A 136,873-nucleotide genomic window follows, 5' to 3' on the forward strand; every position below is an offset into this window, starting at 1 on the left:
GTAATCTTCCGTCACATTCTTACGGCGCAATGATACAACTATCTGAACTCCCCGGAATGCGTGAGGTATAACGCCGCATTTGAAGGCGTTTTCAAAACAGCCAAGTTCCGATACCCGGATTATCGTTTTGCATAGTTCATATTATTTTGTCATATTCCGTACCACTAGTTTATTTTTAATCCTGGTATAAAAACCCCCCATTTGCTAAATACAATTATTGCAACTTTGGAAACTTCAGCGATACCTTTGAAGTGTTTTTAGAACCTTATTTATGGACAAAAAATTTAATTCTGAACAATCTATTGATTCAAGAAGTTAATTTTATTACCTTCAGGACGTTTTTTATTTAAAATATTCATCTTTTTTTCAAAAATATATTGTTTTGTCTCAGAAATCATTTTATTCATGTCATATTTTCCAATTTACTTTCTTTTTTACAGTTCTAATGTAACCATGGATAAACCTTCATCTCCTGTGTCCCCTGACTCTTTTATCAACTCCACATATCAAGAGATCAAGAGATAAATTTGGTGATAGCGCATTTGCACTAAGCGATAGGATGATGAAGCCGTTCCGGCACGTAGGCGGGTTGCCAAGAGAAAAGAAAATTTTTAACTACAGGCTCCGTCGGGCAAGACATGTCGTGGAAGCAGCCTTCGGCATCCTCTCGAGCCGATTTCGCATTTAACGAAACCCCATACCCCTAAATGTGGATAAAGTGCAAAAAATTGCACACGCTTATATTGTACCTCACAACTTCCTAATGCAGTACCAGCCTGTGGCGGCCACTGAGGAAATTATAGAACCATGGGTAACAGAGAAGATAGAAGGGAGTGAGACTGGAAGGCGGTCCATTAAAGTCTTTCACCGCATCCGAGGAGAATTTATTGACTATTTTAACGCAAATGGAGCTGTGAAATGGCAAAATAGGATGATCGAAAGATTCAGGTTTTAAGGTAAGAAGGACAACCCATTTAAACGATGTCATATTTCAACATTTTTTGATGCTTGTATCTCAAGACAGGTTAGGGTTGGACACCTGAAATTGGGTGCGCTGTTAAAGTACACCCTGTTGCACAACGGTAGCAGAATTTTCAAATTAAGTCAAGAGGATAATTTTAGTTTCCAATTTTATGAGAAAGCCCAAAGATAATAATTTTTTGAGCCTCAAGCATTGGAATGAAAACTTGTTCGCGGAACGAGTTCCTCGATCTAGTTTCTCGAACCGCGCTCGTGTGGACAAGGCCTAATGTAACCATGGATAAACCTTCATCTCCTGTGTCCCCTGACTCTTTTATCAACTCCAAATATCAAGAAGTGCAGTCTGTTTTAATTATTAAGAAAAAACAGTCAAAACAACGAAAAGAAGGTGTTCTAGAATAGATGATCATAATGTTAAGGTAGAAATATTCCTAAGAGTTACCTACATGTTTTTTGCATTAGTAATTAAGAGTTCAAATTATTAGCCAGTATTGTAAAGATCATTAAGTTTTGATAATTACTTTCATTTCCATTGTTTTTTTGTTATTCAGATAAAAGTTAATGATTATGTAACTAAAATATTACATAGAATAAGAAAAGTATAAGACTGATACAGAATGATAGTCGAAAAAACTTAGGTTTTCGTTTTTAAAGACAGAGTGAAAACAAAAAAGGAAAGAATTAAAAGTAATTCAACAGGGCTTCACATTTAAAAAAATTAGCAACTAAAAAGATTAGTATTTAAAATTTTTCAGCACAAAATTTACCATAATAATTTAAAGACATGAAGTTTTTATTAAGATTTTCTATTACAGTATTTAATAGTGGAAAGATGGCACAAGCAAGGTTTTAGAGCTGGCAGGTCTACGATAGATCACCTCTTTGTTATTGTTCAGGTCATTGAGAAGAAAATGGCCGTAGCTCAGGAACTGCATTTAATTTTTGTGGATCTCCAGAAGGCGTATGACAGCGTGCCGTTGGTGAAACTTTGGGAGGCCTTGGAAAAATCGAATTTTAACGGGGGGTTGATTGGCGCTGTTAAGCGATTTTATAAAGGGAGTTTTATCAAAATTAAGTGCCATGGGGGGAGTAGAATCAAATAAGTTTTGCTCTTGGAGCCATCGTTTTGTAAAAAAGTGACTTTAGTTATTTCAAGACTTCAGGATGTTTTCTGAAGTCCTCATACTCTTGGAAAGTCGATTTTAATAGTGGTCAATCTTCTTTTTCAACAGAAAAAATTTTTTGGCCTCTTTTATCGCTGGAAGTTAAGTTTTTTTGTCCGTACCGTAGACCAATTAAACAGGCTTGTTTTTCTATCAATACGTGCGATAATAATACCGTTTTAAGTTTTTTTGCACTCAATGAGATATATTCTTGTAGAAGAATAAAAAAAAATTTCCTTCAAAGTTTTTACTTCCAAAATTTAGCACCCAAATTGCTCTAAAGTCCGATTTATAGAATTTTGCGCCATCATTTTTCTCCCATAAAAACCGGGAAATGTAATTACCTATACGATTAATTTTAATTAATTTCTTTAGAACTAACTTAGAAGATGTGGTAGACAACTTTTTTAAAGAATTTCTACAGGTTTGCTCTTTTTAAAGCTACAAATTGTACAATTTTTTACTGGTCTACGGTACAGGACAATAACGTTACGGTGTGGACAAACGGGCTGCGGTAAGGACGAAGAGGCATTCGTAAATATTACTGTATGCAAGGGCCGAATTATAAAGAACTGAAATTCATTGGGGAATAAACTGCTAAGTTATAGCATAGATTATAAGTGCCACTTTTATAAATAATTACAGGCAATAAAGGTAAAAAGAGTAAGTAAATCAGTTTTTCAAAAATAATGAACTGCTTTTATTTTAAAGTAAACGCATTAACTAATTAGGGACAAATCTTAGAAGCTGAGTTCTTAAAACAAGCTTGACAACGTTAGAACGTTTCAGGTGCACTTTTACAAAATAAGAAAGAAAACAAAAAGGTAAATTTATCGAAAATGTGGTCACAAATCACCTTAAATAAATATTTAAAGGACAATAAGAAAAAAATAAGTTAGATATTAACGAATAAATATTAAACGAATAAATTGCTATGAACTTCAGACGAAAAAGAGGACTCAAAGTTCTAAAAGAAAAAATGAAAAAAATAAAAAGATGGCGATCCTTATGCAATCATCGAAAAAAAGCCTCCTTCTTCTAAGTCGCGTCGTACTAAAAAAAAATACGTCTCTCTTTTTTTTTTAAATTCCAAATTTTGGTGATAGATAAAATAAAGTAAAGTGGGATGATCTATCAAACAGTGCACCGATTTTTGGATGACTTTCGCATTTTGTCCGTACTTACCGTAGACCCGGCCGCATCGCGCGTCAGCTACGGGCTACGGTACCGGACGGCTACGGGCTACGGTACGGACGGCTACGGTGCAGACAAATCGTGTGATTATTGGCAACGGTGCTCGGGCATATTCACGCATGTGGTTGAAATTCTGGATTTGAGGTTAAGATATCAGAGCGTATCAAAATATACCAAAATTCGAGAGTTTGAAGTGATTTATGCACTAAAAAGGTAGGTATACGGTAAGGACATCCTAGATGGTCGTTAAACCTAGAAACTCATAAAAAACGGTCAAAATTTACTGTTTCATTGCGGTTTTTTTTCCTCTGCTCGACATCAGCGTGTGATAGTCACGATAACACAAAAAAAGTAAACAAAGTTCATAAGTGCTGCACTGTAACGGACGAAATGATGCTGAAAAAAGGGGGCTACGGTACAGGACGCGAATTCCGCAGACAAGGCTGCATGACGCAAAGACTGTCAATATTTTCACTTATTTGGATGAATATAACTGAAAATAATAAGTTAGGTACAAATTGAGTGTGAATTTACAGCAGAAGTGGAAGTATTTAGATGCAAGATGATGGTTATGAAGCGTTAAAGTTGCGCACTTGAGTCGCAGACAGGCTACGGTACAGGACATATCAGCTGTTTAGGGCCAAAATTCTGATATTAAATGGCAAAAACTGTCTAAAGCGATGTTGGGACCTGATTAAGCGTAAAATTTTGAACAAATTTAAAAAAAAAAAGTCAGATTTTTCCATTTTGAAGGGCTAAAAAGTTGGCAGACATGGTAGAGCAAAACTTATTTGATTCTACTCGGGGGTTGTCAGCGGGATTTTATGTGACTAAGGGTTTAAAACAGGGATGTTGTTTGTCGCCAACATTATTTAAAATTTATCTCGAGTGCGTGCTAAAAGAATGGAAAAAAAGAAATGCTCTGGTATGGGTGTCCCCTTGGGTGATCTCGAAACTCTGTTTACTCTGTGCTTTGCTGATGACCAGGTGGTGGTTGCTCAAGATCAAGATGACGCGGAATACATGATGCGCAAGTTAGTAGAAGAGTATCGGAAGTGGGGTCTGGAAGTCAGCATATACAAATCTGAGAAGATGACTTTTGGCGGTGATCAGCAAAGCATTGAGTTGGAGGATGGGCAGTAGATCAAAGGCTGCGAGCACTTTAAGTACTTGGGAGTGCGGTTGACCCAGGATGGAAGGACGGATCAAGCTATCAGGGAAAGGAACACCTTAGCAAGGAAGGCTATAGCGATGTTAAATGGAATCCTCTGGGATCAGCGGATTTCCAAAGATAAGAAGAGGAGGATATACAACGCTGTAGTCAAAAGTATATTAACATACGGATGTGAAGTTTGGCAGCTGAAGAAACGGACACAGGATATGCTAAGAGCAACGGAGATGGATTTCTGGAGAAGGTCAGCAGGAATTTCTAGGAGAGATCGGGTCCGTAATGATAGAGTGCGTCAGATAATGGAAGTCGAAAATGACATCGTGTTCGACGTCATGACCAGACAGCTTGTCTGGTATGGTCATGTCAATAGGATGACGGAAGAGAGGCTGCCAAAAAAGATGCTTGATTGGGTTCCTCCTGGGAGGAGACGTAGGGGACGCCCAGTGAGAGGTTGGCGACAGGGGGTGTTAAAAGAGATAAGAGATTGTCAACTCCCTGATGACCTGTGGGAAGACCGAGCTTTGTGGCGATTAGGCGTCGCACAGCGCCAAAGAGCGCTATAAAAGCGACTCATATATATATAAGATGGCACAAGACTGCAAAAATGCATTAAAAAACTAATCTGATAAAGAATTAATGTTACAAAAATATGATTCAACGCTTAGTATTGATTTGTGATAAAACTGTGATTCATTCTTTATATAAAAAATGTAAAAAAATCGAGAGTATTTTGATTTCTTCCAAATTACCCTAAACTTTCTATCCTCGAAATTAGGAAAAGTTGAAAGGTGGAAAGGGGGAACAAATTAAAAAGAAATGGAAAATGGGGACATTTAAGTTAAACGTTAAACACAAACGTTAATAGTGGAAAAAAATAATTTCAAAGACTTTTACTTAAGAATAATCCAGCTTAGAAAATTATTTTTTTCCATATGAGCTCAATCATGAATGAAGTTCGAATGCAGAGATTGTGAAACGGGGTACACATCGGGCAGACGAAACAAACTTTGAAAATAAGATTATCCGCACATCGATATAATAAAGCGGAGAAAACGGCCTTACACCACCACCAGGACTCTAAAAATCGTCGGTTTAACTTCGATGAGGCTGAAGTTTTAGCCTCTGAAAAGCATTATTTTCCGAGGGTCCTACTTGAGATGGTTCACATCCTCAAGAATAGAAATAGAGTTGGTAATTACCGCGCTGATGTGGATGGACTCATTGTCAGTAGCGTTCATCGCCAGTTCTTCCTTTCGGGCCTAGATGGAGCTGGAACACCTGCGTAATCTCTCCTTCGATGTGCTCTGTTTTCAAGTTGCACTTGTTCGTTTATTTTGGTTGCACTATCAGTCTCACAATAACAACGGTGAGGCTCATAGTGTCCTTTCTTTTAATTTTTCTTGTTTTGCCGGTTGAAAATGCGGGTGTGATCCCTGCGAAACGTGCCGGGTTTTTAGCGGCTCTGGTGCTTGCACTAGAGCTGCTATTCCGGACGGTCCCAGCTGGGGAGTATCAATGCAGCATGTTACATTGTAGAGACCGCGCGTTGGTTGATGGGAATCGGCGCCATTTTCGGCTATGTTCCTTGTCATGACTTTATTTTATTGCATACTGTTTTATTGTTAGTCAATGCTATGTTGTGTATTGTATTTTTGGAATCATGGTGATACAGTCAATAATTCAAAACTTGTTTGTGCTTTTATCTCGTGATGGAAAAAATGTACTTTACGTTCAAAATTTGAAAATTTGAATTTTAAAGTTTTCGCGGTTAAGGAAGCTTTAACCACTGGGTTGGAGCTTCCTAGTTAATTACTCGATATCAGCTGATAGCAAACAAAGGTTACCAGGGAAACCGTAAACGTCTAACAACTATCGTGGCCATTGGGGCGATTATTGAAATGATATCGACTGTATGTCGCCGCTTACGACAGGACATAGCCCTATCTTAACTGTGTAATATATCGCAATTCGATATTGTTTTGATTTTTAAAAGGAGCAATTCATTCATACAGTTCCGATTAGTTTTGGCGAACGGGCCCTTAACCTACGGCACTCGGCTCATGGGAATTTTTTAACTTGTCCTGGACGGACTCGTCTGTAGCGCCTCGTTCTTCGTTGTGTGTGTGATTTCGTGAAGAAGTTTCTATGGCAATTTGCTTTTATTTGTGAGCTGTTTTTTCCATTCCGGGAACATATTTATTGAAAACGGCGACTTTTTCAACAGTCCTATTTTTATCTACAACATCTAAGTGGCCCTTCATAATCATTTAATTTTGGCCCCTGGCCAGAAAAAGGTTCGGAAATTGCAGTGATTTTGCCGAAAATGCTGAAGTAAGTAAATTTGGGCATTTTTTTTCCTTCTTCAAACTCTGTGGAGAAGCACTTCTCCTCCAGTACATCTATTTTTTTACTTATCTCTCGCAAGGTACATTTACAGAAGGTGTGTTCCAGTATTAACAGTTCAGATTCGTGGTTTTTTTATTATAACGCTTATTTCGGAAAGCAATTATTACATTGTTCAATTCTACTGACTTTCAACACTCGATTATACTCCCGGCAAATTCTGCAGCAGCGTTTCAAATGTTGACTCTAATGCTTCCAACAGCCATCCGATGTCTAAGGGTTTATCCCTAGATTTAGGGATTTTCCGGAATTTCCAGGGATTTAGGGATTTTTCAGGAAATCTAGGGATTTTTTTTTGATGAGGTAAAGTTACCAAAAATCAACTTTTTAACCTCAATTCTAGCTTCGACAATCGAAAACATTTTTTCATCTATATTTTGTAGGCCTTTTTGGCAACACTATTTTCCCCGCAAATAAGCCGGAAATTAAAACGATTGCGTCCTTCGATGTACTTGACATTCAACTGCATTCAACCTGTTAATAATAAGAAATCAACTAATATTCTTTCATTTTATTGGTCTGGATTAGCACTGCTTTCAGAGAGCGCCAAAATTCAAACGAGCCAATCAGATTTAAATATTGCAAATCGCTACATCGAATGACATCATGATTCTTCATAAAAAAATGGCGCTTTTTGCAAAATCTAGGGATTTTTTAAGTATATTTGAGCAAATCTGGGGATTTAGGGATTTTTAGCGAAATCTAGGCATTTTTTTTCTTCCCCGCTAGGGATTTAATATCGGAAGACTGGCTTCCAGTATCGTAGCGTTGATCGTCGCTGATGTCGAAATGGAACCTAATGCCGGACTTACTGTAACACCTCCATTCCTCAATTCCGGTGAGGAATACGTCTCTACCCTTAACTCAATATAAATATACAAATTGATAAGTGAGTGCTTTAGTCTCCTGAAAACAGAATTGCGAAACTTAAAATTGGAGAAAAATGATGAGTAAATGAAAAAATGGAACCAATTGATGGGATATGTCGCATGCCATTCTGACACAAAATATGGCGTCTATCGAATCACCTTAACTAAATAAAATAACCAAATTTTCAACCCTCAAACTATCAACTATCAACTATCAAAATTCAAACTATCAAAATTTCCAACAATGACAAAAATGATTGTAATATACCTATAATGTAATGAAATATACACGCTCTAATCATTTAATTTGTATTACCTTTATGTTATGTACCTACATGTTATACTATTTTTCTAATAAATTTTGCCAACATGCTTTTCAATTCAGTCTACAACATTTCATTCCGACGTGGCAATAATGATTTATAATGCCCCTAATCCATTAAAATGAATTACACTAGTAATGCCGCATTATAATGTCGTATTATACATCGCAACGATTCATGTCCTACTGATTATTGATTATTGTAAGATGAATTCTGTTTTCTCTGATTGTATGTTTCATACGTGCGAAGCAAGTACGGGTCACTAGAAACGTGGTTCGTACGGGTGGCTGATGAAATTGATCTTCGAATACCTTTTGATGAGCTAGGGAAATGGAACCATCTGCATCTCATGGACAATAAATAGTTGCCGTAATTAAGGTCATCCCGTGATTAAGGTGCCGTGATTTAAGTCATAAATTCTTCATCTAATTCTTGATTCATCTCCAAAATGTCTGCTAAAGCTTTCATGCGCTTCTCCTTGTATGCATGAATGAGCAAATTGGGTATCGAACAAGCGGACACTTTTTGAAAATTTAGATGATTCTGGACAATATCGTACAGAAGTCCACGAGCTGCAGATAGAACCATTACCTCTAGCTCATCAAAAGTTATTCGAAGATCATTCAACAACCTCTTTGACAAGTTGCAAAAACTTTTCGTTAACAATAGTGTCACACGGTACTAGGAATATTTACTATTTAACGAACCTTATATTTCCCTGACTCAGTCCTAAATTATAGAAGTATGCGTTACTTTTCCAGCAATCCAAAAAAACAATTATACAAAAAACCAATACCTACACTTTCAGATATAAAAATGCAAATTTTTTGCAGCCTCGCTAAACGACTTATCAACCAGAGATTTTTTAGGAAGCGGACCTCCAAAGAGCTTTCAAAATTAAAAGTATACAACAAGTGATAATGCCATGTATTCGCCATATCAAAGCCCAATACACATTTATACACCGGCTACGTAAATCTGCTAAGTTACAAAACATGAATCGACAGTTGTCGGATTGTACATCAATGACAAAATGTGTCTAGGCCCTCATTCTTGACTACAACTACTGCCCCCAGAGCCGCTCTCCGACGCCAATGCGTTGGAGCTTCCTGCTTGTTTATTTTATTTCATAGGTTTCTTTTTAAAAATGATTTAGAGTGTAACTATTCCATGTGGTCCTTGCAGGAGTTTGGGGGGAAGTTTTCGGGAATTTCGTGTATAAGGAGGACAACTGAACAAAGCCTCTCAGAGTAAGACCAGAAAACGCCTTCAAATGACTCTGCAGCAACTACACACACGCGGGACGATAAGCCGACCTCCATCGGCAGACGGTATAATATACAGAAAATATCAGGAATTGCCGATTTTCGCTACTTTTTAACTTTTGCCCCCCTGTAGCAAAAAAAAAAACTCAAATGATCATGCTGAAAGGCGTGATGATTCTACAAGATTCAAAGGTCATACCTTTTGGTGTCTGATGTTTCAAAACTTGTTATTAACGGAGATATGACGTTTTAAAGATTATAAAACGCTACCGGACCTCCTTCATTTTCCAGACACTTATCGAGTTTCCCTTATCTGAAGAAAAATAAACAAAACGACGGATGCACTCAAAATTTCACATGAGGAATGTAGATGAGTTGAAAAGTGAATATTTTGGCCTCTGCCATTGCTAAATTCAGTGAAAGTTCATTCTTTAAAGTTCTAAGGTACGGGATTTGTTTAACAACTGGCATCACTGGTCAGCTGTTTTATATTATTGTTGGCGCGCTTTTTATGTCAAACCAAAATAAAAACACGTAACCTTGCAAATTCTTCCATACCGTTTGTTCAGTGTTATGTTTTTTTCATGTATCAAGTTCTTCTGATTTTTCGGATTGTGGCAATGAAAGGTATCATTATTTGCTGGTTTCTGAAGGTCAAGACATGCCATTGCAGTAAGTATGATTGATTCCCAATTAGGGGCAAGGTCCCAAATAATAGAGGGGGTGAGAGTTAGCGGATTCCTAAACATCTTAAAAAGTCACTCAGACTTGCTCGCAGAGGTGTTCATCGGAATAGACGAACCTTTAACGGCTAATCTTTTTCAAAGTTTTGTCAAAGTTCATCATACCGCTATTCAACCAAGTGCAAGATTCCAGATGGAGAAAGAAGTAATTACCAATTGGAATTGGTTCCTCGATGAATCAGAAGGTTTGAAATTGTTTAAATTTGAATTCAGCATTTTATTTTGTTTCTAAATAAAATATTTCCTTGCAATTGTATAATACACAAAACGATGCAGTATGGCACTTCAATGATGTACATACAAGTGGTGACAGAAGTACCAGGCTCTATCAACATGATACCCTCTCAGTTCGTCATCGTTTTTCACAAGCCGAAGTGTGTGTTAGCAGTTTTTTGGTAAAAGAACACACCCTTGTCACCTGGCCAAAGTGGTTTCGATTTCTCTTCCCTCCCGTAAACTTGACCCTCATGAGAAAGGGTTCCTTGATTTACATCCCAATTAATACTTTTCCAAATTGTTTTCTTCTCTTTTATACTCTTGTGTCATTCCAACTAAATATTAGTTGCAAATTTCTGAGCCATCCTTTTTTCATTTTTGGCATCCCTACTGCCTATATATCAGTTTTAAAAGAATTATTTTGTTATGTTATACATTCGATCAACATTATCCAAGAACAAAAGTTCGAAAGTGAGTTTTACAATTATTGCCTCTCTGTCTCGAGCTTTGTTATTCATTTTGTAAACTAACCAGTTTCAGACTGATGTTCCTTGTATCATGCTATTCATTGAAATTTTTATTGGTTCTGGTAAATGTAATAGAGCAAAAAAATGTCAATTATCTCGGAAATGAAGTCTTCGATTAAATCCTCAGAATAATCTGAATAAGTATTAAGTTCTGGAAAAAACCTCATTATCTCTATTTGAACTACTTGAAAAAGTGAAGTGGAAGTAAATTAATTTTCTGAACTGTTTCTTGGTAGAGTGGGGCCAGTTAACCTAAGACCCCTCCCTCATGGTACCGCACTTTTGAGTTGCCTTCTCAAACACATTTAACGATGTTCATTTTGGCTTCGTATCTACTATTCAGTCGTTCCCTTTGCAATACAATACGAAAGCCTTGTCCACACGAGCGCGGTTCGCGGAAACTTATTCCTCGAACTGCTCAGTTCCCGGAACTTATTCCTTGAAACGAGGCATGCTGTCCACTCGAGTTGGTCCGAACTGGAACCGGAAGTTGGTGTATATGATGGCGGGAATTTTGAAGGTTATGACAGAGTACGTTCCGTTTCCGATCCGAGGCAATTGTTTCAAGGGAAAGTTTATGTATTAAGAGTTTGTGTAATAATATGAGTGACGCGCAAGTTTCTGCGGCATTTGTCAATACCATAACAGCGGCGGCGGCGGCCTTCCTCTTATTCGAAGAGGAGGAAGAGCCAAAACCAAAACGGTGGCGCAAAAGACCGTGTGGGCTGACCGAAGGAGGGGACCATCGCCATGGCCCATGACGAAATGCGTGGGGTGGATAATGCCTCGTTTAATAATTTCTTCCGAATGACACCCGAGCGACGTTTGACGTCCTTCTATCAAAAATAGACGGAAAAATAAGAAAAGAGGACACTAACATGCGAGAGGCGATAATTCCTCGAGATAGGTATGCTTTCATCATACATTTTGCGTCGACAAAAGTTCGTCCTAGCCAACCGGTAGCATTTTATTTATTTATCTATTTATCCATCCATCCATTTACTTACTTTCTCATTTATTTATGAAAAACAGTACAAAGCCTTGTACGACAAGCATAGTGCACGTCTTGGTGAACCAATACTTAAAACGTTTTATTGTCTCCATGGGACGTTTCATTAGGATTTGTCCCAATAAGTTCAAATCACAAAAATGAAACTTCTGGACTTCTTCCCTGTTAAACAAAGCAACGAAATATCTTCTCCTTCTCTCTGAATCGCTCTTACGACCCCACAAGGCGTTGGTAGAAAAGACTTGAACCAAGATGAATAATTTAAAATAGGATAGAGAATTTGGCAATTTTTCCAAATTTGATTAATTTTTTTGAAGGTGCTGAAAGGGCAATTGAGATGTTGACTGCTGACCATTTTTATCTCAACTTCACTCTTTATAAGTACCTTTTATTCAAGCCTATATACTTAATTTTGGGGGCGGTGATTTTTCCAAAAAAAGTTGACACAAGGTGCGAAAATGTTGTGATAGCATTGCAACCTCCGATCAAAAAACAACAAAACACGAAAAACGCGTGTCGAAGTATTCTTTTCCTGGAGGTGAAAATTCACGAAAGCTTTCAAGAAATGCTATTGAGTATTTTTCCATCTAAGAGTACATTATGACAGCAAGTCTACAATGCTGCAAACGTAGATACCCTTTTTTGCCATGTGACCGTCAATAAGGTACTCCGTTCCTCCTACATTTCGGTTTTCTCCAGGCAAGGCTCATAGCAAAAAGAAACTTTGAAAAAACAGGTCAATGTTGCATTAACGAACTACGACTTGCTCAGTTGCATTCACTGGCGTAATTTTGTTCAGCTGAGCTTAGAGGAAGGAATGTTCTTTGCATAAAAATGTGTTTTTTCAATCATTTACCCGAGTGTCAGAGCCTCATGTTAGAAATTGATTCAAATTATTCTGCGCGCAATGCACAGTAGGCATTGAAATTTTTACACGAAACTCAATGAAAATTACCTGTTTTAATCAGTAACGGAAGTTAGATGATGCTGGCAGCTCAATAAATTGTTCATATGTTTAAAAAAAAAGGGGGGGGGAGAAATATGAATCTTTGATAAACTAGAATTAATTATGAATGTTTTCACTTTCTAGATTGACTGTGACCTTAAGATACCTGGCAGCAGGAGAATATATGTCAATAGTTTGCAGTATAGCACAAGGATTCCGAAGCAAACGATATCAAAGTTTATTCCAGAGGTTCTGGATGCTATAATACAAACCCTCGAACCAGAGTTTCTGAAGGAGAACAACTGAGCAAAGCCTCCCAGAGTCAGACCAGAAAACGCCTTCAAACGACTCTGCAGCAACTACACACACGCGGGGCGATAAGCCGATCTCCGTCGGCAGACGGTATAATATACAGAAAATATCAGGAATTGCCGATTTTCGCTACTTTTTAACTTTTGTCCCCCTGTAGCAAAAAAAAAACTCAAAGGATCATGCTGAAAGGCGTGATGACTCTACAAGATTCAAAGGTCATACCTTTTGGTGTCTGATGTTTCAAAACTTGTTATTAACGGAGATATGACGTTTTAAAGATTATAAAACGCTACCGGACCTCCTTCATTTTCCAGACACTTATCGAGTTTCCCTTATCTGAGGAAAAAAAAACCAAAACGACGGATGCACTCAAAATTTGACATGAGGAAAGTAGATGAGTTGAAAAGTGAATATTTTGGCCTCTGCCATTGCTAAATTCAGTGAAAGTTCATTCTTTAAAGTTCTAAGGTACGGGATTTGTTAAACAACTGGCATCACTGGTCAGCTGTTTTATATTATTGTTCGCGCGCTGTTTTTATGTCAAACCGAAATAAAAACACGTAACCTTGCAAATGCTTCCATACCGTTTGTTCAGTGTTATGTTTTTTTATGTATCAAGTTCCTTTGATTTTTCGGATTGTGGTAATGAAAGGTATGTTATCATTATTTGCTAGTTTCTGAAGTTCAAGACATGCCATCGCAGTGAGTATGATTGATTCCCAATTAGGAGCAAGGTCCCAAATAATAGAGGGGGTGAGAGTTGGCGGATTCCTCAACATCTTAAAAAGTCACTCAGACTTGCTCGTAGAGGTGTTCATCGGAATAGACGAACCTTTAACGGCAAATCTTTTTCAAAGTTTTGTCAAAGTTCATCATACCGCTATTCAACCAAGGGCAAGATTCCAGATGGAGAAAGAAGTAATTACCAATTTGAATTGGTTGCTCGATAAATTAGAAGGTTTGGAATTATTTCAATTTGAATTCAGCATTTTATTTTTTTTTCTAAATAAAATATTTTCTTGCAATATCATGCATATAATACACCAAACAATGCAGTATATGGCACTTCAATGATGTACACGAGGTGACAGAAGAACCAGGCTCTATCATCATTATGCCTTCTCAGTTCGTCATCGTTTGTCACAAGCCGAAGTGTGTGTTAGCAGTTTTTTGGTAAAAGACCACACCCTTGTCACGTGCTACCGGAGTCGAACGAAGATGATGAATTTCAATAGTCTTGTGATCAATGATATGTGTAACTTAAAACCGATTATATTTTCTTTTCATTGTTTTTTTATGCTGAAGTTACGTGTTTATCATATTAAAACTGCCATTTTCTATGAATGCATTGTTCCATGATTTCTCAGTAACATGTGTTAATGCTTAATTTATCCTACTTAATAAGTTTGGGAATATCATACGGACAGGTTCAATCAGAATCAGCCAAACTGCATTTGACATTGCCTAACTGTTTCCATGATTAATTTCTTATTAAATCTCTCCTACATCATGAAGCATGTATTCCCACACAGTTCCAAGTGTTAGTATTGCTTAGCGTTCAGTTTAAGTATTAATACATCAGTGGAAATTACGAAACAAAGAGCCTCGCCAAGTTTTGCCCCTTGTTTTGTATACCCGAGTTGGTCAACGGGACTGAGGGCATTATTTTAGATCCACATTTAATGACTGGTGTTGCTTTTGATAATTTTGACCGTTTCGTTGATACAGCCTCCGGTAAGGATACGCTTCACCATACGGTCGGTATCGCTTATCAAAAGATCAGTGAAGATAATTCAACGCCATCGGTAGAAACGTCAACTTATTCTGAGCAAGAGCCCCCTGCTCGAAAAAGAAGGGCATTTGAGGCAGTCCTCCCAGATATAGCCCCGTATCCTAAAAAATCTAATATGCTTGAAGTGTTGCTACCTATAAATGACAAATTTAGAATGATTTCTAATGAAAGTTTTAAAAAAGCCCAAAAACTCGATCTCCTCTGGCTACTCTCACATTTTTTCCAAGTTCCAAAAACGCCGATGTGGGTGGGCTTCAATAGTAGAGTGACCGTCGACCTCCAACCTCGGCAGAAAGTTTGCTACTTGACGCCCATTAATTCATCGCCCACCGATAAGTCTGTGGTTGCCGAAACTCTCCGACAAAGTTTGAAAATTGCTGAGGAGCTCAGACAGGGGTACATCCAAGTTACCTATGATTTGGATATCGCCAAAGTTGCTCTTGAAATACAATCGACTGAAAAACCACTTTTGACCGAGTCTTCATTCATTTGGGCTCTTTTCATATTATGATGGCTTATTTTAAAGCAGTCGGAAAATTTATAAAAGACAGTGGGTTCACCAACGTGTTGGTTGAAAGCCAATTAATGGCAAATGGCTCTGTTAAAGGCTTAATTGCAGGGAAGAGTTTTAGCCGCTGTAAGCGAATTTATCCCTATAGGTGTATGTGGGACTAGAGATGTTGTATTTTGATGTGTTCTTAAAGGAGAAAGAATTGCAAATCCCGAAAAATTTGTTACACCAGTTAGAATTTCAGCTCACTCCAGGTCTAGAGATTAACGATGCTTTTTTGAAGAAACTCGCAGAAGATTACGATCACTTTAAAATTGAGACATCGGCAGGGAAACACGGTAAAACTGCCCTATTACACTTTTCTAATATTGCTGCAAAATTAATTAATGTTGAGAAGAAGCATTAGAACAGGGGATTTCCAATTATTTAAATTTATACTGCCAAAATTAACCGGTCTATTTTTTACTTTTAATCAGCCAAACTACGCTCGCTGGTTAGTGAAATATCACGACAACCTCTCGCAAGTTAGTCAAACGCACCCAGGTTTGGAAGAAATTTTTAAACAAGGCTATTTAGGGGTGAAAAGAACCAACAAATCATTTTCAAAGCAACCGATTGACCTTACCTTGGAGCAAACAGTAAATGCTGACGCCAGTAAAATACTTTCCTGCGTAGCACATTTCACCAATTCCATTTCTGTTCGTCAACGATGAGCGAAAAGCCATGATATAAGAGCAACAATATTGGCTCATGTCCTGGAAAAAACTGGACTTCGAGCATATCAAGATATTACTCATGACCTTCAACAAAATGAAATTACCAAGAGCTCCCTACGCTTACATCAATTTATGTCAATCTTAAGGAAGTATATGAACCCTTTCTACACCAGCTTGGATCATGATTTTCTTTTCAACGTGTACTCAGGAAAAGCAGCCACGAGCAAAGTTGAAGATTTTTTACCAAACGCCATTACAACGGGCAAAAAACAACGCGAACAGTTTATTGATGAATGTGCAACAGATGATACGCGAATTGAGCAACCACCCTTATAGAAATTTTCCTTGCTTTTTTCCAAGGAAATCACCTGACTTCCTTGGATTTTGCAAGGAAATCACTCGACTTCCATGCTCGCCACCAAGGAAATCACTTGACTTCCTTGCTTGCCACCAAGGAACTCACCAGACTTCCTTGCTCGCCATCAAGGAAACCACCAGACTTCCTTGCTTGCCACCAAGGAAACAGCCAGACTTCTTTGCTGGCCAAGGAAACCACAAGATTTCCTTGCTTAGCAACCAGGGGAACCGTTATGTCTCCCAGTTGCGTATAGTTGATGGAAATGAAATTAAGAATTTTCCTACTCAGAATTTTCGTAAATACTATATCTCTGAGAATCATTTAATGGTTTACAAAGTGCACACGTTAAGTCCCTATTGGAGAAGTCGCCAGTATTTTTTTTCCAAAAAAGTGTTTTTTCTGATTTTCTTGAATCAATTAATTTTTACGCATCCTTAGCTGTATTTTAAGACCAAAATTGGTAAATTCTGATCATTATTGGATAAGTTAGGCAACGTCTCGTAACAAACTGGGTGATGCAACCCTTATGTGCTTTTAAAATTTTAAACATAGGTATTTCTCAAATCTAAATGGATGAATCCCCCCTAGAGAGGGGCAATTCATGCTCACCTTGTATTCCTCATCTTTCGGAGAATGAAACAGAAGGTACTGAATTTATCTTAATCTTTACATATTTGTGAATGGGTTGTCGGTTGGTGCATTTGTATTGCTATTGTGATTCAGCTGTGCTTCTTGCATTTATTGCGACAGATTTAAATGAGAGTTGATTACCATGAGAGGCAGTAGTCACTCATGGACAAAGTCTTTCAACGAGGAAGATGAACGCTGTCTGTAAAAGAAGGAGGCAATAATCACTCTGCGACATTTTAAATAGAAATATTATTGGAAGGATCGAGATTTTTTTAGTATTAGCAAGGACTGATCACTTTTTGTAAATGTAAAGGGGGGGGGGGGGATTCAAGGTAGTGACCACTTGAAATTGCTGCTCTGATAAATCAAAATTTTTTCTTCAATGAAATACCAGTAAAAACTCAAACGATTCCCTTGTGCGTTTTTTTTTCTTTTTCTTCAAAGTAATCTCTGAAATTTCCGGAACAAATTGGTAGTTTTCTCAACATATTTCCTTCCTGTTTGTTTAATATTTGTTCTTGTTGTGCTGAAAAACGTGCAATAAGAAAGGCCAACTGTTGGAAACAAGTAAAGAAACTCTGAAACTAAGGTTTAAGCAGTACTGCAATCATCCAATGCCTAGTAATCAGCTGAATTTAATTTGTCGGTTTGGTCAGCCTGATGCAGCAAAGTTTTGATAATGTCATGTTAGCTTCAAGGGCGTTTTAAAATTTCGGCCCAGCTCATCTTTTTACTGCTGAAGGTATTTTACAGCTATTGATTCATGATACCAGCCAGTACATTGTATATCTGTGCCTTCCAGTAAGTGCAATGATATGAAGTTTATTGGTGGAATTGAATGCACTTACAAACGACATAACCTGTGAAATCATTAATGTTTCAGAATCAGCTTTGGCAAATTTAATATCAACCGGTGGAGAAGGAACTTCAAGTGGACGGCTGGCATCATTCAGTCCACAGGAGCCCTCAACAAGGAGGCGTAGGATAGACCTAAATTCAGACTCTGAGCCTGAAGGTAAGAATATGGTTTTTCTTTTCATACTCGATTTTACTCCTAGGAATGCCTGTGGTTTCTCAAACTAAACTGCAGGTTCTCCTCAGAAAAACAAGTATTTGTTAGCAGTCTCTTGATAGGAAAGAAAAAAAATACTTTTAAGTGGACTCCAAAAAAAAAAAAAAAACCTTCACTGTGAAAAAATTATTGTCCACCTCTACATTGTACGTCGCCTACAGTATCTTTCAGTCGTTGGTTTAGTCATATTCTTGATTACTGTTGTGAAATGTTCTTGGTACAACAGTGGTAGATTGTTAATTTTTTCCTACCTTTTTTTCTTGACACATCTATTCTCTTTGATGCAAAAACAACACTGCTGAGACCGAGAACAATGTGGAATTATCTTGGTCCAACAGTGATTGTTTATTTTTTCCTACATTTTTTCTTGACAAATTTATTTTCTCTGATGCAGAAACAACCTTGCTGAGAACAAGGACAAGGATAATACGAAGACCGAATAGAGGGGTTTCCACTGCTAGTTCCCGGACTACGCAGATGGTCACGGCTGCAGTTGAAAGCAACGAAAATGCATCTCGCAGAGGGCGTCAAGCCAGAGGTCGGAGGGCACGAACTCCTAGCTTCGACTTAGTAAACAACATTAATGAGTACGATTTGGAAGAAGACAGTTCTCGTATCGGTAAGTATTGTTTTTAATTTTGGAGTGTGATGAAGAATTTTAATAAGTGATTACATTCATGGCTTGCATAGCAGTGATAATGAAAACAGGGCTGTTTGTTTCTCAATAGAATCCTCCAAGTTCTGATTTATTAAAAATCAATTTTTTTTCTCAACTGAATTTTCATAATCCACCAGAATAATTTCTGTTCATTGTGACCTCCATGAAGAATTCGCCTTTGTGTAACCCTTCATCGTTGAAATTAGGCTTTTAGTCTTAGGTTTTTTTATAAAATTAAAAATACTTAGTTTTAATGTTTCATTGGTTTCTCAAAACATCTTTGCTTTTATTCTTCATCTCTTGAGGTTTCTATGAGCCATGAAGATAATTAGATTACCAGGGACAAGCAAAAACAATTGATCACATCACATCATTTGTTTTATTGGACTTTCAAACACATGTTTCATGGCTTGTAATAAGTTTTGTTGTGATCAGTAACCAAGCATCCAAAATCATTGCTGTCAATTAAACATGAGGAAATAATTGACAGAAAACGAGATCAAAGGAAAATTAAACAAGCAGGAAGCTCCAACGCATTGGCGTCGGAGAGCGGCTCTGGGGGCAGTAGTTGTAGTCAAGAATGAGGGCCTAGACACATTTATACACCGGCAATACATTGAGGCTAATACATTGAGGCTTTAAAAATAAAAAAGAAGAGCAAGACACTAGTGAGGAACTCTTGAACTATAGGTTAATGAGCTATAGATTGTGCATAGAAATTGCCAGTCTAAAGTTTCAAGAATGAGAAAATAATCAGCCCATGAGTGGGTCCAGAATGAGGGAGAAGGAAAAGTTGAAATAATTTTACTGGAAGGAGGGATAAATGAGGTACTCACCGAATTTATTCGTACAGAACATTCAAAAATCCCGTGAAAAAACAGCTCACAAATAAAAGCAAATTGCCATAGAAACTTCTTCACGAAATCACACACACAACGAAGAACGAGGCGCTACAGACGAGTCCGTCCAGGACAAGTTAAAAAATTCCCATGAGCCGAGTGCCGTAGGTTAAGGGCCCGTTCGCCAAAACTAATCGGAACTGTATGAATGAATTGCTCCTTTTAAAAATCAAAACAATATCGAATTGCGATATATTACACAGTTAAGATAGGGCTATGTCCTGTCGTAAGCGGCGACATACAGTCGATATCATTTCAATAATCGCCCCAATGGCCACGATAGTTGTTAGACGTTTACGGTTTCCCTGGTAACCTTTGTTTGCTATCAGCTGATATCAAGTAATATGACTAGGAAGCTCCAACCCAGTGGTTAAAGCTTCCTTAACCGCGAAAACTTTAAAATTCAAATTTTCAAATTTTGAACGTAAAGTACATTTTTTCCATCACGAGATAAAAGCACAAACAAGTTTTGAATTGTTGACTGTATCACCATGATTCCAAAAATACAATACACAACATAGCATTGACTAACAATAAAACAGTATGCAATAAAATAAAGTCATGACAAGGAACATAGCCGAAAATGGCGCCGATTCCCATCAACCAACGCGCGGTCTCTACAATGTAACATGCTGCATTGATACTCCCCAGCTGGGACCGTCCGGAATAGCAGCTCTAGTGCAAGCACCAGAGCCGCTAAAATGAAAAATATGGCATTGAGCACCCATTTTTAGAACATAAAATGAAATAGATGCAATAACTCACTGTATTTTTTTTTTTTTTTTTTTTTTTTTTTTTTCCGCTTGTCTTTGAATTGTGTGATTCTAAGTTTTCTATTAATACTTTTCAATAGATGGATATGGTGAGGATACTACATTCCACACATTATTTGAGAGAATTGGCAATTTCAAAGGAGGAAAAGCGACCATGTTTATTGATTTTTTATTAATCCTTTGGTCATTAAATGCTGCCAATAACTCCCTAGACTGCCATTTCAAGTAAATAATGTAATTTTTCAAGTAGTTAGCTGACGGAGGTGCTATGGAAGCCCCTGGATCATATTAACAACTTACATACCAATGAGACTCAGATTTTACTGTAATTCATGAAACATGTGTAATTTACATATTTCAGTCCCTCTGATAAGTCAGTTTACTATTTTAGTTAGCTCCTTCTCAAGTCGGTCTGCTTGAGGATTTTCAATTAATTAATAATGTTGCATCTTTGTTACAGGTGCTGTTCATAATCAAATGACCGAGTGGATGAACAGAGGGCGATACAATCTGAATGACCCAACTGACAGCTCAAGCGAGTCAGATGAGGAAGAAGGTATTAGTAGTTCATGTTTATGTTTACATAAAATATGTAATGTTTCAGTTCCAAATATGCACATTTCAATGGATGTCAAAAAAAAATTAGTATCACTGCTGGAAGGAAAAGTATAGACAACATTCTCTCACTAGTGTCTCGGGAATGTTAAAACCAGGTTGCATTGAGAAGTTGTAACTTTGAAAGTAAGGAAGATGGAATAGATTCATTAATTTGTGGCTCATTCGAAGACATGATGAGGAGGAAGGGAAGTCGGTTCTCTCCTTCTAGTTTAGTTTGTATGCAATATATTCATCTGAATGACCACTGTTGTAATATGGATGTCTTTAAGCTGTTGCAAATCATCTTTCATGTTTTATTTTTCATCGGAAAAAAAAAACTTAAACAGCAATTAATTTAAATTTTTCTCACTCATTTCAAAAAATTCAAATGCTTTCAAGGAGATATTTTGGTGATTTTACCTTTCTGCACAAATAAGGAAATCTGAGATGAGAATGTACCTATCGTTGGACTTATGTATATTTTTATTATTTCATTTCTCTCCAATCTCTTATTGCTACTTTGCAAAAGAACCTGATGATGTGTTTATTATGCAGCAAGGGAACAATATGATGTAAAATCTGTTTACAAGCAGTAACACATGTCCAGATTTGAGAGTTGTTTTTGTCCGATTTTAATCAATTTTTTCCTTCAAATACATTTTAGATCAATTTTTTCGTTGTATCAAGCTTTACATTTTTATTGTTCGAAAGTAATGAAGATTTCTTCTTCTTTTCCAGCATGGCAGAGAATGGTAGTCGTGGCCGATGAAAAAATGCACTTCACCAAGCGGCAGTCGAAGAAGCAACACAGTCTTCTAAAAATGGCAGTGTCCGTAGGGAATTAAACCAAAGTCTACCAGAACAGAAAAGAAATCTGTGTATCCTGCCAGCAAGAAGAATTTGTATATTCCGCTGACCCCTGCGGGCACGCCATTTTTTGTTCAAATTGTATACTGGCTGGTATAAAACCATCAAAGTACACTTATACCGTTGCAGATGGCACAATCGCCACCCATCATTCCTACTTTGTGCCCGTCAAGTGTCCTCTTTGCAGGGCCATTATTGGCTCACTATACAAAGAGGCCAACTGAGCTGCAATTTTCACTCTCATTAATTTCACTCTCATTAATTTTCACTCTCATTTACACTCTCATTAATATCCTTACAGACTATTAAATCTTGATGGAAGTTCAAAGGTCCTTGGTGTATGTTGTCCATATGTGTACTTTGATGGTTTTATACTGTCCAGTATTCAAAAAACCCCAAGTACATAGAAATCCCGATTTGTAAATCCTGCTTAAATTACGGTCACACGAAAAGATACTGTAAGATAGGCATAACTTGTATAATTTGTAATGAATCTCATCATAGCTCTGTATGCCCTTTATCTTTGAAAGCTAATATAGAAAACTCAAAAGTTACACCTAGTTGCCTTCACTGCAAAGAACCCCATTTTACAACATGGAAGGGTTGTAAAGTCTATAAAAAATTAAGAAAAGCCAAATTAGAGAACTATCAAAAACAAAACTTAGCTAAGAAAAATGAACATCCCACTGACAAAATTGAAAATCCTGAAAATCTTAAAAAGAGCAATGATGAGAATAAAGAACTAAAAAATCAATTAAAAGAGCTGGAACTAAAATTCGATAAAGAAATTTCTTTATTAAATTCGATCATCATGTCATTAAAAAATGAGATCTCTAGTCCCAACAGTAAATTCGCTAATGCTGGTAATATTCTCCCACAGTAATCTCATAATTTGATAATAAAGAATTTCACCGTAGATAAGAACTTGTTTACACGAGGTGTCTTTAATCACCTCAATTTGTTACCCTGTGACTCACTAATTAGTCGGCCACGCTCAAAACGCTGTTTAAATATCAGATAATAAAAAAAATACTTGATTCTTGTGTATATATCAATAAATAAGAATCTGTAGAATCTTATTCTATAATCAATTTTGAAAGCAGTGCCTTATCCATTGTAGTACTATTTAAATCTCTCTATGAATTTCAACTCAACTCAAATTCTTCATATGGGTTGAATTTCATTTCGAGCTATCCAATCCTTAATCAGTAGTTATATTTCATGTATTATTACTTACCAGTTGTTCTAGTCAGGCGAAATTTTTTTCCCAATACGCTTGTATTGGTTTTTGTAACCTGCTCCATACATTCAGTAGTTTTACCTATCCCGATGATATGCCAACCTGGTGTTGCCGGGAACTTTATTAGATAGACTTAGTTAATAATAAGACCTTTCTAAATTTGTGAACATTGTTTATTTTGATTAATTGTAACATGTATCACTTTCTCTAATAAAGTAATTCAAAAAAAAAAAAAAAAAAAAAAAAAAAAAAAAAAAAAGTATTCAAAAAAACTATGTTTTCTTTAAAACTAAGTCTCGAGTCTAAATTCACTCCTAACTATCTAGCGCTTGTCAATGTCGTCACATAGCTCTCTAATTGAGTGTTATGGAGCTCTTTATTTTTATACCGGTCTGTTTCTAATTGTTCAAGTACGTTTCATTTTTTGCCTTTATCACACTCTGTAATTAGGTTTACTTTGCATTTATCTGGTTTGCAATTAGAGTCCCTCAAATGGTCTGTTATTCAGGAATGATTTTTTGTATTATTTTTTGCATTATTTTTGTGTTCTTGAAATCTTTTTTGTACATCTTTTTATCTGGTTCGCAATTAGAGTCCCTCAAATGGTCTGTTATTGAGGAATGATTTTTTGTATTATTTTTTACATTATTTTTGTGTTCTTGAAATCTTTTTTGTACATCTTTTTATCTGGTTTGCAATTAGAGTCCCTCAAATGGTCTGATATTGAGGAATGATTTTTTGTAATATTTTTTGCATTATTTTTATGTTCTTGAAATCTTTTTTGTACATTTTTTCTGTTTTTTGCATTGTGCCTTATGTTACAACCTAGAAATAAAAGTGTCTTTGCTTCTTTCTGCTAAGGCAGTATCATCTGCAAAAGTGCTGATAAAGCCCCTGTTTGGTTTTGGGCCGTCGCTAGTTAGATGATGAGTGTCACCTACCTCAATCACAAATGTTGTTATAATGACTTTCTTGTAATGAATGAAAGACTTTTTTGTGAGCTTTTATTAAAAATATTTTGTTATTTTATTAATAGTGTCTTCCTTACTATAATCGCCAAATTTAATTTTCCTGAATGCGTCAACAAAAGTTACTGTTTCATGACAGTATTCGTACATTTCATAAGTAATTAAATTATGATAATGATTTCTTTCTGTAAAGAAACAAGTCCCCAAGATTAGAAACATGGAAACGAAGAGGGAGAAAAATGGAAAACAAGGCTAAAAATAGGTATATTATTTAAAAATTATTTAAAATATTATTAAATATATAGTTCTTTACAGCCTTTATCCTGCCTTTTCTATCTTGTTAGTTTTCATGTCACCATTGTTTAGGCTGCTTCATAAAAATTTGTATCCAAGAATAGAAATAAATTTTCTTTGAGAGGAAGAAGTTTGTGAAATTGTGCAAACGTCAAATGAGGCAGTCATTCTGAGGACAAATTATGGGTCAAAAATTCGGGTATGCCACTTTCAGGAGCATTAGGCTCTCATTTTAAAAAAGAAGTAAAAATCGATTCCAGCATCGTTTTAAGACTGCATGTTCGATTTAGGTATACCTCCCCCCCACCTTGACCCTCCTCAAACCTGACGTTTACCCTCTTATAAGGGCCCTCTTTAGTCTCAAGTTGCTATAAGTTTGGTATAAGAGAGCTATCAGAGCTCCTGGGATCCATTCCTGGCCCGCGCCTTCAATTGCACGTTATGTAATATTTCATGAAACGGGACTTGAACATGATGAGGGCTTTTTTGAATTATGGCGCTGGCGCCCATTTGAAAGAGGACACTTTAGGCGGCCCAATCAAAATCAGTCCTTGGTGGTCGGCCTGTTAGAGGTCTGTGTGCACTACTGCAAGTAGTCTTTATAATCTACTGCAAGTAGTTTTTTATAATCTTTGTCGGTGAAAATTGTGACACCGTGGAGGCTCAAAGTTCGAGAGCCAATCAGAAATGGATTCACATTGTCTTGACTCTCAGTATAAAGGGACTCTGTGCACCGCGCCGAAAACATAAACAAACATAACCTCATCATCCAATTGTGATAACATCTGCATTTGCCTCATTAGTAATTGCATAAATGCATAATAATGCCTCGGGTTAATAAATCATGTTTTTGTTTTCTTGGCTGGATACTATCTGCCCTTTTGAATATGCACCTGCGTTTCACGTGGATCGTTTCTCATTGAACAATTCGTAAGTTCTGAAATTCGTCTGAACATAAAGACTATATTATCAAGGGTATCTACTTACCTACTTCTTACGTTCTTACTTTCTCATGCGCATGTGTAATTTACTCTGCGAATCATATTTTTCATCTAGTTTGAATTTGGATTGAGGGGAGACGGAAATTCTTCCTGGTTCTCCCACCCCCTGTTAATCATCCCCTTGATATTGTTCACATTCTTTTTTGAGTTCTACTCTACAATAGGGTGAGCACTCTCATTAGTACATTATGATGTTGACTGCAACTAGAACTTAATTTTTATCATCTTACATCATTGCCTGTGAGATGAATACACTAGTAATCATCTCAGTCTACAAATCAATGTCTGCTTTGTGCCAAAAATTAGAAAATCGGTAGGGAAGTCAATACTTTCTACCGGACAAGTGCACCTAATGGTCTCAAGGCAAACAATAAATGAATGAACTCAATCTGAATTGATGCATCAAAATTGGTAAACATCCTCTTATTTCACATCAGTAGCTAGAGATGATTTAATGTTGAAGTATGGTAGGAAGGATTGCATGATAGTAATGGTGTTCGGACTTGATGATCTCGGATGTTATGCTCAGCACTTTTAAGGGAAGGTGATCATAACATCCGAGGCTAAGAATCCAGCCTAATGTTTACTTGGAAAGCTTTCCAGCAAAGTACACGTGTAATTATAAGTTTATGTCACCAGTTTAACCACATTTGGTTCCTCTGAAAAAGCTTTGAAAGTTTAAAAAGTCAAAAGTACATCAGGCATCACCTAGAGGAACTGAGTCATGACATAATTACATGGTGAGAATCATGTCCGAGGTATCGGACTCCATGCTCACCCAATTCATTTTTATAATTGGTAGTTTTTAATTTGAGCATGGAGTCCGAGAGCATGGATTGCTATTTCATTGTACTTTGAGCATGATAACTGATGTTTCGGATGCTGTGATCCTTCTAATTAACTAAATATTTTGAACCGAGCATGGAGTCCGATACCTCGGATGCTATGCTCAAACAAAATACTGAAACAAAATGCGTCATTTAAAACTGAGCATGGAGTCCGATACCTCGGACCAGATGAGCAGAAAATTATGAAGTAAGTGAGCATGGAGTCCAATCTCTCGGAGGTGATGCTACAGTACCAAAAATCTTACTGCTGCCCATAAAAGCTGTATGAACCTTAAAGGGTGGTAATGAGAGGAATAAATTACGGTGAAGTTAAATTGGAAAGAGCCTGCATCTCTTAATTGCCTGAGGTCAACTCAAACGGCCGAAATTAGCATTATAAAAGAAAATTTTCTGAGTTCCATAAACAATGTAGATTTCATGCTTTGCAATTGCAAGTTCAATCATTGCACCCATGCTTAGCTTAATAATTCTTCCAGGAAAGTATGTATCAGTGCATGTGTTATTCTGTTTCTCAATTTTCCAAGTTTGACTTAGTTAAATCCACCTCTCAGCTTTTCTGTTTTCCTTTCAGATTCTAAAGAGAAACTCGATTTATTGGTGGATAGCAGTAATAAACGTGTTGCTGTCCCTACAGCAAAAGGAAAATAGTTTAAAATGCAAACTGCTCAAAAAGGGAATAAAAAGCGCAAAGCCTGTTCAGAATCTCAGAAGAAGAAACCCGCCATTTCGAAGGTAAATTGTGTTTAAATTCTGAACTTCTCATGTAATCATGATGCATTATCAGCAATATTATTTTTGTCATGGATGATACATATGAGCTGTCTCATATTGAATTTAATTAGATGCCTAACTAATATTCCTAGAAGAAAATAAAATCAGGAAATTGAAGCTTGGCAGAGGAACTTGAAATCTGAAAAGTTTTATGAAAATTACTTCATTTGTCCTGCCTCAAAACAGATACTGATGATTTTATGCAGGGGACCCTGAAAAACTCTGAGCTTCCTTGACATCAATATAACTTAAAGAGGTTTCAAACTCAATTTTAGCTGTGATTTCAAGTTTCATCCCATCTGGCCGCTGTCAAGGGATGTTACGGATGCCAAGAGTAAAGGATTGTATATTGGATGAAATCTTCTTAAAACCTTGCATAACTTTAACTGCACTCACCCTTGGTGTCAGGCTCATGGCAAAAATTTCGTGAAAAATTTTTTTTCAGGTGACTTTCTATGTTGTAACTTATGCTTGCTGTCTATTAAATATATGAAGAACAGCTGGTTCAAAACAGAAAGCTCTGTTTTATGCAGAGCCATAAAATTACCATGGCTCTTATCATATGCATTAACTTGTCTGTTTCATAGTTGTCATGCCCGATGTGAACAGTGACTAATCAGCTTAATTTTTATGTCAAAATGCACATAGTCCCGTTTGGCAGAAATGCGTCCAAATGAACTGCAGGGAGTTGAGTTTTTTATACGCCACAAGTTACGCATCAATACTCTTATTCCTAAATGTCAATTGGTAGTTTTCTCATAGGTCTTCATGTGCACTTAAGTACTTACCTTATAAACCACATTTTAGGTTTACTTATTGCCTGATCTCAATATTTTGATGCTATTTTTCCTAAGTCTGATTAAGTATTACTGCTCATTCTCTCAAAGACTTATCGGTGCCTAATTTATTTACATATCTAATGCAATGTTCTGCGACGTACTGAAAGCTTATGGAACATACTCGTTCAACCAAACTTTTTGGTTTCCCTGGTTTTTCTTTACGTCTTTGACTGAAACACGAACAGATGCAAGGTAAAGTGTTACCGAAGTATTAAGTAAATGTAACCAACAATCATTGTTACCTAGTTTATTATATATATTATTGATAAACCCGTGAGTTGATTGACAAACCCGTGTATCCATCAACAATAGCCATGAGTTTATAGAGAAACCCGTGAATCGATCGTCAAAATCTTTGAGTCGATCGATAAACGCGTGAATCGATAGACGGACCCGTAAATCGATCGACAATGTAAATATTTACAAGGAAGAATGAATAAGACACACAGGAAGATGAGATCAGTCTTTACACGAATTTATTTTTGATTCCAAATTTGATTTTGACTTACAGTAGGTCTATACTTACAATGTGTAAAAGTACTTAAGACTTAAATCAAAAACTAGAGAGCAAAATACAGTTATATTTTTCGTAATCGTAAAAGTATTTTAACATCACGTAGGTGTTTCTCTATTAGGTGTATATATAGGTATGGTACAAACTTAAAATGGCTTTTGGAGATATTTTACAAATGGAAATATGTACATTTATACAGACGAAAATCTCCTTTCAATGAATGTTATACATTAAAAATAATATAGGCAACTAAATTTTGAACAACGAAGACTTTCACTTTATTCTAGAAAGGTCATCTGCTATTAAAATCTACCACCTTCATTCCTCTGAAATTTGGCAAGGTATTCAGAAACAAACGAAGAAAAAATGCATTGTGATTCCTGCGAAAAATCAAAAAGGATATCTCTGCAGGTGCATGCACCATATGCGAATGCAAGGAATGTAGGTTCTTAATCAAACTAGAAAGCTCATTTCCTTTGAAATATCCCTGCGGCAATAGTTCTTGAGACCGAGATATTGGAGACTCGTGCCTCGATGAAGGAAGAGGTGTGTAGGATTTTACAGGATTAATCTTAGCTTCGATTTGATACTAACATCATAAGGTAGGAAAACCCAAAGATCAAAGCGTGCTAAATAAAGCAAATACATTGCACCTCCACGTTACAAGGTAGGTTTAATAATGGGCTCCTAGTGTTGGGAAAAGAGGATTGTAAAATATATTAAGAGTCATCATGAGGGTAGACTTACGGGTCGATCTTCGGAAAGTTTCCTCATTTGGAGTGCACTAAATCATTACCAATGTTCTTTAAGTGCTCAAGTACGAAAACAATTTCTAGTTACATTAAGCTTGATACGATTACAGCCACAAATTAAAACGAGCAAGAAAACCACAAAGAATCCAGTATGGTTGAAGGGAAACATGCTTCCCGCGATACAGTAAGGGTTAATGACTGTCAACATGTAGGTAGACGAGAATGGAAGACCCTTTAAAAGAATGTTAAGGTTCTTCTCCTTTAAAATCAATCAAAATTCTATAAATCGTATAACAGCGAACAATAGAATTCCTTGATAAGTATTTCTAGGGGAAATCGAACCAGTTATAAGGGATCTACAGGCATTTTCCTCTCACTTTTTCGACTACATACTTACGTACTACTTTACTTGGTCCTTGCTTATGCAATGACATAAACTTTAAGTTCATTTCATGGTAACTATAAGGTAACTTAACGGTAGAGGCTCTAATCAAACAAAGTATATACTTTGATACTCAATTTTTTTTTTGTTATTTTCAAAAGAAAAGAAAAGGAGAAAACGTTTCCATTTATTGAGAGACTTAAAAAAATTTGAGTTAAAATATCAGTTTAGGTCTGAAACGCGCTAATTACATCCAGAGGAAATTATTCAAATTCGACAGAAAAACAAGGAACTTCGCTTTCAGCTAATCGAAAAAATTGTGTAAAATTTTGAATGTAAAAATTTACAGAAATCCCTGTGCATAAGTACCTTACTGTGAAAAGAGGTATCAATTTATAGGAGACTCAACTAATCCAGTAATATAAAACGCAGAGAGGTTATCGATACAGACTTAATTATAGCTCATGCAAGACGTGCTAGAATCAAGTTTTTAGTCTCGCCTCCGACCTCTTTCAGACGTATGAACGAGAAAAGGTAGCACTTTGCATTGGGAAAAAAGTAAAGGAAAAACTTTCATTTGATTGATGAATTCTTGGGTCTTAAAAACGCCCTGCATTAGTATTCGTTTCGTGGCCCCAAGAGTGGTTACTGGTGCGCGAGTAAAATGATCACAATTGGACTATTTCTGCCCAACGGAGCTATGTACATTATGGCGTGAGCCCTGTTATGCATATATTCTTGTGCGTCGCAGGGCTCATGTCTTAATGCATACATATAGTTATCAAGCGTTGTCAAATTATTTGGTTTGAACTTCCGTTACATACGATAATAATTACAGACTCATTTTCATCCAAAATGAGCTTATCGATGCTCCATCGATACGCAGCAGAAAACTCTGAGGCCATCAAGGCGTCCAGCTCTACATCAGAGAGCAAGGAGCTTGATTTCCGAGTGCGACCCGCTCTCATTGCAAAACTTCAGGAACTTGAACTCGACATCACTCAGGAGAACATTGCGTTAAAATATGTTGTGTATTCATTATTGTGTGTCGAAAAATCTGACGAAGGAAAGAAAACGACACAAAATTTTCTTTGAAAACAGTTCCTTACGTTTCATTTTAACCCCAGGAACAGGTCGTTTTTCTCTTCATTTACGACTGCCGGTAAATTTTACCGAGAGTTCGAAGTCTGCCGAATTTAAGTGGTTAGAAACTACAATAGCTTAGAGCTTAAGTGAATGGCAGTCGAGGAAATGACTTTTTTTCGATTGTACGCATCGAGAAACACTAATGAGCTTCATTTTGGCGAAAGTTCGGTCTAAATTGGACGTATTTCTGCCAAACGGAACTATGTGCATTATGACGTGAGCCCTGTTAAGCATATATTCGTATGGCTCTCAGGGCTCATGTCTTAAAGCACATAGTTCCGTTCGACAGAAATACGTCCAATTTAAATTCTATTATTCAATAAGAGCCTGAAGTCGGGAATAGCCCAATACTGCCTTCCTAAGCAAAAACGCCGTATGAGCTTTCATGCGTTGCCACTTTTCTGTTGGATAATCACTAATTTTTAGGGAAATTTGTGAATATTTTTCTTCTTTCTTAGATAATTTTGATTGTAATTTGATCTTAAAAGTCTGAAAATCGAAAGGAAAATATTCAAAACATTCCTAAGAAATAAACACTTCACTATCGGGGAAAATTAGGCAACTCTCGAATGTTCTTATGGCGTTCTTCCTTAGCCCGCAGAATTACACCTCGCAACGTGCGTGGGGGGGGGGGGGGGGGCTGGATGAATACATTTTTAAGTGACAAGGGTTTCGTTATCCAGCAGTCGGATTTTGAGACAAGAATGCGAACACATAATCACGCTTGCCCAAGTCTCCGCTGGCCGCGTACAAAATCATCCTAAAAATAGGTGCGGTCCGCTGGCGGAGACACGCAACGGGAGTCGATAAATTAACCTGGAAAGTAACTGGCTCGCGGACTTCTGCAGGCGAGCATGACCTTTCGACGAGGATCCACAATCGGGCCTAATTGATAAATGAGAGATGTTATAAAAGTGAATGTAACGCGAGGCGTTCGCGCGATGATCCAAAGACGGACGACCCGACGACGTGGATCAACGCGGGAACAAGCATCGCGGCCGAGTTACTGAATCTTTTTGAAGACCCGATAAAGATCAAGACTCCTTGCGAAACCGGGAGATGTAGGTGAATCGGCAAGGCTAATGGACTAATTTAGCGACCGTCTCACAAGACTGAAATTTTCTGGACTCAGCTCCTTCTTTTAAAGACGGTCGCATGCATTTTCGATGGTTTCTTGGGCCCGTTTCCCATTGCAATAAGTTGCAATTGCATGGTAAAAATATTGAAATTCCACTGAGTGTTGTGTATGTTGCCGAGCTCCTATCTGAAGGGGCGCCGTTTATTGAAACTTATTGCAGTAAAATTGAAATAAGTTGCAGTTTTTCATTGCATTGCATATTGCCTATCTTTCTGACACATAAAGCTCATTTTGTCGATAGTTCAAAATCGGCATATATCGACTAAACGATGTGAAAATATTGCAATTTCATGGTAAGAAAAGTACAAATATATTGAAATCAAATTGCACTTTAATTTCAATATTTTCGTTGCACTACGCCACTTGGGAGTTTTCACTAAAAATGCATGCGGTCGTCCTTTGAAAAAGCATTGTCAACTCAAAACTCAACAACGATTCATGGTAGAAGAGCACAGACAAATGCACCAGGAAAAGATAAGGGCCAAAAATGTTAAACCTCAGTCATGACAGGTTGAGGCTTGAGGTTCACAGTTTAAAAAACGTATCTAGGGGAAAAAGTCATCAAAGTTTACAATTTGCCACGTTAAAGCTACGAAATTGTTGGATTAAATACAGAACGATCCAAAAGTCTCGTACCGCCTTAATCACCCCCGTTCTTGCCTCTGTTCGAGGTAGGCTCTGTTAAAATATTGAGGGGAGGGGGGGGGGGTCAAAGAGTCGTTTCTTTTGACCCAGTAGCTCCCACTAAATTACAAGCCAATTTGTTCAAAAGTCACATAGGTGATGCCTATTACTGACGGTGCGAGAATTTTGGATCGCCCTGTATACTACAACTTCAAGCCCCTTACTGGCATGAGCAAAATCTGAGCCACCCACAACTGATTTTTTAGGACCCTGTGGGGAGTTTTACAGTGTAATTTAAAACTCAGATTCCGCAATCCCATTTGACAAAAATCGCTCTACACTATAAATTGTGCCTCCATAGACGTCACTCATTATTTTTCTATTCGCTAGAGAAACAGATAAATGAATATACAAATAAGAGACAAATAAAATTTGTGAGTACAGAGGAAGAAGTTAATCACAAACAACAATATTTTTTTACAATTTTTTAAAACAATAAACAACTTTTTTTTCATTCATTTATTCTCTCTATTAACTCGTTCTTTCGGTATGTTTTCTTTAACCTTGTAAAAAGGACATGACTCAAGCGATATAGTGGCGCTCAGGCAAAATTCTGAAGGATCAAACCAGCCTTTAAATCGAATATATCGTTTTACGGTTCATCTACTCTGAATAGGCAGTGAGCAGGTGTAAGCGTGCAAGCACTAGCAGTGTGCAGTCTGCGCAGACAAGTCATCGTATGAAAGAAAACAAGAAAAATTACTTAAGAATTACCGAACTATTTCAAAAGGAGGCCAAATAGTGTGGACGCATTCTTTGCCGTTGCGCTGACCCCTATTGGTCTCACAACCGATGTCGCATCAAAAGCTCCTTTCGAAATCCCCCCCCCCCCCGCATTTTGCTGCCAAGCTGGTCAATCTATGCGGGCCGTTCTTCTTTTTCCCATAGACTGATCTCCGTGGAACACTTCGGCATTTAAGATAATGCCTCAGCAAGAATTAAGAAAATGAGACGGCCAATCAGTCAATCAATGGGTAATTGAACGAACCAACCAGCTAGTCATCTCAAAATAGGAATAACTCAGAAATAATTACTGCGGTTTCAAAGCTTATATCTTTCTTTGGATTGTTATGGTTCTTCAATTTTCAGATCATTATGTCTATGGTATTGGTTTTGGTATTTTTCCTTTGGATTTACATTGCATTGATTTTCAGAAAAAGACATTAATTAAGGATAACAGTCATTTTTTGTTTTCTGGGAATGAGGGAATTTACATCACAATTGACTCATTATGTAGCTATTCATTCGCAAAAAATACACACCTCTTCCGGATAGTCTAAGGTCAAGTTATGCTTGTATTTTTGTTAGAGAAGGTCAAAGCATTTTCAAAGAAATTAAAGGAACCGGTTCGGAACTATCCAAAGAAAAGAAAAAGAGAATGTTTGGTACTAATTGTAAGTACGGTTCTGGGGGTTCAGACTGAGAGAAAAGTAATAAACATCACCTCATTGAACTTTTTACAAAGCTACATGCTTAGAGAAACGATTCATAGGTTGAGGTACACACGTGTAAAAAACATAAATAAATAAATAACTAATGTTAAGGTTTCAAAATAGAAAATTTCAACACAGAATAAGAATCTATCTATGATTTCACTTAAAAAGCAATTATGATATGGCAAAACTTTGACGATAAAAAAGGGAACCTCCATTCTTACAATATAATTTAACAATTAAATAGGGCTACTTGGTCGTTTATCTTCCTAAATTTCTCTTTTTAAAATGCCGGAAGTGCCAGGCATAGATGCTGAATGAAAGGTTTCCTTGACTTTGGCGATTAAGTAAAGCAACCCGGTAGTCGTATAATAGTTAATGTAAGCATTTTTCAGTAAATTAACAAAGAAAATTCTCAGTGTAATGAATCGTGCACATACTCGGTGGCATGGTGGTGACTTACGTCCCACGGACGTCTCAAGGGTAAACGACCAAACTTTATAGCGTGTCTCGATAGTCAAAATAAGACTTTTTTTTTTTTTTTCATGAAGTTTCAGTTTAGAAGGTCCCCTAGGCGAGGCTACTGCCCGAATTTTAAGGGAAATAATAGTTTCCTTCTCACTTCGAAGGGAGTTTTAGGTCAAAACTGATATCGAAATCAGCGGAATTAGATGAGAAACAAAGCTGAAACGCGAGAGACAACGTTCGGAAAGGGTAAAACAGAGACCCGAAACTTTCTGGCTGATTACTCAGATATTTTCAATTGAAAATAAAACAAATTAGAAAATATATAAATGAACCAGAACTTAGTATTACCCGAGAAAAGAATTACGAATAACAAAAGCTTATCAAAGTTGGGTAGTGACCGGGACTCCGTGCAAGATGCCACTATCATCAGAGTATTTCACTTATTTTGACCCAGAGAACACACTCCCACAGCCTCAGGGATTAGCCGTAAGAAACCCTTTGTATCGGTCGGTGGTTTTCCGAGATTAAGATAATCGAGACGATTTTGAAATTTTTTGTGGCCGCGAAGACACTCAATTTTCAATGATCTGGTGAGAACTTATCAGATCATGATCCATCTTGCGCCGTTTCGAAGCGAACAGTCCTAAATGGGTAATAACAACGGGAACAAGCACTCCATAGAAAAGGTAATTTGAAAAAATGAAGATTTTACACCTTGCCCTTTTCTGACTTTCTTTGAAATAACGATCGCGCTTACTTTGTTTGATTTGTTTACGTTATCAAATTAAGGAAATTAAACTTCGCAAGAGTTGATGATTCTTCATACTTTTCCACGCGAGAAAAAAGTGAAAAAATGATCAGGAGAGGTGTAAATTCCTATTTATGTTAAATTACCTTGTTAACAACATGGATCTTCCCGCAAAAACGAGTTCCCCTACTACCAGGGTGCTTTCAAATTTCTCAATATGAGAAATTCCTGTCATGGCGCATTCCACTGGTAAAAAAAAACCTCTCGGACCAATGCCGCAATGCCGCATTGCATTGACTCAAGGGTGCAGTTTCTTGTCGCCGGATTTAAGAGTCTTGAACTCTTGTTTCAAGCGGATTTTGCATTGAAACAAGAGTCCAGACTCTTAAATCCGGCGACAAGAAACTGCACTCTTGAACCAAGAGGTTTTTTTTACCAGGTCAGAATGGAAGTTAAAATCGATCAGAGCTCGATCAGTACAGCGTGTCGGAGGTGCCTCGACCCGAGCCAATATCACTGGCGGTTTTTTTTGTGCTGTCGGAGGAGCCCCCGGACCAAGAAAACGACGGCGGTCGTAGAGGTCTGACGTCATTCTTCTTGGAGACAAGAGCTCTGATGACTTTATTCGTACACGTGAAAGCGAGGAAGATGAAGAGGCCTTGTAAGGTGTTGAGCGCGATGAAGGCGTACCAAAGACCCTCGTTGTCCAGGTAACCGGCGACGAGTCCCACCGTCCAGGTGAGTCCCATGACGAGGGCCAGCCGGGCGTAGAGCCGGAAGTCCCTCTGGGTCCCCGCGCTGGCCGTGAATCTCGTCATCGACGTGGCCGAGTAGATCATGTGCGCCGCGCTGCAGAAGAACAAGAAGTTGAGCACCATCACGACCGCCACCGGCAGGGCGAAGAAGAGGAGGAGGGCCTTCCTCTGGCCGAACCAGCAGGAGTTGACGCCGAACTCGGGCCTCAAGCTGCGAGCCACCGTCCCTCGGGGTGCCTGCTCGACGAACAGCGACGCGAGGACGATAAAAGCGGGGACCAACCAGCTCCACACGGAGTACACGATGAACTTCCGCCACTGCTTGCCGGCCGTTACGCGGAGCTCAGCCGTGGCCAACCTCAGCGTCCGCCAGACGTCGAACGACATCGTCAGCATCCACGAGAACGAGACAAGAAACTGTAGTAGGTCAGGATGGCGATGATGAAACATGCCTTCCCGTCGGTGATTTGCCCCAGCATGAAGAAGCAATAGGCCATGAGGAGCGCGAAACAGAATGACGCTAGGTTCTTGCCCGAGAGGTTCCTCAGCTCGGCGACGAGGACGAACGCCACGAGGTGGAGGATGAGGAAGATGATGGAGACGCCCAGTCCGGTGAACGTGACATACCCCATGTAGACTCCGAATTTGTCCACTAACCTCTTCGTGAGGGTGTTCGCGCAGACGTCGACGGTTCCATCGGGCCGGAGCGTGAACTCGTTCTTGTAGAATGTCCTCTTGTACTTGGGCACGAAAATGGTTCCATTCCTCACGACGAAATCCTCAGCGTTGAGGGTGAACTTGGGGCAAGAGGAGATATCCGCCGCGTTCCTGGCGAGCAGAGGGCTGTCCGGGAAGATCACCTGGTCGTTGTTGATGATCTCGTAGACCCCGCCATCGTCGATGACGGCCTCGACGCTTATCTCGTTGAAGATGTCGCGGCACGTGTTGAAGAACGGATCGTAGAGCTGTTTGTTCTTGCACTGCTCCTTCTTGCCGACCGAGTCTCCACCCGAGACGTCGAAGAGGATGGAGAAAGCCGTGGGGTTGAAGTCCTCCCATGGGAAGCTCCTCGTGGCAGTTGCTTTCCTGCACCATACCTCTTGGACGGGGACGTTGTTGCACATGGCACAATGAGGGTTTCTGAAGGAGGTCTGCGCGTTGTAAACGACAGTCGTGTACGCCTCACACCTCTCACGCACCTCAGCGTTGGTCCAGTTGACGGCGCAACTTTTGACTAAATCCGGGACGCATTTCCTTACGATATGTGATGAGGACTCGGGCTTATACGGATAGATCTTACAAGTGTGGAAGTGGTTCTTGATCATGATGCCCCACGCCTGCTTCGTCGTGTTGAACTTGACGTGCTTGATGTACTCGGAGGTGAGGTTCTGCTGGTTCTTGATGGTCGGGCACTCCATCCAGGCTTTCCAGAAGTCCACCTGCTTCTCGCCGTGGCAGATGGCGCAGTAGGGGTTGCGGTAGGTGATCTGCGAGACGTGGCTGGTGACGGGCAGCCCCGAGAGCGGGTCCTGGTTCCCCTCGTCCTCCCGCTCGCACATGGCGCGGACTTTCTGGTTCCGCCACTTGTGCGGGCATGACGTCATCATGTATATCCCGCCGAACTGCCGCAGCTCCATGCATTTGAAGTTGTTGACGGCCCCGCGCTGCTCCACGATGTTGAAGAAGGGCGAGTCCAGGCAGCAGTCGCCGTAGCGCGCACAGAGGGGATCGCAGAAGCAGTTCCTGTACTCCCAGTCTAGGTCGAAATCAACTTTTGTCCCGCTGCTAACGTCACAACTCTCGTTCCCATTGCACGTCCTGGAACAAATAAAATAAATGTCAACGTCTTGTATACATGAAGAAAAAAAAAAACACTGAGAAGTGGCCCGAAACCTGTATGTAACAAGGTGGGAGGAATATGGTGCTGGGGTCTCACACCATTTCGTGGGGGGAAATCAAAAGCCAAGAAGTTCCAAAAATTAAAATTAGAGTCAAAAATAATTTTTTGAAACTCTAATGCGCACCAGTACGAACCAGTAGGAAACCATCTCGTATACTCTAGTATAGGACAACGGTTTTGATAGTTAACGATGCAGTTAGGAAATGAAAAGGTTTCGTATTCATTTACACGCACAAAATTTCTCTTTTGATTGTATTTGTGGCGGCTCCTCCGCCACTAGCGGTTACCTGCCAACGCGGGAAATCCATGGTTCAAACCCAAAGCAGCAACCTGTCACGGTGGAACGTAAATTCCTGCAGCTCGTTTCCACCGGAGATGATTTTAGCGCACGCACCTCCAATCATCCGCTACGAAGCCGACAGATCTTTCCACCCACAAATCTGCGCTTCTTGCGGACGCTGTCGAAACCTCTGCCACTGCGACAGTCCGCCGGCAAGGTGCACGCACAAATTTTGCTTCTGCCGATCACCAATGATGAAGCCACCCGAGGTGATACTGTTTCAGTCTTCTACAACCCCCGCTACAGACTCCGTCTGGAACCGAGGGGAATCCTGTGGCGGCTCCTCCGCCACTAGCAGTTACCTGTCAGCGCGCTGATTGGGCGGCGACCCACCTGCCGCCGGCTATATAATCAGCCGGCGCGCACGATCGAAATCAATCATCGCCTGACCGTCCACCAGGTCACATCCATCAGCCCTCGTCACCTGGCCGTCTACCTGTCATTGCCGCTCTGACCGTACATCCTGCCTAGCCGAAGACGTCCCGAACCGGCTGCCCGCAGAGAAGACGACTCGCCAACAGTCGTCGCCGCACCATTTGAAAACGGCCCTTTTTAGGGCCACCAATCACTCGAGCACCTGGCCATCAAAGCCTATTTATTTGTTTCCGGACCTAAACTTCGAAATTCAAAAGGTATATCTAGGTTTGCCCAGGCAGATCATATGGTTTACGGCAGACCAAACCTCGATCCTTTTTTAAACCACACAGAATTGCTGTACCTTGAACTATTTCCACTTCAACTACAACTGTAGCGCTTTACTTTTTTTTATTACCGGTACAAGTGACCTTCGTGCGGTTAGTTTTAGAAAACGTTTGTTTTTACCGCAAATAAGACTTTGGGGGGCAAATTTTTATCGAGTTAAAGTAGGTTCTTCTTTGGGGGGGGGGGGGGGGGGGGGGGGGGGGGGGAGCAAGAGACGGTATCACACAGTGACGATTATAGTAATGGAAATGAAAAAAAATGCCGTGAAAGTTTTAGTAATCTACGTTCTGTCTAAAATTTTACATTCAATTTTATTAAGTGTATATTCGGACACTCTTTGAGGAAAGCAGTCGCGCACATCGTCAATAATCGGTCGGGCAGTACACCGTCTCCACCGTAATACGCATCTTTCGTTCCCTTTTAATGAACGTAGCATGTGCATATCTTGGTCCACATTGGGCACCTATGCCTGTTTTATAAGCATGCTTTGACGCTTATTCCACGTCGGTGTATGGGGATGGATGGTTAACCGCTTTGATTCTGACCTCCGCAGGTGATTGAATCTTGTCTTTTTTGCGTTCCGGACTAAAAAAAAAATTGAAAGACTCTCCTGCACCCCTCAATATCCTACCCAATTTTTTTTCGTCAATATGGAATGAGATCGAGGATCTAGTATGGATCCATGTGGAATCACCAGTCACCCCCCAAAAAGAACAAACGCAGAGACCCAGTTATCAGAAGATCTTATCATTCAATCAATCCCTCATATTTTCATGCAAAAATGTCATTCATTCGCCACGGGTTTGGGGTATCCATCGATGCCCTTTGATCTGTTTTACGATCCAGCCCCAGCAGCAAAAAATTGCCTTTCATCACTGTTTAATTGCTGGTCGCTGGGGGATTGCATTTATTTTTTCCTCGGCTTATTTCGCTAGAAGTTTAAATGAAGTTAGTCCCTCTTTTGACCAATAATCATAGGGATTTACTTCCCTAGGAATTACAGGCCTACTAAGATTGCGATAAGAGCTATATTTTTTAAAATCTATCTTCGACTGATAATACCAAAAGCAGCACTCGCGGCAGATGTAGCTGCACATGCCCTCCCACATACTTTATTTTTTTGTTATAGAGATAGGCCTAATTGTTCTAGTTACCCTCGTTCCGATTCTCCATGTTGTGCCTTAATATTTTGTTTCGTTTATGAGGGGATTTATAGTATTGTTTCCTTCGATTGGGTCATTACTAATTACAGACATATATCTTCCTAAAAAGCTATTCTATTTCAATCAGATGTGCAATTTTTTCCTTGATACTTTTCCTTACAAATTTTGCTTGTCCCCATTTTCTAAGTTTAAAATGATGATGGACCGGTCCATTATTTATTGATCTCGTTTTCTTAATGCTCATATTTTTCTCTCTTTTTTTCGCCAACGAGTTTAATATAAAATGTTTCTTTTGGGTAATTTTTGTGATTAAAAATTGAGATGTTTCTTTGGGTAAATTTTGTTGATTAAAATTGAGATGTTTCGGTTGGTAGTTTTGTTATTAAAGAGTTTAGATTTTTTCTTTTGGTAATTTTGAATTTTCTTTTCTCTCCCTCATGTTCTTTCCACAGCAAATCAAAATGTATGTACAACTTGAAAAATTAAACTGAATTAGTTAATTTACTTCCTTGATCCTTTTAGCTAAACATTTGAATGTTAGAGAGAAAAAAAATATTTATTTATTCAATTTTTACGTCGACTAATACACAGAGGTTGGTTTTGATCAAAAATAGGCAAAAAACTAAATATATTCGATTCGAATTCGAAACTTTTTCAAAATATTCAATTTGATTCGATTCAACATCATAAAAACCACATTTGCACAGCCCTGATAAATACACTGCCCTCAAAATTCACTACTTTCATTCTTCGTGACATAAGAATATTTTGGCAACTTGCAAAATCTTAAAAAAATACTCTTATGCATAAAAAAGTTGATTGCGAGTCATAAAATACGGAATCGTCTAAATCGATCGTGATCAGAAGAAGCCTGCAGACTTGATTGACTGATCGAAAGTGGTTTTATGCTCAGAAGGCCCTGAAAAGTCGTGATTCAATTTCAGACGCATTCCAACCTCTTTTTTTTCTTAGCGCTCGTAAAATATTTGATTAGGAGCTAAATGATAATAAAATCAGCCTACCGGTACATCCGAAGGTTTTTGGCTCTAGACATATCCCTCCCAGAGTTCATTGCGTTAAAACGAAAAGATTGTTATCAGCCCATAATGAATCAAAACTGAGGATTGACATCAAAATATTAGTTACGCGCTGAATATAATTTTTTTTAGAGTTATTCGATGATTAATTTAAATTCTATTCTAAAACCGTTCCGAAGTTGTATTATTGAATCAAAGGACTGAATAAATTGACGCTCGGCCAATGTGCTCTATGTATACACGTAAAGGGTAACAAAACGACGATTACGAAGTCATTAACGTGGTACAGTTTGTCTGATGTTTAAACAATTTTCACAATAAATTGCATAGTATTCTGAATGCATATTTTCTCAGCTATACATGTGGCGGAGAAAAGGAATATTTTTTTCTTAATCAGCACTTGAAACCTTCCGTAGATTTTCAGGTAGTTGATTCTTGTTCGTTTGTTTGTTTGTTGTTTTTTTTTTCACTTTTTTCTTTCATTGCATAACTAAAAACAACACGAGAAAATTTCCAGATTACACTGGAATCATTGCCATTGATCGATGGATTATTAACTTGAGTGATATTGATACACTGTCCAACAAGCAGCACAGAAATATTCCAGACAGGAGCTCCGACACCGGGTTCTGTTTTTGCCTAGCCACAGAACCGAAGGAGTTTTGTGAGCGCAAGCGCAATGTAATCCAGTGTCCAAGTCGAACAGTCGTTCTCTCTGGGCAAGTTTGCTACAAATCGGGAATGAAATGCAGCTTGCTTTTTCATTATTCTCATATATTTCCTTTGTAGATGGTCGAGTATCCTTCGAGAATTGGTGTGAATTTTACTCATCCTTCATTTCTGGAGACTCCCCAGTCTCTTATCTACCCTAATTCGGGATGTCCCAAAAGCCGGGGTGGAATCGGAGGTCATAAATGCCGTTTGGGCAACTAGGATTAAGGCATGGATCACACTTAACAGAAAAGAATTAACTCCATCACAGTGTTGTAAAATTCGTACATCTTCATCTATATCTGAAAAAATGCGTTGAATAGCACATAATTTTAGTTTTTCTACGACAATATTGTGAATAAAAAATAAATAAAAATAAAAAAAAAAAAAATACCGCGTGCATTTGATTAACGTGCATATATTCAATATTTTTAAAGCAAGTTGCAAGATTTTGGAAAAATTGTAATCGAGCATGTTACCTTCTGTTGAATGTGATCCAAATAAATAGACGCATTTTTTTTTCTTTTTTTTTTCTTGGTTCGATTTAAGTTCATGGTTTTTGCTACCTGAATCTAACAGAAATCTTTTTTAGTTACAGTAATGCCTAAGGAAAAAACAAATCACGGTGACAAAATCAGGCCGCTTACTCGGCTCGAACAGCCTAGATGGAATGAGACCCGTTTTGGCATCACCAATTTGGAGCCCTACAAGTTTTCTCGCTCTCAAGGCCTTGCGAAAGGAGTGCGAATGGAAGTACACTGTACAGGCGCCGTATAGTTGCCAGGGAGTGCGTGTGAGAAACAAGTGAATGAAAGACAGTCTCCATGTTGCCAGCCTGAACTTAGTGACGAAAATAGCACTCAATAGATGAAGTTTACCTTTATGTAGATCAAGTTCAGAACGGCTGAGAGCGGATCTGGTGATCAATTTTCAATATGGTTTAATGTCAGTTAGTAGGCAATAATGAGTAGATTCGCCTGAATGCCTAATTTTTACGTTCGCCTGAAGAAGATAGCTCAGTTTGAAGAACATGTCATTTGACCCGTTAATTCTCAGCATATACCCCTTGTGCTCATGATATATCGATTATTGAAATATGCTCTAGTTTCTTTAACTACTTCTATCAGTAGATCAAAATGGAAGAGAGTATAGTATGCAAAAGCGGTGGCTAGATAACGTTCTTTTCACTTTCCGGAAAGAATGATGATCCTGTCTGGAATCCTAGACTTAAAAGGTCGATAATTAAGCTGATTCAATTTTGATCAGCTTATCGTTAACGTTAATCAATCAAATCCCTTTAACCCTTCTGTCAAGACGGAGGAAGGGAGTAATTATTCACAGCGCCACCACCACCCGGCTCTTTATTTATCACTGCAAATAACGGAACGAAACTGATTTATGTTATAGAAAACCGATGTGTGTGATTTCGTTACATCGAAACCAGATCAGTGAACGTATTCGATCGGGTGTACATACAATCGGTTTCGTTCAGATACTAGACTTAAAGTATGAAATACACGTCTTTGTTTTAAGAAAAAAAAATGACAAACTTTGATTCCCAGCTCCTAAACACATACAGATTTTGATCGGTCTAATTTAGAGGCCATGACAAATCAGTTCACGCATCCTAAGAGTGCTACAGATGATCAGATATCTTGATTCTTTCGTTTACTTGGAATGCTAAGCTAAGGACAGTTGATCCTCTACAACACTCTGAAGGTTCGTAAACTTATTTGGCGTGGACTTTAAATCCGTACTACCACGTGTAAAAAAGTTCACGTACGGCATTTACACTTAATATAAAATAAGAGGCACAGACAAACCCAAAGATCATGTTTCTTTCGGCAAAACAGACGATGGAAAAACAGGTTACTCAAAATTGGAGAAGACGTGCTAGGCACATTATTTAAAAAGGCGTTTGCTGCACATAAAATAACTTAAGCAAATTAATTCGTAGATAAAAAATCAGTTTTGAAATGTAATAAAAATTTCAGGGATGGCGGCAGGGGACAGGGCGTTGACGGAGAGATGTTGCGTTGTCAGTTGCCCGATAACCTTCGGGAAGAAGGGCACATACGGCGTTTGGGTGTCGCAGAGCGCCGCGAGAGTGTGTGCATGTTGTAGGAGCGACTTTTATGTATGTATATAAAATTGTTAGAATTGCTCCCGATCTTGTGTGGCAGGTGGATATAGCGTAATTATCAGTGAAAATCATGCGCAACACAACAAAGCCCTACAAATTGGCTGCGTTTGAATACGGCCTTAACTCCACCCAAGCGCGAATTATCTTCTCATCGAATACACACAAATTGAAAAGGAGGCGCTTCTAAATAATCTGATACAAATCCCCAAATAGGGATGCATCAATGATCAATAATTAAGTAACTCTCTATGACATGAATTAATTTCGAATCTCAGAGTCCAGAGGACTGTAATCTATTTTGTAGCTTGCATACAAAAAATAGAGTACCAAATTTGTTTTCAGAATTTTAAATTTAAGAGAATCAGTTTTTCAAAAAAAGAAAAAAAACTAACGAAATTTTACAAAATCATGCAAGAGAGGCAATATTCTATTTTTAAAACCCCCAATAATACGTCGTTACGGATTCGTAACGAACGTTATGCCGTAGCGGGTCTAGTAGGTTTAAAATAATGCTGTCATAGCGAAGAGAGCAGTGCACTGGAAAAAAAACACATTGGATCTATTTATAAAGTCCAGACTCTTGAAAACATTGACAAGAAAAAGGACTCTTGATTCAAGCAGATTTTTGCTTAAATCAAGAACCAAGCCTCTTAATTTGAGCGGATTTCCTTTTGATTTAAGCTTGATTCTGATTGAATCAAGAGTATTTTTTTTGTCAATGTTTTCAAGAGTCTGGACTCTAGATCCAATGTGTTTTTTTTCCCAAGTGGATGTTGGGATGAACCTCGAGACACATAAAAACATGTGCTAACCATGGCTCGTACAGAAATGCACTTACTGCTCTCTTCGTTATCACGGCAGAATAGTTGGAAGGTAGGAAGGAACGGCAACGACGGGCGCTAGCCGCCACCAATAGATCAAGATAGGAGTTTGACGTGTGCCACTTTTACCCTAATAAGAGAACTCGCTCACCGCCCAGGCTTCTGCGCGAAGCTCAGCCAACATCCCTCCTCCTGTGTTGCCAAAATTATCAACGTACATACATGAGTCGCGTTTATAGCGCTCTCTGGCGCTTTGCGACGCCTAATCGCCACAAAACTCGGTCTTCCCACAATCCATCAGGGAGTTGACACTCCCTAATCTCATTTAACACCCCCTGTCACCACCCCCTCACTGGCGTCCTCTTCATCTCCTCCCAAGACGTTCCCACTTGAAAGCCGCGAAAAAGCTCGGTCGCGATACCGCAACGACACTTGAAGGATCAATCTACCTACTTGAGTAGCAGTGTTCGAAAATCTCAGGCGCCAAATGCGCCTAAAAAATCGGCCATGGCGCCTAAAAAATGATGGCTCTGCGCCAAGTGGCCCCTGAAAATTGCCCCCCCCCCCCCTCCCGTAAAAAAAAATGGATTTTCATAGGAAGTCGCATAAAGAAAGAAAAACAAATCTATTTGAATTAAAAAAAAAACTCAGAATTTTCAGCACTACAAGTGTAAGCTTTTTCTATTCTTCACGATTTCATTCTTAGTGCTTTTGTCTTCCCCAAGTTACGGCTACTTTCAAGTTCTGTTGTCACGAAAGCATCTTGCGTCTAACTTTTCACTAATTGCGGCCGTAGAATGGGGGCAAAAAGTCAATTTGGCTCCTAAAAAATCTTCAATGGCGCCTAAAAATTGGGCTTGATGCGCCACATGGCTCCTAAAACTCAAAGGTGAGTTTCGAGCACTGTTGAGTAGGAATTCCAGTGGGAATCATCGGAATTTTCAAATTTTCCCTCGTATATTGCAGTTTACCGAAGAAAGCTTGGGAATTTCACCACATCGAATAGAAATTCCAATGGAAATCATCGAAATTGTTGATATCAGGCATCATTCCTGCCGGGATAGTCAGGTCGTCGTTTCCCTCGCGAAAGAACGTAAATACTTTCCAGTGTTGCCAAATTTCCCCACGTATGTTGCATTTTCACGAAGGTAATCATGGGAATTTCTCACTGAGTATTTTCATTGATTCTTCCTCTGATCGTATGCGGAAAAATTAAAATTGGACGAAGATTGCCCAGGTACATTCTGTAAAAAGCCGAATTGTTTGAGTCAATGCTGCAACATTGAAATGGAGTTTTGTTCCTCCGTGCCCTACAATTTGGCAACACCGGATTCTCTCAATTTAAACCTATGTTAAGTAATCGATTCTTGTCAGAGCACCTGGTCCCTCCAAGAAGCGATACATTCCAATGGTTTAAATAATGGAGAAAAACAATATTGCCAATTTGCTGAATCCGCCAATGCATATGGATAAACTGGAGGCATAACATCTTATGAGTAAAAATTGGTATGAAATAGCAGGGTCGTTCACTGGAAAAAAAACACATTGGATCTAGAGTCCAGACTCTTGAAAACATTGAGAAGAATAAATACTCGATTCAATCAGATTTTGGCTTAAATCAAAAGGAAATCTGCTCAAATTAAGAGGCTTGGTTCTTGATTTAAGCTTACATCTGATCGAATCAAGAGTATTTTTTCTTGTCGATGTTTTTAAGAGTCTGGACTCTAGATCCAGTGTGGTTTTTTTTTCCAGTGTTGCAAAAGTGCAAATTCTTAGGTTCACTTTATCATTAGGTAGGTTCCGAAATTAATCACCATTCACAACAGTGACTCAGTGCGTGACACCATATTGTAAATACGCTGTTAAAAGCAGTGTAATGCGGGAAGTGCAACACGTGGACGTGGAGCGTTGGTGGGTGAGGGGGGGGGGGGTCGGAGAGGTGGATAATCCGGTGACGTGGCATCATGGCGCCGCGACGCCAGACGCCGGCGGATCACCTTTCTGAGTTTCCCAGCAACGAGAGACGACCTGCGTGTCTTCATCTGGAGATGCAGCAGTATTTGGGCAGCCATTCATAAGCCAGCTCATCGGAGTCAAAGCCGAGTGTCCGGCGCTCGCTGACCACTTTCACACATGTCCCGTACAACACCCGCTCGGGCCTGACACGACGCAGCGACCATCAATCGCGTGTTATTTATCTTTCGGCTCCGGGCGTCCGTTCCTCGCGCGCCTTGCGAAATTGCCCGCCAAGACACCGCCGCACGGTGGACCGAGTCAATAGGAGACGTCGGACACAATTTGGAAACTTTAAACGCTTATAACTCCGTTTATACAAAATTGTGAGGTTCTAAAAGTAGTTCCGTTGGTTTCTTCATTAAGTTGCCTTCTTAAAGCACCCCTTATATTTTCAAATTTAACGAAATAAAAATAAAAATTTGCAGTTTTGGTCAACAATTTCATGTCCAACCTCTTCTAGTAACTCGTTCCACCGTGCGCCGCCGTGCCGCGCCGCTTCGTCGTACCCATAAGTTTGCTTCGTCGATGGGACGACGTGCGTGCCAACTTGAAATAATATTGGTTTTTGCTCAAGCCAAAGTTCAGACTGGAAAGGTAAAAAGAGTAAGTCATGGATCATGCCGTTTCAGAAATGATAGGAGCTCCATCAAGGTCTGGCAGGTCGCAGTGGTCTCTTGCGAATATCTGCCTCATCGAATCGAGGAGAGGATTTTTTTAAATTTTTTGGCAGTGGCTCAGAAATCACGATGGACGCATCGGTAAGGTCAAAAACTCACTCTCGGCCTTGGCTCCACGATCGGGCTAAAAACTCAGCGTATTTTTGAGCTTTTCGCCTCTATAAGTATACAACAGAAAGAATAAAATTTCATATAGATATGTTGTGTTGTTACACAACGGATTCACATTCACTTCAGTGGCGTGGCGTGCTTTGCGATATATCGATTGATACGCCACTCAAACCTACGAAAAAAGATCGATTATAAGGGTGTTCGCTACGAACACCTTAGTAATCGATTCTTTACCATAGCTTCAAATGGCGAGATATCGATAATCGATCATTCACGACACGCCACTGATTCACTTTGATTGAATGTTTTGTCGGCTACTCGATTTATTGATGATTTTAAAAGTTGCCGATGAAGAAATCCCAGAATTTAAAAATTTACGCCCTAAGTCCAGGAGTAACTTCGAAACATCCTCCAGGTGACGTGTGAAAGTCAAAAAGTATTATTATGAATCGTGCTATCTAATCAATTTCAAAAACTCAAAATAAGTGTTTTTTAAACCTGTTGAATCTTAAGGTGCAAAATATACCAGCCGTTACCAGCAGTTATACAGCTTGGTATGAAATGTTTAGCTGATTTATTGATCCTATTCTGCTAGCGCAAATCCTGCTCTTTTACTTGCGACGAATATTACGTTACTAATTTGTTGTGTACTGCAACGGTGTGGATTCTTCGTTACAGTGCAAATATATTCAATATTCAGGTGGAGCAAGGTCATTCATTTCAATAAAAGTAGATAGCCGAGTTGTATTCTGCCAGCTATCCAAAGCCGCGCATTCTAGGATTTACATTCTCCAGTGAGTTGTCCGCCGGACTGGATAAGAAAGTAATTCCATGAAAAAGCGCGTTTTATGCTTATTTGCATGCCCAGTAGATACGGATGGTTGATAGATGTGGTTATTGGACGCAATTTAGCTTTCATTTGTACAGCATAAGCCCAGTTAATCAGATATTATAATCTGCCTACCCGCAAAAGCAGCTCCGAATATGAAGATTCTAGGTTTCAACCAGGTATACGTAACGGTTAATCACATCGCACGGTGCTTGTAAGTATATCTTAATTTTAGGAACATTTCTTTACCTTTTCTTTTGAAACCATTCATTCAAATCTATCACTTATCACACCCCAACTCCTCTTCCTCTTCCTTCTCCTACCCCTGCTTTCCTCCTCCTTAAGGACATCGAAAGTATAATACTTAGGTTTTCCCACCTTACACATATTAACAGGGTGTCAACTAAAACAGGCTGGTCAAAAATAAGTACTTTTACAGTACTTTTTCAGTATACTGTCAAGAAATTCAGTACCTCTTCTGACAGACAAATTCTGTACTTTTTCAGTATTTCCATTTGACGAAATTCGAAAAATTTGAAATTACGCCAAAAATTACAAAAAAATTAAAAAATTCCGGATCTTTTTGCGGAATTTTTGCACTGTTTTAGTACTTCTGGACCGTCCTTCAAAAATCAGTACTATTTCCGGATTTTCCGGAATTCCGGACAAGTATAGACACCCTGTATTAATCTTGTTTTTTTGAGGAGCCACCGCAGAATTTTCTTCCCTCTCTTCACAAATGTATTCTGCGCTTAGAAATGTTCAATGCTCACCTTGTAATCAAGAAAAAACATATCAGAGGTAACGCAATGTTTAAAACAGAAATAAAATGCTTTGATAATACGATGTGGTGCATTGCACCATATCTCCGTTGATTCATCTCATTCGATCTCCTCATCGCGAGCAATCTTAGCTCGCTAGGTAATTATTCATCTCTAAAAACACAATCGCTTCCAAATCCAGGCGTCCTATCATCAAAGCGAACTCCAGAAAAGTCACGGAATAAAAGATGCACCTCCTCCCAATTCGAAACAAATTAATTATTGGCTCGCGCAGTAAATCGGGATCGCGGGAGTAATTAACGACACCCGATAGCTCTGGGAACCGGCGGTCATAAATTAACGGTAGATCATGCAAGAATTTATTTGAGGCGCCGTCTCTGAAATTACTGCTTGCCAAGTGAATTTCGGTGAGGCAACGGCTTTTTCACACGGCTCGAACACAACATATCGTCGTTGCGAAAGTTTACACATGGTCGCAGTGGCCGAATGCCTCGGGAATACGAGATTCCAGATAAACGAGGGGGAGGAGAGTGGATCTTCTCAAATTCTCTTACACCGCTCTTACACCTGCTCGGAATTCGACTATGAAACGCATCCTCCACGCCTCTTTTCATTCACCGAGTCTTGAATCCCGTGCATAGGCCTGCATCCGTACTGCCGTACAAAGGTAAAACATCGTATGAGTATTCGAGAGCTGCCACATTTCCTCCGATGAAATGTTTATTAACAAGGAAATACACATATTTTCTCTCAAAATTTTTAGATGATCTAGATCTGACTAAGGAAAAAATTCGCGGAGAAATTGAACGGAAAATGTTCACCGGTTTTCCTGAAAATTCGTATTTGATGAAAGGAAATTTGGCAACTTCTGAAGGCTCATACGGCGTTTTTCCTCAGCACGGCAGCATAGCGGAGAGGGAAGGAGGGAGATTGCAGGATACAAGTATTAAAGTTGATGAGCGAGCCCCATGTCGAGATGAGTGAGTGCAACCGTCAAGCATGGTTAAAGAGCTCTTTAAGTTGGAATTTAAACATTTTGACTAACTTTTTCCCATTTAAGGTTGTCTCCAATCCACTGTACGAACGGTGACAATAAATAGGTGAGCGGAGTCTCGAAGGAGACTTAAACGCAATTTTAGGAAAGAGCACCTTTCTGTGAGTCTTGAATGCCGTGCATGGGCCTGTACCTGCAGCGGAGAGGGAAGGAGGGAGATTGCAGGATACAAGTATGAGCGAGCCCAATGTCAAGATGAGTGAGTGCAAGCATGGTTAATGAGCTCTTTAAGTTGGGAGATAAACATTTTTACTCACTTATTCCCATTTTAAGTTAATCTGTCGTTTAAGTTGTCTCCAAACAATTGTACAAACGGTGAAAATAAATAGGTGAGCGGAGTCTCTAAGGAGACTTAAACGCAATATTAGGAAAGTGCATCTTTCTCTGAGTCTTGAATGCCGTGCATGGGCCTGCATCCGTAGCGGAGAGGGAAAGAGGGAGATCGCAGGATACAAGTATTAAAGTTGATGAGCGAGCCCAATGTCAAGATGAGCGAGTGCAATCGTCAAGCTTCGTTAATGAGCTTTTTAAGTTCGAATTTAAACATTTTTACCCACTGTTCCCATTTTAAGTTAATCCATCGTTTATGTCGTCTTTGATAAATTGTATACGGAAGGTGACAATAAATAGGTGAACGGAGACTCCAAGGAGACTTAAGCGCAATGTTAGCTTTTTAAGTTTAAATTTAAACATTTTCACCCACTGTTCCCATTTCAACTTAATCCATCGGTTATGTTGTCTCCGACCAATTGTACGGACGGTGACAATAAGTGGGTAAGCGGAGTCTCTAAGGAGACTTAAACGCAATGTTAGGAAAGTGCATCTTTCTCTGAGTCTTGAATGCCGTGCATGCATGGGCCTGCACCCGTAGCGGAGAGGGAAAGAGGGAGATCGCAGGATATATATATATATGAGTCGCTTTTATAGCGCTCTTTGGCGCTGTGCGACGCCTAATCGCCACAAAGCTCGGTCTTCCCACAGGTCATCAGGGAGTTGACAATCTCTTATCTCATTTAACACCCCCTGTCGCCAACCTCTCACTGGGCGTCCCCTACGTCTCCTCCCAGGAGGAACCCAATCAAGCATCTTTTTCAGATCGCAGGATACAAATATTAAAGTTGATGAGCGAGTACAATCGTCAAGCTTCGTTAATGAGCTTTTAAAGGTCGAATTTAAACATTTTTACCCTTTCTTCCCATTTTAAGTTAATCCATCGTTTATATTGTCTCTGATCAATCGTATACGGAAAGTGACAATAAGTAGGTGAGTGGAGTCTCTAAGGAGACTTAAACTCAAGGTTAGGAAAGTGCACCTTACTCTTAACCATCTGCACAAAATATATCCTCTAGTATTTTTGAACTCTGAGCTTTTTATATTATTCTCCATGCTTTAACTTATGTCATCAAAATGAGCCAAACAAATTGAATGACCTCTGGCACATGGTATATTAGGGACAATAAAACAGTACTCACTGGTTGGATGCCTCCAGATCATAATGACTGATCGCAAGCGGATTCCCAACGGCGAATAGATTGAAGACAGCTATTATCCAAATCCTCATTATGACTGAAACAGAAAATTATAGAGAACTTAATTGTTTAAAATGTTGTCATAAGCCGTTATAGGAAGGATTACGAAGTTTATGCACTTGTAATACGGAGTAGATCACTTAGGAATTATGGATTTTCTAATTTCTTAATTTTCAAAGCCATATCTGTATTCGCCTTTAAAATGCATGAATATGTCAATACGAAAGACAAACTGTCTTCTGATTCAAAAAATAGGCCAAAAACGTTTAAAATAAAAGTCTGTGTTATTAACCGATGGATGGTTTTAACATCTCGGCGGGAGGAACATGAATGCCGGTGTGTACAAAGTAAGCCAGAACTGTATGGATTAATGCTTTCAGAACAAAGTGTGGTTTCTTGCCACGCTCGGTTTCCATTGATTTTTTTGGACCTCAGAGGTCGTTTAGAATGTTCCTCTCTTTTTCAAATTATTTCAGATTGAAAGTCGCATATATTCCTCATTATAGTCAGGCTATAATCCTAATTTTGTAGAATTTCAGGCGTGAGAATAATTTACATCTGCGTCTCTCATGCAAAGACCCATGTCTCTTGTCTCCTGCATGAAGATGTCAATTCTAACTCAATATTATACCTTATACCTCAGCTACAATGATTTTCTCAGGAGAATGAATCGAAAATCTAAAAATAACTCTTTCAAAATCAAGGGAAAATTGCAAAAAATACACTCATTCATGCAGAAACAATTTTCTCGGAAAGTTTCGCCCACGTAATGAAGCGATGATGCAGTGACGATTCTTGAAACTTGGCAACACTGTTTTTCGTCAATTTAAATGTATGTAAAACAATCGATTCTCGACGCGGCAGCTAGCCTCACCTAAATCGATATTTTTAATGGATTAGAATGAAGGAAAAGCAGTGCTGCTAAGTTGTAAAATCGCCACTGCGATGACGGCCGATAAACAGAAATGTGTGTTGACGCACTGAGGGGTGATGGACATGAAACATAGAATGCTGTGTTGAACATTCTGCACGCCCAAAATTCTCCCACTCTTGGGTCAGAAATCGTCCCATCCAATTGTACAATAGTTATGGGCTACCTCCTACCGTAGGGAAATAAATATAACGTCACCGGAGTTCAAAATTAATTACGATGGAATCCATCACGAACCTTACGAAATGAACGAAATGGAGACATTCTTTTTTTGCAATTTCACCAGGTTTTTGTGTTCAACTTTCGTTTCTACAAAGGGTATGATCTAAAAGTGACTAATGGTGCGTGTCGGTATAATTGTTCCCATCTTACCGAAGAGATTTGCCCTCGTTTTGTTATCTCGCATTCCGATTTTTGGACCTCAAAAAAAGTGTCATAAAAAACAATAATAACCTCTCGACAAAAACGAAAGAAGGAGACACGGTTGCCGCATCGCCTCAATTCCAAAACTTTACGAATATGCAATATTTTGTGCAAGGAGCCGCCTGGCAACACTGCGGAGCGTAGTTGCGAGCCCGTGCGGACACGGCGCACGACAGCTGATTAAGTTGATTTGACTCCTGTCATAAAGGTATAATCCTCGGAACGCACTTATATAATCGGCGGCTTGCCATCAGGAAGAAAAATGATGCAAAAAATGCCAAGCTGGAATTAAAAAAACATCTAAAGCTCATGAATATGATTCACGAATCAGATGGAGCAGTTTTTTGCCGTTCGCAAAATCCGGCTCCGTTGCGTGGTTGCCTGGACAGCATCCGATTAAAAGAGACTAACAATGTATCTTAATTCAAGCAACGGCCTCGCCTACTGCGTCCGCTGATAAGATCTCCAAGTACGTTACACATATAAGCGCAGAGACTTCTTTAATCCTAAAATTATAATTGAAAATTTTGAAGTGATCTAAAATGAGAACAAGCGGGAAAGTTCTAATACGTTCGTATTAGAAAAGCTTTCAGCTAACAGTCGCTGTAATTAAAGTGAAAAATAAATTTTTATACCATTTTTATATAAATAAATTATAGAAAAAAGACAATCGTACTCCTTGGTTCGTGATAAGAAGCATTAAATACAGGTATCACACATTAATCTATTCTGAATAGGTGAAGGAATTCTGAATAGCTCGAAGGATCGAATTCCTTACTCCAGATTAACTCCTAACCGTGGTAATAACGTTTTTGTGAATAAATTCAACCTTTCCGCTCATGAAAGAAATAACAATTTACTTCAGTTAAATTGCACGCCAAACGTCACTATGACAAACTGAGTAATATGAAAATAGGGCAACCTCAATCTTGACGCTCAGCTCAAGCTGTACACACTTAGAACAACACGGTGTGGGAAAAAGCAATGCTCGATTAAGTGGTCTGCTAAATCCGTCGTAGTGCGCATTTTCCCTCACCTAGGGTTTTGTTTTTCTGGTGACCGGACGATTTAAAGTTACCGTAACCAATGGACAATAAGAACGTTAATATCAAAGCTAGAAGTTGATTTCAATATTTTCCGCTGCGCGAATCGTGTTCTGCGTGAAATTGTGGTGAAGAATCATATATCAGAGTGCTTAAAATCGTACCTTCTATAATGACCCATTCAATATAAAAATAGCGAACATAGAGAACTTTTCCAACTTTTTCAGGGAAAATATTTTATTGGGAGAAACAAGGCAACGTTAGAATCACTGTTCAATGCCGCGATTATCCTAACGCGAGTTCGAATAATCGCGCCCACCGAACACGCTGTGGTCGGAGTCAAACTCATATCAGCGCCTGCTAGACTGTAGGAATACTTCACGCATTGCGCCAAACAGTGCGGTCGGTTTCGAGCGTATACTAGCGCCTACAAGATTGCGGGAATACTTCTCGCATTCCACCAAGCGCAATGCGCTCCGCTCCCTTCTTTGGGTTGCGCGACGCTCAAATCGACGCCAAACTGGGACCACGCATCATTTTCTTTTGACGGTATCTGCCCGGTTTTTACCCCAACTAAAGGGTAAATATGCATCCTCATTGTAGTGATTCAGAAACTCGGATACTTAATTTGTCTTGTTGCCTCGCAGGAAACAGAATCCATGAAAATATCGCGTCGAAATTTTCGATACTTACATTTGAGATCATTTCGGAAAATTCGTGGGAACTCTTCAGAAAAACTGTGTGTAGCTTTTTAAAAACGGTTTTCAAAAATGAGACATAAAAATTTGTGCATAACGTTGCAATCAGAGATAAATACGCCTCTTTTCGCGTGCACCCGTCGGCTTTTGAATCCATTCATCTCTTAAATACCCTGAGCGTGGTTGTTCTACTATGTTTACGTGTAGTTTTTCTCAGTGGTTGGCGGCCGCGTAGCGGTCACAGGACCTTAGTATACTAGAATTGCTGGAAAAACGCATCTCGCGTGCTATTATGATAAAGATGAAAAAGTATACCGAAACACGCATATTGTTCACTAAGTTATTGGCTTGGATGCATTTCGAGCTTAGCCCATCTTCAGCAAGCAGTTAAAACAAAACACCGAAACAAGTTAATTACAGTAATAAATTGTCACAATGCATGATGGAGAGGAATAGCGAGAGGCAACTTGAGAGCTTTTTTGAACTTGAGAGTTGATTTCAGAGAAAACCAGTGGCACCATTGTGTTTCTCGCCAACTTTTGCATAAGAATCAACAGTCAAATCGCAAATTCCTCGCACATGCAACATCTCCATTTTCCATTCGTCTCTGATTTTCACAATGATATTTTTCCGTCGTAACGTCAATGCGGTCAGCTTGGGCGTGAATGAACGATTATCGACATTTCCCCATTTGAAACTACGGTACAGAATCGATTGATAAGGTGTTCGTTGCGAACACCCTGTTATCGATCATTTTCCCCAGGTTTAAGTGTCAGATCAATCGATATACCGCAAAGCACGCCACGCCACTGATCTCGGCTGGACGGAAGCGGAGGAAATCCGTTTAGCCGCTTTTTCCGGGAGAAGGAGGAAAATAGCCAAGCCTCATGCAAGTCTTATGTTGTGTCGTCGCTCTGTGCGGAAGTAGATCGGCCTCTCCGATACGCTGTCCGCACTATCCTCACTCGTTCCTCCGTCTTGCGGACTAATAAAAAATCACTCAACTGAGTTAAATCTAATGTATCACAGCGAGCCCGGTGCTTTCCATGATATTTGCTCGGCTGGCTTTCACCTCAATTAAATTACGTCGGAACAGATGGAATCGTGCGTTATACAAGCGCCCGATCCCTCTCCCGGGGAAGTCGAATTGGGATAAACGGGAATTCGCGGAACATTCTTTTATCACCACTTAATCGCTACGCCGCACACGGAGAAAAAAACTTCGTGCATGGGACCCGAAGTTGAGGTCATATGGATTTCTGAAGTTTTCTGATCACGCATCCGAAAACTTGAGGTCGAGCTGCCGAAGTTCGGGTCAGACATCGAGGCACTTCGGTATGTACCGGAGTACTTCAGATGTGTGACCTGAACCCTTCTGTATACATCGAGGTACTTCAGATGTCTGACCCGAACTTCGGCAGCTGGACCTCAAGTTTTTAGATACGTGATCCGAAAACTTCAGAGATCAATATGACCTCAACTTCGGGTCGAACGCACGAAGTTTTTTTTTCTCCGTGCACGGTAGATCCAGTCAATCATAGAGATCGGATATGGAATTTTTGACCAAAACTGCAAATTTTAATGTTGATTTCGTCACATTTTCAATTTCAAGAGGTGTTTATAATAGAAAATTTTATGAAGATACCAATTGAGTCACTCATAGAACTTCAAAAATGTGTAAAAACGGAGTTGTAAGCGTTTTTTACAAGCAAATTTTGTCCAACTTCTCCTATTGACTCGACCCACTGTGCGCAGGGTACGAATCAACTCCAACCGAAAATTTGGATCAATTCTCGAGTGAAGGTGAAGTGATTCGTTCCACGGCTAGCTGCTAGTGCCAGACTCTACACAACTCGAAATTCCCCTCACGATCGAACGTAACTGCATTTCAATGTTGAGAAGATTTCCCTCGAAAATTGCACTTTGAACAGGGAAATCTTGGGAATCTCTAACTCAAACTTCCATTTGAAAAAGTTTTCCACCAAAGACCTCCTCAATGGCACGGTTTAGCCTTGTCTTAGAGGAAGTCTATGGCAATATTTATATTTCGAGCAATGAGGTAGACCGTGCAAGAAGTGACTTTGACAGAATATGTTAGGAGTCCCAAGTATCCTTAAAAGCATACAGCAAAAAAGATGAAGACTTGGATTCTTTTTGGTTTAAGCTACCTACATTTGCGAAAATATTGGATTTGAAATTGAGTAAATGTGCCCAAGTATGTAATGCGAGTAAAATTTACGGTAAGATTTCAAATAAAAACTCGTTTCCTGTCATTTTTCATGATCTACATTGAACCTCCGGCGTTCACTTATGACTTCATGACAGCCGCATGAAGCCTAACAGAAATGGGTCCCTTGAGTCAATACACTCTCTATAATGGTGCTGTATACATAAATGATTTATGAAGCCTTAAACTGATGACGCCGAGCCAATAGCTCAGTTTTCAAGGTCAATTGCACAACGCGTATAATTCTGTATCACTTTTACCTTAAAAATTCCAAAAAATTACATTTAACTCCTTCTTTCAGCAGTGACTTCAATTATGTACTAGTGTAAAAAAACGCGCTGTAGAAACTAAGGTTATGAGAATTTACAAAAATTGAAAATTTAATCAATGGGAAATGACTTTCATTAAATTTTGTCAACATCCAGGAAACGGTGAAAAAAGTTCCCCTCAAGAATCGTGCTTGCATGTTAAAATTTTAAAACGTTTAACTATCTTCATTTCAGTTGTATTGATTTACTTTTTTACGTACACTCATTAAAAAAGCTTTTTACGTGACAAGTTACGTCGCAAAGGCATGCATAAATACTGACATTCAGTCATCAGAGAAGATATTTAGAAGTAAGAATTGTGGAGACTGAGAGAAAGCAAGAGTCGGATAGGAAAACGTTGCCTCCGCAGATCTCGGCGATCGGTAACGTAAGTTTCTTCTCATTCTTTCCATGTGGTCGTTCAGCTAATTCTTCAAATTCAACTCATTTTTTTCGCACTATATAACATCCTATTCGTGTCGCTTTTGCATCTACTTCTTCAGGTATGAAAGAGGCACTTCGATCTCGGTCCATTGACTTTTTAAGCCGCTCTCATAACAAGATAATCGCCATAATAACACACCGCACAGTGGATCGAGTCGATTATAGAGGTCGGTCATTAAATTTTTTACAAGAACTGCGAATTTTGATGTTTATTTCGTCACATTTCAAAGTTCAAGGGGTGCTACTAGAATAAAATTTCACGAAAAAACCAATGGAACCACTCTTAGAACCTCAAAATCCTCTCGGTTCTAATAAAATCATTTTCAAGACGCTCGATGGACGGGTAGGTAGGGGAGTATGACGCTCGATGGGCAGGAGTGAGGAAGGGGTTTTCAAAGGTCAGAGTTTTATTATAGTTATGGCTTTTACTTCCAGAGGCCTTTGGTTAGTCATTGACAGCTATATTTGGCCCCATCAAGGTCGACTTCCAAAAAAGGAATCAAAATTCACGTAAGGAGAAAGTCATTAAGAATATTGATTGGCGGGAAATTTTTCCTTGAAACGAACATCGTTTCATTATTCAACTAACACTGGTAAAAAAAAAACCTCCTGGTTCAAGAGTGCAGTTTCTTGTCGCCGGATTTAAGAGTCTTGAACTCTTGTTTCAAGCGGATTTTGAATTGAATCAATGCAAAATCCGCTTGAAACAAGAGTTCAAGACTCTAAAATCCGGCGACAAGAAACTGCACTCTTAAGTCAATGCACCGCGGCATTGGTCCAAGAGGTTTTTTTTACCAGTGAAAGTTATTTGCTTATTGATCGCCAAGGGGCGATTTCGACGATTTCATTGGCCACAAAGCGCCCCTGGAGTTGGGCCACGTAGCGGTCAGGGGGCATAGCCCCCTAGTTTTGTATAAACGGAGTTATAAGCGTTTAAAATTTCCAAATCTTGTCCGACCTTTCCTATCGACTCGATCCACTGAGCGCCGGGGGCTCAAGACGAGGATCATGCATACCGAAACTTCGTCGCTTTTAAAAGCTACCGTTTTGCGCAAGCGTGAAGTGATTCGTCGACGGGAGTGTCGTACAAGCTTCACGATTTCATCTCCGATGTGTGCCGAAGCCCGCTGGAGGGCCGTCTTTTCATCCGGGGACCGAGATTATTAATTCATCGGCGGGAGTCGAGTCGCGATGAGAAAATCGAATCGTTCATAACAGAGTAAATACAAGGCAGGAGGGCAATGAGACCCGGTCGCCGGGATTCCATCATCGGCGCGTCCCCACAGATATAGGTAACTGTCTCTCGTACACTTTCGCGCATCCTTCCAGATTCCGCGTCGATGGTGAAGTAATCTCGCATGACATAATTGCACGCACTCGTCGTCGTCGGCAGCGTCCTCTTGTGCCTCTTCCAATACCAACGTTGCCGGATTTACGGACGAATTATCTGCAGAGTTAAGTCCCTGTCCATGCGGAGTTGCACCTAGAGTACACTGGAAAAAAAAACACATTGGATCTAGAGTCCAGACTCTTGAAAACATTGACAAGAAAAAAGACTCTTGATTCAATCAGATTTTTGCTTAGATCAAAAGGAAATCCGCTCTAATTAGGAGGCTTGGTCCTTGATTTAAGCAAAAATCCGATTGCATCAAGAGTATTTTTCTTGTCGATGGTTTTAAGAGTCTGAACTCTAGATCCAATGTGTTTTTTTTTCCAGTGTACCTGTATACTGCCGTGCTAAGGAGAAACGCCGTATGGACATTCGAAAGTTGCCAAATTTCCCTTGATAAAACATGTATTTTTGACAGAACTAAAGTATATTCTTCCTTAAAAATTTCAGATATTTTGGATTAAGTTGTGTACTAAACTGTCTGAAATTTGTGGAAAGAAATGTTCACAATTATCTCGGTAAATTCGGTTCTCATTGAAGGAAATTTGGAAACGTCTGAAGGCTCATACGGCGCTTTTCCTGAGCATGGCAGTATACAGGAGAGTATTGCCATCTCTGTGTTGCTCTCTGATTGGTTCATCAGTTTTAGGCTATCATGGAGCTCCAAAGTTGGCCCAATATAAACAAGCCCGACCTATGACTTTGAAGAATGGTTCTGGCGAAAGAATTGCCTCAGCAAAAATAAAAAATACAGACGTAAAAATTACATGATTTCGACAAACTTTCAGTAAGGAACGAAACTACTGCGTATGGATCGCTACGGATTCATCGAATTTGTTCGGCCCTTCTAGGGAATTTTTTTGAGCTGAGTAACTTCCAAAATTAATCATACTTCGGCTTATGTTTACCTCCTGCCAATCCAATTTTTTATACAATAACCCGAATTAAACTTTTTTGTTCATAGTCGTAGATCGGAGTGATGTCGATACACGGAACTTTCTACACTGGATTCACCTTGTTTTCATCCAGTTCGTACCTGGCTCGTTGGCATCTGGTCAGTTGGACGTATTTCTACCAAACGGAACTATGTGCATTAGGCCATGAACCCTGAGACCCATAAGCATATGTGCATAACAGAGCTCACGTCATAATGCACATAGTTCTGTTTGATAGAAATACGTCCAGTTAAGTAGCATTCTGCATGAAATTACTACCGAGGTAGGATGTCGTAGGAAGTGAGTCGGGAGATAGCAGCGTCAGGCTGTCGTTAATGATAATGACCGTTAGGTAAATAGGCATTACGATACTGTTGACTGGAAATGCTAGGAACTAATCATTGTAGGGCAGTTGCAGCACTGGAAAAAAGAGACTTTAAAAGGGGCGGGCCTTTTTCGTAGAATCACTTCGGACCGATGTTTGCCTAACTCAACCTGCTTATTCAAACCAATAACAGGTATAAGTCTAGAACGTAAATTACCGTCCCGTATAACCAGTATGTATTTTCTTCTCAGTGGACGACTGATTGTGAGAGAGTGAGCAGATGGCTTTCACAGATTTTAAGCTGCGACTGAAGTTGCTGTTCTTTGGCGTGTCTTACTTTCTCCAACTGTGACAAAAGTCTAACGTATGCATACCGACCGTCTCAGAAACATTACAACATAACTTCAGTACACGTGCTTAACATGGGTAAACCTCGTGCATAAAACTTTAAATAAATCAATCACAAAGTTTTACCGGAACACCTAAGGGCGGGTGAAAGAAAATTATTTCTCATTTTAAAATTTCCAAGATTTCCAGATGTTATTAAATTTTTCTGAACTTTCTTCCTTAAAAGAGAACATTTTTCTTTAAAAGAGACGAAAATACCCGTAAAAACTTCTAATTTCAAATCCATGCACTCAGAGTAACAGGTGGTCAAAATGGCAACTGAGTAAGCGTGAATTTCGCGCCGGGATTTTTAACAGTGGAGTTCAGTCCTCATTATACAGGTTTAGGGTTCCAACTTATTATCAGCTTTGAATCTTCTTGCTAGGAATAAAAAAAAAAACACATGGACCCCTCTCTCAAACTATTCTTCAAACGGAACGGGGAGATGAGATATGGCCCCTATAATATGTTAATTTCAGTTCAACTTAGTTTGCAGCTCACACGAAAAAGCCGCGCAAGCAAAGTCACGCAGTAGTCCTCAGGAGTGAACATCTAGGAAAGCCAAGTGAAAGGCAAGTCGATATTGGTCCAGCATCAACTCTATGGACACCGAAAGCTCCGTCTAGCGGTATTATTAGCGGTTTGCAATTTTCGATAACTTTCCACCTTCACAACAGGAGAAAGCTCGCCGAAGAATCCATACGGCGGCAATAATGAACTCAGAATCTTAAATCATTACGAAAACAAGCATCGGTCGATCGATCAATGAGAATGCGCTAAAGTTCGCGTCGGCCGCGCTACGCAAGTTCAGGTTGAGGTGGTAGCCGCGATCACTCACAAGACAAAAGAGGATGAGGGGGGGGGGGAGATGCGGCATCATTAAAAGAAAACGAAAGTACCCGTGGAAATGAGAGACGCGTCGTGGCGCCTGCGTCGCGCTCCAGAGAGCGGACAGTGAAGCTCGAGCATAAACCGATGGAAGGGTGTTTTCAATGCTGCCACATTGATTTTCTCAAGGTGAACAGACTTTAAACTCCCTAAAATGGGTCTATTGCAAAGTTTGGCTAGGGCAAAGTCAATAATTTTTCCTTGCGAGAAATGGCTAAAAATTTCACCCCTAACTTTGAAATTTGCACGTCTTTGATTTTCCCCCTTCAGTAAGTATTTAACGGCTTAACGGAATAAAATGCCATGGAAGAGCAAAAAGTGCATTCGCCTCTTGGCACTAAAATATCGACAACTTTGTAGAAATTACTAAAATTAGCTGAGCCCTTAGTAAAGAGCCCTCATCACTAAAAAGTAGAGACAAAACACCTAAAGAGTGAAATTGTGAGCGATAGCCCTACCGAAGTCAAGGGTGGGAGTGTGTGCGAATTCTTTACAGATAGCTTCGAGACGATTCATGAGGTGGATATATTTTTCCATCGGTGTCTGATTTTTTTTTAGGTCTTTTGTCTTGATTTTCTTTTACGGTCTACTAAAATGCACCGAAAAGTCCTGCGCCGAAAACTGCCCGTGCTGAATCACCCGCGTCGAAAAGTCCCGTGCCGAAGCGATCGCGCCGAAAAATACGGGATAACCGCCTCGATACAAAAGTACAGCAAATTTTTGATACATACACAATTGTTCCCACACAGCAATTTCTGAGTGATACCACTATGGCCACGTGGGAGCGCATGTTGCCTGCACTCAAACTGAAGGCAAACCGATAGTGAGGAATGGTAGCATAAAATTGCACGCAATCCGGGCCGTTTTCACCAGTCCAGCCCTACATTTTGATCAGCATTTACTAGGAACCGTGGGGCGATTCTTGGATCCTTATCGAATAATCCTGATCGGTAAATCTCAATCTGAGCAAAGCTTTTTATTGATCAAGGTGACCCTGCACAGATTTTGCAATCGAACCGCAGTGTTCAACTTCATCGAACATCATGCACGGGATGCGCGTAAAAATCCTAAGCACCTAAAATCAAAGGGCGTTGCCGAACGCAATTATTTAAAAATTGATGCAGCATTGATTCCCATTCCGACCTTGCCACTTGCAAAATTTCCTGTTCCGTTCATGAGCTCCAAACATTGCACAAGGCGCCTATACGAATTTGACTTTTACTCTAAATTTCGGCTGTCTAATTCGTAAAAAAGATGCTCTCGGAACTTTACTGTCCATTGGTCTGCCTCTGCCGTGTTGCCGAGGGGAGCAGTAACCCCAGAATTGGAATTGACAAAGGAAATTGACCTTAATGCACCTGAGTGAGGTATTTTACTAAACGAGAGATTCGTTCATCGCAAAAACTGCAAAGTTTAGGTTTAAGTGGGAAAATATTACAGGAGAAATTAAGATGTCAAATTAAATATCATAGAAATTCAGCGATGAAATCCTTTTAGAACACTGGCAGCACCTCAGAAGTAAAATCCAAGCTCACAGACGTGAATCCCACTACATCATCAACAAGCGCCTCATAAATGTAAATTTCCCTGGAATAGACTGATTTAGTGACTACATAATTTGATATAATATCAAACTTACCAATTTAAACCAAAATAAATGACATTTGACACAATGTACACATTCTGGGTGAGTAAATTGTGATTATTTATGAAACTTTAACCATTGACAGGTCCTAAATGCGAATTACGGTATCATCAAACACGAGGAATTTCGATTGCGAGAAACTTCGACGCATTTTACCACCATGGCGCGAACTAGAGACAAGGTATAAGGTGTACGTCTACAATCTAACCATGGCGTAGCCACTAAATCAGCCTATTAGAAGGATAAGTCAGTCAGTGAAAGATCTCACTGACCTCAGGAACAAAGAGAAAAGTGTCAGTACGGCAACATGATGAAACGAGAAGCTGGGTCATTGCCTTTCGAAGAAAGTATTAAGGTTACTACGGCAGGTCGGTGGCTTGAGACTAGAGACGGGGGGCGGGGGAGGGGGACAGGGGTGAGGCCACGAGTGTCAGGATGGCATTAACCGAGTAAACATTGAGTAACTTTAAGGGGCTTCTCTCTGTTTAATTCCCTATACAAGGAGGGGCTGCATAGCATGTGTAAGCCAGGATTCTGCTCGAAACTCGGTCAGAGTGCTCTTCGCCTAGTTCTTTGGCATCAGTGGCGAGGCGTGAATGATCGATTTTCGATATTTCCCCACTTGAAGCTATGGTAAAGAATCGATTATTAAGGTGTTCGTTGCGAACACCCTGTTTATCGATCCTTTTCCATAGGCTTAAATGGCATGACAATCGATACATCGCAAAGCACGCCACGCCACTGTTTGGCATCGTTTTGTCTCTCCCTCTCATTTGCAGTCGGCACCCTTTCACCGTATCATGTCTCGTCGTATTAGGGTCATTTTAATTTAATGCCCCTGCAGAAATGCTTTCGTGCAATTTTTCTCGGGGCCCTGGCAACTCAATCGATTTTTTTCTCTCACCTTGTGGTGTGATTATCAGTTCTAGCGGCTTATGCATATCCTTTTTGGAAAGGCACGTGACACGCATTCTGCTTTCGTTTCCGACGGCAAGGTCATACGTCGGTCCAGCAGGTCTACGTGTTTTTGGCTCTTGATCGAATGCTAACTGAGTTTAGTTCAGATGCACATTGGTGAATCGAGCAAATTGGTAACATTGTCCTCTCTCTATTTAAACCAATGGCAATGTATCGATTCTTGGAGGGACCGGGTGCTCCGACAAGAATCGATTATTTAGCCTGTTCATTTTCAGAGAGGTCCCCCCCCCCCAATCCATTAAAAAAAACGTCAATTTGTCATCGATTACAGAATTGCATTTCTTTTGGTTACTAAATATAAGTAAAAATAGTTCTTTAAAAATTATCTACCTTTAGCTTTAAAAGTTTTCTTCCTATCAAAATTGATTTTGACTATGAAAAAAAGACTCCGCATTGGTTATCCTGACAATATAAATTGGTAGAAAATTTTCTTTTTGAGCTTCCTCACTTTCATGGGAAGTAATATATACATATATCCTGACGAATGAAATTACTTGGATTTAATAGATGATTTCAAGAACCAGAGTTTTGCAAATTTCATTGACGACAACTCGATAAATTTCAATTTTTTTTTTCCTCCATAAAATTCTACCTTAACATAACATGCTCATCTACCGGAATTTTAATTACGAAACCGTATTTCCAAGGTTTGCGAACGGAAACACTAGAATCACATCATTTTTTGCTATTTGCGAATACCATGCCGATATATAAACTCGTGATGGTTTTAAAGAAAGGTAGAAGAACTGAGCCAAAAGTTAAACAAGAGTTAAGACAACATGCACCTAGCCTATAATTTTTGAAAGTAGAATCGCTTCAAACAATATTTTTGAAGTGGCATTGAGCGGGGAACTACTACCTTCATCTTACTCGCGCCTCGATGATGGCGCATCGGAGTGACTTACAACTTTACGACTCAAGGCTCACAATCAGTCTGATGTTTGGATAGCCCTCTTTCGCACGATGCTGTCCATTTTTGGTTCGGCTCATTTTAGAGATAATATCATTTTTGGGAGAGACGATTACTGGGACATTAAAACAATTGAGACGGAGTCTTGTACCGTCTAGAACTATGATGCGAGGTTTATGAGGAATTCATCCGAGTTTATGGTGTTACTCGAGGACTAGACACCATTCCAACGTAACATAAAAGTTGCCATGCTTGAAAGTGTATCGTCTTGACAGAGAACCTTCTGAAGAGACGATGAAGGTTTATCACCCAGATTTGACAACTCGAGGGAGGATATCGCATGGTCAGAATGGTCACGATTGTTGACTGGAAATCATTTCTGCGTGATTTGGCTCGGTGAGGATCAGTTGAACGAACTGAATCTTGCTGCTGCGCAAGTGCCATTAAAATACCGCTCACCGGTTTGATCCAACGTAATTGAAGAGAGGATTGACAAGGTATTCGCGCGTTTAACCGGTCAACACTTAAGCGCTCACCGTGTTCGATGATTCTCTGAGATATTTTTTAAACGCCTTCTCTTGTATTATTATCTTCTTTCTCGCTCGTCCGCAGTCACCTCAAAAACCTTCACTTCTAACACGTCCCCGTCGTAGGTCTGTATCAAACACAAATGAATTGACGGTCATCGAAGGAAAAAAAAGTTAGAGGTAACTGTGAAAATAGAAGGGGATCATGAGACACAACTCTCCGTAAGAATAACTGTTGAAGAAAATGTGCATTTTACTCTCACATTCTGGACTTTCTTTTGTGATTTGAAAAAACCGAAAGGCCATTTTACATTTAGATATATTGACAGTTTGTTTTCAGAGAAGGCTGCTCGATGCAGTCTACTTCTCTACATTCAGAGGCGGATCCAGAAATATGGCAACACCGGATTTCCTTCATTTAAACCTATGCTGAATAATCGATTCTTGTCGGAGCACCTGGACCCTCCAAGAATCGATATATTATTCCCATAGGTTTAAATGGAGAAAAACAATGTTGCCAATTCGCAAATGCCAATCATGGAACTCAGTTCTCCTTAATCTTGTCTTAACCCGTCGACAAACGCGAAATTTCGACGATCAGGCTACTCAGAGCGAGCATTATACTTCCTCGACGAAGTTCATTGAATCACAGAGATGATTGAGCTGTCTTCCTTTCTAATAAGTTGATGTCTATAAGGCCTTCTGCCTCGGAAATCATCCATAATCCTCGTCTTGCTGTCGCGTAATTTCGAAGCTTTAAATATGCGAGGCGCAAAATTCTCTGAATTAAATGAATTCAAGCAGTCGCGGTAAACCGTTCTCAGATATAACTTCTGTCGTCTAATGGTAGTTAATCACGTCTTGATTTGTTGTCTGATTTGCTCGGAGAGAAAAAAAAAACCCAGATCACACGACTAATTTCGAGGAAACAAGGACCAATTGATCACAGGCTCTTGTATAACCAGAGTGATCGTGATGAATTGACTCGCAGAGTTAGGTTAAAAATTTGAATTCATGTTCGTCTTCAGAGCGAGAGCTTTGACATTACTGAAAATAAGTCTACGACAGTTTCGAGCAGATCCTACAGCTGACATGCAAATGAAACTAATTGAGGCGCTTTGAGGATGAGGCGCACAAGTGCAGTCTTTGCTATTTCGAGATATACGTGATTGAAGTTTCGAAATTCCATGGATCCTCATGGCGGAAAAAAAGTTCAAACCTACTTTTTGATGCTTAAAAATTGGAATTTAGGAGCGAATTTTTCACAAAATATGCATTTAGAATTGTTTCACTTGAAACCACTGATATCTCAATTTTTTTAAAGAAAACTGTACTTATATGCGCATTGTTCTCCAAGCTCCTCAATACATATTTGATACTATGATCAATCCCTTAAAAATTTAGTTAGAACTTTTGTAGGTTTTACTCGGATTCAGTTCCTCCATATCTTTCGTTGTCTAGGAGAAGCATCGATAGAATAATGACACTTAGCGACATGCCGGACTCAAAATGATTTACTAGCCATGAAAAAAATATGGCTCCAAATTCTGGCGGGAAATACGTCTTTTATTTCTCCACCAAGATGTAACATCACACATACAGAGTGAATTTTTTAAACTCAGCCATGCTCACTCAAGCTTCCTCCCTCCCTGCTACAATCGTCATCGTTGGTGCTTAAAAATGTATTTCAATTTACACACGAGCCCTAAAGAGTAAAGCGTCAAATGCAGCCGTGCTAAGGAAGAACGCCGTATGAGCATTCCTTAGTTGCATTCCTCTCGTAAAATATTCGGTTTTGAAGAGAGTTGTCAATATTTTTTCTTGAAGTTTTCAGACTTTTCAGATCAAATTGCAGACTAAATTATCTGAGAAATCGGAAGACAAACATTCAAAAATGCTCTTGACAATTTGTGATTTTTCAAAGGAAATTTGGCAACTCCTGAATGTTCATACGGCGTTTTTCCTTAGTACGTTTGGCACTTACGTCAGAGGAGCGACGCAACGATGATGTGACCAAACGCCATGAAGAGCGACGGCTTGCAGGAGAAAAATAAATTATTAAGATTCTTCTCCGTAAAAGCTATTTGAGTTACGTCAAATAAAACTTGTTAAAATTCTATAAATAGCCACTGCTCATCGATGAATGAAATTCGTGCTACTCGTATAAGGGACTGAGTGCCACACCAATATTTGCTCAGTTGGTTCTGAGTGGCTGACCACATCAGGCATCAGGCCCCTTGAAGCAAGCAGTCCAACCTGAACTGCGCAGAATGACATTTCACACTTTGACAATGCAAATCCACCCGCAAAATCAATTAAACGGTGTGAAATAGTGCAGCGAAATCTAACTGCGATTCTAAAGTATTTTGCGCATGTTTTCAAGAGAAACTCGATAGAAGTAGACGTAAAAATTATTTCCTAGCTCCAAAGTTCAAAAATGTGTTCCAGTTTTGAATGATGCACGTCAATTCATTAAAACAGTACTTTTAGTGGTGTATCTTTCCGTAGGTTACTCCTAAAAGTTTATTCCGTTTCTCTTCAGAATGTAAAAAGTACCAAATAATACTTCGATTAAAGTCAAACGCTGTCTAACGTATAAAAAATACAACAAGAGCATTCTGATGTTGCTAGGATTTTGCAACTTAAAATCTTCGAAATAAAAGTACTGAAATCATGCAAAAAAATTGAATTTACAAAGGTAATTTTCGTCTCGAGTTAGGAGTTTACTGAGAGAAAACATAAAACTTGATCAGATGATCAGTTTACATTTGCAAGGTAAAAAAAGTTGCACGATCTTGGCGACATTGGAATGCCTTTGGTTCCTTTTTGCAAAATGCAATCCACATATAGGCGGCTATTTTGAGTTCGGCGTGAGGAGTTGTGAAATTGAATTGACTGCTCGTGTGCATCAAAGCAAGCCATTTTAGTGTTTTTTACGACTGAAATACTATAAAAGCGCAAGTTTCTAACGCACATTGTGCAGTTAGGAGTTAATTTCAGGCCTTTCCGATACGCTCGTCATGATGTTTGGGTCAAATTATATGATGAAAGTTCTCAATGTTCCTCCAGGCAAAGTTTGCAGCAGACTTATTACTGAACGCGGTACCATTTTTCTTGGTCAAATTGTCACTTTACCGACATTCCGTTCTCATGAAAAATGGGTGAATTGTAGGGCAAACTTGGCAACCGAGTTTCCTGAGTACACAGGACGGTGTTACGCGTCACATCTCATCAGTCAGCCAGCGCCCGCGCTCAGGCGCCATCCATCTCGGCAAACAAATCAAACTGCATTCAAGAATTGCCTTCCAGGCATTTGGAAACACTTGGCGCGAATAATTATGACTGATTCGCGGCATGTTCGTTTCCAATCAGTGTGCACCGTATTTTGCCGCGCTGAGGAAGAACGCCGTATGAACATTTAAATGTTGCCGAATCCCGTTCGATAAAATACATATTTTCTGGCAAACATTCTAACATTTTCCCTCGAAATTTTCAGAAAATGGAAATGTTGCATATGTGAGGGATTTGCGATTTGACTGTTGATTCTTCTGTAAAAGTTCGCGAGAAACACGATGGTGCCACTGGTTTTCTCTAAAATCAACACCCAAGCTCAAAAAAAGCTCTCAAGTTGAAGCCAAAATGGAGGGGATATCCCACGCTATCCTGAGAGTCCACCTCTACGTCAAGACAAACTCTCCATGCAAAGATAGGGAGCAAACACATTCACAGTGTTGCCGTGTTTTCAGTTTTAGAGTCCCCAAATAAAGTGGCAGCTCTGTCAATGTATTTGCTTCCTATCTCTGCATGGAGAGTTTGTTTTGATGTAGAGGTGGACTCTCAAGGTAGCGTGGGATATCCCCTCCATTTTGGCCTCAACTTGAGAGCTTTTTTTGAGCTTGGGAGTTGATTTCAGAGAAAACCAGTGGCACCATCATGTTTCTCGCGAACTTTTACGTAAGAATAAACAGTCAAATCGCAAATTCCTTACACATACAACACCTCCATTTTATTTGCAGTTTAATCGAGAGTCATTTTAGTGTCAAGGAAAACCGTTCACGGCTTCTCTCAAAATTAAAAGTTTTATTGAGAGATCCGGCAATATTTGAATGTTGATACGGTGTTTTTCCTCAGCATACCATGGAGGTATAGATCAAGGTACGCGAGTGGAGGGGGGGGGGTGTCCCGGTATTGGTTTTCAGAGGAAAGGGATGTTGCTACACTGCGCCAGGGACGGATGAAAAGATATTCCTATTGTGCTGAGTAATCTTGGTTATAATGTGTTTCCAATCAGTTTCAAATAATTACTGCCCATTTTACGTCATTTTCTGGCGGGCAGATTATAGACAGTCTTCCATAGAAGAAGCGCTGTTGAGTATAAATCAGTATTACTAAGACCCTGGAAGCATTCAGCTAGATGTGCAGATCTCGGTAACACGGGATCCCATGGTTTCGAATATAATTGTAATTGATTGCAACCTATGCTGCTTGGGTAGTAGATAAAATAGGAATATTGTAGTAAAGCAAGTGCATGATAGATAATAACGGAAAAAAACACTATTAAACCGCTACAGCTGTGAATAAACCGAACTGGAAAAGATTCTTGGTGCCCAATCGTTCGTTTCAATTTTTTTTCCAAAATGTGGGTTGGTTCCTTTCTAATGAACTCGGTCCATTTGATCTACGGTAATGTAATGTTGCAAAACTGAGATTCTTTTCTCGTCTAAGCCAGAAAAAATAAACCCCAGTACCTCTTCAAATGCGACGTCACGATGATAAAAACAATGTCAAAAAATTGAGGCCACACGAATTCACTTTCAAGAATCAAAAGTACTAGGCAGCTTCTTAAAATTCGCGTCTCACCGAGCGGAGTTAACGCACCGTCGGTTGATGAACTTAAAACTCAGTGGTGAAAAGCCACGGATAAGTAAAACGTTCTTTTTAATGAATGCCCCGAGAAAGATACGGCGCACTGTGGGTCGAGTCCATAGGAGAGGTCGGACAAAATTTGGAAACTTTAAACGCTTATAACTCCGTTTGTGCAAAACTTTGAGGCTCTGAAAGTGGTTCCATTGATTCCCTTGTGAAATTTTCCTCAAGAAGCACCCCAAGAAATGTGAAATGTGACGAAATGAACGCCAAAATTTGCAGTTTCAGTCAAAAATTTCATGTCCGACCTCTCTAATGGAGATGTTGCATGTGTGAGGGATTTGCGATTTGACCATTGATCCTCTCGTAAAAGTTCGCAAAAAACACGATGGTACAACTGGTTTTCTCTGAAATCAACTATCAAGCTCAAAAAAAGCTCTCAAGTTGAGGCCAAAATGGAGGGAATATCCCACGCTATCCTGAGAGTCCACCTCTACACCAAGACAAACTCTCCATGCAAAGATAGGGAGCAAATACATTGACAGGGCTGCCACGTTATTTGGGGGCTCTTAAACAGAAAACACGGCATCACTGCTAATGTATTTGCTCCCTATCTTTGCATGGAGAGTTTGTCTTGATGTAGAGGTGGACTATCAGGATAGCGTGGGATATCCCCTCCATTTTGGCCTCAACTTGAGAGCTTTTTTGAGCTTGGGAGTTGATTTCAGAGAAAACCAGTGGCACCATCGTGTTTCTCGCGAACTTTCACATAAGAATCATCAATCAAATCGCAAATTCCTCACACATGCAACATCTCCATCGACTCGATCCACTGTGCGGCGCGGTCACTTACGTGCACCGGTCCGCTCCTCATGACTTTTGCTTATCAGCATCAACACCAAAAGCCGTGGCGCAGCAAAATACTTTTAATTAAGTTTAATTCTCGAGATTTGAGGAAAGCGGCCGTCCCGGGACGCATAATGCAACTGATTAGTCATGCTTACAAATTAACGGGTGCAGACGTTGCCCTTGGCCCTCGCGGCCTAACGCCTGAGTCATTCCGTCGCTCTTCTGACAAAAGCGCGTACCTCTCTTTCCGTATGAGCCCCAGAAATCATACCGTTATACGGAGAAAAGGGCTCACGTTGGAACTAAGATACGCGCTTACGTTCGAGGAGCGACGGTTCTCCGCCATGATTTGCGGGTGCAATTAAGACAAAAAAAATGAGTTGGTGCTTTCGCCTGAACTTTGACCCGGGCTTAAATCATATTTTAATGCGAGATGACCATAAGACGGCTCCACGGCAGGCGCAGGGGCTTCTCCGTTTTGTAAAACAAACTCGGCACCTGTCGGGTTTGCATAATCCAAATGTGAGAGGTCGCTGGTGCCGCTGCGCTGTATGGTTAGGAGTTTTTTCTGCATTAGACGAAAGGCAGGATTTGAGTTCTAATGGTTTGTTCCTTGAGAGGGTTAAGTTCGGAAATGTTTGAATAATCATCAAGAAGGAATCACTTCAATTGGACCGCGTTAAGAAGAAAGGAGCCAAACGACATCAGTGATTGTCAAATTTAATTGGTCGATTAAATTTTGAACATGAAAACGGTTGCGCGAATTTTCTAAACGAAAACGAAACTTGCAGAATTTTAGGAGAAAAAGTGTGACTCAAAGTACACACTGGAAAAAAAACAGATTGGATCTAGAGTCCAGACTCTTGAAAACATTGACAAGAAAAAATACTCTTGATTCAATTGGATTTTTGCTTGAATCAAAACGAAATCCGCTTAAATTGAGAGGATTGGTTTTTGATTTAAGCTAGATTCTGATTGAATCAAGAGTACTTTTTCTTGTTGATGTTTTCAAGCGTCTGGACTCTAGATCCAATGTGTTTTTTCCAGTGTTGAGAGGATTAAGTTCGGAAATTTTTGGATGGTCATCAAGAAGGAATCACTGCAATTGGACCGCGTTAAGCAGAAAGGCGAACCAAGCGACATCAGTGATTGTCTAATTTAATTGGCTGATAAATGAACATGAAAATGGTTGCGCGAATTTTCTACGCGTTTTTTCAGCGACGAAAAAGCGCATAGAACAAAAACGAAACTTTCAGAATTTTCGGAGAAAAAGTGTGACTCAAAGTCCACGTTATACACTTTTAGTGAAAGATCCCAATGTTCTATGATAAACGGATGTAGCATTCTGCCCGCTTACTTCTGGACAAGCTTTTATTTCATTCCTCAAAATCAGATACTAACCTCTTGAGCTAGGCCACCATCATCATGTTTGCTCTACAAACGAAACGACCTTGCGCTTCTCAAGATGGAGCACTTTGAGACGCGTATAACTTATTGAGATGGTACATAAGGGTGGAGTTCAATTTTCTGAAGTGGCATAAAGTGTCCCTCCAGGACATGATCGGGAGGCTCAGGTGGTTTAAGAGGACACGAGCACATGATCAAGTGTGCAGACGACCGCGGCATATAGATGAAACTGATTTTTTGAGCTGGTACAGATCGCTGCGCTCCAGCACCAAAGCGCGAGCCTAGACCGCCGATGCCGATGGTTGATGTTGGAGTTGCGGTTACAATCGACCTTCGAGATGATGATCAAGCGTCCTAAGAGGACACACCTCTTCCAAAAGTATCATTCTCCGCCTTATGGAAAGCCGAGCAACCTGGTTTCTACATTTGCTGCACTGATAAACCAATTATGCTGTCACAACAAGCCGTAGAAATATCTGTTATTCCCTCTCTATGAGACAAAACACTTCAAGGATGCCGTATTTTATTAACTTTCGATTCATAATAAAACCTCCTCTTGAGGCCTTTAGGTGGTTACTCTCGCGGACGAACCAATCCTTTAGACAATGTCAGCTTTTTCAAACCCAAATTTTAATTACACCAAATTATTATGAGTACTTCTTACAAAAAAACAAAAAAATTAAAAAAAGTGAACATTTACGTGAACAACAACAACCAAAAAAAAAACCACTAAGAAAGGCTAATGTTGTCTTTCCATGACAAAAAACGCTTGCCTCGGCACCTTTCGAACACGTCTGTTAATTGGCAATTACTTTGACATACAATTTGAACGAAATCGTCGATAATTATGACGAAACTTGGACTAAGTTATATAGAAAAACTTTTAAGTAGGATCCACGTCATACTTTGCACTTAATTTTTTTAAAATTTTTTTCTTTTTACAATGATCGCTCATGATAAACTTTCATTCAACTGATATTTAATACATTCATTAGACAGACATACATCAAGCCGCTTTTATAGCGTAGGCTCGCACTCTGCGATGCTCAATCGCCATTGTCCCCTATCCTCCCAGAGATCATCAAGCAATTGACACCTTCTGATCTCCTCCTCCACCCCTTGTCGCCAACCTTTCACAGGACGTCCACGCGCCGTCGCCTTCCGGGAGGAACCCAATCGAAAACCTGCTTGGGCAACCGGTCGTCTGCCATCCTTCGCACATGTCCATACCAGACCAACTGCTTGGACCTGATATTGTGCACGATGTCAACCGATAGGTCTGACGGGTGGGGAGAAGAACATCGTGCACGATATTCATTATACATGATACTTTTATGTACTGATCAATTTTCATTAATTCCCGTTGAATACAAAAACAAAGCGCGTGAATGAATGCCGACTCTGGTACAAAGTGCTCGGTGTAATTACATATAATAACAGGCGCATTAAAGAAGGAAAGTGCCACCGGATACGCTGTGGTTGGATGAATTTGACTGTTGTCGATTCACCGACCGACTTGTAGAAGGGTCTCTCTCATTACAGGATATCAGTCGAGCATCAATGGGCGTTCCGTGTGCAGGAATCGGCGCTTCGGTAGTCACGTTTAACGCAGCAGCCCGCTACAACACAGACCTGCACACGGGATCTTGAGGATATTCATTGATGTCAAGTTGAAAAGTTCATTCAACGACGTTCTAAGGAATACTAACGCTCGCTTCTCTGCCGCGCAACGCAAAAACGCCGTAAACGCCATTGTAAACTTTTCGGAAACAACGTATCATAGCAGGGAACTTTGTGTACTTTGGGACAATATTTTCACAGAATTCACTTTCAAATACTATCGAGAACTCAACCTGAAAATTTGAGGTGCATAAGTAAAACAGTTTTTTTTTCTTTCTTTCTTTCTTTCCCCCCAATCCCCCCTCCCTCGAAGACATACCTTTCAACGGTGATTCAAGCAGTGGCGTTCACTGGTAAAAAAAAACCTCTTGGTTCAAGAGTGCAGTTTCTTGTCGCCGGATTTAAGAGTCTGGACTCTTGTTTCAATGCAAAATCCGCTTGAATCAATGCAAAATCCGCTTGAAACAATGAGTTCAAGACTCTTAAATCCGGCGACAAGAAACTGCACTCTTAAGTCAATGCACCGCGGCATTGGTCCAAGAGGTTTTTTTTTTTACCAGTGTTGTGGAATTTTCTCTGTGACAAAGAAAGTATGACGAGAAGTCTCCAACGTCACGAACCCAGATATAAGGTTTGGAAGTTATACCGTTGATATACACAGGTAACTGTACCTCAGTAGGTTTGCAGTATTTCATGCAGTGGAAATGTCTTCTTTTTATCATACTTGCAAAATCATTGAGAAAATTCCAGAGATGTATCATAAAATAATTTGATAAACCAATATTTCTCAGTATGTTTCCAGACATGTCCGATAATAATATTTTGTGCATCGAGTTTAAAGCTGTCTGATCAGTTCATAAAATCGGGGAATATTTTCAACAGGAGATAAGTCAACACTGTCAAAAACTAATGCAATAGTAGGCGTCTAAACAAGCTTTAAATCATACAACGTCTTTAGACCTATTAAAAAGATGCGACTCGAGTTTAATAACAGGTCTATCCTGACGCAAGGGAGTGCGAATGAAAGGATCACCGATTCAACCTGTCCTGCAGTTTCTCCGTTGTTGAAACCACGTGATCTAAACTGTTGCGCGCTCGCAGAACTGGGTGACGGGCTAGAAACTTTTGAGACTCGGAACACTTTGACCACTCGTAATAAAGTAATTCAAGAAAATCATAATTACTTTTGTCTACGTAAATGCATTTTAATTGTCCTCGCGTCCGAATCCTGACCAGAGAGCTCTAGAAGACGCAGGGTTGGCGTAATTTAAGTAAATTATTGCACACGAAATTAATTTTCACAGTTCGCTGTAATAGTGTTCGAGCTTTGTTCACGTTGCATGTCTATTGTCGGTAATGACACTTCCTCATTGCAATTTTATGTAAGCGTAAACTTGATGGACCGTACTTAACGCCGACATGTTGGATGGACCAGAATCGCACTTGTAAGGTGTAAGCGTGCACGTGTTCGTGTTTGCATGAAAATGGATGGGAAACCCGAGAAAAATCATAGTGTTGGGCGAGCGAAATTGCGGTCATCAAGATTCGGAATAATCATGGTGAATTATTGCACTGCAGGACATCCTTCTCAACAGATAAGTGTTGCATCAACTAATGTGCTGTTGGTGGTGTTCGCTGACGATACTAACTCTTTAATATTTCCTCAATAAAGTCAAATGATTCACATTTTGTGGTTAATATTTAAGAATACATTATTTTAGGATGCTATACATTGCCCGTGCCGCCCACGATGCAGGCTTCAGTCACCCGGTTCCGGTTCGCAGTGCATTTTACATGGTTAAATATTTCACTTGCGGAACACTGGGGTATCCTCTCCGCTTCATTCATGGTCGAGTGCGTGCATGAGCTTTTAGTAAGTACCGTTATTGTGAATCATTCATCCACAATCTCTCACATTTGAAATTCACGTTTGACTCTAGATTGTAGCCCACAAGGCTACGGATGGAGGTTAGGGACACGAGGGTTCAAATAGTGCATCTTGCACTGGAAACACACTGGATCTAGAGTCCAGACTCTTGAAAACATTGACAAAAAAAATACTCTTGATTCAATCAGATTTTTGCTTAAATCAAAAGAAAATCCGCTCCAATTAAGAGGCTTGGTTCTTGATATACGCAAAATTCCGATTGAATCAAGACTGTATTTTCTTGTCGATGTTTTTAAGAGTCTGGACTCTAGATCCAATGTGTTTTTTTTCCAGTGCATGCATCTCTATCAAATTTAATTTCGATAACTTCTTATGTAATTGATGGGCCCGTGTCACTTTTCGCTTGAGACAAATCGATGTGGATGCTACATATCTGAGATTTTCTTGAAACTTGAAACACACACTGAAAAAAAAGTTATCACAATCCCAACTCTATTCATGGCGTATGTTAACGGCAGGTATAAGAGTAGTTGCACTAGCCATTCGTATGGTTGATCCAACCAAACTTTCGACTGATTCAATCGTACCTCTGACTGGTGCAACTACTCTTGCATCTGGCGCCAAAAGCAGCCAGGGGTGTAGTTAGGATTGTGATGCATTCTTTCCGCGATTGTTCTCGTGTGATCTCGATATTGCATTAATCAAAGATAGGGAAAAATGAAGAAGGCAAAAAAATAACAAGCTGGAAATCGCATTTTACCCCAAAGCGAACAACGAGGAGGATAGGAAAAACTCCATCACTCCTCTTGAAAGTTTCATCTGATATGTTTACAAAAAGTCGCTAGCTGAATTTAGACTAGACCACAATTGTTTGGTCGAACAGGAATTCACGATATTGTGCTTGAATGATCTTTTTGGCGCTGCAAGTCTTGCTTGACGTTTGTCCGCAAGTTTACGCTCATAGAGAGTGCGCAGCCTCCTGTATACAAAGAGATCTACTGATGTGTTGACAGCTGCATAACGCTGTCAGAATGCTTACCTATTCTACCAGCGTCTATTGTTCAATCTCTGCGTCTGGCTTCGATCTACCGCTGCGTTCTGGTTGCAGGGATTACGGCTAACAAGTTCCGTCCACAGCAAGTTCAATTTAAACCGTTGAAAGAGAAACTTTCCTTGGAAGTATTTTTAAACTGCGTTTGGCATCTGACTAGACTCATTCATCATCTCCCACAATTTTAACCATACAGTGAGGTTTATAATTAGGTACAAGTTGATTTTTGATACCACGTATTTTAGTCAATAAACATCACCTGAGATGTTTATGAAGTAGTCGAACTGGCATGCTATATGTCGCATCAATTAGGTCAAAATTCTCGGGAGAGTTTGAATTTTTAGCCAAAACAAGGACAATAGCAGCGGCGCATGAGCATGAAGAATAATTTTAAATAAAAAATTAGGGAAATTCAGAGAAATGAAAGCCGAGTCCCGTTTGGGAAAAAAACTCGCAATCAATACAGTTATCGATTTCTGTATTTAATGCTGGATTTTTTCAGAACGGAATTCTGCTTTTATTATTCTGGATTTTTGCCAATTTTTTGGATTGGAATTTCTCGGCTGTCGACCTATGTTTGGCTGAAAATTCAAAATTTGCCAAGATTTTTGACCTAAACGATGCGATACATTGCATGCCACTTCGATAACGTCAGAGAGACGAATGCACCTTATTCTCAGTGATGACTCGTGAAACAGCTAGTGTGAAAAAATTGCAGAAGGCAGGAGACGTATGTTGGACATTTCCGTAGCAATCACGCTCCGCCGTTTAACCTAATTCATCTATGTCCACCCGACGAACACAAAATTTCAAGATGGAATTTCAGATGGATCCCGGCCCAGTTAGAAGCACGTGAAAAAAATGGGAGGTGACCCTCGTGGCTCCGTCCGCTGAACCAGCCTAGATTTATGGGGCACCAAAGTATCTTTGCCCAATAGGCGCGTGATTAAAATTGGATTTTTCGTTGAATGAGAGTTATCATTAGGCGTCATTACGGCAGGCTCCAAATGAGACCGCCAAGTGCGATTTAAGACCCGAGGACTTCACTAAAAAACGGACGCTTCCTTGCTGTGGTCGTTGATCAGCCCCCCTCCCCTTTCCCCCTCTTTCTCTTCGACCCATGCCTCTCGCGTTAAACTTGGTCACGATTGTGAAACAGTCGTCTATTTAAATTACAGAACTAGTGCATGATGCACATGCTCTCGGTTTACGTAATTGCCTATTTGATTTTCATTAGCCACCAAGAAGGACGGAGGTGGCTTTTTTCTGATCAGGGATTAAAGGCTGATTCCTGGTGGGAAAAGGAGAAACACAATTTCGCGGAAACTGTTTCAGTCAAATAGATTTGCTCATTTGTGTTCCTCAGCGAGGATTAAAAAATTCGCCCACTTGGATTTATGAAGTTGAAACGCATGCAGGTGTTCGCCTGTTCGGTGAAGCTTTTGAAAAACTCAGTGGATTATTTTGGGTAGAAATATGTTTGAAACGTAAACTGCACTGATTAAGCAAGCAGAAAGTACTATTCCCGGCTTATTTTAGAGAAAACATACGCCTCCGATCTAAAGTATCAAATTGTCGCATGCTATCAGCCAATCCAGGCATTTGATAAAATGTCTTGATTGTCAAAGTTTGACGGTTGATGAAATTTAGGCAACTTTGTGGCGAAGAGCTCACGAGCTTTCAATATTTTGGGGGAAAATAACTCTTCAAATCTACGAACATCCTTTTCTCTTTAAATGCTTTTCACACATTTTAATGTGACAATTTTCAAAAATGTTCTGCGTTTTAAGACATGCTAAAAATGTCAAAATAAGTCTCAGTCCAGAAGTCAAAATTGTTCACCTCCCTCTTACATGATGCACATTTTTACAGTGAATTCTTACTCACACGAGCAAAGAGTTATTTTGTTCATAATTAAGAAAAGAATCAGTATTTCATTCCAAGTAAAAATATTGCACCATTTGCCTAGGCATTTGATTTTATCAAATTTTGCTCAAATTTTATCAAAATTTGCTTTTATCAATTGATTATGCTGCATACGAACAGTTTTACTGTTCGTATGCAAAAGAATCAAACCAGACATCTTTGAAACTCGCAAAAAGAAAGTGTACCCAGAAAAATGAATATACATTTACATGTACGAGATAACACTTTTATGACACGGCACTACTACTTCATCACAAAATACTGATTCGTTTTGGACAAAAAAAATCTTTGCTCGTGTGAGTAAGAATTCTCTGTAGAAATGTGCATCATGCAAGAAGAAAGTAATAATGACACAACACCAGTAAAAGGCAACGTTATAGGTATATTTCCTATCAGAAGTAAAGGAAGAATCTTAAACTGACTGCTCGTCAAAATATCCACCTTCCACCTTGACAGCAGCAGCTACCATACTACCCACAAGTAGTGTTCCCAGAGCTCTCTGTTCATCGGATTCAAAAAACCGATTTCTCCATTTTTCAACAGAAATCAGCCTTTTACATCATTTTGAGCTCATCCTCATTCTGTTTAATACGATCTAACGGAGATAATGCAACGGAGTTTTCTAGAAAATGCAACACGAACAGCACATAAACGTATGCTATGAACATGGTGATTAATATCAGCGCTGAAAAATGTCGAAGCGGACTGATAAGTAATATCCTATGAGTCGATGGAAAAAGAGAATAAGTACATCCCCCCACCGCCCTTTTAGCATTTGACTGTACTAAGATCTTGGATTCACGAGTGAAGACTCCAGCGCGTTTTTGCCACACATAATTTCCATCGCGAACATCCTGAGTCCACGAGCGTGCGGACAGGCACCTAGGAAGCACGACAGACAAACGCATACATGAATAAAATTACGGATGTCGCAAGTAAACATCGTCCGTCAAACGTTTTCCTCGGACCTCATCATTACACATCCTCCCGTGAATATGAGCTCGCAAACGAATGCGGCCGAATAATCACTTGTCTCTGTTTATCGAGAAATCTGCGGAAAAAACTGAATCACGTAAACTTATACATACTGGAGTGAGAACTGCCTGATCGCGGATATCTCCTCTTATTAACGCAGAGAAAGTTCTGGAGGCTGATGCTAAATCTGAAATTTTCCGAGGCTTCCAAGTTCCCACATGTGGAATGATATTTCGGATGGTAATAACATTAAATCGCGGAAGACCGTAAGAATAATATGACCCGCGTTAAGAATAAATGAATGCTCAAACGTCCAACATATAAAATGACGTAACTTGATGAGACTCGTAAATATAGGACTGTCGTTTCGGCCGAATACCCTTCACTCACGAGTAGCGACGGGATCTCAGTCACATTTCGTCGTCCTCCGACAAAAGAACGTATCTCGCTCTTCGCATGAGCCCCAGAAAGCATGGCTTAATATGTAAAACAGGGCTCACGTATTTATTGAGATACGCCATTATGTCAGAAAGGAGACGATTTAAACGACGCGCAGCTCCTGGTAAAAACTAGGGCGGCACACGAAGGGAAGAGGCGGATCACTTATTATTCAAAACACTCCTCTAGTGACTTCTTTAATCTGGGCATCTATATCTTCTGAACATGACAATAACTCCGAAAATTGATCTCGTTTCTGGCTAAGTTCCACACGCAACTGAGTTTTAGTTTGATCAACTAACTTGGTGTAAAATTGAAAGCTTGGGATTGTTTCATCCGATTTCTCTAACCGAGTGATTATTCACGTTTCTGAACTGGTCATTTATTGGCCTTAACATACGCGCAAGTTCATGTTTAATGAAATAATAATTTGTAGTCATGACAAACAAAGTATCAGGGTGCTAAATTTAGGTAATTAAACTGAGGAAAATTACTCTCAGATACGAGAGCATCAGCACCCTCTTGGAGACCGAGAAGGCAATGATAGGATATCATGCAATCATACAGCTCTGAATGTCCATATGCTCTGAAAAAAAGTATGGTAACATCTACTAGAGTCTCCTTGTTTTTTTATGCGGTGATACTATTTAGCGAAAATAACCAGAATTACAGTAGAATTCACCAGAACTCTGGTAAAACTTACCATAATACGGTAAATGCTATCATAGGGTCTACTATTAATTACCATACTCTATCACTGTGTCAGAGTATGATAAAATCTACGATATATTTTTTTATCAGTGTGTGGCTCCCCGTTGTCAATAAATCTAAACGTCCCGTGAAACTTTACTATTGTTTGCTGGACATGGAAAATTCATGCAGGATCGGCTTTATACCTTCACTGATTTGAATTTTATTCTGTTTTTCCTTCACTACCGAGAGGAAAGAGTTTAATCTTTTAGCGTGGACGTAAAATAATACTAACTTAAATAACTTGTGCATGAATAGATTTTCCATGAAATTCGCGTCGCTACGAACTTTTCACTCTTTTCCTCTATGGAATTTCAACACTCGTTGTCACGCTCATACAGATGCAAGTCGCCAATAAAAATTCGTCTCAAGTTTCTTAAAAAAGCCCGAATGAAACAAATAATGCCTGCGCAGTCGCGTTCACTTAATCCCAAGACAGCCCCCTCTGCAGCGCATACGGCTTCTACTTGAACCGAACGTAATCTTGCGTGTCATGGCTATCGATTAGATCTCGATATCGACGTCGCATAGCGCTGCGTTGAAGTCTTTGCTCGAAGGCACAGGAATCGCCGCTCCTCTGACGTAAAGGCGTATCTCTACTCCCACATGAGCCCACAATAGCATAGAGTTATACGAAGCAAAGGGTTCATGTTGAAATTAAGATACGCCCTTACGTCAGAGGAGCAACGAAATACGTCTTCATTATCGCATACCGCGTGCGGCCACGAGAAACTCGAGCACTCTATAAGCCGGCCACCCCTCTTACCTCGATCACACATAGGTCCGATCCCTGCGTCTTTCCTCTGCGGACTTGGGACATGGCACTTGTTGCGGCTATGCTGCTAATGGTACACACCGTTGCCATAGCCGCCTGCCTAGAATTTGCCGGAGGTATATACTCCAAATGGACTGCTACAAGGAACAATGTGCATAGGATTTACGTGTAACATAGTTTCATAAGTTCGCATAATGCACCTATCATAACACACAAATATGGACACAAAGTCTGGATCACAGCATCATCTCATCTTTACCCGATGAAAGTCGTATTGGGCAGTTTCTTGCGACAAACTAAAAACGCGGCGGATCTTCCAAAAACCTTTTGATCAACATGCCAAATGATTTCCGAAAAAAGGAGAAAGCCAAATGATACTTACTCTGACAGTTACAGAAAGCGCTGAGAAATTCGTCGTCTCTACCGGCAACAATGGTTACGCGAATTTCAAAACCAACTTCAGAGCGGCTCGGAATGTAGAGCATTCGTGTACCTACCTCTTTAACAAGCCTCTTTAAATTCAACCGATCAATCAGCCAATAATCAGGGCTGGATTATAGTCTGAGCTTTGGGTTCAATTCTTCTCGCTGATAGCGTATACTTGGGACGCTGACGGTTGTATCTGATTTTTTCAGATTGAAGTTCCAATATGCGGTTGTAATTTGAGCTAAATCTCGAGAGACTTATTCAAGGACAAGGGTCGATGATTTACCGGCTGCACAATGGAAGTGCACTTTCAAAGGTATTTGGTGAACACGTCTCTCATGTAGCTGGGATTGGAGGGTGTTTATTTTTTGACCAGGAATTATGTCACGGTCTTCGATCAGTTCTGATATTTAAGAGTTCTCTCACCGCGGAAATCTTTAATCAAAGTGAGTTTTTACATGTTTCAAAGCCACCACGCAGTGCGCTCTTGGGGAGTTCATCAGACGATGCGAATAACCAGTGCACTCTATATTGTCGTTTATTTGTAAAGTCGAATCCTATTCAAAACTCCTGAGACTTTTTAACGAGCCGAAATATTTGTGGGAAGAGCATTTTCCTTTTTGTAGCTACAGTGTAAGAGATGTATCTACCGCAACGCAGCTGGTCAGAAAACGTGCAATTCGTGAAATACATGTACCTTTGTTGATTGCTGAACACTAATTTTTTCACAGAAAGTATTTGAGTTGAATGAGTGCTAAATTATAATAACGAAATAAATAAATTAAAACATTAGCGAGCATGCATTCCTTACAGAAAAATAATTCATACGTATTCAAATACTCGTAATTCAAACGTGCTAAATAAAATTCAAAAAGGTGGAAGATGAAGAATGGTGATATCTTACCATGTGAAAGCTCAACGTGTGTAACGATATCTCTCAACTATCTTTTTGCCTGGAATCAAAGACATATTAAAGCATTACTAACAAGAAAAAAAAAACACCAACAAATGTGGTTCGATCTTTATGTAACGACGTGGTAAAATGGTGCTGGGTCCACACTATTTCGCGGGGAAAACGAGGCCAAAAAGTTCAATAATTTCACTTCGAGCCAAAAATCTGAGCTCTAATGAATACCAGCACATAACTGAGGGGGGGGGGGGGGGTGGTCAGCTCATGGCAGAACAACAATAAAAACACATTAAAATACAAAAAGCAAATGGGTTTACAAGGCTGAGGAGAATTGAAACAAACCAGGACGTTTCGGGCCAATTACATGCCCAATCTCAACTGGAGAAAAAGCTAAAAAATGTAAAAATTAAAACAAGTCCTGGTTTGTTTCATTTCTTCTTAGCCTTGTAAACCCATTTGTTTTTGTGTTTTAAAGTGTTTTTATTGTTGTGTGCATTCGAGCTTTTGTGTCTCATCTATCTCTCTCTCTCTCTCATGGCAGATATGCATTGGAATATTAAGGTGAGATCACGCCGAGAGATCTAAAACATTTTGGACCTTTTCAGACCTCATCAATGCATCAAACTCAGCAGTGACCCCAGCTTAGCATTCTGTAAAACCGTCACGCCGTCATGAACTTTTGAACTTTTCGGCCTTCAATTCCCCGCAAAATAGTGTGCACTCTGCACTTTTTTACCGCACCTTGTTAAACATTACATCGTTGTTGTTTGGATTCAAAATATTTTTCCCAATGAGCGTCAGCATATTACGAGTTATCACTTAATACCACATCACACTACGTTAGAGAATAAGATCATCGTTGAATTCGTTACCGAAAATGAACCCGATTTTGAAGGTGTGGTCTTGCTTTACTTAGCATTTACGATCCGCATTATGTCAACACTCCAAAGTAAAGAGCTATTAGAAAGTATTCCAGGAAAAATGATGTCTCATCCCCTGTGCGTGCTGGAGGCAACTGAGTGGCTCATTATCGAGAGCCTGAAAAACTCAAGAGGTACACCGACGTGCTAAGGAAAAACGTCGTAGGAACATTCGATAGTTGCCAAATTTCCCTCGAAAAAATGTTTATTTTTGAGGAAAGTTATGGATATTTTACCTTAAAATTTTTAGAATTCTTAGGTGAAACTGCGAACAAAATTATCTGAAATATTGGAAGAAAAATATTCACAAGTTTACCAGGAAATTCGCGTTTTAACAAAGAAAGTTTGGCAACGCCTGAAGGTTCATATGGCGTTTTTCCTTAGCATGGCAGTACAAAGTATGTCTTATGCATACCAGCCGCGGCGCGGCAATCCTAGCACTGAGGTGCGCGGACACACCTCAGCACGTGGGTTCATTTTCCTGCTTTATCTCTTCTCATATTCTTCTTCTCTCTTGTTAGTGGACGACTAATATTTACTTCCGCGTCATCTTTACTTTCGCGTTGCAAAAATAATGAGAGGCCCAAAGAACTGATTCTTTGAGAAACCGTTATACGGACGGATTTCACTCTTTCATCACTCTTATCCCGACGACAGTGTGGGTGGGTGTTTGGTTCTGTATTCACGAGCGCACTATCTTCTCTTTTGCCTCGTTTGTTCGCGAGGAAAAAATTGTTTTTGTTTGAGACGCGCGCTTGAATATTGACCAAAATCCATAGGAAATCCTGTAGGGACAGGACTCAGTACATTTGCAACCAGAAATGGTGACTGTTGAGCCGCAGGTTAACAATTACAAGACAACAACACAATACGATGAACATGGTATGGTATATTTGTCAACGATTCTTCACTTCCAAAAATAAGCTCAACAAACGTATAATAGGACATCAATGGTAAGATTAGATACTTTTCCTGTCCAGATAAAAAATGTAATCGTTTCTTTCCAACCAGTCATGCATTCCAAGATTACAGTACTGAATACAGAAGACTGAAGAAGTTTGAGAAAAGTAAACTTTTTCTGAAACCAGAGTCGTATAAAATTGGACAAAAAACTGGTACAAAGAAAGTAGATAATGAAAGAATTGAAATGCCTATGATGTGTTTGGCAATCAAATTTCTCTTATTAAAATTTTTGAGTTGTTTTTCAACAAAATGAATGTATTAATTTTTTTTTTTTAGTTTATCAAAGGAGTCTGACTGATTCGTACCTTGGTATACCTTTCTTTTTATTCAATGATGATTACAAAGTGGGTAACCCATTATTTTCTCACAGTGGAATACATGGGATCAGTGCAACTTATATTTCTTTTTCTCCTGCATTTAGATCTGAAGCAGCCAATATTTTTATTGCATTACTATTCCACAATTCAGACCGTAAAACTTTTGGCAATTGGGCAACACTTAGTGTTTTAATTGACGAAATCAACTTTTAGCAAGAAGTCGGCATTGAAGTTAGGACTGCAGAATCTGAAGGCACCATTTATCCTGTAATGGCCCTGCTTGTAGGGGATAATTTAGGGGTTCACGCAATTTGTGGATTCTCTGAATGCTTTCTTTGCAAATATCCCTGTCACATTTGTAAAATGCCCAGAGAACAGCTACTTTATGACTGTGTTGAAGATGAGTCCCTTCTTCGAAATGTGGCCCAATATGAAGCCGATGTCAAAAAACCTCTCTCAAAACCGGTATCAAAGAAGTGTGCTGTTTTAGTAAAATAAAGGGTTTCCACGTTATGACGAGTATTTCGTGCGAAATGAAGTACGACCTACTCCGAGGAGTTTATAATAATGATTTAGTACTCATTCTCAATCATTACATCTCTTTAAAAATGTTTAGCCTACATCATCTTAACGATAAAATAGAAAATTATGACTTCGGCATTAAATAAACACCAGGTTTATCCCACTATTAGGTTAGCTATATTCATAACTCAGTATTTATTTTATAATCAGAGTTCTAGCCTGGGCAAGCTGACTTTCTTGGTGGGAAATACATGAATAATTACTTTGCGACCGTGCAGTTGGGAAAGGTTACCATACTAGCGGGTAACGAGCACCGCTGCAAAGCGCGGGAAATCGTCGCGCAGCACGCGGGAATTCACTTCGATTTACCATACTGGTGGGTCATTGTACCGTGCTCAGTGTTTGGTGAAGTTCTCCTGATTGACATGGTTCTTATGAAAAGCCGTATAGTTGCGCCGTTTTTTCACCTCACAGTCAGGGTCGGATTTACCCACTTGCCACCCATGGGCCGCCTGCATTTTGCCGCCCCCTTCTCATTCGTTCAGGAACATCAATAAAAACCATCAAGTGAACGTGCCGGAGGGGAAAGGATGCATAAGCCGCGTTTGCCTACTCTTGTTGGATACATTTTTGCGAAAGCCCTGTACTACTAGCAAAATTTCACGGAACTTTCCGCGAAAGTTAATTCCGTAAACCTAGCTCTGTGTGGACAAGGTCCTTCATTTGTACAAAATGAAACAAAAAATTATGAAAGGTCAAACATAAATGTGGTTTAATAATTTTAACTTCCGCCGCTGCGCCGCGCTGATCGCACTGTGTTTGGCGCAATGCAGGAAGTATTCCTGTAGTATTGTAGGCGCTATGCGTTTCACGCCAACCGCTCCTGACCGCACTGTGTTTGACGCAATGGGTGAAGTATTCATGCAGTCTTGTAGGCGCTAATATGTGTCACATGCCGACGCGACCACCGCGCCGAGGGCTTGTCCTTTTCATCTTAAGTCTTTGTTATCATTCCTCTCTGCGCTGAACTCCAGGCCAAATTGCATGTTTAGTTCCTCTCTTAACTCGACTAATTAAAGATGCTGTCTCTTGTATCAACGAAAACGACAAAATTAGAAATTACTATACTCTCAGGAAAGAGAGATTTTGTCCCCCTTTCTAATTGATAATTGTTTTTCTTTCTGAATTCGATTTTCTTATACCTACATTCAAAAATATTGCAAAATTTGCCGCCATGGGCCGCGGCCCATGTGGCCGCCCCCTTTATCCGGCCCTGCTCACAGTATGGTTAATCTAAATCAACTCGTGGTTACGCACCGCATACTTTTTCCCCCGCGATTTCTAATGAACAAGCGATAATAATAATTGAGCCGTTGAATGATTTCCTGGTGCGACAATGTGACGCACGACAAATGAGAGAGAATATTGCATATTAGTCTCGTGGGTGTCGATATGATAATTAATTTTAATCAGTGTGGATTCTTCCGATAACTCTATTCAACCGTTGATGACACATAGCTGCGAGGCTTCCCCTGGCTGACAGCATCGCTGATCACGCGAAAAGTTACTCCGTTACGTAGTCACCACGAAACATCGGTTTTAATTATATTCGTCCCATCATCGCAAGCAGTTTTTGCCCTGAGTGTCAGACGTGCTGCGTGGCTTGACTAAACTTCTGAGTTGCGATATCAATCAATAGTTCACATTCATCAACCGCCCATGTGAAATGCCATATATTGCAAAAGATGCAGCTGGTCGGAAAAAAAATTGAGAGAAAGTCACAGAAGGTGGCGATATGAGCCCTGGGGCGTCTAATCATCTTCCAGAGGAAATGAGTTGGCTTCTATTCACACCAACTAAAATACAGTAAGGGGAAATCTGAATCACAGATGGAGGTACAAAAAACCAACATGTGTCCGTGGCGGAGAAGGAAAAATCTTTGCCTCTCCGATAAAGGATTGCAGGTCTTACTTACTTTTCTAGTCGCACTTAAAATGTAATCTTTGTTGTAACAATTACTTAGGTTCCAGCAGCAATGGTAACCGGGATAGCATTATTAGTGGGGTCAAAATTATTACCCTAAAAGTAACACTGCGATTGTGGCACTGTGAAATGTAGGCAGGACTAGAAATCTAGAAATCCATAATGAGAATGGGTCAGTTGCGCTGGTCTCAGAATCGTGTTTTGATGCTTGATTCGTGTGGTTCGGTTAAAAATAATAAGATCTTCTCAAACGGAAATTCTCTACGTTCAGTATTGATTTACATATCGTGCTTTGCAAATTCGGTTTATGAAGACATCCACCGCGGTAGTCACACCCTTGGTTTCTTTCACCTTACTTTTATCAGTCAGCAAAACACACATGTCCACTAATTACGCAATGTAAAACTCGGATGAAAGCAAGGTGGAAGAAACCGAAGGTGTAAATACCGCGGTAGATGACGTCATTAGCCGAATTTTTCAAAGGGCGATACCTCGGTTGGAGCGGACACATCGTATGTTGGGACAAAAATCAAGTATCGTTTAGGTCACCACTTCTCAGTGGTGCCATCTGACTGCACATGTATTATCCTGTTGAGTGGTGCTGATTTGGAGGGAATCAAGAGATGGACATTTGTCTCAACATACGATGAGTCCGCTCCGATATACTGAGCGAAGAAAGTTGCTGTTTGGACAGATCTTATTATATTAGCTAATCTACAAGAATCAAGCATCAAAACACGATTTTGTGACCAGTACAACTGACCCTTTCTTTGGGGTGCGACCCCCCCCCCCCCCCCCCCCCCCGTGATCATGATTGATTATCGGCCCAATTAATAACTTGAGGCATACTTCTTGGTGGATTCCTTATTACACTAATTCTGAAGATAGTTTTCTCCGTGGTTAATTTGAATAATTTTGCATGTATCTTACGTGGCAGTGATGATTCCACGGCACGGGGTTAAGAGGTTATTCCCTAAAATTATGGTCCTCTCCCAATCTGTTGGACATTTCCTGCCGCAACATTTTGTTGAGTGATCTAATTTAATAGGGTCCTAACCACAATAAATTGGAAATGTCCATCTCATCCAACAACTTCTACCTCTCCTTTTTCCGTGACATTTTTCTTTACTTACCAAGCTGACAATAACCGATATTTTAATCGCAGTTTATATTTTCTGGCTGAGGAACATATACGGATTGAATATTTCAAAAATAAAGAATCAAGAGAGCTTCTGAGAAAGACTTCACGCAAAGTTCAAACTCGTTTCAACGGTAAAAAATGAACCAGCACCCAGGTGGTGGTCTCTCATCCGATCCAGCACCTCTAATTGATACTTTCAAAATTATTCGGCAGCGTCACATGGGACCTTCCACTTCCTGACTCTTGAATCGCGCACTAATATCCCTTCGGGCCGATAACTCGTTTCGTAACTAATGATGGATGATGAGGTGATGTTCGGGTCCGACTTTCTTCCTTCATTCAAATAAGCGACGTGTGATCTTCGCTGAGGCCTATGCAGCGTTGCGCCATGCCATGGTTACGGCGTTGCCGTCTTTCTGGAAAAATGATCGATTTTGGCATGGAGATAAGGTAAATTGGGCCGATACTACGGTGGTATTGTCAACCATGCACGGCTAATGACACCGAAATTGCCGCATTGGATAAATCACTATACTTTTCTCAGTTGGCAATCATTGGCCATTAGTAATAGGTTCGGCAACTTATTTTGAGTGTTTGGTTGGCCTGGGCATATGAGATCTGGTGTTGAGTTGGTCGGCTGAGCACGTACACAGTTTGATTGTCAACTTTAAATAACGGTCCGAGTCCTGGTTGTGTTTCGTCTCCACTATCAGCCTTGTTAAATCAGATTTCAGCCCATTTTGTTCGTATATTTAACTTAGGTTAGTGAAAAAATTACGGGCCTCTTCCAAAAATAGTCAGGGCCACTGGGCAAACCCTCAATTTTGCCTCACTCGATCATACTAGATGAACTTATTTAGAGTGGACTAGAGTATCTGTATACAGGAGAGTAATGCCGTCTCTCTGGGCTAGCATGGAGCCCCAAAGTTAGACCAATGTAAACAAACGCCAGCCCCTCCGCTCCTAGTTTGGCCCAATAAAAACAAACAAGACGGAGACAAAGTTCTAGACGTAATTTTGAAAGTGACGGACATTTTTTAATTTCCGACTTCTGAATTGCTTGGGCGCCAACATAAATGGATATTTATGCCAAAAATTAACCTTGGAGTATGATTGTCATTCATTTCTCAGCCGATAATACGCGTTCCTCTGGGTCGGGTATGTTTACATTGGTTCAACTTAGGAGCTCCATGACAGCCTAAAATTGATGAACCAATCAGAGAGCGGCACACTTTTTCGGTAGTGGAAGGATCGAGATGGCAATACTCCCGTATACAGGTGCTCTACACTGAGAAAAAACTATGGTTTATAAACCTATTAGAGGTAAATATGGAACACCTATAATAGTCGTAAATAAACTAATGATTCTCGGTCTGTGAACCATACTAAGGTCTCTGTACCTAATTAAGGTACCCCGTACCATAACTAAGGTATATGTGCTATTATTATATGTAGAGGTACTACTATTAGTGGTGTTCCATATTTACCTCTAATAGGTTTATAAGCCATAGTTTTTTCTCAGTGAGCGTGGATTCCAATAAGCATTAATAAAAATACACCAAAAATCCGAACGTAAAGTACTCGGCAACAAAGCCCCCAGGCATTAGGCGATAATCGGAAGCAGTAATGAGGATTCACGACGCACGACACCACGGCATGGCTGAACTGATAAAATATCACATCGGACGAAGGCGCGAAGAAAGCTGGCGGGAGGGCAGATCCGTGAGCTATGACCCCGGGTCTCGACGTACCTGCGAAGAGGAACCTCCGGCCTGGGGCACCGCGCAGACGCAGATCAATCGGAAGCGTTCATTAGGCAAAAAACCTTCGACCCTTCGGGAGGCAGGAATCGTGTCTCGATGCCTGTCGTGTACACTGCCGTCCTAAGGAAAAACGCCGTATGAGCTTTCAGACGTTGCCACTTTTCCTTCGATAAAAATCGAACTTACCGGGAAAATTGCGAATCTTTTTCCTCAAATTTTTCAAACAATTTTGTTCGCAATTTAATCTAAATTATCTGAAAATTTGAGGAAAATATATGTGTCGCAGGAAATTAGTCAAATCGGGCATTTTATCAAATGCCTAAGCAGATGGTTAGATTTTGAAAATTTATGAAATTCGATCAACTTTTGACAAAGAGCTCACGAGATTTCAATATTTTGAAAGGAATTTATCGTATAAAATATACGATCTCTCCTTGTTCTTTCCTTTTCAAATGCTTTTCGGGTATTTTAACAATGAAAATATAAAAATTCTGTGCTTTACGGCAGGGTGCTTTGAAGATAATTGTTTGGTTAGGAACTAAAAATCGCTTAAAATTCATTTCCATAAACAATATTACAAAGAATTGAGAATTCGTACAAAAATTTTTTATAACTTCATCTGAAAGTGCCTAAAGAGCTGATTTTGCAGTATTCTTTATAATTTGTTTCGGCTATGGAAAATAGTGTGAGAATAGATTTAAAAGTGAGAAAATGCACCGCCTAGTGACGGCATCTGGCAGCATTTTCCATTTGAACGCATGCATTTTAGCAGATTGGATAATTTTGTCATATCTCCTCCAATAATTGTTCAATTTATGACCCAACGGTATCCTCGTGTTTAGCTCACTTGGTCGCGTCCATTCAAACACCGAATTCATTAAATATTAGACTCCTGCAAATCCTCCACTCTTTCCAACGTGCGCAATGAACTAATTTGTTTGATTAGGAAAATAGGCAGAAGTTCAATCTAAGGAGAAATATTTGACTATTTGCCTACGCATTTGACAAAATGCCTGATTTTAAACATATGCACGGATTTCTTTTAAAAGACGTGTTTTATTCGGGAAAACTTGGCAACATTCGAATACTTACACGACGTTTTTACTTAACACGGCAGTATACGAGATGCACGCAAGAGAACGTTTCTACTCGGCAGTCAATCCATGTTGAGGATTCTAATTTTTGAAAACGCACGATGCGATGCTCATCCGTGACGTATAGCATGACCTCACGGGAAGTAAACGAGTCGAGGAAACATACATTTAATGAGTAGAAGCTGAAAGTCATCGGTCTCAGCGTTTCCTGCAAAAGTTCGAAAAGGGTGGCCAGGATCTGCTGGAAAACCGACGGGCTGAATTTGGATTGGTCATTCATATGTATTAATTTCTTCTCGGCATTTTTTATGGGTAATAGCACTTTGATCGGTCACTGTACATAACGTCGCGTCGTTCCTCTGACGTAAGGGCGTAACTCCAATTCCACATGAGCCTTGAAAAGCATGGAGTTATATGGAGATGAGGGCTCACGTTGAAACCGAGGTACGCCCTTGCGTCAGAGGAGCGACAATAATAATCCTTACATATGTTTCCTATTCAAAATTTAAAAAAAGAAGAAAAAGAGAAAAAAAAACACGATTCACGCGACTAAAATAACTTATATTGACTCGAAACCAAGATATTGACGTTTTAATTTCACATGTGGACGTATTTGTGCCACACTGTTAAAAAAAACGGAGTGAGACTCAGCACAAGCGCGAGTAAGAACGGGCCCTCACTTCGCCGGACCGAGGAGTCACTCCGACGGAGAATCGGTTGGACGGATTTTGGGTGCCGTACGCATAGAAATCACTCCGACGCCGGACGGATTCGCGGGAGCCGCAAATTTAGGGGTTCGCAGCTAGGGGATGGTGGAAAGGGGTTAATTGTGGAAATAATTTTTGAAACCATGAAAAATAAAAATAATGAAACCATTGGTACGCGATTTAACCGATTTTGAAGGTTAGAAATTTTCTACCTACCTTGGGAATTGAACCCGGGACCTACCTACCATTAACCGACGACCCTACCGATTGAGCTATAGCGAACGATGCATGACAGCGACGCAAAAACGGTATTTAACGTCGATTTGAACGGGCCGCTAAGATATTTTCCATCTACCTGGATTTGTCCGTGTATTTAGTTTACTTTACTATATTTTTTAACTATATTTTATCGTTTTACTTTGTTTTATTTCCTTGTTGTCTCTATTTTTTCTTCACTCTATTTTATTTTTTCAAGCACTTCATTTTTTTTTCTTTAATTATTTACTTCTCATTCCTTTACTTTGTTTTATATTTACTGTGATTTCTTTTAATACTTCATCATAATTTATGGACTTCACTTTACTCTTAAAATTCATTCTATTCTTTAACATCATTTAGTTGTTTCCCTTATTTTATTTTTTTCTTCATCTCCTTGCTTCCTCTAATTATTTACTTCAATTTAGTCTTTGACTTCATTTTATCATAATTATATTTGATTTACTTTATTTTATTTCTTTTCTATTGTCTCTGTTATACCATAATTTCGACTATTCTATTATTTTTTCTATTTTTTTCTCTTTAAATTTTTCATTTTCATTCTGAGAGTGGTAGGCTTAAAGGGGCATTCTGAGAGTGGTAGGCTTAAAGGGGAGAAGAGACAGTAAATAGCGCTAGTGCGAGGGAGAGAAGGTGCGCGTGACTCCGGGCCGTACTGCAGCTCCGGTGCGGAGTGCTTTGACTACACATGCAGCCCGTCTCAGCACCTACGCGCTGAACCGCACTCCCGTGTTCATTCTCACTCCGGATTTTCCGTCGGACGGAATCAACGATTTTTAACAGTGCAAACGGAACCATTAATAGTACGACATGAGCCCCTGAGACCGATAAGAATATTTGCATAACAGGGATCACGTCATAATGCGCGTGGTTCCATTTTGCACAAATACGTCCATTTAGTGCGAATATCCGACTTACAAAAAAACTACTCAATAACGAAATCAAATCGCGTATTTTGGCGTAGATTAATGTAAATGAAACGGTAAACCAATTTTTGGACGCCTGATCGGAAAAATTTTAACCGCCTTGATAATACCTGAAATCAACTTTCACTTGCTGCTTGTACCCAATAAAAATTGTCGAGATTCCGTGGCTGGAATTATATTCACTCCTCTATACGTTCATTCTGGGTTTGGGCATCAACGCTCATTCCTTGATATTTCGAATTTACGGTCTTCATCTTTTAAATATTTAATCCGATGCAGTAATTTATCTCTTCAGGGAGTGTAACTAGAAACTGGATGCTACTGCGTCCAGTTTTCGGGACTTGTTGAGTAATTTTTTGTGGATGTAACTTCGTCATACATTCGTTTAAAGCTAAAAGTTATAATAAAAGGTGCTGGGGCAATGCAGATATGAAGAAATTATTCAAACTCGGTGTTTTAATTACGAAGAATGCGCTGAGTAATCGTAACGAAAGGAATTTAGATATGTGTTTAAAATAAACATATCTGATAAAGTGATAAAACGAATTGGATCATTCGCGTATTTATTTGTTTTTTTTTTTTTTGTTTTTTTTTTGTTTCTTTATATTAATTTACTTTTTGAAGTAATAGCCTTGAGGTGTTGCGTTTATGCCGTATTTCATTATGAATTCAACGTAGATGACAAAATAAGGTGACAGAAAAAGTAGAAATAAATACCTAGATGAATTAGTAGTAAACTCTTAAAGAGGTGAAACCGCAATCTGATAGCGGTTTTAAACTCACTCAACGAAACTAAATAAGTTTTTTCGGAAAGGATCAGTAGACATAGTTCAAAGAAATACATAAAACATAAAACACGTCATCTATAAGATTTTAAGACCGTTGTTTAATTGACTATAGCTGAAACATTTAACGGCCAGGATGCAAATAAAACGATCGAGGGAAAAAATTGATGGTGTACCGAATGAGAACTTTTTACTCTTCGAAAATGAAAAACTGCGTAAATATTTCTTCAGTGCGAGTGATGAAAAAGAAGTCGTTTAGACCTAGATCATATAGACTACCTAAGAAAGAGACTTACGCTTTTTAACTAGTACAATAAGTGTAATGCGGATACAGGTAGACTCTTCACTGATAGCAACGGTGAGAGCTTTTAATTTTTGGGCTCCATTCATAATTTAACTGTCGAGCTTCCCTCTCTTTGGCGATTAAGCCACGTGTGGAGCGTTTTTTTTTAGCAATCAAACCGATGTTTGGTAAACTTGTTGGACTTAATATTATCGGATGAAAGATTGCGATGAATTGCAATTTCGTCGCATGGATATGCACTAAAACTGCTATTGTATCGACAATCATTTATCGCAATGTTATGTAACAATAAATCGTGATAAGTGGAGATAAAATTTCGATTTTATCGAACCCGACGACATAGAAAACGAATTGCGACAAGATCAGGAACAATTCCTCAGATGCTGATGATCCTGGCGAATTCATCGCCAAGAAATCATAACTTAATTTCGAAATATTACGATTTTATCATTGAAAAAGTCTACTTGGGGATCGGAGAAAATTTACGAATATTTGATAATTTAAAACAATTCCCAACTCATTTTCTTTTACGAAATGCGACTTGGTGCGTATCTGTTTTACAGAATGCGACTTGGTGCGTACCTATCGGTTTTACAGAATGCGACTTGGTGAGTATCTGTTTTACACACTGAAAAAAAAAACACATTGGATCTGGAGCCCAGACTTTTAAAAACATCGACAAAAAAAAAAAAAACACCCTTGACTCAATCAGATTTAAGCTTAAATCAAGAACCAAGCCTCTTAATTTGAGAGGATTTCCTTTTGATTTCAGCTTAAATCTGATTGAATCAAGAGTCCATTTTCTTGTCAATGTTTTCAAGAGTCTGGACTCTAGATCCAATGTGTTTTTTTTCCAGTGCCGAGTGCGACTTGGTGCGTATCTGTTAAACTCGTACCGAGCTTGTTCTGAGCCTACGAAACAAAACTTCATGAGGGGATAGTGAATTTCACCAAAATATACGAAGAATTTTTTCCTGTCTTTTCAATTTTGTGTTGCATTGCGCGGTGCGTCAGCACTTAGCAGGGACAGCCTGTCGCGGCGCGCGGCAAAGCGATGATATCTTTTTGGAGCATCCGATGAGACCTGCGCACCAGATCCAAGCCGATTCCCACGAAAGTTGACGACCTGCAAACGCAAAGCTGCAACCGCGAAGTTTCGCAAAAAAGGACTCGAAGCTTGGAGCGAGGAGGCATGAGAAATATGTGAGCAAGAAGCGACAGCGTGGTGGCCGGCATCGGTTGTGCAACTATTAACGCGTTTTTTACTTGGCTATCGTCGCGGCCGCGTCTCCTAGGAACGTGTGCGGTTGCGGCAGTGCGTCGAGAAATAGACCACCTCACTGCCCTTGAGAACTGCCCTTCAAAATTTTGCCCTGCTCTCTATGTATCGCAACGGTGTGTGTTACGCACCAGAGGTACTACAAACTGCAGAGAAAAAAAAACGGGAAAGCTCTACTACATTTGGATTGTATTTTGCAAAAAGGAACCAAAAGCATTGCCATGTTGCTAAGATTATGCAACTTCACCCTTTGCAATGAAATTACTGCAATCATGCAAAAATATGAAATTTACCTGGTAATTTTGGTCTTAAATTTACAGTTTTTAGCGTGTGAAATAGAAAATGTTTATAGATGACCGGGTTTTTCTTCCAAGACAAGAGAAGTTGCACAATCTCAGCAACATTGCAATGCTCTTGGTTCCTTTTTGCAAAATGCAGTCCATTTGTGCCAGCTGTTCTTACGTAGGCGCATCTCTAGATGCGTTCTCTGAAGGCATCAGAGAAAAAACGTTGCTGAATTTCATGAATTACCCGATGACAAACTTTCGTCATGTAACTATTATGGCGGATCGAATAGACACTGAGGTTGTATCTCGACGCTCAACGGCCTTTTGCGCTATTCGATGACCCGCCATGACAGTCATCGGATTGTTTTGCTCAGCTTTTAATAGGAAAAATGTGTAATTAAATAGTAACTGTAAATAAATACCAAACAAGCCTCGGTGGATGTCAAAGACTGACTGAAAACATTTATTAACCTCTCATGAGAAATATATCGATGGTGAAAGTGCAGAAGTGCGTATCTCGGAAAACACGATTTTCCAGGAGAATAAAAAACAACTCTCTACATTCCTCCTTATTGTCAGTAGAAGGGTAATAAATCATGATGATAGCAGGAAAAAGATGCTTTTCCAGAATCCATCACCATTTTGAATTTTTCCTCGAACTGCGTTAGAAAATACGGAATAGCGTTTCTGCAAACTCATCTGATTTTCTCTGCAATTTAGTTTTGTTTCGTGCCCGGTAGCAGTTTTTTTAGTCGTCTAAAATCAGGCATAAACTGGGATTTAGTAGAGTTTCCGATCAAAAGGGTTGGATTTCAGTCAATGCGAGTATGACTTTCGGTAGTACTATTTGAACCAAGGTCGGATGCAGAAAAGCTTTCATGGTAATGATTCGAGGCGAAAGTAATTAAAACTGTGAACATATCTTTGAAGATTCCACCGCCTTCGTGCGAATATCAGTAATAACTCATGGCGCGACCCAGTCTTCTTTAACTATACTGCCGTGCTAAGGAAGAACGCCGTATGAACATTCGAGAGTTGCCAAATTTCCTCTGAAGAAATAATTATTTTTGAGGAATGTAATAAATATTTTTCTTTGAACTTTTCAGAACATTTAAGCCATATTATGAGCCAAATTATCGGAGAATTTGGAAGAAAAACATTCTCATACTTTCCTGAAAATTAGTGATTTGTCACAGGAAGTTTGGCAACATCTGATGGCTCATACGGCGTTCTTCCTTAGCACGGCAGTATACAACATGCGTGCAAAACACCCATGAGTCCTAAGTGTTTTAGTCTAATTACTTTCCTTGGGCGCGGAAAAATGAGGAGGCTGATCTGAGGACACTCAAACTTCGCCAAATTCCTTTTTCCGAGAAGTTGAGGCCACACCCTACGGTGGAGTCGGATTGGCTCGCTGTGTATTTTGTGTCTGATTACCGCCATGTATAAGGTGCCAGGCATAATGTGTGCACAGTCTTGCAATCTCACGTTGAACTTTGTGGATCCCATTTTTATTTAACACTTACACTGCATGTCCTGAACCATAAATCTAGAAATACAAATTGGAGAGGTACATACTTTATGTCGTAAAAATAACCTAGAGCGACCTTGTTAATCCTACGATTTGGAGGAGGAAAGAGGAAATTGTTTCCGTAATGAATTTAACTTCAAAGGCTGAATCACCATCTACGAATATGCTATCGTGATGCAATTTTCCAAAACGAGGGATGAAGTATTTGCACTTCATGAAGGTGAGAGAAATGAGTGTGGGTCAGATGTTGAAGGATATTGTGATCCAATAGAGATTTTGTCCTAGGTTAAGAATACAATTAATTATTCATTGAATAATTAACTAACCAAACTAAAAGATTTGAAAACTCATGTACTGAAATATTCTATGATATTAACTTATTTTAACTTTCATAAGATACGATTTATCCATAACTTCCAACAACTCACATATTTGAGTTTTCAAGAACAGCTTGATTATTTGTATACTAATTGTTATATTTTCTATGAATTAAAAAAAAAAAAAAAAAAAAAAAAAAAAAAAAAAAAATAGAGATTTTGTCATGATGGAATGTGCAAACAACGTGAACGTTGGATTTCATGTAGAATGGCCGGTAAAATGACTTCTCTGCTGCCTGCTTGGAGCTGAAGTTTTGATCGTTCATTTTAATCCTCTTGAAAAATGTCTAAAGAATTTTCATTTTTCAAAGGTAAGAACCAGCTTACTTGGACAAATTCAAAAATAACATGAAAATCGCTCTCTGCTGTGGGCTGTGTTTGTTCCGGACCATAGACGTAACACTTTAAAAATTTTAAAAATTGACGAGGCAAAACTAAAAAAACGCCGTAAATCAAATTTCTTCGCTATGGAAAATGCAAATCATGATTTTATGGAAGGAATGGTTGAACATGAAAATATGATGTGACGCGTGGCAAAGTACCATTGACCTGACTATTAATCTGAAAGATTCATAATATTTTATCGGGTGATCATTTTTCTTTCACCTTATTTTCTTCTTGGGGACATGTCTAACGTTTCTTATATTGCTAGAATATTGATCACTTGTTTGTCTGCTTTTCGTTCCTACCGGGAAAATTGTTAGTTGGTGAGGTAAAATGAAGAATATAAGGAGAATATCCTGTTTAAATTAGGAAGTCATTTGTAATTAGCCGAACTTTCCACTTTCTGAGAATAAAACGCTTCAGTTAATCTTATGAACCCTCTCGGAAAAATCCCTTCATCCTCTTCATTTGTAATTATCTTATTTTTTGCTTGGTTGGTTGTTAGCTTTAACCCGCCAGTTTATGCGGGTGCCTCTACTAATTACTGCGAAAATTTTCTCTAATCGTAATAAAAATGTATTGTGTCTCGTTAAAGCTGTGAAGAATCTTTATTCCCGAGGACACGTCCTAAGGGAAAGTGAAGGGGGTAGCTCGATAGAAGCCGCATTTGTGAAACGCTGAGAAAAATTGTGAGAAGAGGTTTTGATGTTCCGGCGTCTCATCCTAATTCTATGTTTTAATCTATTAAAGTAAATTATCTATTAAACACGGGGACGATCGACGAAAAACAGACGTGTTCGACTTGTCTCGGAGAACAGGAAACGCCCATAAGTTATCCTTACAATTCTTAGAGGACTGACTTTTTCATTGTCAAAGACACAATCATCATCATCATCATCATCATCATCATCATCGTCGTCGTCGTCGTCATTGTCATCGTCGCGTATTGCCACCCACTATCAACATATAGTTTCTGATGCATTACTCTGATTTAAGTCAAAACTCAAAAACTGAATTCGATCACATGCATTGTTGGTAAATAGAATTTGAGCCTTTGGTGTTTTCTTGTACCTATTAAGAGTTCACACTCGACACACACTGCATTTTGGGGGGTTAGAACGCTTGACACGTAGAATCATGGATACGATATCAGTTAACGGAAAATTATAGCTCGTTTTTAATCTCAGTGTGACGTAAAATTAAATTAACACATCAATCTTTTTTGACAGCTCTTCGCTTATCTTAGAGGTCGACTTTTTACACTTTCGGGAGAGAATCGATACCTAAAAGGAACTCCACTGATAAGCAATTCTCATTCTGTTGCCAAAAATGTGTTTGAAAAATTCACGATAATACTTGGTACAAGATGGATGACTGGTTAAAAATGTGGTTAAATTGGATTTTTACAATATAACGCCTGACATTTTTCTAATTATTACAATTATATCAATACACTCGATTCTGGGGCACGGATAAGCTACCGCAAGGTCGGATAATGTTTAGTCCAATCCAAATTTACGACGAGACGTTTTTCTGGCACGAAACGATTGACAAAATTTCGTATTCAGTATTAACAGAGTAGGTTCTGTCATCAGGCTTGGCGATTTGAACGCAAGTGCAAGCAGGGAAGCGCCTTACCTATTTAACATCAGTGCAATATGTTTTGCAATGCACCTGCTTAATCTGATCGACTGATTTCTTCAAGAAAATAGCGAAGGGACTGATGATGTAAAAGTGCATTCCACAGCGAAATACAGGTGAAGGAAGAGGACGGGAAAAAATAAGAGGGGAAAAAAGTCCATGGACTACTTTTCCCTGAATGGAATCTGAGGAATTAAATCATGTTCGAAAGAAACTGAGATATGCTTAAAATTTGACCTTGCACGATTAACTTGAAGAGATTAATGAGTCAAAGGCATCCACACACATGATGAAAGGGAAAAGCCAGACGAAATTTTGTAGTGAGTCTTTGCAACGTTGGATAACCCTGTACAAAATTACCGAGAGTCAGGGTTCGTTTTAATGGCAAAATGTCAGAGACAATTTCTTCAAATATTTTCCACGTGGGGCGGTTGAATCTCTTACAAATAGTTGACATATTTGTCAAAAATACCACCTACAAAAATCTACGAAATATACAAGTTTTTCCTTTTTTTTCATTTTTACATTAGTAAACCGTCTTCATATCATCCATGCCATTACCTCTCTTTTATCGCCAGGTTACTGACCAAGAGAAAAAAGTCCGTTGGCTAATTAACTTTATAGAGGAAAATTTTTAAATGAAAAATTCTGAAATTGCCTCAATAAATTTGCTACTGGCTACTGAGTTTCAAAGGAATGTATCAAATGAAAGAGTTATAGGCGTTTTTTTTTTTTTTTTTTTTTTTTTTTTTTTTTTTTTTTTACAGAATCGCAAAATAATGCTCCATACCCATAATTTATTCCTATTCATAAGCAGGACTAATCCGTCCACTTTTATTTGATTAGACGTTGTCCAAAAAACCCCACATTCATCATGTGAAGTCTTGTATTTCAGTTGAATTACTGGAAACATTTTACATATTTGTGCTTCCCGAGTGGTTTGATGGTTTCTCTAGAAAGATTCTCTGGACAGCAATAATCCGTCGCACAGTACAACAGTGGATCGAGTCAGTAAGAGAGGTCGGACAAAATTTAGAAACTTTAAACGCTTATAATTCCGTTTATATAAAACTTGAGGTTTTAAAGTGGTTCCATTGGCTTCCTGTTAAAGAAACACCCCTTTAAAATTTCAAGTGAGACTAAATAAGCATCAAAAATTCCAGTTTTGGTCAAAAATTTCAGTGTGCGCCGATCAAACTGATGAAATTGGAGAAAAATGACGTGGGGAAATAGTCGAAATTTCTACCATGAAATAAATTAAGGAAAATTCAGCGGCTCGAGTAACAAAATTTAAATATCAAGGAGTTCATGGATTGCATGACGATCGTGCATAATTAAACCTCGTATGACGAATTTTCTCATGGAGGAGCTTTCTTCTCAGTCGCAGCGAATTGCATCGAGATGACCTCTACCGGTTAACATGAGCGAAACAATGCGTAAGGGATTTAAGATACACAACGTGGAATTAATAATGAAAATCAGAGCACGAACAGATCGCGGATCACACGGCGCCGTGCTTTCGTAAGTCATGCAACTAATTGTGAGTTATCATCGAGCTGAATTCAGTTTAATCGCGATGTGTGTTGTGATGGTTGATTCTTGATACTTGACACCCGCCGGATTTTCCCACCGCTACGGGTAGCTCTCACTGTTAGCATTTTTTTATACCTCCGACGAGATTCGTCCACGATAAATTATTCGGAACTCTCGTATTTATTACAAGTGAGCTTTCTGTATTTTCCTCTGAACTTCGGTTAAATCAATTTCTCCCAAATTTTCCCGGGGGTTACTGAAACCAACGCATGAAAATGCAATTTTTTCCTTCTTCTTCTTCTTTTTTGAACTAGCGGAATGTTATATTATGCAGACTTCCTATCAAAAAGGTAAAAAAAAGCAAGGGATCTTTAGGGAGTGGAGTATAGCAATGTAGACAAAAATAGAGTCGTGGCCACCTATAACTTTTAACACCATGACTCCCGTTTCACAGTTGGTGGGAGCCGATGGCAAGGCATGTTGTTGCTAAGTCCACTTTAATTAAATAATGAAAAACTCAGAAACGGCTAAGCAATCAAAAATTTCAAACAGTACCTACAATTTTATTTTTATTTTTTTTTTTCATTATATTATTTTATTTTTGGAAGGGTCAGGTGCTCCGACAAAAATCGATCTTTTAGCATGGATTTAAATGGAGAAAATCCGGTGTTGCCGAATGGACCAATCAAAGCATTCTAAGCATTCTAATACTTGTTTCTTGACCAGAATTTCACGTAAAACACGATGCGCACAACGAAAATTACCGAAATCAACTCGTTCTGAAGGTATTTAATGATTTTTGATGCGTGGATTCAAACCACCCGCTCATGAAAACTCAATGCTCTACGTGACTCACATCGCGCGCTAAACGTTATTATGACAGTCTCTGCGATATAAAAATCTGGCAACCTTAATCTTGACGCTTTAGCTCAGCTATTGGAAGTTGCTTATAGTTTGAACAGCACGTGGTGGGAAATGAACATCGCTTGATTGAGAAGTTTGCTGAAACCGTTTTAGTGCACGATTCGTCTCACGTAGAGCTTTGAGTTTCTTGTGAGCGGGCAGTTCAAACTCCTCGTAACAAATGTGAAATATAAACGTTAATATCTTCGTTAGGAGTCGATTGCGGTAATTGTTGTGGCGCGAATCGTGTTCTACGTGAAATTCTGGTCAAGAAACATGTATTAGAATGCTTAAATACGTACCTTGTCTATTGGTCCATTGCTGGATCCGTCTTTGAAGCCACGCGCCCCGTTTCACCCCACCGCGAAATTTGAATCCACCTCGGAGGTTCTGAATTTGAGGCGATGCCGTTCATTATCCTTTGTTGACCACACATTATTTATAAATGCCGGTCGGACGTTACGGTCCCGGAGAATAGAAAGCGAATCACTTAGGGACGCGAGTCGCCGTCCATATACGACCTGAGCGAGAGCGTATTCAAAACGGAGTGCGTGGATGTCCTAAACTTGTCGCGTGACTGAGAATAGCCGCACATCATGCGAGGAAGCGGTGCTTATTCTCACGAGCCGCGGCTTATGCGCTCGTACCGTCGCCCCTCGGACGTAATGGCGTATCTGGATTTCCACCTGAACCCTGTTGTCCATATAACTCCGTGCTCTCCAGGGCTCATGTCGAACTCGGGATACGCCCTTACGTCGGAGGAGCGACGATACGTAAGTGCTCCTGCTCGAATTGTGTCACTTATACCGGTAACGTCCAGGACCAGAGACGTATCCTGCCGTGCTAAGGAAGAACGCCGTATGAACCTTCAGACGTTGCCACATTTCTTCAAAGACCTTAATTTACTGGGAAAATCGCGAATTTTTTCGTCGATTTTCTCGGAGGATCAGGGTGTCTACTAAAACCGGCTGGCCAAAAATCAGTACTTTTACAGTGCTGTTTCAGTGCGTTCCGAAGATGTTCAGTACCTCCTCGACAGAAAAATTCAGTACTTTTTCACACTGGTAAAAAAAAAACCTCTTGGACCAATGCCGCATTGTTCTAACTTAAGGGTGCAATTTCTTGTCGCCGGATTTAAGAGTCTTGAACTCTTGTTTCAAGCGGATTTAGCATTGATTCAAGCGGATTTTGCATTGAAAGAAGAGTCCAGACTCTTAAATCCGGCGACAAGAAACTGCACTCTTGAACCAAGAGGTTTTTTTTTTTTACCAGTGCAGTACCTCCATTCGACGAGATTCGAAAAATTTCAAAAATTTGAATTTCTCGCTCACATTGCAACGAAAATGACAAAAAAGTGAGTAAAATTCCGGATCTCCTTGCGGAATTTCCGCTTTTTTTCAGTAATTCCGGACCGCCCTTAAAAAATTAGTACTATATCCGGAAATTCCGGAGTTGTAGACACCCTGACGATACTGTTCGTAATTTTGTATAAAATATAGGAAAAGTACGCATAATCGTCCTCAAAAATACATGTTTTACCTGGGGCAATTTGGCAACTTTCGAATGTGCATACGGCGTTCTTCCATAGCACAGCAGTATCCCGCTCCGCACACACACGTCTCCGCGGTTAAATTAGTTCCTGGCCGAGGAGCGTGTGGGCAGAGACAAAGACGTCATTTTACAATAAGGAATCACTAATTTTGGTTCACCCAAGAGAACCTATCGACTTAAGGAAACTATGGAACATACGCTGTTTCTGAAATAAACAAGAATTAGTAGCTTCTTATTGCCAAATGTGCACAGTTAAAAATGTCCGTGATCCGTGTTACCCTTCTTTGTGTCGGATCAACGAAAAAAACTTGGTGGTTCACCCCTAAACTACCTATCTGGATAGCGAAACAAATGGAACATACGCTGTTTCTGAAAGAAACAATAATTAGTAGCTTCTTATTGCAAAATGTGCACAGTTAAAAATGTCCGTGATCCGTTTTACTCCTCGTTCTGTCGGATCAACGCAAAGGAATTGGTTGCTCAACCCAATTTTGTGTTAAATCGACCCAAACCGTATGTTACACTGAAACATCGGGGTATGAAGAAAGTATTCTGCGGCACTGACATACACTCGTCTTCATCCCCTTTATCAGTCATCGGTTACTTTTTCTTACCGTGTAGTTCGAGTGGACGAATTTATATCAAAAGGAACTATCACCTTTGGGCAGAGTTGCTAAAAGAAATTTCATCGAATGAAAAATGAAATTTCTTTCGACCGACAAAATGTCAAAAATGCTTGTTTTTTCTGAAAGAATTTGTTTTTATTTTTAAACAGAATAATATTCGTCAATTAGACCAATTGGAGCGCGGTCTCTTCTTAGTTTTTCTCTTTTCCTCTTCGCTTACTCTTCTTCTTCTGGCTCATCAAGGGTGGGGGGGGGGGGCCCTAATCTCAAATTTCAATTGTTTATTTCGATTCCATGCTGGTTTGACGTCTCAGGTGCAAAGTTCGACGAATTACTAAATAAAATGTGATTCAGTGTTCTTTTTTATTGTTCTAAACTGATTCTAGTCATTTCACCTTATTCAAAATGCCCTTTTATCCTGGGAAGGGTAAACCACTAAGTGGATCGCGCAAACATTTCACTGTGAAAATAATTCCGAACGCGAAGAGTAGGATTGCAGTATGTGAGTTTTGCCAGTGGGAAGGAGCGGAAAATGCAAGCCGACTGACAGAACATCTTGTATCACAGTGCCCCAAGGTATGAAATGGAATGTTTACTTGATGTTTGGGCTGTCATTGCTGAATACTCACGATATCTGACTGGGCACTAGGATTAGTTAACTATACCGCATCTACCAGTGGGCAGTTCTACTCAAAGTACTGTTATGAAAATAAATACGAACGCATGGCTCTGAAAGGAGTTTCAAGATTAAGTGCGGTTCATTGGGCCACTGGTCAACAGAATTTGCCATAATTCGCGAGAATACTTACCGACTTTAATTTGTAAATCCCAAAAAAAAAACGCAAAGCGTATGAATCTTTCGTAAGCCGCCGCCGTGTTAAAAAAATGCCAAATGGTCCACACCTTTAGCGAACAAGAGGCCTCAGGAATGCATCATTGAAGGATTGACTTTAGCGGCGTTACAGTGTATTGCGACTGTAATACACCCAATGCGCCCACACGAAAAGTTGAAATCCGATGGTCAGGCCAGCCAGTGGTAATTTCCAAGGAATAGACATATAGGCAATCTCCAAGTGGTGCGCCACACGTTCTTTGGCGGACACCCCCCCCCCCCCCTATACCAGTGCATTTCATTTTTATTCTTAATACACTTCGAATAGCTTCGGTGCAATTTACAGGAAACTAAAAAACCACTTTTTCTAAGTACCTGAGAAAAAAAGGACAGTAAACTGACAAAAAATCAAGAGATCTCTGTTTTGTATGAGAATTGTAAAACTCCGTTGATAATTAAGTATGAGTGGAAAAATAATTAGTTTTATAGTCTGATATTTATCTTAATTGCTTGCGCAAGTAAAAATAAATCGATTTGTAGGTAAGCGCTGATTTATAGTGACTGTTAAAAGTAAATCGTAAATCTTAAGAGTTTCTTAGGAAATGTCTCAAACTAGATTAAATTATCATGGGTCTGTAGCATCCAATAAGAGGCACGACCAATTGATAGAATTGTGTTGGTAAAATTGAAAGCACGTCAGAAATATCGTCAACGCCTTGCTAAATGCACACTATATCGAAGTAAATATCACGATTTTTTTTTTTAATGTTCCGCGTCCAAGGATACTTTACCATCGATAACCGGCATTCAGGTTTCGGCAGCAGTAGAGTGGTGTGGTTTGCGATATATCGATTGTTATGTCATTTAAACCTATGGAAAAGGATCGATAAACAGGGTGTTCGCAGCGAACACCTTCATAATCGATTCTTTACCACAGGTTTAAATGGCATAACAATCGATATATCGCAATGCACGCCTCGCCACTGGTTTCGGCAGTGACCTGCGAGGAAGTCAAACTTTAGTGAACTGTCGATCTCGTAAACTGCTGTCAATCAACGATCTTTTTTTCACATATTATTAATCGTTTTGAAATATTTTATTTTTCATTTTTGGAGAAACTGTGTGAGGATAAATGCCAGTGGCGTGGCGTGCTTTGCGATATATCGATTGATACGCCACTCAAACCTATGAAAAAAGATCGATAAACAGAGTGTTCGCAGCGAACACCTTAATAATCGATTCTTTACCATAGGTTTAAATGGCATAACAATCGATATATAGCAAAGCACGCCACGCCACTGATAAATGCTTGTTAACGATTAACATTATTCGCCGGAAAAATAGATTACAATTTGCAAGACTCAATTTTTATTTTGAGTCTGAAAACTTTCGCCAGAGCACACCGGACAGCCGGCAACTTATTGTTAAAATAAAGACTCTACCGCTTGAGTCATTTTTGACAATACATGATACAACACAACTTGTGCTTTGTATAGTATAAATTTAATACATGTTTAATGTGCTTGAAGTTTTTTTTGCGTGATTTTATCATTCATAGTCGTTCCTCAAACATGATGACTTCCTTAATCCATGTCATGGCTTATACCTGAAGGGAGCCTTAAGGGTTAAGGAACGTCTCTAAAGGAAGCTCTTGGTTGGGTATATTTCTTGAGTGCAACACGTCCACTGTCTTTTGCTGTGAGTTACATGTAGAGAACCAGGCATCAACTTTCTTTAAGACGATGGGATTGTTTGCTAATTGGACGCAATGACCCAAATTTCACATTGATCATCATAAAAAACGTGTATTAATCTGTTCATTCGTGAGAGAGAGACAAACATTTTGGTTCTCTCTAACCAAAGAAGATAATTTCTATAAATCAACCATTCAAATATTCCGTGCAGCACGCATTATTTCTGTTAAATGCAAAGAGGAGCTTAAATAAACTGAAAAAAGATACTGATAGGCATGATGTGTAAATCTTCTCACCGGTTTTCCCAACCATGAACTAGCTCTCCACCGGTCTTTTTTAACCGCGCTTAGCAGAAAATATAAAGTAATGAACCCACACCAATGTGATTCGTTTTTATTCCAGCGGTTTTAGATGTGCAATGTGCATATGCTTATCGACACCTTTAACTCGTCCGTGACCTTTTCACAAAGGAAAAGGCGAGCCAAAGGGTGGGCAGAGTCTTTAAGTTCCGCAAGACTAGAGCCCGATCACTCGTTCTCAGGAAGTTTCAATCATACTTTTAAGACTGTCCAGCCTGAATCGAACAGGGAAAAATAGTGAGTTAGCTGAAACTAGAAGTGTAACCTGACCAGTCGCAAAGTTTCGAGGACAAGACAAAATATGTTGAGTATGAGATTAACTTCAACTCTGTAATATTGAGCTTCAGTGGTGTGGAGAAACTTCAACTTCTACAACAAACCTCACTTTCTTGGTTTGATATTAATACGGCCTGGTTCCCATCCGACCTATTCATTCCTTATTGCGTTGAAACTTTAAATATATTTCCCAGGAAATAGATAAAGCCCCCCATGCTAGCTGAGCCCCACCCCCCCCCCCCAGTGCGGATCCTCGGGCCCCCTTTGCATCCCTACACGGAGAAAAAAACCTCGTGCGTGGGACCCAAATTTAAGTCATATGGATCTCTGAAGTTTTCGGATTGAGCATCTGAACACTTTAGGTCCAGCTGCTGAGGTTTGGATCACACATCTGAAACTTCACTTCTTATATCTGAAATACTTCGGTATTCACAACCGAAAAACTTTGGTTCTCACATCCGAAAAATTCCGGTTCTCACATCTGAGGTACTTCGGATGTAAAAACTGAAGTTTCAGATGTGTGATGCAAACCTCGACAGCTGGACCTAAAGTGTTCAGATGCTCAATCTGAAAACTTCAGAGATCCATATGATGTAAACTTCGGGTCCCACGCAGGAGATTATTTTCTCCGTGTACTCCCTTTGCCTGCCGATGATTCTTAAAACGCACTTCCTGACCCATCCTCTCAGTTCCTCAGGGGTCTCCAGAGGTAACCACCTTGACAGCATCGTTACTTCAAAATCATCTGCGCTTTAGCAACCTTAAATTCTTCGAGAATTAAGAAATAAACTCACCAGAACTGCAATCGACAAAAGCAGGATTCAAGAGAGAAAAAAATCCAATGTAAAGGTGCGTCTCCAGTATCGAACACACGTACACTCGTTACAAACTATAACACAAAAACCGGGAATCCAATGTAATTATCGCCGAAGATCTCTCGGCTAACCTACCACGGGACCGGTAACGTGAAGTAAACAACGCGAAAACCAACCATAAAGGGTGTAAAAACTTCGCGGAAGGAGGCACTGATACGGGCGCACGTGGTCGGTTCCGATCACACTTGAAATTCGACGGAAATCACTCCTTTTACGGCTGAACAACGAAAACCGAAGTGTGGGTCATGCTCGCACGTCGACGCGTTCGCATTCGGTTTCGGACTCGCGCGGGCGGCACCGGCGATGGCTCCATGCACGAGCGTGGAAACGGACTGGCGCGCCCGCGAGTTGAGTGGACGCCGCTCGCGAAAAAAAACCCGGCGCCCCCCCCCCCCCCCTCCCCCCGGATCTGGGATACGGGGGGGGGTGGAGGAGGAGACCGGTAGGAATACCCATGGACGCGGGAGATACAGAAGCGCACGCTGCGCTTAGCGAAGACGCTCCTACACTGCCGTGCTGAGGAAGAACGCCGTATGAACATTTGAGAGTTGCCAAATTTCCTTTGATAAAATGTTTATTTTCGAGGAAAGTTATGAATATTTTTCCTTCAAATTTTCAGAATCTTTTGGTGAAATTGCGAACAAAATTATCTGAAAAATTGGGAGGAAAATTTTCGTAAGTTTATCAGGAAATTCGCGTTTTATTGAAATGAAATTTAGCAACGCCGTATGAACCGCTAGGCTTTGCCAAGTTTCCTTTTATATAACATGAATTCCCTGGTAAACTTATGAATATTTTAATCCCGATTTTTCTGAAAATTTTGTTAGCAATCTCACCTGAAGTTCCTTCAAATTTCAAGGAAAAACATTCATAACTTCCTTCGAAAATAAATATTTTATCGAAATTTGGTGACTCTCGAATGTTCATACGACGTTCTTCTGTAGCATGGCAGCACTGTTGCGCGGCTGATTATGGACTGATGTGGGGGTGCAATGGCCCTTCAAAAAAAGAAATTTCCAAGAATAAAGTTATAACCCTCTATGGCATGAATTACCATTTTCGTACCTCAGATTCCAGGGGACGCTAATAAATTGTGCAGCTTGCATAAAAAAAAGAGTACCAGTGTTTCAAAATTTTAAAGCTAAGGGAATCAATTTTTCAACAAAAAGAAGAACTAATAAAATTTTGCAAAGTCGTGGCACAGGGGAAAGATTACATTTTTAAAAACCCCGAGAATACGTTTACACTATGCCATGAAGGGTTAAGGTGCCTTTTGGTCAGAAAATCAACCGTTTGCATATCCGTGCGTGTGAAGTCTACGTCAAGTTAACTGCCATGTCAAGGAAGAACGCCGTATGAACTATCGGATACATCCAAATTTTGTGACTTAAAGCACAGCTTTTCAGGGAAACTTTTGAATATTTTCTCAAGGTAATATAAGCATTTGTGGAACAGGTTGGAAAATTGAATGTGAACAAGAAAAAGGATTGTATTATTTAAAAGGAACTCTTGAGAGACAGGAAAATTGTAATATTGGTAATTTGTGGCATAGGCGATTAGGCCACCTGAATAACGAGAGCTTACGACAGCCAGACTTACCTGTTACTAATAATAAGTGTGAAACTTGTATTGAGGGCAAAGCCAAAAGACTACCATTTCCTTCGCATGAAAAACGATCTCGTTTTATAGGTGAATTAATTCACTCAGGCATAAGTGGTCCTATCACACCAACAACGATTAATGGTGAAAGATATTTTCAGGTCATAGTTGATGATTTTTCGAACTTTGTTGTAGTAAAACTTTTGAAGACTAAAGATGAAGCAGAAGAAAATCTTATTTGTTATGTTAATGAGGTAGAAAGGCAAAAAGATGTATTTGTTGAAAGAGCACGACTGGATAATGGCGGAGAGTTTACGTCTAATTATTTCAAAGGTATGATGCGACAAAAAGGTATCTTGCTCGAGTACACAAGTGCTTATAGTCCATCTCAAAATGGAAAAAGCGAGCGTATGAATCAAACATTACAGAATAAGGTTAGAACAAAACTTATAGACTCTGGAATCTTGAAGAATCTCTGGGGAGAAGCTATCCTATGTAGTGCGTATGAATTGAATCGTTCTCCCTCAGAGAGTTTACCTGCTGGTAAAACACCAGCTCTTCTTTGGCATGGTAGACAAGACCTTAGAAAAATTTTTTTCTTTTCATTTTTCGGAGTATTTAATTCGCAATTTAATCTTTAACCAAAAAAACAAAAATATGATTTTTGTACAAAATTTCGGCCCAGTCCAAAAAATGTCACTAATTACAAAAAAAAACAAAAAAAAACCAGGCACCCAAAAATATGATGGCAATGCCGTTTGGATTCATCATTTAAAAGGAAATGATATCAAAACGGCCCAATTTTCTCTTTCATGCCCATGCAATATACCATACACCCCAACGTTTTTCACAAAAAAAAAAAAAAAAAAAAAATTAAATACCTATAAGGTTTGATGACCTGAACACGTTTATTTGATCCATCGCTTTAAAGGAGTATGATATCAAATCGGCCCAACTTCTCTGAAATGTACCCATCTCTGATCAATAACTTTGTCGAGTCATTCCATCCCTGAGAAGACACTGATCATTACTTGACCCTTAGTATATGTCCTTGTTTAGATGCCAAAGAGGTCCTTATGAGAACTGTAATGAATTTTTTTTCTTTAAAGAGATAAAAAACAAAAAACCGTCATATAATTGAAAAAAAATTCGAAGAAAAAAAAGGAATGGGCCGGCCGGCACGTACAAAAAATGCGGGGAAAAATAGATACATTGGTATGCCCCAACATTTTGGCATGGGTGACCGACCCGGTCTTGCCAACATCCATGAAGTTTTTAAGAGAGAAGCATTTTAAGTAGGACTTAGGAGGCACATAATATTTGCAATAATACGCCAAGGTTCAGTAGTTTGTAAGGCGTTCTATCAGAAACAAACAAGGAACATGGCATGGCTTGAAAGCTGTTAAGTTGTTCACTCATGTGTGACTCATGTGTGTATCTTTCAGTCTATCTTTCAATGACGATTTCAAGAAGGACTGATCCTCTTTTTGACGATGATACTTGTTCATGTATATGCAAGAGAGACGATAATCACCCTACTATCTACCACTTGTATGTACGGCCGGCCGGCCCATTCCTCTTTTTTTTTTCGAATTTTTTTCAATTATATGACGGTTTTTTGTTCTTTATCTCTTTAAAGAAAAAAAAAATTCATTACAGTTCTCATAAGGACCTCTTTGGCATCTAAACAAGGACATATACTAAGGGTGAAGTAATGATCAGTGTCTTCTCAGGGATGGAATGACTCGACAAAGTTATTGATCAGAGATGGGTACATTTCCGAGAAGTTGGGCCGATTTGATATCACACTCCTTTAAAGCGATGGATCAAATAAACGTGTTCAGGTCATCATACCTTTTAGGTATTTAATTTTTTTTTTTTTTTTTTTTTTTTGAAAAACGTTGGGGTGTATGGTATATTGCATGGGCATGAAAGAGAAAATTGGGCCGTTTTGATATCATTTCCTTTTAAATGATGAATCCAAACGGCATCGCCATCATATTTTTGGGTGCCTGGCTTTTTTTTTTTTTTTTTTTTTTTTTTTTTTTGTGATTAGTGACATTTTTTGGATTTGGGCCGAAATTTTGTATAAAAATCATACTTTTGTTTTTTTGGAATAAGAAATTACACGAATGGGTTTGAACATGCGTGAACGTTTAATTCTGTTGTCCTCTGCAAAGATGCTCAGTTCTGCTAGTTCTGGCCCCAAATTTGAAGCAGTATTTTTAGAAAAACATCAAATCTTAAGCTCCCCTTTATTTCATGGGTGATTAATAGCATCTCATATTAATTTTCTCATTATTTTTTACAGAAAATGGAGAAGGCGTTGAGGAAAGACGTGCGAGTGAAACGCCTCCAGGCGGAGGTGATGAAAAATAAAGGAATCAAAGTTGCTCTATGTAGTGCCAGCTTGCTTCTTGGTAAGAGTGATCCGCAGATTTGTTTTTTACTTTTATTACAACTTATCTTCTGTTCTTGTTCGGTTTATACAACTTATCTTCTGTTCGGTTTATCATTTACTGTTTCATAATGGATCCAGATAAAACTTGGAAAATTTTCTTGACAATTCAAAAGTTTGCATTTTTTATTCAATTTAATTGCCTTGAGCCTAAAGTTTATCATTCAAGTTTTCCAAAGAAATTTTCCAATCTATTTTGGAAAAATTTAACGTAATCATTCACTTACTTCTAATTTTTTATGTAGGTAATCTTTCACAGTAAGAACTACCACGAATCAAGTAATTTGGGTGAAGTGGTATGTGAAGGATCCGCATGCAGTTGCAACTTTTTTTGAAAATTGAAGAGGTTTGCGCAAAGTGTTTATTTTCTGGGTATGACATTGTGCACCTTTTGTGGGCGGCTCTCTGAGGCTGACTTCTAACTTTACTTAGTAGCCTTGGCTATGTATGGAGTTGAAGAGTTTTTTTTTTTTTGGATTTACTGACTCAACATTCTTCTACTTTGAATTGTCTATAAAAATTTGTGATTTTTTCTTTCCTTATTTTCTCTCCAATTCGCTGTTTTATAAAGAGTAAATTTGAAAAGAGAAGAAAGTAGGGGACAAGCTCTCTGCAGCTTTGAAGAGTGGAGATCATTAGAGGATATTAAGCATAAAGAAACGAAAGCATGTGCAAGGTCTGCCAAATTTCCCTGCAAAGTGTTGACTTTTTTTCATAGTGCAGAGAATAACTGCTGAAAACATTGCTAATATTTTTCTCTTTCTCTATGTCACAGAAGAAAATTTGTCGGTCGCAGAGGCGGCAAAAGTAATTGGCGACCATCTCGCTTGAACTGTAAGTTTTTTTTACTTTTGTACCATAAATTTTCTATAAAAATTTTTCTATATATATATACGCACTCTAGCGTTCTACGACACCCAAACGCCACATATGCCTGTCTTCCCAGAGGTTATCGGGCAACTGACACCGCAACATCTCTTCGTCAACGCCCTGCCGCCAACCCTTTACGGGACGTCCCCGTCGCCTCTTCCCAGGTGGAACCCAATCCAAAACTTGTTTGGGCAACCTCTCCTCCGACATTCTTTGCACATGCCCATACCAGCATAACTGCCTGGACATGACGTCGTGCACGATATCTTTCTCAACCTTCATCACCTGGCGAATTCTCTCATTGCGGACACGGTCCCGTCTCGAAATGCCGGCAGATCGCCGCCAAAAATCCATTTCAGTTGCCCTCAACATTTCTTGCGTTCTTTTCGTCAAAGGCCACACTTCACTACCATAGAGCACGATACTTTTAACGATGGAGTCATATATCCGGTGCTTGTTTGCTTTTGAGATGCTCTGATCCCAGAGCACCCCGTTCAGCATCGCGATGGCTCTCCTGCCCTGGATGATCCTGTCCTTAATTGCTCTATCCAGCCTTCCATCCTGATCAAGCCAGACACCGAGATACTTGTACTCATCACACTCTTCGATGCGCCGTCCATCCTCAAGCTCTATGCTTTGCCGTTGATGCGCTGCTCCCACGACCAGCTTCTCTGTCTATGGACACACTAACGTCGATGCCCCATTTCCGATATTCTTCGACCAACTTCCGCGTCATGTAATCTGCATCTTCCTCATCTTGAGCTACAACGATCTGGTCATCGGCAAAGCATAGAGTATAAAGGGTCTGCCCATCAAGGAGTGGAACGCCCATTCCTGCAACCTTCTTTTTCCATTCCTCTAACACGTGCTCTAGGTATACCTTAAATAGTGTTGGTGACAAACAACAGCCTTGTTTTAGCCCTTTTGTGACGAAGAAACCTCCGGACAACTCTCCACGACATTTAATTCTTGCTATAGTCCCGTTATAAAATGATTTAATTGCCCCCACAAGTCCTTTGCTAAAACCCCTTTTTTCCAAGGCTTCCCAAAGTTTCACTAACGGCACGCTGTCATAAGCTTTCTGAAGATCCACAAACACCAAGTGCAGCTCCTGGCTGACCGCCCTTTTCTTCTCGATGACCTGGGTAATGGTGAACAAATGATCGACGGGAGACCTACCGGCTCTAAAACCAGCCTGTTCTTCGGCTTCCTGGCCGCTCCAAACCTCTTCGACCTTTGCCTTGAGAATTTTACCATAGACCTTGCTCAAGGTTCCTGTGACCGATATACCTCTGTAATTATCGCAATCTTGTTTACTACCTTTCTTATGACTGGGAGTAATCCAAGATTCCTTCCAATCCTTTGGTATTTCGGAACCATGCAAACAGTCTTGCATAAGTTTCCGAAGATGTTCAAATAGTTTACCGGTGCCACATTTTATCAACTCTGCCGGTATACCCCCAGGTCCAGGAGCTCTGCGAGTTTTCAACTCCCTCACAGCCTTCACTACATCTTGGAGCTGGATCTTCACGTTGGAATCTTCTTTAGTGCCTATGACTCCGCCTTGAAACTCGGGTCGCCTCTCCGTTAATAAATCTTTAAAATAGTCTTCCATCTTGTCAATTGGTATCGGAGATATGATGTCGCGCATTTTATTCCGCCGCAACCCTTTGATCACTTTCCAGCCTTCCGTACTTTTCCGACCTCCAAGGTAGGTATTTATCTTCATACAGCTCTCTTGCCAAGCCTCATTCTTCTTCCGAGTGATTACCCGACGGACTCTTGCTTGAGCCTGTCTGTACATAATTTTATCATCCAACTTTTGGGAAGAGAGAAACTGATGATACCTATTTCTTTTCACATTTATTTCCTCCTCTACCTCCGCATCCCACCAGTACGGTTTTCTGTTATCATTTTTTTGATCAGAAACCCCCAGGGCCTCCGCTGCCGCCGAGTGAACGCAATTCTTGATAAACTCATACCGCTCTTCCGTACTGCCATCGCACGCATCTCCTAACTTTTCATCCAGGCGCTTTGCGTACAGAGCCTTGACACTCGGGTGCTTTAGGCTATCGATGTTGTACTGAACTTGATGTACGCGTTGTCGCTCCGGTTGTTGATTGTCGCCTCGATCGTTCTGCGACACCCGAGCGGGAAAGGCTACATCCGCTCTGAGGAAATAGTGGTCACTACCGCAGGAGACCCTCTGTTGCCGAGTTGAAGCGATTCTCAATTCGCGCCCCCTGTCACCCCGCTCATCCGATCCGAATGATTTGAATCCGTTAACCCCAGGGCATTTTTTGACTGGGCGACCCTTGCGTTGCATCGCTCAGCCGGCCATAGACCCCAGAGAGTTCAACCGTGTCCAACATTGGTCGTTGGTGGAACTTATGACTCAAGAATTTTGGAAACGTTGGAGGGAAGAATATCTGATTTCACTTCACTCCAGGAAAAAATGGTTCAAAGACCATCCTAACCTTGTCGTCGGAAAGATCGTAATCATCAACGATCCGGATGCCCCCCCCCCCCCCCAAGTCTGGAAAATGGGCCGAGCCGTTGCAGTTTTCCCGGGTCAGGACGGGGTGGTGCGTTGCGCTGAAGTAAGAACTGCCGACGGCTCTGTTCTGAAACGACCCGTCCACAAATTATTCCCGCTCCCCGAGCAGGAATAAGCGCATCAACTTTGAGTTTTCCGTCGTGTCCCCCCCCCCCCCCTCGTTTCAAAACGACCCCCCTTTTTTTTCTTTCTTCCTTCGTGTACTTTTCCGATGTTTAGTTGCGTATTTTCCGTTAGGTAGTTGTTCGGATGTCTGTGTTTACCGCTTTCCAGGTTTTCTTTTCTCATGTTTAACGTATCTCTGTCCGTACTGTATTTTTGATTCCGTGTCCATTATGTTTGAAGTTCGTGAATTTTGCCGTCACGTCCGTAAGCCGTAACGCGGATTCTGAGCTCCTTGGATTCTTTCCTATTTTTTTTTTCTGTAATCTTCGCATCTGTGTAAATGTAAACTTCAAGATCGTGCTTGGCTCACGTCCGCGTTCTCAAGTGCTTTTTTATTTGCTTTCTACTTTCCCCCCCCCTTTTTGTTCCCCTCGCGTGTCTTTATTTGTCTAAGTCTGTTCTGTATCTTGATCGCTCATCATTTCTCCGAGGGGAATGATGATTTTTCCGAAGAAGTAGTTCCAGGCAAAGTTCTGATTCCGTTTGATTGTTTATTTCAGGTTTGTTCCAAAATAAATGGATTCTCATTCTTCACGCGCCTCTGGCTCTCGCCCGTTATCTCCTCCCCCAGGTCTTCCGTCTGTCCCGCTCCGCCCCGCTCCCCCGTATCTCCCCCTGACTTAGGTTTAACCCCGGATTTCTCTCGCCCCCCGCCCGGATTTGCCCCTTTCGCCTCCGCCCCCGGTTTTCGCCCCTCAGCCCCCTCGTCTCAGGAGTCCCTCCAGCCCCCCCCCCCCCCGTCGTCCGTGCGGTTCATTCCAATTTTCCTCGTTCCGGACGGCGAGGGGGACTGGCGGGTACACCGGGGCCCCCCGCTCGCCTCCCCGGCGGTCCCGTCAGCGAGTCGGATAGTGATGCCTTCGGTTGCCGTCCCTTCCTTGGCCCCTTTTGCTTCAAACGCCGCCCAGCCCTCTGTGATCCCCACGTCAGTTGCTCAGTCCTCCGTGTGCCCCCCCTCCGTCTCTCAGTCCTCCGTGTGATGTGGGTTGGTATGTGGTGAAACTGAAGAAGAGCATGACAGAGCTTTTGCAGAAAATGCGAAGAGCAGAAGAACTGAATATTAAGTTTAATAAATCTAAATTTCAATTTAAAAAGACATCTATTAATTACATGGGGCACGTTCTCAATCAGGAAGGGCCTGGCTCTGGCTAGTGGCCTGTCTGTCTGTGGGTGCCCCGTTGCCAGGTCGGGCACACACCCTATTGAGTAAGGCTATGATGCCACATAGCCTTACTGCACCGTGTGCCCCCCCCCGTCTCTCAGTCCTCCGTGTGCCCCCCCTCCAGCTCTCAGTCCTCCGTGTGCCCCCCCTCCAGCTCTCAGTCCTCCGTGTGTCCCCCCTCCATATCTCAGTTCTCCGTGTGCCCCCCCTCCGTCTCTCAGTTCTCCGTCGCCCCCCCCCGTCGTATCTCAGTCTTCCACCCCCGCCGCGCCCCCTCGTTATCGTCCTCCTTGCTCCTCCCACTCCCGTAGTTTTCAGCCCCCCGCGAACCCTCCTCCCACCCTTCGTCCGTCATTTCCAAGGCATTTCCAAGAAACTGACGGAAGTGGTATCGGAGATAAAGAACAACGGGATCGACGTGGCGGTAATAACGGAAACGAAGAAAAAAGGCCACGGATCAGAGAGCCTTGGGGACTATGATTTATTCTACAGTGGAGTGCCGAAACATCAGCGTGCACAGCAGGGTGTCGCAATTCTGATCCGCAAAAAATTTCGAAAAAATATTAAGAACTGGGAAGCCATCAACGCTCGCATGATTAAGATGAAACTAACTATGCACGGTCACAGAGTCACTGTTTTGGGGGTATACGGGGTCAATGATGATGCTACCATCGCACTTAAGGATCAGTTTTTTGAAGAACTGGACGAGGAGGTAGTGAAGGTAGGACCTGGGAGAGAAGTCCTTGTGTTGGGAGATCTAAATGGAAGAACGGGAACCCGGGTTAACAGTAAAATCGTCGGCCCGTTTGGTGAAGTTACGGTGAACGACAACGGAAGCCGCATTATCGACGTTTGCGAGCAGAGGGAATTAAAAGTATTGAACGGGTTCTACCAACACAAGGATATTCACAAATATACTTGGGTCCAACCTACCCGCGGCTTAAGATCTATCATTGACTTCGTGCTCGTTAAACAGGTAACAAACCTGAAGATTTTTCATTTTTACTTTCCTTATTTTCTCTCCAATTTGCTGCTTTATGAGAAGCAAATTTGAAAAGAGAAGAACGTAAGGGACAAGCTCTCTGCAGCTTTGAAGTTTGGAGATTATCAGGGGACATTAAGAATCAAGAAACGAAAGCATGTGCAAGGTCTGCCAAATTTCCTTGCAAAATGTTCCCTTGTTTTCATCGGGCAGAGAATATTACAGTAATGCCTAAGGAGTGTGAGAGTCAAGTCAAGTAGTTTTGTTTAGTTTGTTTGGAGAAAGTAAACATATAAAGGGGTAGGCAGACAAGGCTGCTATGTGCAGTATTTGCTTTTTCAAGAAATATTGTATCAAAGTTTTTTTAAAAATTCACCGAGCCTCATGGTTGAATTAGAGTTCGAACTCACTTTTGGACGGTAAAAAATTGGAATTTGGTAATGCATTTTAACAGAACTTATTTTAAGCTAGTTTAAGTTGAAATCATTCATAAGTATGTGACTTTTTTCAAAAACTGCACAAGTGCTTCAGTTCTCCAAACCCTTCATAAAAAATTATTGTGAAATAAATTGTGATTTTGTATTTTCTGAAAAGGATAGAGTTGCACAATCTTAGAAACATTGCAGTGATCCTGGTTCCTTTTCATTATAAAATGTAATCCAAATAACAGTGAAATAAATTGGGACCTTTGCTTCTGGTCCATTACTATGACTAAATCGCTTTTCTAATAGTCAAGACAAGACAAGAGAAAAATCTGCTTATCTATAAACAATTGTTGTTTTACACCGTAAAAACTGTAACAAAAATTAGCATGTAAACTTCATATTTTTGCATGATTTCAGTACTTTTATTGCAAAAGATTAAGTTGCACAATCTTAGCAACATTGCAATTCTCATGGTTCCTTTTTGCGAAATGAAATCCATACAATGGTGAAATATATTGGGACTCTGTCTTCTGGTCCATCACTATGATTGAATCGCTGTTCTAGCAGTCAAAAGACAGAGTCGAGAAGGTTAGCTCTCTTTCCGTCTAAAGCTTGTAAGCTGCAGGTGCTGCCGTCTTTAAGATCGAAGATAAAAAAATTTAACCTCTGCATTTTTTTCCTTCTTTTCAGAATCAGCGTAAAAAATCAGAAACTGATGGTGTTCAAAAAATCAGAAACTCAAAACGCTCGCCAGTGACTTGTCGAAAAGAAAACTCGCCAGTGACTTGTCGAAAAGATAACACAGTGGATTCTGTAAGTTTTTTTTGAACAGTCTACTTTAAAATTTCAGGGAGAAAATTTGAAAAAAGAAGAAACCACTCTGGGCAGGTCTGAATTATGGAGAGAATTTGGCAGTATGAAGCAGAAGGGAACAAAGTCATACGTGATCCTGTAAAACCAAAATTTTACGATGAAATTTTTTACAGGTCATTGCTAGAAATTGGCTTCGTTTCACAAAAAAAATGTCCTCCAAATTTCAAATCAAGAGGGCAATTGATTTTATGTACAGAAGTAAGGGTTAGGTGGAAATTATCGATGACGGACTCAGTTGGACCTAACAAAGTAGTTCGGTAACTTAAAGGTTCTTTAAATGTAGGTTGAACAATGGGGTATCACTGCTGATGTATCTATTTGCGGATGGGGAGCTTGACTGGTTTTAGAGGTGAACTCTCAAGGTAAGATGATGAATCATCTACATGATGTCATCAACTTTGATAGATTTTATTATGAAAGAGATCCAGTAAGGAGATAAACACGACTAAAATTTTAAGGAGTTGATGATGATAATTTTGCTGAAAATGAAAAATTCAATTTCTAATTTTTTTTTAGAATATTCAGAGCTACTAACTGCACTCCAAGCAACTTGCTTCAGGCAATTCAAAGCGTTTTGGCACATCGTAAATATATCTTGAAGATCCCTCTTACACAACAAGAACACTTTTATTTCCTATCAAACGGATCAAAGCGATTTGACCCCGGGCAATTCGATGACGTTCTGGGTCCTAACCAGCATCTGACGTCTTATGTGGTGACGGGAAAATGTGCTAAGGCATACACAGATGACACAGATACTTATTGGCATGTTTTCTTAGTTCTCTGATGGCAAAAGTTCAATTTAATCTTTAATATCTGAGACTTGTGAGGAAAAATAAGCATAACTTTCCGCAAAAATAAATTATGTGTCAGGAGGAATCTGGCAACTCTCGAATAACCATACGGCGTTTTTCCTTAGCACCGGAGTATAGTGACGAGACAACATATTTGGACTGCATTTTGCAATTTGGACCTATAAATACTGGCTCATTGGAGAAAAACACTTATGAGCATAGGGAAACTCAATGGCACATACGTTGTTTTTAAACCGGGCCGGAATTTATAGTTCCTAATTTAAAAATGTAGTCAATTTGAACTATATTTTGTAATTAGGAACTACAGTTTGTGGCTCAATTCAGGAATAACTTTAGGTTCGATAGAGAACAGTGTGGGGGTTGGCTATATTTCGTAAAACACCAGGGAGTGCTAAGAGGCGGCATGTGCAGTGTGCATATACATTTGTAGTGCTTAGTGTTAAGAGACACACGACGCAATAAGTAACCGGTTCAACGATGCAATACAAGAGAAATACACACAAAAAAGTTGGGTTTAAGCCTTAGAAAAGAAGCACGGTCAGAATATTTTCGGTCTATTCCATCCTTATTTGAACAATAAAGCTAAGAGTAAGAAATTAAAATTTGACCGTAAGCATACGACGGCTCGCAATACTCTATTCTATGGGTTACTTTAATCTAAAGACGTTCTAAGACGATCGCGATCGGCCTTTAAAGCCCGAAGCAGAGCCGCCCTGATAACATAGAGAAAAAAAGGAGGTTTTGCATTTCGGGCATCTTGGATTTCGTGATGACGGAGGTCGGTACGAGAGTTGCCGCGAAATTCGAATTTCCTGGTACACTCAACTTACGTGAACGATTTTGCTGATTTGTTTTCTCAGAAAGTAAGTACTTTATTCTTTATTTTCTTTACAACCTGTTAAATTGAGGTTTTGCATATACGATCAATGCTTTTGTATAATTTAATATGAGTAATAAAAAATCATTTCTAGTTGCATTTCTACACCGGTAATGTTTTAGGTTTAGGTACCTGTAACTTCCCCCACCTCGTGTGCCAACGATTTCGCCGGCGCGGCAGTTTTGAACAACGTATTGTTTTCCTTTGTTCCTTGCATTTCCGTTTCCGCCCTGTACCCAGTACTTGAGAGTTAAGAAGAGACATGTGACATGTGACATGTGAATTTTTATTTTATAAACTATTATTAAAATGGTGAAGTGCGCCGTCCAAGGCTGCAATAATGATTCAAGAAGAAATATTTATGAAAATCTTCGTTATTTCAGAATTCCGAAGGCGGAAAAATTACGGAGCTACTGGCTAGCTATTTGCAAAATATCTCGTGATTTAAAAGATCGTAAGGAATTTTCGATAATTACTGTACTTTTTTTCAGGAGGTATATTAATTGAGGAGCTTTTCGGAAAAAGGGCATATACTGATTTGAAAAAATCGCGTTGTGAGAAAAATGCATTTGAAGTTTTCATATATTACTTTGTATGGCCACTGCGGTGAATTACATCGGAACTTGGACACCTAAAATCAAAGTACACCCCTAAAATGAATAACGATCATTGGTAATTGTCATTAAAACTAACACTTCTTTTCCTGTTGTGGGAGGAATTTTTGAAATTTTCCGCTGAATAAGTGCCCTTTTTTTGGAAACGGACCAATGGTCATATATTATGACTTGGAAGCTGGACTTCTAGGACTTCAGCGAGTTTCTAAACGAAAATGAAGTTTCTTCATTTTTTCTGTAGGATGTTGAATGAAAAAAATTGATTCAACGAATGCAGCAACGAGCACCCGGTTTCGCCTGCTGAGCACAGTCTGCAGCCGCCCTTCAGAGCTCACCAGGGGCAGGGAAGAATGCCGGCCCAGCCCAATTTGAGGACGCGAGAGAACATAGCCAAGACTACTGCCCTCCCAGCTATACAGGCAGCCATCGCCATCGCCCCAGCCTCCAGTCCTGCCAGAGGACATGCCCCGCCGCGAAGTCTTAGAAGACTTCCAAGTTGTGCGCGTCACCCGCCGCCCGATAGTCGCATAAAAGAGGCGCCCTTCCTTGCATTACCAGAACCTGCCAGTAGGGGTCGCTTAGAACTGTTTCTGTGCGGAGTGCCGCAATTAAGCACTCCAGTCCGCCGACCGCCGGAGCTTAGTCATGGAGTAAGTTCAATATTTGAGCCCGGAGTGAGGTTCTTTCTCAGCATGTGATCTGCGGTCCTCCCCATGCGTCAAAGGTAGGCTAGCTTATCAGTTCTTTCCTTTTCCTCCCCATACTGGTGTCGGACGGCTGGGGGGAAATCTACAGTCCACTATTCAACCATTCACAGTCATTATTATTCTCCGTGAGCATTGGGGTATTTTCGAGGGTTGGCATGGTAGCCGACCCTTCTACCATTACAATACTCCTATGATGATTGTAGGAAGATGCATTTGTTTTTCTAGCCTCAACTGAAAACGCACCTTTATTCTGTAAAAGGCACATCAAACGAGCCTGGGCCACCAACCTTAACAGCAAATCGCAATCAGATGACAAATCGCAATCAGATGGCAAATCGCAATCAGATGTACTCACTGACAAGCCTGAAAATGACGAGTCACTGAAAAAAAACAAGAAAAACAATCCGCTGAACAAGCTGACATCCATTCAACTGCAGAAATTGTCCAGCAGTCCAATGACCATAACACTGAAGTGCCAGCTAAACAGCTTTGCGATGACGCTAAAACTGACGAAGCAAATCAAAAATTAAAAGCTAATCAATTGGTTAAGGAAAAGTCCAAATGTTTAGATTTAATTATGGAAGAAAAATACGTGTATAATTTTAATACGGTGCTTGAAACTTCCTTGACCAAGTACAAAGATCCCTGTCCTGGCTTTTATGAGTACTTCAAAACATATTATACCAAAAGACCAAAGTTGTGGGTCATGTGCTACCGCAATTTTCCGCATGCCGCAACAGACACAGACATGTACTGTTGGTCTTTTCATAATAAATTGACAACATGGTACCTCAATAGAAAATTCAACAGAACAGTAGGTGACTTAATATATGTTTGTTGAGAATCAATAAAGATTTACACCAAGCTTTAACTTACAAACGACTCACCGGCGAGATGCCGGAGGACGAAAAAGATGTGAAGAATAACCACCATATAAAAGGCTTGAGAATTCTCGATGAGGATGTCTTTGAAGAAGAAGACTTTGAAGGATGTTTTACAGTAAAATCCCAATCATCTGAAGGTGTTATCTACACGGCACAAACATTAGCTGAAAACTGTGTTAACAATGTGTTATATTTTGCTTGTTTAGTAAAGTGTAACATATCTCCATGTCACAATCTTTGTGATGATGTACATGCGCTATGTAGGTAAGCATATTCACAAAGTAACGGTTCTCATGCTGAAAGTGCCGCTGATAATCTCAATGATAGTTTTCTTTCCGATCTTGAATTGTTTGACCCCTCCAATTGAAGAGGAGCCTATTCTGAAGGATAAAAAGATAGGAAATTCAATTGCCCCTTGCCAAAAGCAAAGTATTACGTTGCAGACTTTCATCATTAGCAATAAAATTGAGCCTCTATTACCTCATGCTAACCAAACACTGAAACTGTTAATTTACAAATGTAATGGCCTCATCTCCAACAAAACATCCTTTGTAGTTCCACCAATCATGATAGCGATGGCTGTTCTTCCGTCCTGACTTACCCTCATAGCCCCTCACCGCACCAGCAGAAGAGCCTGCACCTACAGTGCCAACAGCAGATCAACGGGAAGGTAAGAAGTCGTACTCAGAAGCGACTTCGCCGAAATCATCTCGTTCCGCTTCCCTCAAAGCGACCAAGTTTTCGAGGATGACCAATCTACCACGAAGCCACCCGCGGCTCGAAATTCCAGTTCTCTACGAATTTTAACCGATTCAACTTCAACTGATTTCAGTATTTGATTGTATATCAGTCCCTACCGATGGGCTACACGCCTGTGCATGTGAATTTTTACAGTTCAAAAATCGACGTCTTGTCCAGGCAGTTATGCTGGTATGGACATGTGCAAAGAATGTCGGAGGAGAGGTTGCCCAAACAAGTTTTGGATTGGGTACCACCTGGGAAGAGGCGACGGGGACGTCCCATAAAGGGTTGGCGGCAGGGCGTTGACGAAGAGATGTTGCGGTGTCAGTTGCCCGCGAACCTCTGGGAAGACAGGCATATGTGGCGTTTGGGTGTCGTAGAACGCCAGAGTGCGTTGTAAAGCGACTTCATATATATATAAATCGAGATCGTGTTGAACGAGAAAATAACGCTGGGCGTGAATTTACCCTCTGCAATTTTAGAACTAGCTTATTCCATGAAGGCAGGCAATGCCTCAGGCCGTAAGAATCGAGTGCTTAGTGAAATGAATAATAATAGCGAACATTTTTTATAATTATTTGTATTACTTCACTGAGAGAACCTTTCACCCTCCCATGTGATCTCCACTAAATTTTTGTTGGTCATTCAAGTGCAACTGTTTAATAATTTACCATAATTATTTGCGTAGTCTTTATGTTAAGCTTTCTACTTATTAGTATACTTTACTCAGGGTCCTCATGAGGCAGCATTTGATATCTACAGATTTTCTTCTACTTTTATTTAAATTTTTCGCGTAACTTTGCAGTCTTTTTATTTGGGGGTGTAATTAAGGAGCAACAAGTGATCATTAAGTTTTACTTGCTGTTCATCCTAAAGATATGGCCATTTAATTTTATAACCCAGCATCTAATAGACTAAAAAATTGTTACCATCAATTTATAGCGCCTTGGGCAAAAGCTCTAGCAAAGAATACCAAGTCCAAAGTATCACAATGGAAAATTTGTGTCCCAAAACACAAATGCCAGATTGACTCTGCTAGCTGTGGTGTGTTTATATGTATGCTGGCATTCTGAGCAAATTCTGTAAAGTTCCTCAACAAACGCATCACTTGACACTCAAGTATTTAGCGTCAAAATAAATGACACCCTAATGAAGTTAGACACAGATAGGCTCAACCAATATACTAGAAAACTTCCCACTCCTAACACAGAATGAATTTGCATTACTGAATGATTTTAGTAACTTTGTCTGTATGCGATTATGGATTGAATAAATATAATCTGCAGAGGACCCTGTCCCAGAGTCCAAACTCACAATAGGGCTGTACTCAACCCACCAATTAGCATAATTATTCATAATCTCTATATTAATCTGCAAATTTCTTAATATTGTAAAATAGGTGAAATTCTGAATAAAATCTTTAAAAAAAAAGGATTGTCTATAGCAGTTATTTGCATGTATTTTGTATTTTTCGTTGTTGAAAATTATTACCAATGGGTACTGATTTTTATCTTGATCTTTCCTCCGTATTTTGAAGTTATTTCTATTACTTTGTTTGTAAAGTAAGTTTAGAAAGTAAGATGGGTCGCGCGTAGGTTTCTTGGTTAGGCCCCTCAATTTGGTTTATAGAACTTCTCTTCAACTTGGAACTTTTCCTTGTCAAGGCTTGCCAGGAATAGAAAGAGACACAACTGGAAGCAGTGGGGACACTCAAGATGATCCGTTTTGTGAAGCAGTGAAGCAGTGAAGAAATTGATAGGGTCAAACCGCGAAACACACCCGCGACTCATCAAATGATTGTTTTGAAACGCCGAATTCAGATGTGCCAGAAAACATTCATACGAATGTAAAAAATTCCTCAAAACCCTCTCCGAAAAAAGAAAATTAGATCTATTGATAAACAGAGTAGAAAAAGGGCAAGAAGAATTCTTCTTGCCCTTAAAGTAACCTTGCCCTGAAAGTAACAAAAACTTGAAAGAATTGATTACTGTTTACAAAGAGGGGAGTAGCAAAATGGTTGAAACTTCAACCATGATGGTCAATGATTTCCACGCTTTAGTCCAACATGTCAGAAACAAACCCACATAAGCAGTGTAATTATTTCTGTTTTCAATATGGTCTTTTGACGTAATTTAAGTTTTTTCTCTCAACAATTAATATTTACATCAGTATTTAAACAGCGTTTTCCCCTTCATTCCAAATTTAAATTAGTAATTTATTATGAAACCTTAGCAGCTCAGGTATGTTAATGCAGTACTTGTCATGGCTTTTCAACCGGAACTTCTTTTAGCGAAACGAATCAAGGAGAATCTTAAGTCTGCTCTAATAGCTTTTCACCACAACGACTAGGCGTGCGGGGACCAACCACTGTCCTGGCTACAGATTGCTGTCAACTCTGCAAAACATGGATCCTTAACATACACCCTTCGTAATGATTTGTGCCTTTAAACCTCCTGACCCATTAGTTTTGATGTGGAACATCAACGATTTGCTGGCTCCTAAGACCCAGGATGTGGTGCAAATTTGGAAGGAAGCCAAGAAATAAATCTCAGCGGCTAGAAAAAAGAGCTCTGTGAAGTATAATCGAAATCGACAGGACAACCCATATCGAGTTGGAGATTTAGTGCTTGTCAAGCCTTTCCCTCAAAATAAGAAAGCCAAAGGAAAAAAGCGAGTGGATTTGGTCGAAGTTTTCTAATTACTGCCAACCTCCGTTGCAACAAAACGAAATTCCCTACGGGCGATGGTGCGCTTACATTGGGTTTTCCTGCTGGCAGTAGTGACGACATCCGAAATTCTCGATCCACCTCCGGAGGTAAGTTGAAAAGTGGATGGATATAAAAGTTGGCCAAAATTCATCAAGCAGCTGAGTTCAGTTCTTAACTGCATCAGAGCGTCTTTCCCTTTTGGCTTACAACCCTTCCGATCTGGTCGAAAAAGTAGACCAAATCCACTCGCGAAAATTTGCGTAATATTTGCACTACTCAAACTACAGCCCGTGCGCATTTTGTATGAGATCAAGCTGTGCAAAATTGTCAGGAACCTCAATATTAAAGAAACAGATGAATGACCGTCATAAACGGTGTTTTCCATAATCTGTGCTTATTTCATCTATTTGTAACGAAAAATGGTTGTTTGAGCCGATTTCTATAAATCTAACTAATATAAGGTTGCATCTTCCATTAAAAAACAACCGACCCATTCTTAATACGGACGATACAAGCAGAGACGGATCTAGCAATTCGGCAAAACTGGATTCCCACCATTTAACCCTATGTTAGATAATCGATTCTTGTCGGAGCACCTGGCCCCTTCAAGAATCGATATATTTTCATAGGTTCAGATGAAGAAAAATAATGTTGCCAATTTGCTGGATCCGCCAATGGATACACTGGGAAAAAAACACATTGGATCTTGAGTCCAGACTCTTGAAAAACTTGACAAGAAAAAGGCTCTTAATTCAATCAGATTTAAGCTTAAATCAAAAGGAAATCCGCTCAAATTAAGAGGCTTGGTTCTTGATTTAAGCTTAAATCTGATTGAATCAAGAGTATTTTTTCTTGTCGATGTTTATAAGAATCTGGACTGTAGATCCAATGTGTTCTTTTTCCAGTGTACATGAGCAAACGACTGACGATTCTTTGCCTGAAAAGAACGACGAATTCAAAACTCTGGCATCGCTGTCGTGGACGTGCCACGGTAAAGATCCGCGAAATGTAAACATTGATCCCGTTCGATCCCCGCCGTGCTCCCTTCAACAACGCGCAATCCCGGTTTCCCTTATCATTTACATATCCCGCTCCTCCAATTTATTCGTGCGATTGCCATGCTGACTGAAGTCCCACTTGCGCAACAGACATCGCATTCTGGCCCGGCGCGGCGTCTTCCGCTGGATCCAGCGGGTTACTTGTAGACGTTAAAAAATGTCATTCAGTGGCATTTAGGTAGGTATTTTTGTTCTTGAGATGCTTCTCTCACAGGAGCACAAATATCGTGGCGACTTTCGTGAGCGCTTAAGATGTCAAACACTGGTAATAAATTATGAGGTTCGCTCCAATTAATGTCAACGACTGATACGATTTGGCGATTATTTAACATTGCTTTGTTGCGATCTAAAAATACTGTATCCGCATGATGGAAAAAAACGAGCTAAAGATTGAATGCCATTGATTCTAATGATATTCTTAAACATGGGAAAGCTTCAAACTTTTAAGCGGCCAAAGTATGCATTTGTGGTAACTATCCAGGTAACTCCGACACCTACGCCAGAAATCTGTCCGCGTGCGCGTTTATTTCGCTTAGATTCTCCAATTCATATTTTTCAAATTATATTATGATACCGTGGTGTTCTCGCATTATACAGAAGAAGAAAAGGTTTGACCTATAAATGCCTTTAAAATGCAATTCATAGAAAATGAAAGCATTCGCGCAGCGGCTATGACATAATCTCAATTGAAACAATGAAGAGCAAGTATGGGACTGACAAGGAGAAAAGGAGTGGCAGCAGCAAGAGTGAGGAAGGTTAAGAAGAATCTGGAACATCTGCAGATGAGGATTCACTTGGTTCGGACGAGAGCTTGTACCCAAAAGGATGTTCAAAGATAGAGTAAGAAAACTGGAAAAGGCAAATGAACGGTTATGGCATTTTGTTTTCCAGTGATCCCTTTTATCATTGGGTAACAAACTGACTTTAAACCTCGGGTCCAAGATCATAAAATAAACAAAAACATTATCTTCCTCGTAGAGGGGAAAACGAGATCTCAATGCCTTTGACAGACTTTTTGCGAAGAAGAAACATTAAACACATTTGTTCTAGACTGAAAACTCACATCACCTCTCACCACTTTTTACCCACTTATTATTTACTTGAGTATTTTTTACAAATGAATGCCAAAAGGCGAATTCCGGTACGGCACATTTTCAACCAGAGTTGAATTAAGTAACCTTTTGTACTTGTTCTTCATCTCAACCTTTGCTAATCTTTTTCTTTATAGTCCCGATAATTCTTGTCTTTAATTTCAATCGTCACTTCCATTGTAAGTGAAAAATGTATCTGTAAATTCTAGAAACAGCGTCGAAAGGGAACATAAAATTCATCGTAAGCTGGCAAGACAAAGCTAAAAGTTCCAACACCATGATGGAAGTGCCGATCTATGTACAACCTAGGAGGAAGCAGACACCAAAATAATGCTTCATGGTGCATACCTAAAAAAAATGGTACCGAAATAACACATATCTTTTCACCAGATACGGATGTTATGGTGCTAGCTTTAAGACGTGTGCCTGTCCTTTCGCCGCAGTTGGGAATTTTTCTAGGGCAAGGGATGAAGAAATTTATCAACCTGATCCCGATTTATGAAGCTCTTGGCCCTATAAAGGCCTCCACTCTGCCAGGCTTCCACGCTTTGTCGGGGGCTGACATCACTGGTTCTTATGCGAACACGGGTAAATTAAAATGGTGGAAAGTGTTCATATCCATATAAGAAACAAAACCCTTATTTGTTTCTTTGATAAAGTGTTCTTACCACACAGCGTCAATGTATGTAATAAATTGTTCCGTTTATTTCCTACCATGAAGCCTTTGACATACTTTTTGCGAATGCAACAGAACGAACATTTTTTGAAGTATTAATTATTTTAGAGTGTTTCCTCTCACAACGTTTGAGGAAAGGGTTGACTAAAGAAGAAGTGGGGAAGGTATTTGACCCTAACAATTCTCTCCCTTCTTTTAAGGGTCTTAATACCTCTCGGTATGCTTCACACAGACTCCACTCATCCTCGGTAAAGTCATCGATGTTTGTGTCTTCGAGTGTCCGACGCAGAGGCTTTTTGACTTTAACCAGCTGTTCGAACATATCACATTCAGAGTTCCAGCGTGTGTCAACATCCTGAATTAGCGCTGGCTCCCCACACTCAGTTTGATTTTTCGCCAAATTTTCGGTAGCAACAGGGCTATGCTTGAAATGGCCAACTATGGCTGTGCCTTTATTACACAGTGTGTCAAAGCCTTTGACGTATTGTTCGTATTGCTCTGCACCTTATTATAAATCTAAAATAACATTTTAATTAATTTTCTTTATACAGTTACTCATCCAAAAATACAACGCAAAGGGTCGATATTTTAAAGCATCATTTGAGCGAGGGGCCGAAACTTAAAGGTTCGTTCTCTACATGTCTAGGAGACAAGTCTCATGAGCTGTCTCGAAAATACAAAGAAAATTTTGTATCAGGGTGCAGTTCCTACAATCTTCAAGACACTCCAAGAACATCTAGAACTGAAAACTGCAATGAAACTCATTTCACACCTGTGGACCCGGTTAACATTTTTAGGATAGCTGTTCACGATGTTGCCACATTCAGCGCCGTAGAAAAATTCCAATATATTAATTAGAAGGCGATGCACTGAATTTAGTCAAATGTTTAGAAAGAACGGAGGAGAATTATGTTGTGACATGGGACCGTCTATAGGCTCGCTTCCACAATGAGCACCGATTAATTTCTTACCACATCAATCAACTACTGAATTCGGAGGAGGTCAAAAACAACTCGGCATCAATAACGAAATTTTTGGTCAATTTTAGAGAGCATACCCAGGCGTTAAACTCTCTGAAAAGAAACATTGTGGACAAAAATTACATGAGTTTCTGTAACCTTGAGGAGACTTCCATTTCAATTGCGAACACGGCTCGAGGATTACAGAGGAGCTAACTCGGATTTTCGCAAATTTGAGGAAATTATAAAGTTTTAAGGAAAGCACTGCGTGCAACTTGAAGACATAATGTAGGCGGCAAAAAGGCAATTCCAAGATTCCCATAGGGGCCGATTCTTCTGCGCAGCAAAAGAAGGTAAAAAGTGGTGAGAGCTGATGTAAGTTTTCAGTCTAGAAAAATAAGTGTTTAATGTTTCTTCACATTTAATTACCACGTTATTTCATCATGGGCCGCCAAAGAAGAATTGCAGCAGCTGGGTTTGTTTTTATGGGGGCTGCTTATGTGCTGCAAAAGAAGCCAAGAAAGAGGAGATGGTGGATGCTCACGTTAAACCAGACCAGAGCAAGGTGTGTACTGTTCACATTATAATATTAGAACTGGACGTTTAGAAATGTTTCTCATGAACTCAGTTTTAGTCTTCTAATAAGTCATTCGGGGCAAAATATTATAGTCAAATAGTTATAACGTGAAAAGAAATCCAAAGGATGATAAGGCAAAATTTTTATATTCTGTGTATGCAAGTGAGCTAACAAACATATATTTTGAATTTTTGTCCTGTTTACTTGGGCGGTTAATCTCTATCAACACGATATTTCAGAAAGAAACACCGCAGTTGTACAAAGCTACGTCTGTAATAGAATTTCTGTTGAGAGATTTTCAAGAAAATTTCCTCAAGGCTGAGTGCATAAAAAGGGCCAACAATCAGTTTGATGTTAATCACCAAAATCCCCATTATCATCGGCCTCTATTTGAAATATACCTAAGTGTTGCAGGGGATTTATCTATTAAAGAATATTCTGCACGTTGCAAAAAATCCCTCACTTAAGAAACAACAGTGAAACCAAAACTTGAAAGCTTTTTTTTGTTTCCATTCTGAATGTGTATACGTCCGGATTCTATCAGAAGTTAAAAAGAAGTTCGACTTTTTGTACAAACACCCAATTTACCATTTTCTTCAGATCCTTGACGCAAGGAACAAGGAGTCGAAGATTCGTAGTCTCAGCGGACTTTTTCAGAGGTTGCCATACCTAGGTCTTCGTATTAATCTGCAGGAAACTGACAATTAGTACCGGAGGTATTTAGCTTTTGATCGCTCACTCCAGGATCAAGAAGACAAAGGATTTGATGTAGAAGATTATTGGAGGCAAATTTTTCAAACAAAAATTGATGGCAAGCTAGCTTGTAGTAATTTGGCATATGTCATAAAAATTTTGATGCTCATTCCGTCTTCTAACACTGCAGTAGAACGCATTTTCAGTCTACTCCGGCTCATCAGAACATTCTTACAAAACGCAATTGAAAATCAAACAATTGGTGATATAATCCGTGTTAAACAACAAGTAAAGCTTGAAAGTGGTCTTGTGAAATTTGAACCCACCGAGGAAATGATGACAGCGCTTGATAACACAAAACCTTGAGTCTCTTGAAGAGATCCTCACTCTGCTGCTGACAGAACCAAATTTAATTACTTCGAATTGAGATTTTTTATATTTATTCCTTTTCTATTTTCTTAATGGATTTTCACATTCATTCACAGTTATCCTCTCTTTCGGGAAGTGTGATATCAACCTCAGTGCTGAATGAAAAAGTTCAAATGTATACAAATTACTGTATTTTTTGAGATGAGTTAAATGATCTCAACTTTTCCTGATCCCTCTGATGAGGCGTGTCCACCTTTTTCTCGTCGTATTAAGATTTTTGATTTTTCCGTCACCTATTCATATGTTCACTTAATTTGTTTCTTCATGTTTGTTCCCTTCTAGGGCACCCTCCCAGGTGCGATGGTCAACGCAAAGTCCCGTTCTTGACGAACAGCACAGGGCTCGTAGGCCCAGAAAAGCAACTTGTTGCATCACCCATCCGGTGATCAGATAAAACAAACATTAAATAAATGGGATGGTGCGTCTGATTAAGTACAAACATTGGCTTAAGGCCTTAAATGCTTGACAAAAAAAAACTTAGAATGAGACAGGAGAAATGGGGGAGTAAAAGATAGACGAAAAACTGTCTGAGGGTGAATTTAGAAGAAAATATTCCGTAACACGCGACATAAACCATGCGACCTTACTTTTTAAGTTATAATCTTGTTGCTTCACTCCAAGAGGTACCACCATGGTCCAACCATGGTACTAGATTTCTATCCTGTCGAACGTAGACTGAAATTAATCAAAGAAAATTGTGAAATTCAAAAAGACGATATGTAGAATTTTCAGAGCGGGCAGCAGGCGTGATTGTCAAGTAAGTTTAGGAATAAATTTTAATGGATATATCATACCTCGGAGTTCTTCAATTAATGTTTATTTACAAGATGCGTGGATGCATTTCGGATACATAATCCATCTTCAGCACACGCATGATGTACAACAAGCGACAAATTTCATAACAACGTGTCAAAATGCATGCTATGACTAACGTGGTCTGGTTGTATCCCTGAAATTTGTTCCCAATATTATGAAAACCACGTAAAACGCGGCTCAACTCATTAGTAAGTTTAACCTTTTTCGACATAGAAAGGAAGGGTTGCCAAACTCTACTAGTTGGGTAGTTGAGTTCTAGGTCATAAAAGGGGAGCAATCATGGACGTTAGACAAGGAGGCTAGACTAGAGATGTTGACGTTTGAGCGCAAACATACTCAAACACGCTCGCTGCTCGCTTCTTATCTCCTCTACGCCGAGAGAAATTTCAACACACAAGTTGGGTTAATACATGAAGTAAAACACAAAATAACCCTAGTTTTCGGTTGAAACTTTCAAGAGCAAAAACTTTCAAGATGCAATTGCAAATGCAAATGATTTGTTTTCTTGAAGGCATTTAATTAAAAACGAGTGGTTGATACAACATCGCAATCAAAGGAACCCATTTTCCATGTCTTTGCATTGTTTTCCTTTTCTGCGCTAAATTCACCGCAAACTGCCTCAATGTTGACAAAAATCGGTGTTGGTTTGTGTTTCACTTCCTATACGAAAAGGAACACGAAAACACGGAGACCTATCCTGCCGTGCTAAGGAAGAAGTCCGTATGAACATTCGAGAGTTGTCAAAATTTCCCTTGGTAAAACATGTATTTTGACTGCATTTATGCAAATTTATTTTTGAAATTTTCAAATATTTCAGATCAAATTGCGTGAAAAATTGTCTGAAAATTTTGGTGGGAAAATATTTACAATTTTTCTAGTAAAATCGGTTTTTATCAAAGGAAACTTGGCAACGTCTGAAGGCTCATACGGCTCTCCTCCTTAATAACACGGCAGTATCGTGGACACGGCTCGAATTGAAACGGCAGCTTAGAAATCGTTCGCCAGCCGAACACCTGTTGTAAATCCTCCAACGGTGGATGCTGTAAATTTCAAGGTCAATTCGAACTCAACGGTGAGTTTACAACTTTACATCGACGTCAAGGCAAAATGAGAAGAGAGCAGCAATTCTCACTTGACCCCGGTTTCATTTTCTCTCTGTACTGACTTGTGCAAGTAGATATGATGATCGAGATTGATTCTTGTCGACCCTAGCTGTTAATGAGGTTGAAACGAGAACACTGGTTTAAGCGAAGCAAACAAAACACGAAAGCTAGCGGTACCGGAGTTGGCGGTAAGATGGACTGCGTTGTTGAATGCGCAGCGGCGCATCTGAAGGCGCATACGGCGTTCTCCCTCAACACAGCAACACGGGTGTATACTGTATACGCTCGCTTTGAAGAGGCAGTTCGTCAAATGGAGATGTTGCTTGTGTGAGGGATTTGCGATTTGACCATTGATTCTTATGTAAAAGTTCGCAAGAAACACGATGGTGCCTCTGGTTTTCTCTGAAATCAACCCCCAAGCTCAAAAAAAGCTCTCACAGTGAGGCTGAAATGGAGGGGATATCCCACCCTACCCTGAGAGTCCACCTCTACATCAAAACAAACTCTCCATGCAAAGATAGGGAGCAAATACATTAGCAGGGATGCAAAGTTATCAGTTTTAAAGTCCCCAAATAAAGTGGCAGACCTGTCAATGTCATCTTTGCATGGAGAGTTTGTTTTGATGTAGAGGTACACTCTCAGGGTAAGGTGGGATATCCCCTCCATTTTGGCCTCACTTTGAGCGCTGTTTGTGAGTTTGGGAGATGATTTCAGAGAAAACCAGTGGCACCATCGTGCAAATCCCTCACACATGCGACATCTCTATTGTAGGAAACACGACAAGGTCTGAAGGCGCATACGGCGTTCTCTCTCAGCACGGTTGCATACTGTATGTGCTTGCTTAGAGGCGGCAGTTCCTCAAATTGACCCTGCGTTATCCTGTAATCTGAACTTGTTTGCAAGCCGCGGCCGTATGCATTTAGCCCGGAATGCATTTCTGCACGACTGACATGATGCTCTCATCGGACACGGATCCGGATTTGAATGGAGCACGACGCTGATGGTGACGGTGAGAGTGTGTGTTCCCGACGCCTTTGGACGCGTCGCGACGCCGACCCCGGCTGAGATGCCAGCCTGCGTCACATCGGCGCGCACCTTGCGTAAGCTGACTGCATTCACGGGCAACGCGCGCACGTACTTTCTCCCTTGGCGTTCTCCCCCCCCCCCCCTCCCTCCGTAGATCGCCACTCGTATCAAGAAGAACAAGAATTTACACTTTAATTATTAAGTGTGGAATCGTGTTCGCGGTATACTTATGATGACCGCCCAATCACGCGCATGACCGACACTTCGTCCACATATTTTGGAATCATTTCGCTTTTGCGATGAGAGAGGGCACACACTGGTAAAAAAAACACCTTGGATCTAGAGTCCAGACTCTTGAAAACATTGACAAGAAAAAGGACTCTTGATTCAATCAGATCTAAGCTTAAATCAAAAGGAAATCCGCTCAA

The 136,873-nt window shown here is 39.9% G+C and overlaps 2 protein-coding genes across 2 annotated transcripts; one reads left to right on the top strand and one right to left on the bottom strand.

Moving 5' to 3' along the window:
- Positions 1–13,653: 13,653 nt before the first annotated feature.
- On the top strand, positions 13,654–26,575 carry LOC109035443 (uncharacterized). Its single transcript, XM_072304122.1, has 5 exons — positions 13,654–17,144; positions 18,013–18,144; positions 18,596–18,820; positions 20,992–21,087; positions 21,867–26,575. The coding sequence occupies exons 1-5, from the start codon at positions 17,069–17,071 to the stop codon at positions 21,971–21,973; spliced, it is 636 nt and encodes a 211-aa protein (XP_072160223.1). The 5' UTR covers positions 13,654–17,068; the 3' UTR covers positions 21,974–26,575.
- Positions 26,576–28,415: 1,840 nt separating this feature from the next.
- Positions 28,416–110,286, bottom strand: LOC109031975 (probable G-protein coupled receptor Mth-like 11). The gene is given in 5 exon segments (XM_019043844.2): positions 28,416–36,383; positions 36,386–37,794; positions 51,735–51,828; positions 83,726–83,774; positions 109,500–110,286. Coding segments are annotated over 3 exon segments (2,187 nt in total). The 5' UTR covers positions 51,824–51,828; positions 83,726–83,774; positions 109,500–110,286; the 3' UTR covers positions 28,416–35,694.
- Between the last annotated feature and the right edge of the window lie 26,587 nt (positions 110,287–136,873).

Source organism: Bemisia tabaci, chromosome 9 (genome assembly GCF_918797505.1).
Source record: "Bemisia tabaci chromosome 9, PGI_BMITA_v3".
In the NCBI taxonomy this organism is placed as follows: Eukaryota; Metazoa; Arthropoda; class Insecta; order Hemiptera; family Aleyrodidae; genus Bemisia; species Bemisia tabaci.

Coding starts and splice junctions, on each gene's coding strand:
- LOC109035443 (XM_072304122.1), top strand. CDS start 17,069: ATGGATGAATCCCCCCTAGAGAGGGGCAATTCATGCTCACCTTGTATT. Junction 17,145..18,012: donor TTCGGAGAATGAAACAGAAG/GTACTGAATTTA, acceptor TTAATGTTTCAG/AATCAGCTTTGGCAAATTTA. Junction 21,088..21,866: donor CGAGTCAGATGAGGAAGAAG/GTATTAGTAGTT, acceptor CTTCTTTTCCAG/CATGGCAGAGAATGGTAGTC.